Source organism: Euwallacea similis, chromosome 1 (genome assembly GCF_039881205.1).
Source record: "Euwallacea similis isolate ESF13 chromosome 1, ESF131.1, whole genome shotgun sequence".
Lineage (NCBI taxonomy): Eukaryota > Metazoa > Arthropoda > Insecta > Coleoptera > Curculionidae > Euwallacea > Euwallacea similis.
In genome coordinates, this window is record NC_089609.1 from 4,035,801 (window position 1) to 4,178,851 (window position 143,051).

A 143,051-nucleotide genomic window follows, 5' to 3' on the forward strand; every position below is an offset into this window, starting at 1 on the left:
ATATTCAATAGAACACAATTCCTTTACCTAATACCAGTTGTCAATTGTGAAGGTAAATTTTGAGAATATTTTCGAACCTGATTGGTCACCCACAAATTGCTTGTGATAAAACCCATTAAAATAAATACCTTGGACAAACCCAAAATCGCCATTAGAGTATTAGTCGTAGGACTTATCTCAGTGGTGAATCGTCCTTTGCTGCGTGCGTACTTCTGTTGGAAGTCTTTGTGCAAGTGCAAATATCCTACTTCGTGAACAAGCGCGACTGTAGCATGAATCAAGAGCATGATAGAATTGAAAATCAAATTGCGATCCCAGAGACGCTCGCTGATCCCATGAGCTCAAATGAGTCTTTCTCGTCATTTGAGTCCTACGACAATTGTAAGGGTTACAACGTCCCGAATACTTATATTTACAAAGAAGAGGTCTTTCCAGTTAAAGTGCAGCAAGATCCTTATGTTCCGCATGACAATCAGAATGTGATGGTAAGCATGATATGTAGTAATTAGCAAGTATGAGCATGTGTTAAGCAAACGCTCTATGTCATTATGCTCGTCTGTGAGATCTGCGATTCAAAGTTTACTTAACTTAAATTTATCATATTAAGTTGTGAATAAATTAATATATTTAATTATTAAAAATTGCTTTGACTTTAAAAGAAATTGTAACGTACATAATGATCGTCGTAGGGGCTGTTTTCAAAATTGTGAGTAATAACCTTCTTGTAGGTTTACCCTGCAAATAGTCGACGGATAACAGCTATGACGCCTCAATCTCTTAAAAACTGCGGCTTGGAAAAGTTGTACAAACGAGTTAGCATAATGATTCAAAACAAAACAATCTCATTAGGCCCGGAATTTTGGCACGTACAAGTTGTTGAGTTTTCCGAGCAGCTACGTCCCACCTTATCGTTATTACACTTGCCCACAAAAGCTGATTAGGTTTTTTTGTGATTTATTTGTAAGTACATATTTGTTTCTAAACATCCGTTCTTGTTCCAGAGCAACAATGACCTCAACCCAAATCCATCGCTTTCCTCATACCCGTTCGAAGACAACTGGTACCAAATCGCTCCAAATCAGTTCGTAGACATAAACCCAGTGAATGTTTGCCCGAAGGAAGCAGCACAGAAAAGCAAAATTAAAGCGGCAGTAGCGAAACGATCAAGAACCCAATACACGTCCTTTCAATTGATGGCCCTGGAAAAGGAGTTTCAGACAGGAAAGTACTTGTGCAGAGCCAAAAGGATTCAGTTGTCTCAAGAGTTAAACTTAACAGAGAAACAAATTAAGGTCTGGTTTCAAAACCGTAGAATGAAGTTTAAGAAGGATAGTAAGGTCAGAACACCTCAAGGATCAAATTCCTTTCAGCTAACTTCCCCGCCAGAAGTAGCCCAAAACAGGAGTTTAGATGTGGCCGTGAGTTCGTCTAACGTTCCATTGATTAAGGAAGATCTTCCGATTCTGGCCCAAAAGTTAACAAACAATTCCATGCTTGTTCAAAACTCTCATTCACTTAAATTTCCAACAACCTCGGGATCCGCATTTCATCCCCCCCATGGACAATGGGACGTTCCATCAGTTGCCACCTCACACCAAAGCTATCATCACCAGTTTGGCATGTACGGTCACAATTATGATCAGATGTGCCTCCCGATTTCATACTCTCTTCCTGTGGGGTCTAACTTAGTCCCACCGTATCAAAATGATGGCGGAATTCAGGCCAACTTCCATCACAACAGGCTGAACGAGTACAATGTTGATGCAAGAGGTAATAACACTAATCATACCTCAACATACGGGATGTTATCGCAAAACTTACAATGCGTTACTTGGAGTGCCAATGAATATCGATCTGATTCCCCAGCAGAGCAGAACACTGGATTAACAGAGCTGTAGATAGAGTACTTGACATTGTTATGGCCTTGGTGTGTGTGATGAGCAAACATTTTATTTCTACTGTTTATGAATATTTTTACTTTATATATTTTATACGCTTTATTGTTACAAAAACAAACCTGCGTTTTTCACATATATATAAATCTATAAAAAGTATAATATACAAACTAAAAGAAGAGTGATCACCGCTGTAAATATTTAATTAAAGAACTTTTTAAATTTAAGCAAATTTAAGCAAAATCGACCAAGAAAAAAGACAAAATTTCGCATTATCGATAAATGCTAAAAACATTTTTCGATTAATCGGTAAACACATACAAGATGACGAGATAATTATTTTAATTAAATTTAAATTGAATGCGTTATTGAAACTATATTTACAAGATAGAATATAGCCCACTTTGACCAGGCTTGAGGAGATTTTAATTCTCTAAAATTTAAATGGCACGGTAACGAATTCTCCTCTTTTGTAAATGTACCTTTTTGTAAATTTTAAAGAAATGTTAGCATAACGTAATTTATAAAAATGTTTCCTGAACATTGTAATATGACATGTTCACAATATCAAAGAAACGTTACTATTCAAAAGTTTTTAATATGGCTAGAGCAATACAGGATAGTGTTGGAAACACATGGTCCACATTTATGTACATATTTATACATATTTTTTAATAATTAAAAATAGAATACAAAAAACACTTGTAACACAATGCTTTATCTTTCCTCTCACTGCACAAATCCTATAAGGATTTATCGGAAAAAATCCGTTATTATTCTGTGAATTTGAGCCTGAGTAGCTCCATAGTACAACGTTCGTTTAAATCTTCTTTAAATAAAAACCCAAATCAAAACGAAATAAACTAAACTGAAAATTAAAGCCCACTAAATCCAAAAATTAAAATAAACAAATAAGTTTCAGAGAGTCCACTGCCATGATATTTGATAAATCCCAAAATCAAAATATATTCTTAGAGAACAATATAGAGTTATGCCAGTTAACTGGCGCAAGTCACCAAACTTACAAGTCACATTGATATGAACGTACTTTCTCGAAGTACAAACACACCCCTGAGCTTTCGAACATCATTTACAAACTCGAAATTTCCCCGTATTGGAATAATATGGCAGACATTACACCAGAACTAAAGAACTAAAGAGAGGAGAATGGCAGACTTAACAAATAAAGAGGCGCGAATCCAACGCCCCTCCTCTTGACGGTAGGGGACCACAGTTGGACCTCGATGGCTGGGGACACCTGGACGGATCGTGACGGCAAAATTCCTCTTTTATTTACTTATTGAGCTTACTTTACCAGACGCCATTTTATTTTTGAAATTGGTATGGTGGTCGCATCACTTATAATGATTTTTGACACTTCCTAATTTCCAAGTGCGACCGGAGCCTTATATTATAATTCCTTGTAAGAACCATATACCGTCCGTATTGATTCCAGCACGGCATGCAGTAAAGCTCTAATGTAGTAAAATCCCCATAAGACTGCAAACTCTTCGTTACTTACATGTAGGGTGTTAATTTTTTTTTTTCAGTTTATTTTTTGTAGCTCTTAGTTGTCTAGGTATTTAATTAATTTTTATAGAACACCCATTAAAATATTTCACACTAATTTAAGAACAACCTGTATACTATAACATTTTATAATATAATTATTATTTTAATATTTTAATTAAATTAAGAAGTCCATTGTTTAAATAAAACTATGCAGTACAGAGAATCATCTGCCAGTTAATATATGAGTGAAATTGCTGAACGAGTGACGAAAATAGCATTTTCTATCATTAGGTATAACAGTTTACGACACGAGCCGAAGCTAAGTAAAATATTGACGTTTGAAAACAATTGCCAATTATTCTCCTATGCGTTTAAATGGGAGAATTGAAAAGGAGTAGGCTGTGATATGTTACGGAATAGGAATCGTATTACGTATAAAGTGAATGGATGAGTTAGAACTGGTAATACTGATATTTTTATAGAAAAAAATTTATTTTGTTACATTGGAACAATCAAGTAAAGGTACCTAAATACCAAGAAAATATGGCGGATACACCCTAAATGTCTGTGCAGAAGATAGTGTGGACATCCTGAGCTCGGAGGATGCTCATCGGAATGAACGTCTCGGGCGTAGAGGTAACGGTCAAGTTTTCAACTAAAATATTCTCAAACGATACATCAAACGCTCTTATATTCGCGTTAACTTTCGTTCCGTTCTCCATGCCCACTTCGCAAGCTTTTCCTGAAAATGGACATACCGTATATCATAGCAGATTTAATTCCTCCCACATTCATGAAACATTATATCATGTATTTACCGTTAAAAGCAACAATCACCTACAGCTATTTACGTAAAACGCTTAAACGTTTTCAAACCGATAAAGTTTTTGATTTTAAGGTCTGTATGGTACCTAACAGATAAAGCAGTAACAGGCAGGTACCATGCATAGGACGTAAGTACAGATAACCTCTTTTCCTCCGTAATTTTTACCGTCCGTCTCTTGTTTAGTAAACTATTAGTCATCTAGGTCAAATCGCTTCTGAGATATATAAATTCTTAAAAATTAGGAAAAATTATGTCAAATCAATTTTTTTGTTAGCAGTTTATTCGATTTTCCTATCCTCTTGTATCTTTTAAAGCAGTACCTTTATCAACGACTGGCTATGCAACGCTTGTTCAGGATTTATCGAATGTGGAAGTTCTGAAAAGAAAAAGGTGTGTTGCTAGAACAAAATATTCCTTTTACGTCACTTCGCTCGGTGATATTTTTTAATGGCTTACAGGGAAAGAAAAATGTCCTATAAAAATACAAAAATTTCACCCCTTTGTAATTGATATTTCCGGTAAATATTGAATTCTCATTGTAATGTCATTCAATAGCCTTGGACGATATCTATACACATGTTCAACGTTTTTATAGATTTGAGAAAAAAATTACAGGGTATTTGCAAAATATTTGCCCTTTTTTATTTATTGCTTTGGACGCATCGCAAATCTAAGAATTTATTCAATCAGGAACCAGAGCAATAATTATTGGTCAAATATTATACCTACATGTTCTACAAAGAATGAGAAAACAATATTTTTTTATAACTCGTATTAATGGACTCAGAACTTGGAAGCTTCAACTTGTGAACATTCATTCGAAATTAATTTTCTTGACAATTTGGTTATTTAATTTGTTCATTCTAACAAAAACGATAAAGAGACAAGATAAGTGAAAACTTTTTACAAATGCCCTGTAACTCTTTTTCTAAGTCCATTCTTTAGGAATACATGTTTATTAAGAGATCATTTACACCGGATGAAACTGACAGTATTTTTTCCCTACATTGCATAGCTCAGCCTGAGTTGTTCTCTTGCATTTAGAAAATATTGCATTTTAAATCATATTTCTGATAAACTTTTTCTTAATACCTTGTTTTTTGGTCCACTCTAGCAATATTAAAAGAACTGTGTATTTCTAGACAAAATTAACATTTTTTCTTGTTTACGTATTCTGGACAATTTGGTGTATGCATGCATCGTGGTTTCAAGGAACCGCTCCAATTGGAAATTAAGTTATTTAAATTAATTGAATAAAAAAATTATTTTCTGCCAGAAATAGTTTAGGTTCGAATCATTATGAATATTAATTAATTAAATTACAAAAAGAGAAAGTCAATTGAGTAAACAAGATGATTTTGATTCGCTTTCAAAACCAAATCTCAGTTTTTGCAGAATTTCTTCAATTGTTTCCTTTATTTTGTGACTATGTATAATTTCATTATTCATCTTTTTATAGATCATAATCATTCCTTCATATTTCATTATGTATTCTCATTTTTCTTTAGTTCATCTTGAAGTAAAAGATCCTTCGAATACATAGAAATAGCTCAGAGAGCCTTTAAAATTTAGGAAAACCACTATATGATTTGTTGAATGATCTTTTGGCTATTACGTTGGAGTGTATGTATAATTAAATTTAATTTAATTTAAAAATCAGTCACGTGAAACTATAGGTTTAGAAGATTTTTAGTGCCAAAGTGTGATAGTTTTGCCCAGAAATTTATATTGTCGGTTGGACTGTTTTCATTTATCCATCAATGCATGCATCAGTGATAATAGATTTGATTGTTGTCATTCTTTTTTCATAGACTGATGTGCCACCATATTCTCTAATGACTGATCCATTATTTTAAGACTCATTTCATGTTTGTCAAGAGATTTTGATTATTGACCACTTGACAGTTAAATTGGAAGGAATAACAAACTTAAAGGTTTTTATTTGTAGTTGTTAGGTTTTTGACAAATTCATGCTCTGTTTAGCTTGATATTTGTAAAAAATACTGATAAAGAGTAGTGGTTTTCAGTAAACTTTGATAGCTATATTAGGATGTTGTAGCTTCAGCTTCAGGCCAAATTGTCATAACTGTTTCTGGTTAATAGTTTTTTTGATCTTCTGCTTACTGAACACTCTATCAGAATGAGTTGATAAATAACATAAAGCACCCTTGTAAATATATAGTTTCTAATATCTCACCTGACAAGGAAGCTATGAGGAATAGGAATCTTTCTCTCAAAAACGACGCATCATCTTTTTCTGCTGAAGTAAGACCTTCATTTTCACTTTTACTGCTTTCTATTTCCATTTTCTAACAAGAATAAATAGTCCCAATGTTCTGGTATAGTTTATAATACAGGTAATAAGTTAGGTTAGAATGATCATTGATCACATTTAGATATTTACAAGCTAGCTAACCTAATCACTATATCACATTTAATTATTTCAAAACTTTTTATCATCAAAATAAGGATAAATCAGCACTACTAGTCCTTCTAGGCAAGGTTTGTTTTGAACAGAAGTTATATATTAAATCCCAAGTCTCTCATACACTTTTTATGTGCTTCTATTAAATCTCCACAGCTTTCTTGCCCTCTCTCAATTATGCTGAAAATATTCTGATGTAATTATCGATGTGCACAATGCTTGAAATTGAAACCTACCATTGATCACGTAATTTTTTTGTCTCTGGGCATGCACAGCACGGTTTCAGCTTTTTCGGTTCATTTGAGGCACCATTCTCTTCAGGCTCAGAAGCTGCTTTAACTTTTTCGTTCACACTACCCATGTTGAGGAAAAGAACTAAAATATTGTATACATGTGAGTGTGTGTTCAAAGTGTTAAAGAATTTATCTAACAAACTTTTGAATGTGAGATATAAGAAAAAGCCCCTGCTCAAAATGAACTATTCCTACCTTAAATAATTCAATTACGGTTGAACAGATTGAAGTGGTGGAATTATTGTAATATAAAAATAAGATTTACAATTTGAACTTGGAATTACAGAATTAATGATATTCCAATCCAGATTTTCCAGAATCCCAAAGTGATTTTTCTAGATTTCGGATTTCATAAGAATCTTAATGCAAATTAATTACAGTGACGGCTGTCACTGTCACGATGACTGTTGCCAGGGGCAACTGTTTATCACGAAGGATTTATAAAGTCATCATGTTTGTCTAAACGAGAGGTTTGGCCAATAAAAAAGTAGTGAGTTTTTGGATGGTGATTGCTCGGGATCTAAATTTATTTAATTTTTTCAAAATTTTAAATAAATGGTTTGCGTACTTTCTTATTCGTTATTCTCTATAACTATTATTTAGATTTATTTTTTAATTTAAATTTAATCTAAACAAATTCATGTTGTATTAACCCCAATTGCTATGTTGCTACACTTCCAAACACACAGCTTTCTTTAGATTTCCTTAACCCGTTATCTTAACCTAACATTTGCTTCTCTTCAATAATTTATTCATAAAATGTGAGATTAATAACAAATTATTAAATAAAGGTACCAAAATATATTTCAGTTGGACCAAAATGATACTAAAACGATTATTGCAACAGGCAGCAATTTTATGTAAGCCTACCAATCAATATAGTTCAGTTCAGTATATTTTACAAAGAAATATCCGTATTTCTTCAAGGAACTTTAAGGACTCTCAAAAGAAAAGCGACCGAGCGCTTAGTATCAGAGACCCTTTTGAAGAAGTCAAAGATAAAAGCAAAGGCACCTATCTACAATTGATTAACATATTTATGGAACAAGAACGAGTCTATCGAAGGGGTCATGTTGAGTTTATTTATGCAGCTTTAAAACATATGCAGGAATTTGGAGTGCAAGGAGACTTAGATGTGTATAGGGCTCTGATAGATGTGCTGCCAAAAGGAAAGTTTGTCCCTCAGAACATAATTCAAGCAGAATTTATGCACTATCCAAAACAACAGCAGTGTATTCTTGAACTTCTCTCGCAGATGGAAGAAAATCATGTCTTGCCAGACTTTGATATGGAGGATCAGCTTGTGGCCATATTTGGGAGAAGAGGCTTTCCTCTGCGAAAGTATTGGAGGATGATGTACTGGATGCCAAAGTGGAGGTATGCTTCACCATTTCCACTGCCAGACCCATTACCTAATGATGCTTATGAATTAGCTAAACTGGCTATAGAAAGAATAAGCAATATAGATACAACAAACCAAGTAACAATTTATCATTCAGCAGATATAAAAGATTCTGTGGATGACACGTGGATTATAAGTGCTCAAAGTGTAGTACAAAAACGTTTATTGAGTGAGAACAGTGTCAAAGACCCAGTTTTTGTTGAAGGACCATTCACAGTTTTTCTCCGTGGACATTTTATTAATTACTTTATTTTGCGTGGAAAAGCTAGACTATATGATGACGGTTGTGAGGATCCAGACAATGTTAAAACAATCAAAGCATCATTTTTCAATTATAAACCTCCTATTAAAAATATCCTAAAAGCAATTCCTTCAGTCCATGAACAAGAAGATGGTGTTATTTATGCACTATGTGCTACTGGAACATCAAGTAAAGATTCACTTCTTTCTTGGATTAGACATTTGGAGCTTGATGGAAATCCAACCCTAACTGAATTATCTGTAGTATTTATGTTGAAGAGCATGACGAAAGAGGTTACATCTGTTAATATGCAACAAGGGGAATCAGAAATTGAGAAAAAGTCAATAGAGGATACCTGATATGCAATTTGTTGACTAAATAAATAAAAGAGAAATTAATAGATATCATAGTTTTTTAAAACATGAAAGTTGTTAAAACTTTACCAGATGGCAAAAAAATATTTGAGAGTGCTGAAGTTGTGTCTCTCTCTGCTGTAGTTATTGATATTCCTTGTGTGTAAATTGAAACTTACCCATCCTAATAATCCAGAGTTGGATAGATTAGACAAAAGTTCATGTTTGTGGAACTCATTAGGGAATTCTTACAAAGTTGCCACATCTTGACTAGTTGCTAAGAAATTTGGGATAATAGCTTAAAAAAAATCGTTTTATTTCTTAAATTTCTCAAATATTTCAGAAACCACTCCACATATGGCAAAATTACAAGTTTCAATGAGCTATACAAACAGCACTTTTTAAAACAAACTTTAACCGCACCAAAAATGCTGTTTTATTTATATTACTATTACAACTAATTAATATTTCCAATACAAAGCAAATTTAAAGCGAACTAACTACCACCTATTAAAACCGGGCCCTCTTGGACCGCCGGGACCGGAATATCTAGGATTAAACTGGGGACGTGGGAGCCTCGGGTTCATAAAATTAGGGTTTCCAAAGTTTGGATTTGGTCCTCTTTGAGTGAAACCCGGCGGACCAAGCCCTGCCCTTGGTCTCATACTCATATTTGAGCCCATAGAACCACCCGGGCCCATGGGACGGCCTGGGCCCATGGGACGCGCTGAACCTATAGTCCCTCGAGGGCCGGGAGGTCCAACAGGACCCATGCTCCTAGGTAGCCCAAATCGATTTGGCGCTGAAAGTAGTAACGGCAAACGTTGTCCCACCGGTGGAACTGTCAAAGGAGTGGATGGGGATGAAGCTTGCGGGGCATCGAAATGTAACGGAGTTTTATGTTCAATTGGTGGAACAAGCTGGACGTTTTGAGTTACAGTGACTACTTGTGGTCCTGAATTTACTTCCGACGATATAAATCTGTAAATTAATGTCGCGCATAATTTATCAAGAAAGGGAAGAACGTAAATGACTTTTGTACATATAATACGTCAAGCAACGCCCTGTGTATTTCAAAATTCGATATCATATTTCAAAAGTAGTAACAAAGGAAATAATATGACTAGGCTGGGCGTTAATCCTTTTTTCCTAAATATCTAATATTGCATTAATTTTTTGAAAATCATGAATCATTATTTTTATTGATCTGTTGTATTATAATTTTTCCCCCATTTAAACAAGTTTACTTTTCATATTTTTGAACTAAATACTGGAAAAATTTCATGCAAAATAGTGAAAACAGAACTTACCTCTCTTCAACACTTGTTGCTGTTAAAGTATCCAAACTTGTGGATGGTGGATCAAAATTCAATTTCTTTTCTTGGGAAGCTTTCTTAACGCTACTCACTATGTTCGCCAAATTATCCATATTAATACCCCTCAGAGCGTTTGCAAAATCTGCTGAAGCTGCGGTAGTAGTTATAGTGTGCGACGTTGCAATAGAGACAGGTGTTGTTAAACCCAAGAGATTTACTGTAGAACTAGTTTTTCCGCCGTAGGAGCTCATTAGATTGGAGATTAAGGTTTTTGCATCGGTTACTGATGATTCTTGTCGGTTGTTTATTAATTCTTTTTGCTGAACATTTTTCGACACCGCTTTAACAACATCTAGAAATAAAAATAATGTTTTAATCTCTGGCAGACATTATACAAGCTGTCCATGACTTTTCATTTATTATGGATCTTTATCGGTGTTTCTTTTCTAAATAAGGCTTTGACTCTGACACTGGAAACTCCAGCCAAAATGGGCATGAAAGTTGTTTGTTTCATTAGAATATAGTAATGATGTATTAAATAATTCTCCCAGGTTTCAAAATAATGTTGCACGTTTTAATATTCTAGTTTAGTGCATACCTTCATAACTGTAATCTTCATCTTCCGAATCCAAATGAATTTTAACCACCTTATCGTCCCTGTTTTTCCTACGGAAAGAATCGGCTTGTGGATTTGTATCTTCCACCCTGATTGAGAATGGACTCTTCCTTCCATTTGCATTTGGACTTGGTTCCCTATCTATATCAATTACATCTCTGGACTGCTCGCCTCCCAAGTTGACAAATTTTCTCAATCTACGATAGATTATTATTTAAAAATATGTTTAGAAATTGGATATACAGTTGCATTTTAGTCATTCTGCTATTGGTACTTGGTAACTTGGAGATTTATTTTGTTATCAAGAATTATACTGGTTAACGCGCAGCATGTTAAACTAACAACTCTAACCTTTCTACTCTCTCAGGTTCATCCAACTCCAGCTTCTTCAAGTAGTTAATAAGATTCATTTGTTCTTCCGTGGACAAATCCTTGAAGTTTTGAAGTAAGGTCTGTAAATCGGAATCAGACAAATTCTCCATGTTGTTGGTACTTGAAGGTTCCGGTGACAGAGGTTCAGTCATTGCTTCTAATGGCGTAATCATATCACTTTCTCGCGGCTTATCCCATTTTTCATCACTGTGTCTACTAACACGTGGTATGATAACTTTCTCTTTTTCAACTTCTGAAGTAACTGTTTCTCCGCTGCCAGTCAATTTTGCCAAGAAGGACGCGGCTGTCATCGGCTTATTGGAGCCTTTTGAGGCTTCCGCCATTCCCACCTAAAATAAAGATATCAGTGAAAGTATTTACTGTATTATTTACTCAAATACCAAACAGATTTTTTCGATCGCCAGCCACACAGTGCTTTTAGTAAACATTTCAAAAAATCAAGAAACTGCCATTTGCTTGCTATTTCTTTAAAAACATATACTTACTACAGCATTAATAAGTTGTTCCAATTCAGCTTGCGTAACGTTAGTCTTTCCTTGTGCAATTAAGGCGTTCGCCAGTTGTTTCGCAATAGCAGCTTTATCCACAGCTCCAACACCGGGAACAGCCACGGCTGAAGGTGCTGTAAAAAAACCAATACAGTGAATCTAGGAACCTATCGAATAGTACACTGTGGAAATATTTTAAATTAAAATCATAAAAGATCTACTTGGAACGGTCCTGTTTCGTTTCCGTTCACTGGCCATGTGTATTAAGCTGGCTATCTTTTGAATGGCTCTTTTAAAAGCTCGCTCTTGATGAAGGTCCACTAAACCAGCTAATAACTGGCCTTTCAGTTTTTCTTTTACCTATAAAGATGATTTAAGTTGAAAAATGTATTAACATTTTTTTTGTATCATAGGATTTTTTCATGAGAACATTTATTTGGCAACTTGAGTATAAATAAATCTTCAGGAAGATCAAACTTACCGTCTCGAACATCACACAATTGATTTCATTGTCCAAAAGAGTTTCGCTGCTGTTCGCTTCTTTTTTCTCTAAAGCCAAGGCTTGAGCCAAAAGATCGATGATCTTTGGACCCAGAGATCCTAATTTCTCCTCTAATGCTGTTAGCAATCGTAGGACACCAACAATATTAACCTGTAAAAAATATATATAGTATTTTTGGCATTTTACGACATTATGATGACTTAAAAATAATATCGGCGACTCAAATCTTACATATAGGTTTGACATTACATATGAATTTTTTATTATCATTTTTTCATAAAATATTGAAGAAAAAAACAATAAAACCCGCGCCTCTTGAGTTTGCATTGGCGTATGTGGGAATGGTACTCTCAAACCATTTTAAATCAAAATATTAAATATAGTTAGTAGCCTTATAATTACTTCGCCATCATCAATTTCTTCCTCAACAACTGGCGGCGGAATGAAATTCAGCATTTGTCTGTGATCTCTCATTTTCGGCGGTGGGCCGTAAAAACTATCCATTGGGTTCATACGGGCGGAACCGTGGCCATATATTGCTACAAATGAAGTAGTAATTTGAATTCAACTTCAAGTTTATTTATTTGGCTTAATACATACCTTTTTCCCGTTCCCAGGGAAGTTCGGCAACAGTTCTAATCCTATCTTTACCCCTGACGTCCCTTTCAAAGGAACTTTCCCGGATGCCACGTTCCCAACTTCTGTCTGGTGGAATTATGTCTAACCCTATTTCACGTTCTCGTTCTCTAACATGTTCACGTTCTCTTTCTCGTTCACGTCCAAACTCAGGGGACCTACATTTATTAAAAATTACTAAATTTCAATTCAATTTTAAGTTGAAAAATCTTTCAAAACTTTGTGATGTTCAATATCAGCATTTGTTCATTCCTTGTTCGATGATTCCTTCCGATGCAAAACTTCCAGCTACAATAAACTACCAATTTACCTAGATCTCCTATCTCGGCTGTTCGAAGATCCGGGTGGCGATCTCCTTCCTCCCTCAAGGGAGCGTCGATTTCTCTCCAGTGAGCGTCGAATTCTCTCTGGAGAACGTCGATTTCTTTCTGATGAGCGTCGAATTCTCTCTGGCGAACGGCGAGATCTCTCTGACGACCGACGAGTTCTCTCTGGCGACCGCGTAGCTCTTTCGGATGACCGCCTTCTGTCTGGGCTTCTATCTCCCCTTCGCCTATCTATAGATCTGTCTCGTGATCTATCGGAGGATTTAAAACCGGATCTCCTCCTGTCTAAACCTGGAGAACGAGATCTTCTTCGAGATGCTGATCTAGGTGGCGAAGGGTCACTTTCCCACGGACTGTGAGATCTTTGTGTATCTCTGTGGAATACAAATTTGAGTTCAGTTGTGAAAAGAATTACGAGTTGAATCTAAAAATACTTGAATACTACTGACAAACATACATAAATTTAGGAACGACAATGTACACTGTATTCTATGGTATTTTAACATGTTTATTAATTACATATTTTTCAACCTCAAATGCCGAACCCTGTATATGTACTACTATACATGTATAAAAGTTTTCATGTCTTATTGATTTTCGTAACTACTACAGAAAATCGAAATTACACACCTATTAAGCATTGCCTTTCTCGGAGGTGGTTGATAAGAGTCATTCTTGTCATCAACGATAATAATATCGGGATCGACGGTTGGTTTAAATGATGAAGGTGCAACAGATTTGGAGTCTTTGAGATGTAGCACAAGCTTCGGTGGGTAGGAAGTGGATGCTGTAGATGTACCACCAATTTTGAAACTTACTGGGGGAGCTTCTTCTACAAGACCTATAACAAAGATACCTGTTTATAGCGGTAATGTTGAATATATCTTTATACAAATGTATTTACCAAGCCTTTTTCTTAATCCTTCTTTCCTGTTTTTTATCTCTTCCTCTGATAACTCCTTCATCCTTTTTCCCCAAAATTGAATCCATTCCGGTTTAAAGTCATATTTAGACGCATCTTTTCCTTCTGATTGCAATTCTTTATACCTATTTCAATAGAATGATTAAATTTTATAAGGTTCAAGTTGCTTTTTACATTCTATTTAAAAATTGAGCTGAAGATACATCAGTTTGGTTGGAATAAAATAATCCTTGAAGAAATGTAGTCAAAGTGGGAGTTTTTGAAACAGTAAGGTCACATAATCGTCAGTAATGACTTTCACCTGAACTGTTAAATAAAATATAAAAGAAAAATAATATTCCTGTGATGCATATCAGTGGCTATCCCTTCAGTTTTTAAACAATTCCGATCAAAGAATTTCCAACGGTTCTGCTGCTTCAGATTGCTTTAAGATAAAACAAATCAAGAGAATTTCCTATCATGGACATGATAATTAAAGTTTACGTATACGAAAAAACAAATTCATCATTATTATTAGTACTTCGGATTTAAACTCATTAAGAAAAAGGATCAAATATCATATCTATTATTGCATGAGATATATTTTTTTTAATTGTGGGGCATGATTTTATATACGTTTCATTACCTTTTATTCCAAAACAACTTCCATTCTTCACTATACTTAGGATGCCTTTCAGGATTCTTCTCATGCTGTTTTAAACCTTTTTCAACATCAGTTTCAATTGCTTTTGATAATTTGTTATATTCGTCAATCTTTTGTCTTTCTTCCTTTTCACGGTTTTTGCATCTCTCCTCATTCTCCCCTCTAAGAGCTCGCTTTCTTGGAGATGGAGAACGACGTCTATATGCTACCCTGCGTATAAAAATTAATTTTGACTAAACTCATGTTGCTCTCGGTGAATAACAGCAAACAAAAAAAAATGAGTAATAGTTGGTACTCGTCTAAATACGGGGTAGACTTGTTTTTAAATTACACTTTAACATAGCCTAGCATGCAAATAAATACTCAATTTGCCCTCACGAAGGCCCAATTATTAACATGCTCTTAAGTTTAAATGCAAATTAATTTTCATAGAGACGTTAAAAGAAATCCGTAGCATTGGTCAAATTCTTCGTTTCTATTGAAACTTACTTAATGTTAAAGTTAACGACGTATCAATTATAATTTGGCCCTAAAGAACGTTTACCTATTATCATATGGACGTTTGCCACCTCTTAATGGAGGTGACCGATTTCGAGCCAATCGTCTTCCTTGCGAATTATCATCATTGCTGGACAAACTAGACACGCTAGATAAGCTGCGTCGTCGAGGCTTTGCAATTGCACCAGGCCCTCGTCGATTCAGATCTGGTTTTCTGACTTCTTCTCCCAAGTTGCGAGTTTTCTTGCCGGGTTTCGCTACAACTGGTGGTGATGGACTTCGTTTTTTTACAACTCTCACAGGATCTCTCGCAATAAACGATTTACCGCCGAAACTTGAGGCTGATTTTATTACCGGTCTACCTTCATCTATAGAGATTAGAAACAAATTTATCAAAATTTTTGACGTTGTAGATAAATATTAATGCGTGTGTTTGAATTCCATAGTCGTTACATATCATGAAACCAATCCTAATATGTTAAAGAAAATCAAGCCCTTACCATCAAAGGTTTTAGTCAGCTCCTCATGAACTATTAATTCTAGAAAGTTAGGTCCATTTTGTTCGGAGAAGTGGAGCCCTCTTGATATCATTGTTAAAAAATACATTCGCTCTTTCTCAAATTTATCCTGATCTATGCAAAATGGTCGAAGCCTTCCGTGCTTCTTTTCAATGGCTTCGGCAATTTTTTGCAAAACTAGTTGCCAATTTCTCTTAAATTGTTTTGTCATATAAGGAGCTAAAGCCCGATAGCACGTTGGGAAATGTTTTTGGAGATACTAAAAGAAAAATAAATTAATTGATAAATTCATATTAAATGCGCATATCGCGTATAGCCTATTTCCGTACGAATTACTGACCTGAGATATATGATTATAGCTTGCCAAATGAGTCAAAACCGTTCTAGGATCGCCCTTCTTATCGCACAAAATACACAAATAAGTAGGTTCTTTCGACGGGTCATAGTCAGCCATTTCAATAAGATATTCTAGTGCCACCAATGGACCAACTTTAAAGCCGTCGAGACGGTCCTACAGTTAGAAAGAAAACCACATTATGAATTTATGAAATTAACTATTTTTACGTTAACTCACTTGTATCACAGCCTTACGGGAAACATCCTCAATGCCGGGTGGAACAGGTTCGCCAGGAATAATTCCCAAAGTCGTGGATTGTGTAGGTACATGCTCCGTCTCCTCTATTTCCATCCCCGATCTACCACGATTGTAAATTGACTGCATATTTTGGGAATGCCTTCGCCCCAGTTCGTGCTGGTATACCCGTCCCATGATGGGACATTCACAAATCTAACAGTGATGAGGAAAATTAGGCGAATTACCCTAATTTTTTTCATCGGTTAGTAGGTTTTATTACATAGCCTCGGACTAATCCAAACACAAAGTGTTAGTAGTACCATAATTACCTTACAAAACCACTGCTCGCCGCCTTTGATGTATGAAAGTTCAAATACATTTTCAAATTTCCCATTTTTCAGTACTGCTTTGATGTTCAATAATCGGTCATTCTCGGTTTCCTGTAAAAATATATGGGTTAATACATAGTAAATATTGCGTGAAAAAATAGTTATTAAACTCAACTTGCATAGAAAAATAATGTATTTGTTAATATATAACTAAACCGTCACTTTCTTCAAGACTGCCATCACGACAAAAAAAAGAGTATTTATTTCGGAATCTTAAATTCTTCAACTATTGCAAAAAGTTGTTTGATTTAAATTTTTAACAAAATTGTTAAAAATTTAGAAATCTCATTAGTCAGACAAAAGTCGTAGAATGTATGTATACAGAAGTTGTACTGAATGCAATACAACCTTAAAATAAGCAATAACCCAGATCAATACACGCATTTAAAAACACTTTCACTTTCTATAATGTTTCACCTCACTAATAACCAAACGCGAAGATAAAAAATATATAATTGCTATATATATTATACAGGGGGTACATCCGGGCCATAAGGACTGTTTTCGACACGTTAATTTAGAATAAAAGTTCAAATATTTTTTCCTAAATCACCTCAACCTTTCTATATCTCTAATGGTTATAACTCCTTACTAGGCGATTTAGAAAAAAACTTTTGTCGTAAATTAACGTGTAGAATACACTCCTAACACAGTAGTCCGGACTTTTGTAGCACCCTGTATAAATGAAGCGTGTACAATAAGAGCCAGAACATGGAATTTGATGTTACTTCGTAATCTCTACAATTACTAATGAAAAGCTCCGTCTGACAATCACATTTTTATCAGATTAAACCGTATATAATTAAGCAAGCTTTTTTTATAAAAATCATTATTCCCTAAGGGGAAGATCTATGTCTCTAACTGCAGATCCCCTCGGGGAATAATGACTATAAAAACTAGTAGAATGCTATACTTTGTTCACAGCCATTATCCATCACTCACGAAAGGTTTATTAAAACGTAAATAAAACTGGACTGTAAAAAATTATTTACATTTTTTTGAAACCGATTTTTTTGAATTCACGTTTATCTAACCACTGTTGTGCTATAATGGCCGAGTAAGTTACTATGGCAATATGTATAATTTAAATGGCTAGCGGGAATAAACACTTTTATCTCGCAGATCCCTCATTATTCCCTCGATATACATGAACTTTTCTAACTTTAGTCGACAAGCACGGTATTTGTTTTTTTATAGAGTAGTCGTGGGCAAAAGGTCTCATACAAGCGACCTTAAGGTCGATATAAAAATATATTCGTTACCAACGTGTGTAATTTGTCAAATCCAAATTTCAAAAATATAATTAATCTCTTATATTATATTGTGTTATGACGAAAATAGAGTACTTTATTCGCGTTTCTATAAAAACTTCCGGCCTTCCCTGCTAATTTGAAGTATTCAAACAAGTCGAATACCATCTCCATGGCTACTAATAACGAATTTAATCCTCTAAACAATTATTGTTTATGCAAAGAGTTTTACGCTTAATGGTTAATTAAAACTGAAGGTTTTATGAATAACAACTGGGGCACATCAAGCATCTTTAATAGGATTAAAAATACACAAATATACAAATTAAATTTCACTTCAATTGTCCCTCCCAATCTTAGGAATGTTTTTTTTCATGAAAAATAACGTTTACATTAGCATTTTAGAAACCATTGGCATTACAGTTAAGTGTCGTACCGTGCCAAACTTATGTATGAGGGAAGAGGGAATATGGTGGTCGTGGTGGTTTTTTTTTTTAATATTACGTTTTTCACAACTCTTTTCATTTTGTATTTAGTACTTTCTTCAATAAAAATAATCACAATTGAATAAACTTATCAACGGGTAATGTGGCCACATGAACATCGTCTTAATGATTGAATAGGTTTATCGCCCATCCGTAATGGACTACCGACAATACATTTTCCATTAATTGCCTATATGTACATATATCTTATTAAAACGCAGTCATATGAAAATTAACCCGCTTTTGTTTTTTAAATGAATCACCTTGTATATTTTTACAGAAATAAATATGCAAATAATCACATTATTGAAATCAAGAAAGAGATCTTTGCTATAAAAAACTCCATACAAAAAACAAAATTTATTTACTTTAGCCTGCTATTAGACCAAAATAAGCGACGAAATTATGAATACTGGTCTTTATTGGCTTTGATGTGACCAGATCAAAGTACTGAGGTCGACTGAACTTATTATGATAAATATATGTTTGGTGTTTAAACGTGGCAAAAAATACCTCAAAACATTGAACTAGCAAATATTCCGATTCTTATAACACTTGTAGAATTATTAACGATAATTCGATAACAGTTGAGCGTGATTACTGTATTACGCTCAACATACTTACCACCGATACAGTGTTTCTAACTGTAGTACTTCTGCTTTTAAAGCAAGTGGACTGCGCAACCTTAATAAAGTTTAGTAGCCTCTTGGTAGGCGGAACTGTTAAATATATGATAGATATATTTGGTGGGTATCTCGATTATTGTGGACATTTATAAACGAAGTGTCTGTAAAAAAATCATCCTCACATTGCAATGACGATCTGCAATGTAAAAATTGCATCCCCTGATAACTTCCTCCCTCGATGTACTAGCTCAAATTCGCAATTTTTTAAATTGGTTTACACCCATTAAAAAAAGTATTTAGTTGTTAAAGGAAGCCATTTTAAACAAATATTGCATGTTGATCTTTTTACAGATTACTAATTTATGGTAAATTTTTGAATTTCCAATTTCCACGAAATATTTCAATTGAGGTATTGTTTAAACAGAGATTTGAAAGTAGGGGTAAATTTTTATTACATGGCAGTTACCTTCGACTTTTTTTATAAATATGCACAATCGTGGAGATACCAAATTTATTACATTTGGCTGTTCCCTACTGTATATTTAATATGGAGCCTAAATCAGTGAAGAATGTAGGCAGTAGAAACCAGTAATAAAATTCAATTTTAATACTTACCTATGAACTAAAATAGAAAGGTAAAACAACTAATATTATGTCATAAAAAATTAAATATTACATACCTTTTTATTTAATGAATTAAAATCAAGCACTTCATCTTCCGTTCCAGGTGCAGCTGGTTCCATCTTTTCAATAGTAAGTTAGAAACTAGTCTAGAAAATACGAATTATCTGTAAAGAAAACTTAAATTAATGAAGAGACCATTTCCCAATCGACTATAACAATACCTACACTTTTAAATATAGGTATATCGCAACTTACCGTATCTCTCATTTTTGGGAAATTACAGTACTAGCAAGTTTATAATTCGTCAAAACTTTAATTTGGCGACACCAACACAACACATCAAGTGCAAACCTTTGAGAATCATCATATCATAAGTCGGGATTCAAGAAAAAGTACGTATCGAATAATTGTTGTAAATTATCATTTGCAACAATTGTTTGAGCAATTTTCTTGAATATTTGAAATGCCAGCAAAATTTAAATTAAAAAAAGAAATTTGTGAGGGCGCAAAAAGTTTGTATAGGAAAATTCTGTATATTGTTACAATTGAGATCATAATATTCTCATTATTTAGGGCTCGATTAGAGTTGCTCCCTTTGACAAGGGCTTAGCTGAAGATGAAAGGATGACTGAGGAGGAAATAATGAACATGAAGTAGAAGTATTTCATATTACCTAATTCCACTCCAAAAAATTGTGCAACAATGTATTTCTCATATCGGTCTCTTTTTACTCTATGTCAATAAGGTACTGTGGAGAGTATAACAGTTCCAGTCTGCACTAAACTTACCAATATGATTCAACAACAGGTACTACAGAAAATCGCAATGATGTATACCCAGAAACTATTAAAATGACTATAATTCAATATGGTAAAAGAAACTGGAAACAAAATCACTGGTCACTAATATTTCAAAGTTCTATGATCGTTCAGGTTCACTGACTGCCTGAAATTCTATTATCTACAGTGACATCTTATTCTTCTTTGGACGAAATATATAGTTATTTTTTGATTGACAAACCCTTTTTAACGTTCAAAATACAGTTATTCAGCATGGAGTATAAGAAAGCCTGAAGAGCTCGTAATTTCTCAACCAGATGGCTGTGGAGGTTGATACTATGCGGGAACTTTTCGTACTACAAATATTTTTCTTGGAATCTTTCAAACGGCAATAGTTAGTGTTGGTTAAATCCTTGTAACATTTTTTTAAAACATACCTAAAGGTTCTAGAACAAATATTTCATCGGCGTCGTGACACTGAGTATCAGTCCCTAAATTTAGAAGCATAGAGCATTTGTTTGAGTGACAAAAAGTAGTATTTTTGAATTCATACACAAAATTACTCACCAATTATAAAATATAGTTCTTGTGAATTGAATAAAGAGTAACCATTATTTACCTTGTTGGTTTAGGGGTATTGATATGCAAAATCACCAACTTCAATTTTTAACATATGCAGTATGCCCCAGGATAGGGTTGTCGAGAGGAAAGTTATTTATTTTTTATTTTACATGAAAAATGTATCTTTCACGAAAGTTTTTGCATGTTCCAAAACGGATGAATCAGTTCTCACAGTTTCAATTTTCTTTTTGTTACAGACAAATTTAGAAAAATAGGTCCATTTGGTTCCCATCCCATCCCATCTTTTGTCTCACCACATATATTACCATATGCAAGAACGCCTGATACCATGCACAAGTGGAGCCAATTAAGACCCAGAGAGAAACTATCACATAAAACCGCCTTTAACCATTAAAACTAATATTCTTCCTCATAATTTTCTGTGAGCAAGTTATGCTGCAAGTCTGATCACTGTAAATTAATTTTTTAATGCAATAAAAATAATTCATTGACAATAGGCCATAGAGGAGCCCTGATTTGATTATGGTAAATTTTTATCTTGAAGCTGTTTAAAATAAATAGTGTATGCAAATGAATTTCCTCTGAATGCAGAGCATTAAAAAGAGAGAATCAGAGATGCTGTGGCGTCTTTGCCGCTCCGAGAGATCAGAAGAAGTTATAGCAAACTGTTTCGAAGACTTGAGTGGTGTGTTTAAGAAGGTGGTGAATGGATTAAATGAAATTTTTATTTACAGTTCCCTTTTTTTTATTTAATTATTGTAAAACTTAGTAAACAAACGTCTTGATTACAGTTGCCATAAAAAAGAGAATTAATTTCTGAGACTTTAAAAATTTTTAGTTAAATGAACGTATTTTTCTATATTTTTTTTGCAATGAAAAAGAAAATTAAAACAGTGAGAACTAATTCAACCATTTTAAAACAAACAAAAAGTCTTATAAAGAATCTATTTTTCTCATAAAATTAAAAGTAAGGAACTTTTTACTCTTGCTAACTCCATTCAAGGACATATTATATATGGGGTACTTGAAGCAATGCCTTTCTCGATCTTATTTGTGAAGTCCTATATAACAACAAAAATATTTGAAGCGTTGCATTAAAAAAAAAACTAACCTATGTAACTTTATTGGGACACCATATAAATTTTCTGAATTATACAATGTGGTTCTTGTCATGAGTGACTATCATTTACTTTATTATATGGTTAACTGTTTCATTAGTTAAGATACAAATTTGCTTAAATGGGTAAAGTTCAGTAGAATTTTTTGCAAAATTCATTGGTACCTTCAAATGTAAAAAAAGTTTCGATATTATAAAAATATTGGGGAAAGAAGTAAAATTGATAATTATTTCAACATTGACATGTTCACTGCTGACAGTATATATTTCCTCTATTGCTTTTTAGGCCATACGATTTTTCAAATTTTGGTCCCTGAGGCCATTTCTAATATAATGTTATAAACACTATAACTATCTAAAATGTAACAAAATTTTGAAAAAATACCATTTTACAAACTCAGGATAATCAAATTTGTAACTCGATCTTATAGACTGAGTTGGCCTGAGTGACAACTTGTCTTTCAGTCAGTTAAACCAAGTATTCAAATTTAAAACACACTATCTTCAATCTTATAAACTGATATGGCAGTGAACATGTTAAATAGCCAGTAAACTGTGTATTTAATTTAGCTTTATAGCTTTTGTTACCAAAATTCAACACCTGTGATGTATCAGATTGAGATTCCATATTTCTGCTTATATTTTTAATTTGTGAGTTATTTGACAAACTCACACCAAAAAAAATAGTTTTGCTAATTCAAGTGAGGTTTCATGCACTACTCTCAAATTTATATAGTGCACTCTTTTCACATTTTTCCATCTGGTAAACCCCCTTTCTGGTAGTTACAACTTTACTAATAGATGAAAGGGTAGACATGAGGTAATGGCTCCTAGTGAAAATGGTGGAATTATTCTACACAAGTAAAATCCATCGAGTAGATGGACTGCACATTTGTAGTTATGAGTTAAAGCTACCACTATCTAACTAATGACCTAAGGGAATGATGCAGTAGTAGATTTCCAGATTGCAAAGGATCTATGATGTTCAGTTTAACAAATATTGTTTAATCATTGATTCACCAACCATAGGTTTTGATGGAGCATCTGAAAAGATCTCCACAAGGGAACAATTCAAAGATATAATAGCTAAGTGGGGAGCTCTAGGAGTACTGAAAAATTCGCAAATAAGAGGATCTTACCCTCTGTTTTAGGACTGTCAATGGTAGTTACTGCACTTGTAGTTTGATCAGGCAGACGGCAGTATTCACACTCAGAGGAACTATGACAGCGGTTTTACACCCTCAAAGAAAGAAGAAAAATCCGTCAAAACTAATTAAATAAACTTAAAATTGGACTTACTATCTTAACTCCATATTACGCCAAAATGTGAAAATTTCCATGGGGGATGAAGGAAACAAACACCAATAAATTCAAGGACCAATGTGACTGAACGTCAAAAATGTCAAGTCGGATTATTTAGAGTGATCGGTCAAGGTAAACGAATGATCTAAAAGAACTGGATGTAACATGGTTTTTTCGATTTTCGCCAAATTGGACACTAATCCATGGTGGACAAATCGGAAAAGCTGATGCCACGGTGATTTTTAACGTTGGGCAAGCGCATTTCTGGACTTAAAATGGTGGCTCGCATAGCACTGAGACTAATTTTCCAGCACAATTAAGAAAAGCAAGTGGTTCCGACGAAGTAATTTTTGGAAAACTTCCCTCCACCTGCGGCACTCATTGACAAAACTCAAAACAAATTGACCAAAAGTGACACTGACAGTGACATTGATGGTGATCTTCAGTTTTTTGCCTTCTTTTTATTTTATTTTTTTCAAATTAACATACTTAAAAATCAAAATTTGTTTAAAAATGACTAAATAAACCAATGGAAAATAAAAAATTGGGAATTTATCAAGGTTATGTCAGAATTTCATGCATTATCACTATTTTTATCAGAATTGTCTTTACATTCCTTGCTCTCAATTCTTTCAAGAATATAGATATATTCACATCTGCAAGCAAAAATTTTGCTAAAATGAGGGTAACCGTCGTAGAAAATAAAGCAGATGTTATAAGAACATTGAGTAGTTTAATTGAGCGAACAGCCAATGATAGTATATCTAGAAGTGGGAGCTTTAATATAGGAGTATCAGGAGGATCCCTTGTATCCTTTCTTGTTACTGGCTTACCAAAAATCAACACTGATTTTAGCAAGTGGAGGATTTTCTTCTGTGATGAAAGACTAGTCCCAGTTGACAGTCCTGATTCAACATATGGGGTATATAAAAAACAACTTATTGACACCCAAGCTGTGAGTCTTCGAGAAGACCAATTTGTTGTGGTGAAACAGAGTGTCACAGCAGATGAAGCTGCTCAGAGCTACGAAGAAGAAATGAAGAAATATGTACCTGGAAGTCCTCCCCAGTTTGACTTGCTTTTACTTGGAATGGGGCCTGATGGACATACATGTTCATTATTTCCAGGGCATGAATTGTTAAAAGAGAAATCGAGATGGGTTGCCCCAATTGTGGATTCACCAAAACCCCCACCAAGCCGAATAACCCTAACTCTGCCTGTAATAAATCATGCTCATGTGTGTGCATTTGCTGTATCAGGAAAGGAGAAAGCAGAGATGATCAAAAGAATTCATCTTGAAAAGGAAGAATTGCCAGCAACACAAGTAAAGCCTTTATCTGGAAATCTTCATTGGATAGTAGATAAAGATGCGGCAGCACTCTTAAATTAATTTTGTTATTTTCCAATAGGTATCAGGGTGGTACATTTAATATTATATCCTTGTGCATCTAAGTTATAATATGGGAAATAAGCATTTTGCCAAATGAGTGGTGTAATATCAAGGGGAATACTTGTGGTAATAATAATAAACAAAAAGATGTTTATTTTTTATACTGCTTGAAGACACACATTTAAATGAATATTTTTCTAAGAGAAGTTTTAATTTAAAATGACACTACAAATTTCTACCTACTTTTATAAAATGTAATTTTTGGTGCTCATTGGGAATAAAGGCTCCATAAAAGCAAAAACAGTGTTATTATTAAGATCATTTATATTCTTTTCTAATATGATTTTTCAAAGAAATCATCCTGGGGAAAATTACTCTAAATTTGTCTTTATTTCAAAGTATTCAAAGAGCTCTTGTGTTGTCACTTTTGAATACAAAGAAAAATACTATACTTACATTAATATTAATAGTGGCAGGTTTCTGTCCAGATCTTAGTTTGAACCCTAATACGAACTTAGGGTACACATAGACACAGAATTTTTTAAATTAAATTACTTAGTTTACACTGTACAAAACTACTTAATGTTAAAAATATCACACAGGTATTATACAAAATACTACGTCTAGTTGTTTACTTCACAATATATTTTACTATAATATATACTTTTATTCCATACTGTCATCTCATTTATAAAGGATTTGGGTCCTTAAGCAAAAATAACCACTATTTGCCATTTTGTCTAGGAACCATGTATAGATAGTTACATTACATATCCATAAAAACATCTATTTACTGAAATCAAGAGTTACAAACACACATTTTTAAAAGATAAATCAAGGTAAGTGCCCAAATTGTGGATTTATGAAAACCACCTCAAGCTAAATAACCGTAACTCGTAATAAATCATGTCGACATTTGTATTTACTTTCACAAGAAAGAAAATGATTTAAGGAATTCATCTTGAAAAGAAAGAATTGGCACCAATTTGTCTGTTACCTAATTCCCAAAATATTTAAATTCTTAAAATGATTAAAATATTCAAATAAAGAATTTTTCTTGATAATTTGGCGATTGCAATTTTGTCTAGCAACTGTATAGATTGCATAACCTACGTATGTATTACGTAATCTACTTAATTAAATTAAGAGTTACGGAAAAAATTATACTTGCTCCAATATTTTATCCTCTCTATGAAAATCGAAGTACCTATTGGGCAAGAAATCTCAATACTAATAAATATTGACACAACTGCTTCTATGACCTATTCTTAGATATAACTCTAATTATTCATACTTATTTTACATTATGGCACCTTAAGCATCTAAAACAAGATAAAAATCAAATATGATAGAAGCATATGATATGTTAAATATGTGAGCATGTTAAAGCAAAGCATCGCTAACGTGCAATGTGGGAGAGTACGTATACTAGATTCACGATATTTCCGCATAGGAAACATCACTCAAAGAATCATCAAAATAGATCAGGCGTTATCCAAGAAACATATTGGTCACCATTTTCCTTTAAATTATTCAATAATATGATATAAATAAATGGAATGTAAGAACCATCTTATGTGAACATAAACTAGTCGTTAAATTCACCTCTCTCTCGCATTTTTTCAAATTTGTTTTTTCATTTTCTTTCGTATTGTTTCAAGTAAGCTTGTTCATAATTAATTACAACAGCTATTTTTTTAGGTTAAATTTAGCGTAGTGGATTTTAAAAAATGCGGTAAAAAGTTAAAGGATAAGTGTTTTAAAACACAATAAAGGTGATTTTACGACAAACGAACTAAATAACGTCTTCTTCATTTAAATTAGAGAATGCGACTACAACTGTTGGAATATGACGAAAACATGCTGAGACATTTACTTTAGCGACCAGTTTACTTAATATTATTTTATAACTAAATACGAACTTTAAATAGGAGCGATTGCATGCCAACTAAAGATATCACTATAAATAATTATACAATTTATACAAAACATTTAACTAAGAAATGTGCTACCTTATACAGTCTATAGGCTTTATTTTATACACATTCATACTTACTTTTGCATCCTATAAAATTCTTATATCAAAATCAGAATAGTGGGTACCGTAAAATCAAGTGAGTCATTGAGTGCATATTATGCATTGGTTCATTTTAGGTTCATCCCATTATCTGAACCACGTATAGGTACTGTACGTTGAATACCAAATTTAACAGTATTAAGAGGTGAAGGCCCCTATTATATGTATTTATAGATATTTTGATGAACAAGGAAAGAGACTTCGGAAGGCTGAGGAAAAACAGATAAAAAAAAACAGAAGCTAACAAAAAAAGAATAACTAGAGAACAAAGAACGAAAATTGGGCAAAGAAAAGAAAATTGAAGATATAGGCATTTAATTTGATTCAGAATCCAGCGGGGAATGAGTTGAATCAAGACATAGCTTAGATGATATTTTTCCTCTGCAAATTGGAAATAAATCTCACAGTTTGTGATTGTTGCTAGAGTTTTTTAAATAGAATACTCTGTATATTAACAAAGCTGTAATTTCGAATTAAGCGTGAAAAGTACAGTGGCTCGATTCCAGATCAGTGACGCACAGGATAAATTAAGTTTTATCGTAATGTTGTAAAATATGTCTTCCAACATTGCTATGAGAATAAGGCCGCCCACACAATTAGGAGCGTAATTATAAACTATTTTCAGTTAAGACTAACCGAGAATAACATTTATCCTTTACTAAGGACTCAGACGTGCATGGAATAATAATAGTAATCTAGCTGCAAAGACCGTAATAAATTTGTCCAACAAAATTCTCTCTGAAACCGAAACTCAAGTGCCTTCTAAAGGTTTAAATTAGGCTGTCACTCCCAAATTTGTTCTTAGGCTTCACTTCATTTTAATTGTAGAAGGAACAGCTCGAAACATACCAAACCAGACTTTTCAGGTCTTTAAAAATAAAAAAAAAACTGTAAGATTTATTCCCAATTAATAGAATTACAAAAATCACTTTTACGTCCTGTGAAAACAACTTTTGCATAGGGCAGGTGTAGCTGAATCGCTCAATTTTTTACCCTCTAGTACCAAATACTTCTTTGCATCATTGTTTCTGGAACACCCTATATATCTGGTTCTTGTTCTCACAATTTCAATATATTAGACCCTGCAGGTAGGCACATACCAATAATTCCACTTTAATTGGCAACATTTGTACTTTAGATTATCGTTTCACTACCTCCCCTCACATGATGATTTCTGGAAACTTTCCTGTGCGGGTGCGACCGGGTACTTTGTCGGGAGCTGCTGTATATAGTGCTGGAAACGATTAGTCCAGGGTGATGTTCTAATGGATATCTAAAAAATATACGGCATAGTTTTAGACCAATATAAGGGCAAAAAATAAAAATTATTAATTAAAATACTAGTAAATATGTTTCATAGCACTGAGGACCAACATTTTAAAATTTGTGAAAAAATTCTTACTTTAGCGCTGTGTGATTTTTATTGTGCTGAGCTCTGGGTCCTAGTCGTCTGAAGGCGGATTTCCATACTTGGGCGGATTTTTCGCACCATATCCATAAAACTGAACTGATTCCGACGAATAGCGACATGAAATGACGTAGCAAGAGGAAGAACCACAGTGAAGGCCTCTGCTCGTTCACAATCCAATTCTCCCTAAAATAGAAAAAAAACTAAGATGAAAAAGGAATATACCGATTAAAGACGGAATATTATCATCATCAACATTTTCTTCATGATCATAATTATCATTATAATTATTTCTAAATTCTTTAAAAGTTAAATGGAAGAGACATAACTTGAAGCTTAAAATTTGTTCACAAACTTAACTAAACATCCAATAAATTAAAAATAACGTAGGCTACAAATACTAATGATCATGAACCAATGATCATCATTGTGGCGTCTTATTTTATTATTATATTTTTACTCCACATGTTTCTCACCTGTTACTGTATTCAATGAAATAACTCGTCATCACTAAAAACAGAGGAATGCTGGATAAAGACGCCAACCCTCCTAAAAGCAAGCTTTCTTTTCTTGGAGAAGTCTGAGTTAGTGGTGCAGTTGTAGAATTTGCAGGGGGGAGTTTCGGTTTCTTCAAAATGAAAATCCATCCCAGAGTCAGCAGAAGAGCTCCAGTGCAAAAGTAGAGGAAGTATGGTAGCAGGACCAGATTCCAGAGGGTAAACAGGTTTTTATTGCCGATGTAGCAGGTACCTATAAAAATTCATATTTACTACTCAAGTGTATAGTTCAGACGAATTATTCTCATGACCAATAAATCAGTGTAATATCGTTATGCTGTTATTACTTTCTCATAAATGCCTATATCTGATCTGTGTACCGATAGAGGTTGTTGGACCAAGCTTTGTGCTTACTGCCTTGTTAAATATAACGACCGATTCTGGCTGGGCCCGGTTTCCAATGCATGGATTTTAACAAGGACGTATAATATGCAAATTATTGTCTTGTTTGGCCCAAGCCGATGCAACCGGCTCGTTTTCATTAGCATTGTGTCGTAAAATATACAAAACAAAAGGACCTGCTACCCATATATCTGCCAGAGGCAGTCTGCACTGTACACCTTTGTAAAATACAAGCTATGGTAGGTATTGGCGTAGTATAACGAGAATGGTTTCGTGAAGAGATAGGTGGGTATACCTGATATTCTTCCTATTTAATAATTTAATACAAAGTGCTATTGTGGAAGGAAAAATGTGGTGTTTAACAATTCATAAAGACACTTTTGAATTTCAAGAAGGCGCTCTTTAATCACGACATTCACTAGTTCATAGGTGCAGGCGCATGGTCGCGAATCCTTTCTTTAAGGATATCCCATAAGTAGTTAATAGGATTTAGGTCCGGACTTTTAGCTGGCCGTTCCCATAACGGAACATCATTTATGTAATGAATAACCTGTGTAGTTACGCGGGGACGAACATTATCTTGCATGAATACAAAATGGGGTCTTATACAACAAGCAAACGGCATTACATGCTCAATAATGTTTTCTAAGTAATAATTCACAATCATTGACTTTAAACCTGAACTTATTTGAAGAGATCATTTAGAAATGTCACTACGCAATCGAACCTTTTTGTTCCCTACAAGATAGAACAGAACCATCAGATTTTTGAAACTATCGTTAATTTAATTTTTCTTCTGTTCAATATATTGAATTATACCGTGTGGCTCTAAATTGTATACCTCCCCCCCCTTTTTTTAACTAATTTTTAAAAAATAATAATTTGTTAAAAAGTTAACAAGGGAAGACAAAATTTAGAGTAGCACTGTAGAAAGTCGTCCCTAAAATGAATTTGTTATTGTATCCCTCGGTTTAATTAACCGAAGTTCAAAATCTCTAAATTAGTATTTAAAAAACTGCTGAATACATACGGTGCGTGTCTATAGTCCGTTTCCCCCTTATAAATACCAAACGAAGTGTCATATTAATTTGAAATTCCAAGGTATATTATAGGGCGTAAAACACTACTTTTTTTTACCAAGGTTTCAATAAGGGGGCTTGGTTAATTTTCAGATTTTATCGACGCAATTCCTGGGAGACCACCCTATCTAATACATGTACTTACCTGTTAAAGCATCTGAATCCACGTTTCTTCGTACTAGCGCCGCAACTGTTTGAAGCCCAGGAAAGCCCCATGCGATAACATGGAGAGCAGTGGTTAAACCACGCAATCTTTCGGAGGTCCATGAATAACTAGACCTTGCAAGCCACCACGCGCAGAGGCATACCCACCTGCAATTAATACAAAAAATTAATTAATACTCATTTAGAATATTTTTTTATTGACCCAGTGGGTGGATCAAGCCTCGGTAAGGCCAATATGATAAGCGAGATAGTTCAAGTTAGCAATGAGATCAGTTTTAATTGATAGGTACGATTCCAGCCAGTTCAGAGAAGGCACATCAGCCCCCAGCATCATAAGACCTTGAGATTTACTGGAAGGAATGTCTAGGAGTGAAAATAGCTTAGGAGCCGACGATTTAGTATAGTCTCCTAGGAAAGACATGTAGAAAAATTCGCCGGTAGAAAATGATCCATTTCCTACCATAGGCATAAAGACAACATAATAATATGTAAAGGATGTTCTATCAAAAAAGAGTGAACAGATCATCTTTGTTGGAATACCTTCTACATATTACACCTATTTAGTGTATCTGGTAGAATCCTTCAAAAGTATTTGATAGGGGAATGATATAGGTATTTGACTGAAGGAAATATAATTAATTTGGTATTATAGAGCACTTGAAAGAAATCTTTTCACTTCTCGACTCTCGAGAATTTCGACTTTTTCGTTAGGCAAATAACGTTGTTTTACTTTTAAAGAGCTGGATCTTGTGTGTTATTAACTTAATAGTTGAAATTTTGGAACACAAAATGTCCATATACATCTTGCAAATATATTTCCTGTGCATTTAGAAAAATATTCTCGGGGGCTATCTTATAGTACCTTTAGATCCATTTAACCCATCTGCCCTATAAACCAATAAAACTCGGGTAAGACGATAAATATAATCCTTGTTTATTGTTTGATGATTATGTTTATATGATAAGCTTTTATTTATTACTGTTAACTTATGATAATTTTATTGGAGCAATATGAGAGTAATAGGATGTAAATATACAGAACACGATACTGATCCAAATTTGTACAGTAATATGTCAAATGTTTTATTTGTAGATCCTGAATCTTTTAGTAATTAAATACATATTAACATAAGAATAAAACCTTCTTCGATTTGTGCAGGCACCATTATAAAAGATATGAGTTAGGAACATAAATGAGAAACTTACGAGAAAATTTTTTTAAATTTCTATTTAGTTTAACTTTGAGATCGCTGGGGAGCGGGAATGATTCTATCTTCAAAATTCATTAGGAAATTTCAAACTATAATGAGTGTACAAATGAAAGTGAAAAAAAATTAATGAAAAAAGTTGAATTTAGACTATTAATAAGCTGGGATCAATCAATTAATCGAATAATCAATTTATGAGACATATACATATGTATAATATAAATAAAAAAAAGGTCCAATAATAAATTTTCCAATTATTATACAGCATGCTGTACCGGCACCATCTTTAAACCGTCATAACTTTTTTAGGAAACGATTTAAAAAAAGAGTATTTGAACTTTTATTTTATATTAATGTATAGAATACGCCCTTCAAGTAGCGGTCCATAGTTTTGAAACATCCTGTGTATTTTTTTGAAAGTTGACTTCTTTTTGTTCGATCCAATTTCCAATGAATTACCCAACAATCATTAACGATAAAGTAAAGTGGATTACAGAAGTTGTTTGAAAACACATGGGGAAGATCAGTGGATCGTGCATGTTTTTCCGAAGGTTTTTCATGCACGATATAAAGAAAATTTATAATATCATGATATATACCTATCTGTTTACTCTCTACCATCTTCTCAAAAGATTTAAAAAAAAATTTGCCATAACCCAACATCATTTTACGAGACCAATAAACGAAATTCCAGGCAATATACTTATTTACAGTTTATTTTTTATTTACTTTGATGCACTAATATTTTGTGTAAGCCTTGATACATAGTGAATTGACAAAGAATTGTGAAAATATACCGGGTGGTCCACTTAACATGACAAATCAGAATATCTCGAAAATTACGCATCGGATTGAAAAAAGTTCCAAATGAAATTTGTTTTGTTTCGAAAGGGCCCACTGAATGACACCAATCATGATTTCTCAACCCTATCATCCGGGGGTGGGGCGGGGCTAACTTTGAAATCTTAAATGGCAACCTTCATTTTTTATTGCAGATTCGAATTCTACTACGAAAATTATGTGGGGTTTATCTGAAACTTTTTTTTCAATTCGCAACAGTTAGCGCTATAATCGGAAAAATATATTTTATCCTGATTCCGGAAGAAAGTATCGTGTCTTTCGTTTTTTAAATGAAAAACTGTTCTTTTTTTTGGTGCATTAAATAAAATTTAAAGAAAGAAAATCGTCTATGAAAAAAAAATTGTTTATTATTAAATTTAGTTACCCCCGTCCCACTCCCAGGTGGTAGGATTGGGAAATCATGATTGGTATCACTCATTGGGCCCATTCGAAACAAACAAATCTCATTTGGAACTTTTTTCAATCCGATGCGTAATTTTCGAGATATTTCGATTTGTTAGGTTAAGTGGACCACCCGGTATAGCAGTCAATTATACTTCATGGAAATATTTTTGGGGGCGATAGTACTCTACAAAATAATAAAAAAATGCTAATAAACCTATGGTCAAAAACGCTCCATTTTTTAAAGACAGAGTGGTAAAGTTTGGCATTTTCTCTCATATTTTGCATTTTTTTCGCGTATCCCTTGAATTAATTTTTTTAAATTTCATACATCTATTCTCTTTAACACCATCTACAACAAAATATCAAAATCGTCGGTAGCCATATACAATATGTTATGTACTATTTTATGCTTTGTGTTTTTTGCTTTGGACCACTCTATATGAATTCTGATTCCAATTTTAAATTCCTTCTTCAATTGTCTAGTTTTTTGAAGTTTTACAATATTTGTATGTCACCGTTTTCGCAGAATTTACAAAAATGTCTATGGATGCACATTAAGAATGTAAAGGAAGAAAGAGAAAAAAATTATCCGGCTCAGTTATCAACTGTCTGAAGCAATTCATAACATTTAATCAAATTTCTTAAAACAAAAATAAATCTAAACGAAAAGAAAATTATAAAAGCTATTGGAAATGTCCCTTAAAAATGTTAAAGTTTGCCACCCTGTATATCTAAAACGGTGCGTTTTTAACCATGGGTTTATTAGCATTTTTTTATTATTTTGCATAGTAGTATCATTCCCTGAAATACCTCTATGATAATATGTTACATCTTGTATAAAAAATATTTTATTTATTGACTATTGTTGTGAATTTATTGGCTAACCTAATGTTATTTATTATTTACGGAAACGAAACATTATTCATGGAACATTCTGTATATTATAATTTCATTGAGTTAATAATGAGTTTATGATATTGTCTTGTGTGTATTTTGATCTATGGGCTAAGAACTGTGGTCTAAACTCATATGATAATTATACATTAATTATGATTTAATTAGCGCCTACGTTAATTATAATCAATGCCAATTTTAATTATACGTTAATTATACGTACAATTAAAGACTTATTTCATTAAATACAATATTCTACAAGATCGCGCATAGTTGGAAACCTAAATAATGGAAAATCTCGACTCGTTTCTATTTGTCAAAGCAAACTGCTTCTACAAACACTTTCTGCAGCTTGAGCTCTTAAAAATACAGTTAGCCCACCCAACTATTTTCTGACACAATGTGGAATATACGTATTTTCAGCAATTTACATCAGCTTTCGAGAACAAGTTCAATATTTGACTTGACACAAGTAATATTCGTGTCTTCATGCTTTCTCGTTTGTTCCCTCTTTTCGGAATTCATTAAGAGTTTTTACTATTTGTTCACTACTTAACGTAAAGTGTCTTACAGAACTACTGTGAATGTTTCGTCGACATGAAGACAAAATATATGATGTTATAAAAAAAAAGGGATAGGAAAGCTTAAAAATTTGCAATATTCATCACATTTAAGTGATAAGACCTCGTAAACTGGTAAAACACCTGACCGAAACGCATTATGTAACAAAAATCGAAAATTAATTAAAGTAAATCATGTTAATCGAAATTCCATTTCAAGTGTATAATTGACATTTTATTTCAGATTTATTATGCTATTATATGTTCCTACAGGGCGCACCTTGAACATATTACAATAAAAGCTGATTTCTTCTGATTTATTCGTCTCTCAGCAAAATTTAAAAAAAATCATGTATGAAACTCATTAGGAAATGCTATTTTGTACATAACGAAAAACTTTCTGTTACGTAAAACTATGTATTTCCTAACTGGTAAGATGAATGACTGATTGCCTTTAAGGGTCCGTCACCACTATTTCAAAGAGGACCGGACTCAGGAAATTTTTTTGAAGGACACTTCTAAATACTCTTCTGGTACTTTCAATAGCATATACTTTGTCAGGTAAAAAGAACCCGAACCCACCGTGAAAATGAAGGTATTCTCCTCCAGCTGAGACGACCTGCTGGGTTTCATTTGAAAAGGTCTCAAAAGGGAGATTTGCAAATTTTCAAAGGTATTTTTTGGGTGTTCTAGATTCTCCTACGTTTAACTATAAAAAATCGACAAATGAAGAAATACTAATCAAATATAAGAATCGACATCAAATTATATGCCTTTCTTGGGGACTTAACAACAACGACTCGGTGTTCGTGTATGGCATACTTTAAATATGTGACTGGACATACACCTGTGTAGATTGGACCATTGCGGTCATGACCTTCTGTGTGGACCTGGCCTTACGAAATAGCCAGAGAAAGCCCTTTAATTAATTAATTGATGATTTACCAAAATGCCAAGAATGAAGTTAAGAATGTTCGAGAAAGAGGAGCGGGGGGAGAGTAACTGTTGCTGATGACTTAAAGCTGTAATCTTACTTCTTATTTTATGATCTCTTATTGTGAATTACCGCACTAGTATGACCTAAAAAATATTTTTTGCAATTAAGTTACCAAATGGAATTAATCTCAATTAAATGTAAACAGCCATTTATCTACGATTTTTACTCGATATACACAACTATCAGCAATTATCTCAAAACCTCGTAAAAATTCAAGAACGGTTTAAATGTATAAGTCATTGAAGGCAGAGACCTAGGTTGAGTCTGAACATAGTTTTACAGGGTGACCTAAAAAGTGTTTCAAAATTCATCTTTTTTTATGTAAGTAATTTGCGTCTTCGGATTTCTGGCAATCGTTTTAAGATTTATTTCACTTAAAGTGCCGAAATGACACTAAAAATACCAGAGGTTTTCCTGGAATCCAAGTGACAATTTCTAAACTTATATGAGCACTTTCTGAACTGCTTCAGAAAATTAGAGAGTAAATACAATATAAATAAAATAAGTATAATTGAGTAGTACTAAGTAGCACGGTGCGCGTTGAGACTGTAGTACCTATGTAGATGGGTGTCACCTGGGCAGTGTCAATTAAAAATCTAATGCATACGACCCTTCCCAAAATAATTTTCTTTCGAAAGCTACGACTTGCTATTGACTGAGATGATTTTAGAACATTGTTTAACCCGACACCAATACCGTGTGCCTTCTGTGAAGATAAATATTTACAATACCAAAAAATAAAACTCCCAGACGGCCCAAGCTTGCGGGTATTTTTACGGACCAAGTGTTTTCAGCCGGAGCTCATAAGAGCGATAAAGAAAACAAAGGAAGTCTCGCAGGTGTGACAGAGATAACACCATTCCCAGGAAAATACTGTAGAGGCATTCGAGCTGAGCCCTACCAAGGTAGCGCAATCATGATGAGATGCTGCTTATGATCAGGGCACAACAATACAGGCCTACTATATCATCACCTGGAAGTGGTGTGAAAGAACTGCAGATAGTTCGGTGAAGATAATCGCTAATTGCCAAACAATTTGACTTAATTGGCCTCAGAAGGTAATTCCACGAACAACAAATATTTGCCTAAAGTGATCCATCCACGCTAGCGGATATTTGTTTGTCGAATGTTCGCTACTTGAAACTCGCCGAATTCCGCATACGTGGATCTGGCTTAAGATAAGAAATTATTCAAAGACAGAATTCTCAAAAGGTCCCTACAGGACTATATTATATATCTGTCATACAGAGCGTCCCTGAAATGACTGTACAACATTTGATTAAAAATTCCTTAATTAAAAATAAGGCTTATTTATATCCAATATTGCTTCGTTTTGCCGCTACAGGACGTCGAAGTTTTCCAGCTAATATCGTTTTTTAAAAGTATTAGCTAAATGCTTTTATTGATTTTCATTAATTTTGAAACTAAAAATTAAAATATTACATAAACTGACGTGTCTTGATGTAAGCAGGATCTTTTTTTAATGCGCTGAAACATTAAAAATGGCTCGTGGTTTGTAAATAAAAATGTGTATTTTTGTTACCCCTGTACGAATAGCTTTAATTTTTTTCTTTGCCACTAGCTGATTTTATTTTGAAACTTATTTGTCTCTTATAAAATTTTCACTAGACATACACTTTCTTTACAAAAAAAATATTTATGATATCTTTAAATTCATTATTATTGTTTAGTTGGAACGAAAATATGAAAAATTTTAATTTTAAATAACTACCAACTCAGTTTGAATCTTATAGTAAATGTTCAAAATATTGACTATTGTCCTGAAAATATACATAAATTTGTTTCAAAAAATGAATCAATACTTTGTGCACTGTGTCGGGCATTTTTTTACATTATTTTCACAACAATGATGAATTGCAAGATATCCTAAATAACATTTTTGTAGAGAAACTGCGTGCCTGGTGAAAATTTTACGAGAAATAAAAAGTTTCAAAATAGGGTCAACTAGCGCCAGAGAAAAAAAAAGTTGTTCGTACAGAGGGAAACAAAAATATAAACATTTATTTACGAACCATGTGCTATTTTAAATGTTTTCACGCATTAAAAAAAAGCCCACTTACGTAAAAATACGCCAATTTATGTAGTAACTCTTAATTCCGAAATGAGTGAAAATCGATAAAAGTCCTTAGCAATTATTTCGAAAAAAACAATATTAATTTGAGAATTTTGGCGCCTTGTAGCGGTAAAACGAAGCGACATTGGATATAAGTAAATTTGCCTAAAACACCTTACCTTTGGTTAAGGAATTTTTGGTCAAGCTTTGTACAATCATTTCAAGGACCCCACACGGAATTCGCTGAAAATATTCACTGTTTGCCAAACTATTTGATTTGGTTGACTCCAGAAGATCATAGCGAATAATACCATGATCAACGAATATTTTCCTAAAGCGATCCATCCACACTAGCTCATATTTGCCGAATGTTCACTATTCGAGACGCACCGAATCTCGCACGTGTGGATTTGGTGTGAAGTAGGAAATTAAGAAAACTAAAACATTTATTATACAAATATAAAAAAGCAAAATTTTATTACTTATCAAAGAATGGTCAAAAGTATTTAAAAAAGCTCATGACTCATAAAAGCGAGATAGGTATGTGTTGCCGCGAAATGAAACCATGAGATAAAAATTATTTATACTCCTATGTTTAAATATGAGTTTAGTTCACATGTTGAAATGGACATTGACATCAAAAATGCTTTTTATTACTTCATTATATCGATAATGTGAACTAATTTAAATGGCATAAATTCTAAGATTGACTTACGTGGAAAACTGAGGTAGATACTACTTAGGAAAGAATGCTTTAATTTTAAGTAAAAAACTTGTGTTTGTTTAAAAAATAATTGTAATTACATTACGTAAAGCATTATGGGCCAATACGTTCTTACGAAACTCTGGCCTGTAAGTAATCCTAGCAGGTTTCAATAAAGCCTATTCCAGCATAAGCCGTAAAAAAGCATAAACGACGTTAACGAGATATGGCTCGAGAAGGACAGAGAATAAAACAGCTTCAACCGTAGCAATCAGCCAACACAGCATGTAAAATAGGATTCGAATAACAGCCCATCTTAGTTTAGATTCATATGGCGGAATATATTTAAATTTTATGACTGGAATATCTAGGATTAGGAACCTCATAAGAAACATTCAGAGATGAAATGTAACAATACACAGTGTGGCCGAAATTGGGACTGCATGTATGGGTACTTAGAGGCATTGGACTGGACAGTCCAATGCCGTTTTCAACACAATTTTTCCCATTAATCATTTTGTTGGCTCTTATAATTTTTAAGATACCTAATAGGCCCAATTTGGGTCACATTGCACACAGGGTGTTATTTAAGTACGAGGGCAAACTGCAAAGGGCGTTTCTTTGAGTGATTCTAAGACGAAAAAATTGTATAAACATGGGTCAGGTAATGCTTCGTTTTCAAGATACAGGGTGTCAAACTGTTTTTTTTATTTTTACATATTAAAAGAAACTCCTATGACGTTGAAACTTGATAACAGTTTTTAATGTAGTGCAAAGGAATCTTTTAAGCTAGAAATTGCTTGGTTCCTTTTGCTAGTGATGTGCACAGGACTAACGCTGTAAATTAAATGCTCTGTTAACACTACACTTAAATAAATGGTATGCAATTCATTTTAGTAAAAAAAAAAACACTTAAAAATAAGTAAATGCCAAATTTCAACAAAATCGGCTAAAGGATTATTAAGATTTTTACGAAAAAAAGATTTTTTAAAAGTTTGACACTCTATCTTGAAACAAAGCATTACCAGAACTATGTTTATATAAACTTTTTGTCTTAGGATCAATCAAAGAATCACCCCTTGAAGTTTGGCTACATACTTAAATAACACCCTGTATATAAGAGTAAATAGGTGATCAACGTTGAAATAAATATTGAGTATTGGCCTATTTCGTGGTGTGTAAATTTGGCAGTAAATTGATTTAGTGCCCTTATAAGATTTTCTTTGAAGCTGCGAAACTCTGAAACGGTTAGAGCTAAATATAGGGAAATTATTAGAAATCACCCCTTTGGATTGAAGTTTCTGTTCATTCAAAAATATACAGAGTGTTCTATTTAACAAAGTCGAATTTTGGATAGTAGAAGCTGAGGGAATTGAAACCGAACTTTTTAACAATTTTTGTTCTTGTTCAGGCTTTGTAACTATGAAATAATTAAAGGTAGATCTATTGCATCATTCATTACATGCAAAAAGAATTCACAGCAGCGTTGATGATGGTTTGTTATTATTTAGTATTCTTGCAATGTTTATAATCAACGGAAAACAATCAGAGGCTGGCGTTTCCGTAAGGAGAATGTGATTTAACTCGTAGATAAATCGAAATTATTTAAAAATCCGGTACGGCTCTGCTTTGCCATTTGGCCTATGAACGAAACTCTAAAAATGCTAACGATGAATTGATTACTAGTTTGGCGGTCATCTTGTTAGGATACCAAGAACCATGGGTAGGCAAGCATCCATAAAAGATAAAGCAAATAAAAGGCGGTACCATAATAGAAGATTTATTGGGTCTAGCGAAGTGCCTTATTACAGAATATATATTTTAAACGGCCCGGGGTTATCGGTTTAAGCCCAGTTTAAAAACTAAAATTTTACAGTAGCAGCCTTTAAAAAATTATTGAAGGCGTGCCTAAGAATTTTAATATTACGGATGGGCAGCATGCTTTAAAGCATGTTCAAAATAATTGAACGAGAAACTCAAAATTTTGAATAGTGAACGTCACCGGTGTAATACATAAAAATATGGGGCGGTAAAGCGGAGCCCGAATTCGGTCCCTGAAATAATATCACCCAGTAGATTTTCGAATTGGTTGTAATCGCCAATTGCCGTGTAGTGCACGCGCTTTGTTTATTTGTTAATATGCGATTTCAAAATATACATATAAAGGTTTCTTATAGTGTCGGCGCTATCTGTCTTTTTCTATCACCTCCTGAAGAGACTGAGATTGAAACAGAAATGCTCTATACATAAAGATCTAGATCGAGAATTATTATTTCGTGTAATCCGTGTTACACAGCGAGACCCTCATTCCGCAAAATTCCACTCTTGACACAAACATTTGCGTTTCTTAATTCTTTACATAAATAGCGAGTTAAGAGCACAAGAACGCTTTGCTTCAATGTTTGTGATGTCCGAGTATTGGCATGAGTTGAGTTGGTATATGCCTGCTCATGAATTCGCATCTATTCCTCGTGCGAAAAATTACAATTTCCCGCACGAGTAACGGTACTTTATGCCAAGTAGAGTAACCGAGTAAAAAATTTGATTTCGCAATACAATGGGAAATTTGAGTACTGCAGTACCACTATATTTTCATTCAGTAAAAAAAAAATGGGAATGCATTATTTTTGCTCGAAAATTGCAACTGAAACTCGTCATTTTAAATCATGCTTTGTGCGAAAAGGCGCGCCAAAAGTTTCTGTTTTTTAATTTTTTTATGCAAATTAATACAGAGTTTTAAACACACGGCAAGGACATAGACTCATCGCCTGTTCATGCACAGAATGAAATATTTTAGTTATATTCACAGAATAAGTCCCATACATTCGGACGACTTCCAACGAGCCACCTGAACCCGACCTGAGTGGTTAACGAGTTTTTATAAAGTACTTTCCATTCTTTCTCATTTTCATGCATACGGACGGCATAACTAAATACATGCCTTCGTCTTGTACCCTGTGGATCTTGGACATACGATACGACTATGCAGGCCGGTATGCAGAGCGGCATGCTTGTGGGTGTTGCAAGAAGATACGATGGTTTGCAAAGAATTTATTTATTTTTTAATTTTACTTCAAGAATGCAGCACAAAAAAAAACAAACAGGGCATTTATTTGCATAAAAATTGCATAATAAATAATTTTTCTATCATCAAACTGGTTATATTTACCAATTACTTACATTGCGTAATATATCGAGTGTAGGCTAGTGGTACATACCGTACATGACACTCCCACGACATATAACTATCGATGATCATTTCTAAACAATTAACTTTTTGTTGTTTTAGAACTTTTGCTGTTAGTTATTTCAATGAAAATTTGTTCCATGTTTTTTTTGCTTTATTTTATACTTATATACTACCACTTAATCCTTTATTAAAATAAAGACTTGGAAAAAATGATATCAAAAACTAACGAAAACTATTAAATTGTTTGAGACGAAAGGCTGAGGACCACCTTGAACAAACTGTGAAAACTTATTAAACTCTTGACAAGATGTGGCAAAAATTAAAAAAATTAAATTCAGATGCTGAAAGACAATTGAGAACGTAGCTGATCCTACGAATACATTTTAATAGCTTTAAAGGATTTTAAATGAATCCAAGGACGAAAGGGATTAGATTTCCAAAACTTGAGAAATATTTTGAATTCCTTGAAAAAGACTTGAGAATCACAACAGATTGAAAAATTAGGAATAATTTTAACAAATTCGAAGCAAAAGTTTTTTAGAAATTTTAGAGGACAAGGCATCTTAAGAAAAAAATATTATAAAAGTCTTGATAAACTTTACAACAAGGAGAGCTGAATCTATTAAATCTGAGAAAACAATGAATTACGAGTCTGGAGAAATTTTGAACATTTGGAAAATTTTTCAATGAGTAAAAAATCTTAAGGCATTTTTAGATAAAAAAAATCTTTTTTGTAAACGTAATGTTTATTTTTTTACTTTACTATTTATCATTTAGCATATTTCCCGATTACGTTTCAGTTCAATTAAATTATTAATATAATACAAAATAAGTAACTTTGGACCCATGACACTTGACCAGCGTCCCATCAATTTCTCTCATTATGCGCCAAGTTGTTTGACTTTTATTACCTGAATTTTTTTGTTTTATTTGCACCTCTTTTTCTTTTGTATTCCTTCAATAAACCGTCATATTTAGCTGTATAATTATTTACTTTTCTTTTCATTTATATTATTTTTTCTGACTTATGTAATATCTTAGTAATTTATTGCGGTTTTCCTGGAATATGTTTATTGGAAATATTCTGAAGAATGTTTATAAATCTAAAAGGTTTTTGTGCCTTGATTCAAAGTTTCACATTTCCCGCAACACTTAATGGTACCCAACAAACTTGGCAAAGATGGCATATGTAAATACACAAAGTAATCTTTTAGATACATAGTAGGCCCAAATTAAAACTTGAAACCTCGTTAGCCCCTGTCAAGAGAACCTAATAAATGATGAGGAACCAAACTGGCACGGCTGGCAGTGAAAATACCTGTTCGCGTAAGGTGGACTTGACTTTTTAAGTTCATTTTTGGAATACCTAATGGATGCACTCCCTGAAAGTGCAGTTTTTGGTAACTTTAAATATTTATCACTTTCGCAATCTGTTGACTTAGTTTTGGATAAGATTTGCCATGGATATAAGCGGAAAAAAGTCGTATTTATTTTTTTAACTGCTGAAAACATATTTTTATCCTTCGATATAAGCTCAAAAATGTCATAAACATCCTGCATAACGTGTTTTATATTCAGAAATTGTTTGGCAAAAATGTGCCTAGAATTGCTTAGATCACTTAAATTGGACCACATTTTTGAGCCATAAGAAATGCCCAGAACGTAATTTTGGGCCTTTAATGATTTGAACATATCAATTTATTCTCCATAGAGTATGTACAGGAAATATTCTTCATCTAGACTAATTCCAATTCAAATTAAAAAAAAAGTCTAAACTAAAATCATGGCACACGTTCTACCATTCATTATACGGCATAAAGAACAGTCGGCAAGCACAAAAAAAAGTAAAGACAATAGAAACGCATTAAAATAAAAATATTCAAGTTGATTTGGTTCAATGAAAGATGCCGCCCGATTGAGCCTGGTTTGTTTCCAAAGAAAACAAAGGTGGTTAAGGAACACTTGAATGGTAGAACTCAATTTATATAAAATAATAAACCTTTGAAAAAACCGCCTTGATTGGAGGAGAAACGGTTTGGGGTCTGTTAAATCAAATAAAGAATGTAGGAAGTAACGAGATCCTAAGCTGATGGTGAATTTATGAGTGGATTTTCAAGTAACTCATTACTGTGTCCATTGACATGAACCTATCTATTACCCATTACAATATTACATCCGGCAGAAACATATATAGAAAAATATTCTGCAATTGGAAAAAGAAACATATAATTTTAAAGTTTTCAGTGACATTACGAACATCAATCCAAACAAAACGAATAAATACACCGAATAAGAAAGAAAAAAAAAGAAAAAAGCTTTTGCTTGTGCTCAAAGCGAAAACAAAAGGACTCGCATCCCATAATCCTCACAAGCATTATCGGCTGTAAAATATTTATATAGTGAGCAATAAATGATGTGATGAGGTGAAATTACCTAGTCACATTGATGATTGAAAAAAAGGCGTAAAATAAATAAAACAACTTACCACGCATTAGCAGCCATTCCAAAATAGTACAATAAAAGGAAAACGAATGCACAGATTAAATTAGGCATTCCATCCACTTGCTTGACTCCCGTAGACTCAGGTGCCCAGCAGGAAGTTCCGACAGGTCCAGTGAAGGATCTGAGTGCCCACCCAGTGCCCACTAGCAAATAGCTCAGAAAAAGACCCGTTAAGGGAGGGGCGCGGACTCTGCCCCCTCCCAATGATAAAGTCAAAAGTGACCCTAGACTAGCTACTATGCACACTAGGGCCCATACTGTAATCCACACCTGGAATGAAGAATGTCTCGAATTAACTCAAAGTGATGAGAAATAATTAGGTCTAACTAGACTTCATTACTGGTCTCTCATTCAACTCATCGTTCAAAATGGGTTTATGTTGAACTTTCAAAATCATGGTTCAAAGGTGAGGATTACGCAAAATACAACGAGTACAAATAAAGATGGTTCGAACTCGATGTTTGAAATGATGGCTTAAACTCATGGTTCGAACTCAGTGTTAAAAATTATGGTTCAGAAGTCGCTACCAATGGGAAACCTATTTCGCGTGAAGAATTGAAGGGAATGTTGACTTGAACTCATGATAGCAAGTGTTTAGGAACAGAGAGTAATATTAGATGCGGACATGCGCATCATATTTCTGACCTCTAAAATTTTTTAACCTACCTCTGCAATTCTCTTTTCAACATCATTGAACATTCCTTCTGTTGCACAATTGGTAGGACCACAGCCTGGAAGGCCAAGTTTAATACTGTGGGGCGAACACTCGAATTTTCTCACTGCAGGATCTACCGGAGCTCTTACATCTATTTTTTCCTTAGGTCCCTCCATGCACATGTGTTCGTGGTTATTCTCTATCGGAAATCGGGAGCAATTTAATGCTTCTGGCCATGAAAACCCGAAACCCTGGAATTAAGATCAACACAACTTTGAGAAAAAAATAAATAAGAAGTGAATAAAGTACGAGCTAAATTTGGTTGAAAAAAATATTGTGCGTCACTCGACGGATAATATGTTTAGTCTGTTTAGCTCAGCTTTCCGGGATTGTAATTTACTTGGTTCGAGCTGCAAAACACTACTTTCTGGTCTTGTAAGGTAAATAAATAACTTTAAAATTTTAAGGGGAAGATTTCAAAACTAGGAAGAAATTCTAGTGTGACACATTAAGGTAACACTGATGACAGTTGTCACACTAATTCCTAATGAAAACTGGTTAAACTGCAATGTCATTTTCTCGGGCGCTGCTGGCAAAAATGACTTTTCCGTGCAGTTAATTAAATAAGCCATGGCTGATTTTTTGTAGAAGGGGGATAACAGTTATTTATCTACTAGTGCGAGAAGTGTTACTTTGCCGCATGCTGATTGCATATTTTCAGAATTCGAGAACAGTAAAGACAATTTCTCGCGTGTTAAGTAGAGAATGTTTTTACTACAAACTCATGTGTGTTAACTTTGTTCTCTTCAGCAAGCCTAATGAAATATTAGCGTGGGGTAATAAGTTTTACCACGGCTTGAAATTCCCCACAATGATTATTGACACTGATACATGCCATCAGTATGGTTTGCGTGCGGTTAAGTACTACTTTCAGCCCGCAAATACAAGCTGTAAAGCCTCTTTACTGATCGATTTACAAGAACAATCCATTACTGACCGAACAACACAAAATCAGCGTGCGATAAGGACATTTTCGCACGGGTTAGCTACAATATTGCCTACGAGCAATGTGGGTTAACCTTGTTGTCTTCTGTAAGTGCATTTGAACGTAATTTTGAAATGAATCGCTGATTGAATGTATTCTCTTATTAATGAAGATGTGTGATAACTCGGAGTTATTTCTCGCAATACATAAATGATATGTCATTAGTAAAATATAAGAATTACCTGCAAGACAGGGTAGCATCGCGACCTAACACTCTCACAAAGTCCCCGGCAAGGCCCGATCGGATTTGCAACTTTCTCAGTACACATAGGAACATACACCGAACACAAAAATAATTTCAGCTGTTGACTACATCCATACTGTATCAACGGAGAAAAAGATTTCAGATTGTAATCTGCCTCTTGTTGCACGTCGTTCCCACCTAAATTTGGCATTCCGGTCATGTTATATCCAAGTCCGATACACAATTCAACACGAATTGGTTCACAAGTTCTTAGCAAGGGTTCGGCTAATGCATTTCCTTTCAAAACGAAAAGTGAAAAGCTTAAAAACACGAAAAATCCGAACGAAAACATTTTCAAGCAGGTACGAATACCCAGCGCCGAATCCGAAGCTTTAGCGAGCTTTTGCCGTAATACGCAGAGTTCGTTGCTTCCCGATAACGAGTGCGGTACCTACAGTACTATGGTCTGTTCCTCTTCCTCTCACGTTGGGTTCCGTGAATGATGAGAGAAGAGCGGTGTTGCCAGCTTAATTACTATTTCCTGAAATAAGATAAAAATATTTGAATGTGAAGTTCAATATGAAACAGTTACAGATGATTTGTTGCAGGGTGCTACAATTTCGTCAAAATTTGAAGCGATTCACGGCCAAATTTGAGAACCTCAAAAACGGTAAAATACCGGTCAATTTGGTCAAATTGGGATAATTGTGGTGCGTTAGGTACTTTTAAAAATTTCAATCATTTTGTAATTTTAAAGTTTCGGCAGTGTGTTACATGATTTAAATAATTTATGATTTTTTATCACTTCCTGAGCTTGATATGGAGAGAAATACAAAAATCAAAGTCACAAGTCCAAGAGGACTGGGCCCCCCCTTCGGGCCTAGAGGATCGCAGTGTGAAAGCAGAAAAAATCAGACCATCGTCGATTCATAAGCTCTGATAAGTAATTAGTAGGCCTCATCTACCATTAATTATCACTCTGAATTTAAATTGGTTTCCTAAATGAGAATACATTTTATATTTCTGATTCCGGTTTTTTCAATTAAGGCCTGATTAAATAAAGTTTGCTCATTAATAAGAAAGACAACGACAACTAGAAAGCGTTTAACCACACCAAACTAATTAACTGTGCTTAAAAAAAGTCGTTAATTTAATTAGCTATAAATTTACGATCTAATTAATAATAATAATTGTGAATTCTCGTTTATATCAGTAAAAAATTTCACATTCTCTAAAAGCGTTTCAGTGCTTTTCGCTGGAATGATGAATAATTCTCTAGACACTCACCACATTTCGTGCTAACAATAGACATGAAAATCATAAGTTATGAACATGATTCTTAAAAGTTAAGTACTAACACTTCCGCATTCAACTTCAACTTCATATTCGTTGGTACAATAACACTACAGGAAAGTACTTCGCGAATGTTGGCAACACTGCGATAAACCTTTTTAAAAGGTACTACCTCCAAAGACTGGAGAATCGTCTGCCTCCACCGAATTATTCAAATCAGCCAGGCAAGCTCGTTTGGTTAAAAAGCTGACGACTTTTACGAGTCTCCTTTAGCTTGGTGGCTTTAAGCCTTAAATTGCGTGGTATGCTTAGCACATACCTTTCTACACGCCCGTAAACTCGTTCCGTTCTTTTTGGTAACAAGACTGAAGTGGGAGAATATAAGAGTACCGATTTTATTAGAGGGATTTCTCCCTCTGTTCCATTAAAACCTTATTAAGTACCGCCACCGCTCATGCATCGCTCAAATATTTAATTTTTTTAGGTAAATAAAAAATAGGTACTACCTACATATTAGAAGCACTTTACCGACAGCGCGTTGTGTATACAGGTAGGGGAGATTAGATAGATATATTATGTAGGCATCTCTCACTTTGAAGCCGCTATTTTTAATATCAAGAATAAACATTGTAAGTTTATATTATAAATCAACGTCTTGGATCAAACAATGAGGACCGCACTAGCGGTATTATTAACTGCTCATGGATGTTATAGAAGTACCCGACTTTAAAAGTTCCCTCGTTTAAAAGAAACGCACGGTCGTTAAAATTTACCCTAATTTTCCCCCATCCATTTATGAAGGATATGTGCGATAGTTCAAATGACAGGTGTTATACAATTCCATTGGTAAGAAGAGGCTTCTTGACAGTTGTGACGTAGTTTTGTTACCAATGGAATGGCTTGCCTTCAAATGAAATGACAGGATGATGACGCCCGGATTTTTAATCTTGCAAGGGTCTATCTTAAGAAACGGTTAGTAGCGACATAAAATGTTAGATGTATTAGGTCAGTATGCATAAATACTTACCATTAGGCTAACTACGATGCTTGGAAATTCAGGTAAGTTTCTAAATATCGGTAAATTAGGATAAAAATTAAGTTTTCGTGGGATGCTCTTTTCCTGACAGTCTGGCGGACAATTTGCGATCGAGTGATCATCATTAAAGTCCTAATTTTACAATCTGGGCTTGACCCCAACAGGTAAGAAAAATACACAGACCATGAAATAAGTAAACAAATCATCCTAGAACTTGTTACATGTAAATGAGAATTAAGAAGTGCCATATGCAAAAAAATCCTTAATTCGTTATTTAGAATGGAAGAATATTTGAGAAAGATGCGAATTATCAGAGAACTTTCGATGGGTTTTCCCCATCACATTACTGTTAATTTGATATAATACAAATCACTTTTAATTATATTTTATTTTTTCTTCTATTATCCCCCAAATACTCCTAATTTTAATTTTGCTATATTTAAACTGATTTCCATTTACAATATGTCATTTTAACGGGACCATTAAGGGCCGTCAAAAAACATGCAGCAGCTATTTGAAACTCTGCCGATATCGGTGATTAAAATTTAAAAAAATATATAGAAGAAAATGAAAAATAATAAAAATTTATAGATAAAAAATAAAGGGTAATAAAAATTTATAGTAAAAAAATAAAAACAAAGTGTATAGTTAATTTTATATATTTATAAACACATAAAATCAATTATGTATAATCGAATTGTTTCATAAGAAGCTAACTAACACACTATTGGTGATGAAAACCACACACAGCACAGTAATAAAAACATAAACCATAAAAAATATGGCGCCATTTTGATTTTTTTTCATTAAAGTGATTTTTGCGTCCTTTTTGAAAAAAAAACTATTATTGATGTTTTCAAAAAAGTAACTTTTCCAGCCATTTTGAAAAAACATTTTGTTATTGGTTCGACAAAATCGTTATAATTTTGAACATGGCATTCGTGGAAGCTACAAGGTGGAACTCTAATTCGCTTGGCTGTTTTGATTTGTCGCTTTACTGAAGTAATTCTGTTTAAATGTATACATACATATAAATTTTAACAGGTATATAGAATTTTTAATGAACTGGGAAGTTCTTAGTCTGCTATTTAGTAACAAACCTCATTCTTAGACCAAATATTTTAATTTGGTTCCCTACTTTACGGCTATGTTATTTACTTAGTTCTTCTTAATTTATGACTTAGCAAACAAATTCATATGCCCAGCAAGCTTTCGGCAGACCTTAAAAACAAAGATACTCTGATATTTTTTTAGAACCCAATTTACGTTTGCGGCAAAACCGTCGCTTTTATTAAAAGTTTGTTGTATGCCGTAATATCAAACTGAGCGGGGAAATCTAATTAGAAGTTATGTGTTTAGTATAATTTGTAATAATTGTGTTTAAATCCAAGCCTAAATGTTGAGTCTCCAGAAGAACCCAGACCATCATTCCACAGAACGTACACACTAAAAAAAAACATTGACGTACATTGCATTGCAATTCCTATGGGTCATATTAAAAAGAAATGCATTAGAGTAGATTTGCATTAGTGCAATTAACCGATAATTGTTCTGGTGCAGATTACTGTTAATTGGATAGTGATTGCAATTTCTATGGGTCATCTTAGAAAAAATAACTTTTTAGATATATTTTCAATGCATGAGTTTGATTTACCGAGAGACTTTCCAGAATCAAAGCAAAAAGAGGGTGTTAAATACGTTGCTTATTGAATTTCTCTAGAGTAATAGTCCATACTAGTGCAATTAAGCGATAATTGCAATTACACAGATTACTGCATAATTCGATGGTGATCGATTTAATGTAACAACGCAATTCTTTTCAAGATAAAAACCAATACTTCGATCTTTAAGACGTTCTTAGGTGACTAGAAATCAAATCCATTTCGATTATAAAAAGTGTCACTTTATTCGTCAAAATTCAAAAACATATTTTATATCATACCTCGCATAAAAAAACAAACATCTCTGCAATAAACATCAAATAAAAACATTTTTTTACATTTGTTCCTACAGAAGAATTTCACTAAGATTCCTTTTTGGTTACCAAGAATTTCCATAACGAGACCACCCATTGTAGACATCAACATTAGACAATCTATTATTGAAAGACACAGGAAATTTGCCGTATTCTGTAGCTAATACTATAGGAATTCTCGTCTCAGTTGCTATGGGTACTTTTTGAACCACAGGATAGGGTTGTGGAACGGGGTAAGGGATTGAAACTTTTTGAACTATGGGTACTGGGACCTTCTGAACGACTGGATAGGGTTGTGGTACTGGTACATGTACAGGAACTTTACGTTCAACTGTTACTGGATAAGGTTGTGGCACTGGTATTTTCTGAACAACTGGATAAGGCTGAGGAACAGGAACTTCTACTCTCTTTTCTACTGGGACTGGTACTGGATGTGGTACTGGTACGTTCCTAACTACTGGATAAGGTTGTGGTACGGGTACATGGACGGGTACCTCAACTCTCTTTTCAACTGGGTATGGTTGGGGTACTGGCACTTTTTGCACTACTGGGTAGGGTTGCGGTACTGGCACTTCTATCCTTTTTTCTACTGGAACTTCTACCCTTTGAACTACCGGGTAAGGCTGCGGTACGGGTATATGAACAGGTACCTCGACTCTTTTTTCTACTGGATATGGCACTGGATGAGGTACTTTCTGGATAACTGGATAGGGTTGTGGCACTGGAACTTCTACTCTCTTCTCCACATGTACCGGATAGGGTTGAGGTACGGCTATTTTTTGCACGACCGGGTAGGGTTGAGGAACAGGCACTTCTACTCTCCGTTCCACTGGCACTTCCACTTTTTGGACTACCGGGTAGGGTTGAGGGACGGGCACTTCAACCCTCCTTTCCACCGGCACTTCCACTTTTTGGACTACCGGGTAGGGTTGAGGGACGGGCACTTCAACCCTCCTTTCCACCGGCACTTCCACTTTTTGGACTACCGGGTAGGGCTGTGGTACTGGCACTTGAACAGGAACTTCCACCCTTTTTTCTACAGCCACCGGAATTGTTTGAGCCACAGTGTTAATAATGGGATAAGGTTGAGGTACTGGATAAGGGACTCTAATCTGCTTTTCTACAGGATATGGCACTTGGGTTCCGATCGATAGGGGTTGTTGTAAGTTTAGAGATAGAGGCTGACTTATAATACTATTAGATTGCACTAAAGCAGCGCCTCCAATTTGACTAATTATTGGCGCTACGCCTTCATGGCTTGATAAGCTTCTTTTCGACTTTGGCTCCTCTTTTGCAGAAGAGACAGCTAGTACCATTAAAAATATCACCCCCTAGAACAACAAAGAATTATGCATTTTTGATTTCTAGAACTTTTGATGTGCAGAAAAAAATCTCAAATATTTAATAATATTGAATATTCCATAGGTAGAAGGTACGGTAAATTAAGTAGAATTTTAATTTTGATATTTAATTAATTTAATACATTATCTAGTTGATTTATACAAATATTAATAAACTAAATCTTCAATATTAAAATATTTCTTACCGTCCTCATGTTGGTTCTTTCATAAACGCACCAATTGCCAGAACTGACAACTGAATAAAGCTTTCTTGATTTTATACTTGAGACTGTCCGGAAATCTTAACGCGCCCAAATGTGGCCTGGCCAGTTCGGATTCTTTAAAAATTCGATTAAACTTAATGCTTTCGACAATATGATGAAACAAATATGCATTTTCACAGCGGAGAATGAGCTTAAATGAATGTAATTTATGGTACAGGACCTTGTCTGAGATACAAATTGATCAAGAACTTTCTCAATTCCTGCTACGTTTCGTGAGTATTTCTCCACTCTTGTTATGTCACAAGTATTAAATAATCATTTTGTGAGATGTATAAATTTATTTATAAAAAGTCTAACGGATGTGGAACATTAAAATGTAGCAACATATTTTGCATGACGTAATTTGGTACAATTTGATTCAAAATCGCAAAAAATGGTTACCGTATCTCAGAAACCAAAAAGGAATTTACAAATTTGGCATAGAACGCACTTAAACGATTCGAGTTATTTTCTAAGGTAGTTGCTCTACGTATGCCTGAGATATCGCCAGTTATAGTTTGACACAGTCATAAAGTAAGTACCTTGCCCTCTTTCCCAATTTTCAGAAAATCATTAAAAAATTTTATATGCCATTTTTCGATTTAATGGAGTTCCCATCTAAGCGACGAAATCGAAGCAGGACAGTGGCCAATTTTTCCGTTTTCATAGAAAATATCCTCTTGGAAGGTCACCAAAACTATATTTTTTGTGTAAAGTTTTCCAAACTCCTGATAATAAAACTGGCAAGATAAATTCCATAGAAACAACAAAATTAGAGTAGAGCATTGATTACTTATTTCTTTGTTACAGAAGAAATTATCCTGTTGGTAAAACTACCAAGAGTGTGAAAAACCGGTTCTAAGGGCTACTATTTCAAAATACTAGCAGATTTACCTGGAAGATAATTTTTATTGAAATTTTGAAACTGATTAGTTGTTGAAGCATTTTAAGACGCGCACTTTTGTTTCAGATTTATTTCCGAGGTGCTACCGACAATGTCTAATTCTGCATTGTTAACGCCCTATAGGCACTAATCATAAAGTCATTATCTTCCTATCACCTATGACTTTTCATTTACTCTTAAGATTTTATATATTTTTTAAAATCAATCATAAAAATTACGTTATCTATAAAATTACGAATAGCTGAGAACTTGCCGTGTTCCCTGGAGTTGCCAAAAGTTGATTACTCAGAGACCCTTCCAGCCTTCAATTTATTAATCAAATGGCCCTTCAGGCTTTCATTTCAGTTAATCATGATATTAAACTGCAGTAGCTTTATAAACGAGGGAGTTTTTTGGTTGTAGGTCATTTTCTCCGTTAATAAAATATAACGCCAATGTATCAAGGGGTTGTGTAGGCGCCTGCGTCATGCGTTTGTTTTCGATCGGCTGGGTGGAAATCCAGACAGCGTAGGCTGGAAATAAAGGAAAGTGCTTTTCTCTTGAACAGGGGTGCCAAATCGCGAAAAAATGCATATTTGTGGGGATATTTAAATTTTACATTTGTCAAATTTGACAGATGAATGAAGTTAGAAACTTAGCATATCGGTAAATTCCTTCCTAAATTTGACATTAGATAGTTTTAGCCTCACTAACTTATAAAATTTAACAACTGCCACTCTCCTCAATTTATATACGGGAAAACTTTTGCCTTTCCATGACGGACCGTGATATTTAATAAGTTAGAATAACCTATAGTGACCATTTCTGATATTATATGAGTCTACTGATATGTGTGATTTCAATGGTTCGTTATCTTCAAAAATAAGGTAGTGAGAAGTTGCGATTCAAAAAAATTAAACTGACTCTATATGTAGCAATTTATTAGATAAATCTGTGTATTTTTATATGTGAAGACACTTAAATAGAAAGTTTTTCATAGGCTTCATCTCCTACGGGGTATTTTTTTTTACATGAACTATAGGGATCTCAACACAATATATTTAGCTGCTTTTTCTCAAATGAACCATAGTCCAAATCACGTAACAGGTGTAGATAGTTGTTATTTATGAGGGTGACTTAGATAGACTTTTCCATGGTTTCGAGGTTCAACGGATTTTTTTATTAAACTGTTCCATCATAATAATTTTAGCTATGGCTCGTTTGAAAATTAAAAGAACAGAACGAACACCCTGCGTATAAAATCGCGCTAATAAGATTAGGCTTCAACTAACTTGAACTTCTGAGCAGTAGTCGTATTAGTAATCTCAAGCTGAGATTTAAAAGGAGATGGCGGTAATTTGCGTTTTTAACGCTGAATAATAATCGCATTGCTATTTACGACCAGTCAGGAAAATGATTGTCAAACTATTACGTATATCAACCATAATGATACACTTACCCATTTCACGGACCCATAATATTCTCGAACGGCAACACTGGGTGGAACACGCGTTGCATGTTTTCCATCGTTTATACTCAGTTCCTTTAGCATTTCCTTTAGACACCCTATCTATGTAGAGCCGGAAAAGCTCGAAAAATTTTTGTTTATTTTCATTATCAACCCCTTAAATCGACGAAAGTGAAAAAAGGTATACTCAGTTACAATCACCCATCGACAAAATTCCTGTTGTGTGCAGCTTCACCTTCGAATTTAAATTTACTTGGGTTTATTTATTTCGTATGACAAATCTATTTAGATTATTAATTAAGATGCAAAATGAAAGTGGAAGTGAAAAATGGCCTGAATAATTTGGAATCGAAATCAGCAGGCGTAAGTTCATGGGTAAGCTTTTGTTTTTATGGGTCCCTAACGATGGAACAATTTAATTAAATGTTTGTTAGAAGTTTTGTAGAAATGTTGTGTTTATAACGATTTAGTAAGCATTATTATAGAATGTACATAGCTATTTTTAACTTCATATTGACTTTAGCGGTGGTAAAAGTTTAATTATATAGCTACAGTTAAAGCTATAAATGGAAACTGGAAATTCGTTTTTAACTACATCGTGTGGATGAAAATAATTTAATTTCGTTTGTTATCAAAAAAAGTTAAAAAAAATCATTTTTATGCCCGTTTTTATATTTTAACATTAAAGTTCTTAAAATAATTTAATAATTTAATGAAACAAAAAGAACTAATTTAATAAAATTGCCATTTAATAATAATTTAATTAAAAGAAAACTAATTCTAAGCGGTTACTACCTACATCATACATCTAATTTATAATTGTTTTTTTTTTCAAGTTTATTATTATTTTTGTGTTATTTAAGAATGAACGTTCGACCTCAATAGAAATATCATAGAAGATACATGTTTCATAAGACTATTGACGCACCCACTCCTTGCCAACTTGTCGTCTCGTTACTCGTTTTGTAAAATTGGATTCGTGCCCTAATGTGCTGTATTGTGAAACTTGTATTTTAATGTTTTTTTCCCTACGAGCGTGTGGTTGCGGGCTAAAACTAACACTGTGACATACTTCGCATGTTGGTGAAAATGTTTATGATACGAAAAACGATGTGTCAGGAATAATAATTCATGTGGGCAGTCAGGCAAGTGACGTTCACATGCGTGCGGCAAAACTTTTTTCTGTTATCCTGCAAAAAAATTACTTTTAGCACACTTTTTTACTGTTTTCCTATAATACATGTGCCGCCTAATAATATTTAAATGAACAATCGAGGGCGGTATATAGACGCACCTGTGCGTTAAAAAACTTTACTGTAGGCAAGACAAGATGGCATGTATCAATGTCAAACAAAAAAATTTTAAAGAACTATACAATAATTCATTAAGTATAGCATGCATTAAAATTGTTGTTTTTCCCGGCCCACTCAATGCGGAAAAACCGACACCATTTAAGCACGGTAGTAAAAAAAGACTTTACAGTATGTTAATATTTAATTAAATCTACAGAAGATATATGTTCGTAGGAAAAACGTTATACCTAACACGTGTGAAAACGGAAGTGCTCCTACCGCATTCAAAATTGACCGAACTGCGCTTCGCATTATTCATTCAATTGCAATGGGAGCGTTTTTCCGCACTTTTTAGGTAATTAACTCATATTTGTTATTATATTTCAGATATCAATTTCCTGCATCATCGTTGGGTTTGGAATTGTAGTACTAGCCCTCTTATTCATTAGAAAATACAGGTAAGTGATAATTGAAAGATCATAATGAAGACAATTTTTTCAATACATTTTTCACATTTTGGAAAGTACTCTTAAAGCTATATATGCCGTAAGCAATTAGAATTTAAGGAAAGTCGTACTCTCATTAAGCTGCACTTCAAGAACTAGCGGAATATTTATATTTATATATTGTTGAGTTCTTGAGGTTCAAAAGATTCTGTAAGTTTCAACAATATACAATTATTTTTATTAAAAAAATATATAAGTAATTAAGGCATAAAATGGCTGATTTTTTTAAAATTTAAACATGGGTCAAGTCTTACAAAACTACATTCAAGAGCGTACTTCGATTCAAAATTTATCAATTAGTTTTTGAGAAAAACGGCTGTAGACTTGTTAAAACATTCAATACAAATTCATTTGAATAGTACGTAAACAATGAAAAAACTTGTTTATTGATAGGAAATTGGTTTGTTTTCGATATTGTGCTATTAAAAAAATAATAAATAAATAAAAATAACCAATGACTGATGATGGTGAGCACAAAATCGAAAATAAAACAATTTCCTATTAACATACAAATTTTTTCACTATTTACGGGCTATTTAATTGAGTTTGTATTGCATTTTTTAACAAATCTATAGTTGTTTTTCTCAAAAATTAATTGATAGATTTTGAATCGCAGCACACCATTGAATATAGTTTTGAAAAACGATTCAAGTTTTACTTGACTCATATTGCAATTTAAAAAAATCGGCCATTTTGAGCTACTGATAACGTAAGCAAGATTTTAAAAAAATAAACAAATTTCAAAAAATAGTATTTTTTGTCTTATTTAATGCTGCTTTCGAATTAAAAAATAAAAACATGTTGCCAAATGACGCTTCAACACAAGGGCAGTAAGAAAAGTTTTTTGCATTGCCATAAGTGCGTACTGGTGTGTGGGGCCGAATATTCAATTACTTTACTTTAATCGTAATTTTTTTGCACTTTGGGTGACTTGCAGCTTAGATTTCAACATTTAAACCCGGGGAAACCTTGTAAATGTTTACGGGGTTGTATATATCTTTCTATCTGTCTGTTAATAATACAAAAACAAACGTAGTGGTTAAATAGGATTAAATCCTTAGAATTGAGGACTTGGGTTAGTTCAATACGTACTCTCATTCAGTGAACTTTTAAAAGCGCATATAATCCTATTCAAATCAGTTAATTACATTCCTTAGAGAAACTAGAAGTAAATGAATTTTCTAGCAGATGTTGTAACACTAGTGACTTAAATAAAGTTATTGTGGCACTGAGATTGACGAACTGCTGTAAAACGTGTTTTTTGCTACAATTAGTTGCTGCTGGATAATTTATAAACATTTCAAACAGACCTATAAGTTATGGATATTTTTCAAGTTTATTCAGTTTTTATGTAGCTACGGGCTAAAGGCTCTCTCTTAATATACAAATAATGTGGTCAAGCTATTTTAAGAACAAAAAACATTGATAAAAAAATTGGAAATAATAAAGATATAAAATACATAATTAAAAAAAAATTATCTCTGGTTACCCCTTCAGATTGAATTGAAAATTTCATGCTTAAAATATCCAAGATGTTTAACTTTTATCAAAGTATAAACAAAAAAGAGCAAGAAGAAAAGGAATCGCAAGTAATAGGACACGAAAGATGGTACCAAGAAAGGTCCTCAAGATCCAGCATGAAGAAGAAAAAGCGTGTTCCACGGAGATCGCAAAGTGCTGCTGAATTTTCGAATTCTACTCTTTCTGCGGCCAATAAAAGAGCTGCGTTTAGAACCAGGAGTCAAAGTTCAGAAAATAAGAGCAATGGAGAAATCGGGAAAAATGCCCCACAACGCGTAGATTCTTTGGCTCGAGTTTTCTTTGGTCACAAAAGGTAAAGTATAAGTAGCCGGCTATTCAAGGAGTCTAATATCGACGAAAATTCGAAAGCAGCCTATATATATGTAGTTTAATTGAACACTATGCACTAGTGCTATAAAAACATTAACACATTCATATGAATTTATAATTTTATCATATGGCAATGTAAATACTATACTTTCATTATAAATGATGAATACAGCGGTTTATAAAATAGCAGTTCCTCTTTCTCAATAATTTCTGATTAACACCTGATAACATGTCGCAGGAGCATTTCATTGGTGAACTTATGCCTGTATTCATCCTGAATTTTTTAATAAGAGTCTTTCTGGTGGTTGTGTGCGGTTTTGGATTACGCCTTGTATATCTTGCACTCCAGCAAATTGTGCTACTATTCCCATTTATTAACTAGTGTTATGAAATAAAGGCAAACCTCTCTAAATTTCAGAGTCAGCTATGAAATGAAACCCATTTAATAGCCATTTTCGATTGTGCAATTGTAGCTTTATTTATCAAAATAAGATATCAATAATTATTTGCACAATCAATCAGAAAATGCAAAGTTTGTGTACTACTGAAGGAGATTTTGAAGACGAGCGAAATCAGGTTCCGAATTACGACACGAATTTCATCAAATAGAATTTCTTAATGAGTATGATATTTTTTTTTATGTTGCGCCACGATAAAGAAATAAACAAAAAAGTCTGAATTTTTAGCCCACATCTGTAGATCTGTAGCAGCAATTTTTGTTATTAATCCTATTTGTAACTGAATTACAAAGTGAAGTAACTCTGATGGATTAAAAAGGATACCCTGTATATTATTTGTTTTTTAGCCTCAATATTTCCTTTTGATCATTTCTGCTTAATAATTGCTACATCGATCTCTAGCAGTTTTCGAAATATTTATTATTGTCCTTATTTTTTTATTCAAAATAGATCCTTGATCAAAGCTTTGCTACAACATCATTTGAATTCACAAAAAATATAGAAATTTTGGAAATTGTTTCGCAAAGGTAGAAAAAGTGGTTCTACCTTGTATAGGGCGGCTTAAGATCAATACTTTTACAGCTGATCACTAAATCTGCTTAAAGCGCATTTTTTTTAATGGAACACCCTATACAGTAGTAGACACGCTGAAAGCCAATTAAATTGCCTTTAAAACGATATAACATGTTCTTATACGTAATCCTTATATTTCATTAATAAATACTTTTACGGAAGCAAAAATCCAGTCGGTTAAGTTCGGGAAATCAAGCAGGCCAATCCCACGGCAGTCGATATTGTTTTAAATATATAGCAGTTCATTCTTCTATAGTTAGTTTCTCTAAAAAAATCGTTTATGACTGACTTTTTCGTAAACAGATAACTTACCGTCCATAGCGAATCACCTTTTATAACTTCCTTTTGGTCACACTTTATATTTATTTTCACTAATATTTTTAGACAATCAAGTCAATCAAAACACGAGTATAGCGCCATCAAAACCGATGGAGGAAACGAAAAATTTAAGGCAGAAAGTAAAATTAGGAGTGGAGCTTTCCTCGTTTGCAAAAGAAACTTAGATAATAATGACAGATACGAACTAATTAGCCAGCTTGGTGATATTGGCTTCCGAGCCGATAAAAATTGGTAAGAGCACTTAGTATAGCTACATTGGATACTTACGGGTAATTGGTAACTTACCGTTAGTTCAGGTTAGTCATAAGAATTAAAACTGAACAGACAGGAGACATTAAAAGATCAGTCAATAACGTCACACAATGAAATGAAAGTAAAGTTATAGCCCATACTGAATTATGACGGAAAGGGTGGTTATTAAAAAAATCTCCAGTAATGGTTGAAACATCAATGGCATGTCTATGATAAAATCGTCTATTATTTGTTCTCAAAGTCAAATAATAAGTGGCTTAATCAAAACCCTAAGTTTGCAATTCATCGCCTGTTGCTAGGTGTGCTCGGTGTATCAAGTTTCGTGAAATAACGTAAAATGAAATTTTCTGTAAGACCTCTCAGTATTTTGTTAATTGTTTCGTTAAGTGTATTGAAGCATTTTATCTGATGTTTTTTATCATCTCATCTATTGCTGTGCATCTGATAAATGTTTTGCTATTTAGGTTTACCGTCCTAGATAAAACCCTTGGTGCAGAAAGACTGCTTACCCTATTACCATTACCGTCCACGTGTCCAATTGCTCCAAATCTAAAGACAAAAGAAACGCTCATTGAACTTTTTAGGTAAGAAAGTTCCCCTTTCACGTGAGGTTTTCATGAAAATACGGGGTGTTGCAGAATGTTGTTCCCCTGTGAATTCGTCTTCGAATAAATATTTAGTTGCACCTGAGTTATTTTAAAATGTAAATTAATTAATTCAGAGGTTTACAACATCCGTATATCCATCCAGTCCTGGATATCGAATTCTGGAAAGAAGAAGCTGCAATTATTACACCATTGAATCCCACAGGCAGTTTGAGGGATTTGATCTACGGTAGTTTTTGGAAGGATGATTGCGATAAGAAATATGTTTGTAAGGGCGAAGGTTTACCTTTGAGAACTGTAAGTTTCTGTAAGGCCCGATTGCTTGCTGCTGCCATTTTTTATTTTTTAGGTGCAGTGTTTAGGGAGGCAAATCATCGAGGCATTGTTGTTTCTGCGTAATAAGCATTTTCCACCAATTTATAATTTGCATTCAGGTACAAAAGAACGCACCTTCCAAAATTCATCACCGGTGGCACCGGAGACTGAAAGACTGAAATGTGCGAGAATCGAGCTCAGAAATGTAAATTAATGAATTACAATTTTAGGAAACATCATAATACAAAATGGTGTCGCTCGACTCGCTGGTCTGGAAAATCCATTCTTAGGTCTACTGCCGAAAAGTCCAGCTGCCCCTGAAGCATTGGCCTTCGGATACCTCCTCTTTGAAATGACTCTTGGCTATGAGTTGCCCGCTCCACCCAGCCCTGCTCATTTGCAATTAGAGCTAGATAGAGCACCTAAAGTGGCGGGGGCCTTAGAGTTAATTTTTCAGAGCATTCGGTAAACTATAAACCTTTGAATTTGATAGTGGACTGATCCACACAAATTTCTTCTCTCGGTGTAAAATACTTCAAAAATTTAAAATCTATGTCATCAAGGAAGCAGCTTACTAGCCGTAAATGTGTTCTTGGATTTGCATTTTGCGTTAGGATTGTTTTTAGATTAAGCATCCAAAAATCTGGCTGAATCTATCTCTCGCAAATTTGTTTGGATAAAGAGCTATGAAACTGACATCATTCCCTGATTAGTACTCTTGTAAATTTGCCAACGGTATTGTCCCTATAGTTATTATGATTTCAATAAATGTCCACATTTCTTTGATAATTACACTGTGCGAAGTTTGCCATATCGAGTACGGTGATAGTGTCTTTTCTTCTAACTTTTTTCTAGAGTAATTCTTTTTTTCAGTAACTCTTTCATCCAAAAGTTCATTAGTAAAAAATAGTTTGAAAAAATACGACGGTTCTTTTTTATCTGGGGTACGTGCGGCCATGCAGGAGTTTCGCTGGTTATGAACGGTGTTCTCAAGGGTATTTCTTCGAATTCTCCATCCAATCCATTCAGTACTGTCCGATTATAGGTCTTCTGCAGTATCACTATCACTGTCACATTCACTGTCTATTATTTTAATCTTTCGCCTTCTTAAAATCTCTTACTTCATCACTATCATCATCACTGCTGTTGTTCTCTGTATCGTCAAACTCTTTGTGTATATAGCGCTTGTAAAAAGTATTACAATACGTTTATAACTTTCATAAACTCGATATTTAAAAAAATGCTTAAATACGTATAATTTTATTTAAAAAACGCATTTAATGCATTATTTTCGATGTTCCAATTTTTCACCGCTAATCCAACTACCTCTATTAACTTTTTATTTTCAAATGAAAAGGTACCTATTGCAGTATATCAAATGAAAGGTAATTCAATAAGAGATACAACGATATACTCCGAATTAAAATTGGATCTACAGTTTCCTTAAAAAGAAATAGATCTAAGTCTATATTTTAAAAATATTAAAAGTTTTAATATTTGCTTTCTAGATAAACAATCCATTCTTATTGCACTTTGAAAGAGAGTGAAAAAGGACAATAAGGCGTAAAAATTCTAAATCATCTTCAACGTAAACAGTTTTTTACATACAAAATATTTTGATTTTCATAGAATTCATTAGTAGTTGAATTCGGTTCTTCGGTATCTACTACAGTTTGAATGTCAAAAAAATAGATCGTTTATTTGATAAGTAAAGATTTGAAATTTTAATCTTTTTGGGTTATAGAAGTTGCAAAAGAACATGCGAAGAGGTGCATCTCATATTTAATGAGAAATATCCAGACTGCACTATTAATAGAAGTGTAGTTTGTCGGATTAATAAAAAATTTGTCAGCCCACTAGCAAACTTATCGATGAATTTGATGTCTCTGCAAAATTAGTAAGCAATCTCTTCAAGCGAAAAAAATTTCATCCATACGAAATTTTTCTTACCTAAGAGTTGATGTCTAAAGATTTTGATCGCAGGATGGAATTTTGTGAATTGATACAAGAAAAAGGCATTCATTAGGATAAGTTCTTTTCTAGAATTTCGTTTTCGGATGAAGCAATGTTTTGCTTAAATGATTTGTTCACCGACATAATTAACGCTACTACAGTTTACAGACAATCTTCATTAAATGCAAACTATGCATACACAACATCTACAAAAACTTAATGTAGGAATGAATATAATCATTTAATCAGTTCATAGGTCCATTTTTCATAGAGAAGAACTTAAACAACGCATCATATTTACACTTATCACAAAACGAAATAGTTCTATCAATTGTCGCAATTTTTCCTGGATAAAATGAGGAACAAGTCACCAATAATATTTGGTTCCGACAATATGGTGTACATTATGCTATGGCTGTAAAAGAGTATCTTGGTGAGATTTTTTCTAGGAAATAAATCGGTATAAGCGATGCAATAAAATAGCCGTCGCGATCTCCAGATCTTACGCTCTTCGATTTTTTTTTGCGAGGTCACTTAAAAAGTCTTATTTACAAAAATAGACCACAAAATTTAGATGATTTACGTCTTAGAACTGAAACAGAATTAGAATCAATAACAAAAGCAATAGTGGATAATTGTATAAAAGAGTTCGCGAACAACTGAGTCATTCCCAAATTGTTCCTGGAGCACAATTTCAGCATTTATTATAGGAATTTTAATTTTGTTTGATACAATAGTTAACTACTTTATTTTGTATCTAATAATTTTATTTTTTAAGAAAATTGTAGCTCCAATTTTTGTTCTGAATATACCGTTGTGTCCCTTATTGAATTACCTTTCATTTGATATACTACAATGGGTACCTTTTCATTTGAAAATAAAAAGTTAGTAGGGGTAACTGGATAGGGGTAAAAAATTTAAACATAAAAAATAATGCATTCAACGTTTTTTTTTAAATAAAATTATACGTGTTTAAGCATTTAAAAAAATATATCAGGTTTATAAAAGTTATAAATGTAATACTTTTTACAAGCGCTGTAGATGGAATTTATCCATTAAGCAACATTAAACCAAATAATCTTAACTTGAGATTATTTTATTACTAAATTCTATGCTCATAGGGATCAAAAACTTTAACTCTAATACTCCTGCCACGACTGTGAAATTCGAACTAATGCCGGAAATGCAATTTGGTTCGTGATTCCAGACTAATTTCAGATAAGAAAATCTTATTTCCATTTGAAGGGGTTTCATTATACACTTCATAAGATTATACACAAACAGCGTAGAAAGCCAATTTAAATAAACTAAACATAAATAGTCATTGTCGCGTATAGAGTTTCAGCATCAAACCAAATGATGAGTGAGAGCGCAAAGGGTTAATCCTACATAATTTAATTTACATGATTATTTAATTAATTATAATTTTGGATTACGGTCTGAAGCCCTACCTGTGGTTACAATTGTTGATGGTAGGAGAGGACAGTTAAAAAAGAAGTGTAGGAATGTTATGTCGTCAATTATCACGTCGATCTTGGGTAGTTTATTGATCGTTTTGTTATTTAATTCTTGTCAGTCAAAACCGTCGAAAACTTTTATTTCTGACTTGCTTCAGACGTGATATAGATAGTTCAACTTAATTCAGGCATGTTTATGCCACCCTCTAATACTTCGAACAGATATTTTGTAAAAAAGTAAACTGACATGAATGCTGAGTGCTGAAACATTTGGGCCACTCTCTTATTTCGTCTAATTCTCTCTAGCCTCATTTTCGTATTTAATCACCACTTTATGTATCCCAAATTCTCCTTTATTACTATCGTGACTATAGTCAAAATTACTAGTTGTTTAAATAATCCTAGTTGGAGGTAATTCATTGATACAATCGCATCAAATATTGTTACATTCATTTTAGATAGTTTATTCACACCAGCCGTTACGGTCAAGTCGCGATCAAACAATGCAAAATGAATGTTACGCTATTTAACCTGACCTCGACTAGACTATAACTCGGCTCTATCCTGCCTGATAATGTGAATCCTCTTTTAATGTGTGAGATTGAGTCATAAAATTTGATTGATATTGATTAGCTTGGAACTGATGAGCATATTCGATATTCGGGGATCCATAAAATAGATGGGAATTTCCTTCCTTCTGAGCAAATTTTTTTGGTTTTTGAGTTTTTTTTAGAGGCTTCAAAACTTTAAATATATTTTTACTACTTTCAGGACTCCTAGTTTAGAAGAATTGATTCGATGCGAATTATTTAGAGGAGTGGAGCTGAGAGAATTGAGGGGGGCCAGTATAGTGCAAATAACTTCACCTCCTGCGGTTTTACAGCTTTTAGATATTGTGAGAAACCCATCGTTGCCAAGTCCTTTGTTGAGAAGGTAAGCACATGATTAAATCCTGTAAATCTATTTTAGTGTTAGAATTATTGTAGAAAAAACTGTAGAAACAGTGATTACATACAAATTTAATCTGTTTTTTCCAAATTTGATCATTATCTTTTCCTGTGCTTATCTGAAATTATTAGAAAATTATTTGTACGCTTACTATGTTTTTTAAATTCTTTCTCTCTCTCTTTTACCTGCAAAGTTAGAGGAAGCACTATGGGATGTCTGCAGTAATTGTTTTAACGGGTTTACCGATATCTAAAGAAAAGCTTAATCTTTTAAAATTCGTTTTAGGCGGCATATCTCTGATGATTTGGAACCATCGTGGTCTCAATAGCATTTTCTTGGCGATGGTAAGGTCAAAATTGTCAAAAATAAGAGCTAGTAACAATTTGCTTGTTGTCTCGCTAGGCTTTATCAAACTGAATCATAATCCAAAAGTCAATCGTTCTATACATTCCTGATGTGCGTTGAAAACAGATTTTCATTCGGGAAAATTAGTTATCATGAGTATACCAAACGCGAATTCGTTAAAGATGACATGAAAAAATAGATAAAAATTGATACAGATAAAATATGGAAAATAAATTTAGAAATGAATTTCGATCTCGCAGTTGCTTTAGCTTGCTGTTCTCTGTTACATAAATCGTTCTAGAGGAACAAACTCGTGGATAATTGTTACTCACTAGTGGCTTATTCGTCCCTCGTGATGCAAATTTCCTATACAACGGAGGATTGTCGGAGACTTTTCATTCTGAATCCTATCAAACGCTTATACATAATAAGTTTTGAAAATACTATTTAGTTAAAGTCCTCTCCAGTCAGCACAACGTAGTTGAAATGCTACTCAAACTCAAACAATCGGATATACAGGGTGTCTGTAAAAGGTCTTTACAACGCTGTACCACAAATTCTTCAAAGCAAAACAAGACGATTTAGCCATATTTACTCTAGTCCGAAAGTCGATAATAACAGCGCTAGAAAGTGTCAAAGTTAAAAATAAAAAATCAATTTTTTATCATATTTTCCACACTGTATAACATAAAAACGTCAAAGTTAGTGTAGAGGAGTTCTTCACGACGCCGAATTTACATCTGCTAGCAAAATTGCACTTATCTGGTAGAGAGTGCCACTTACGACCCACAGCATGTATTTAATTGATTGAAACTTTTTTGCCTCCTGGTATAAATGATTTTCGAATGCAATAGTGTATTTGGTTATCGTTTCTAAATAAAAAGGTATACCTTGTCGATGTTGCTAGGAGGAGCCGTTTACGAGATAAATGCATTTGAGTAATTTAGGTGTAAGATTTTAAATTAAACAATTTATTTACTACAAAAAAAGGTACTCTTGATAAAACTTTTAATAATTCGCAGTAGTTTTACAAGAAAACTTAATTACAAAAACATGAATGCAAAGAAATAAAAATATTATAAAAACTGTTCAAAGTTGTATACCACCATTTGTATGTATACAAAGATTTATACGTCGAAAAAAAAAATTAACAGGAAAAAGTTTAACAAATGTTCTTTAAGTAAAAATATGACTTTCAGAAATGTATTTGTCAGGTATTTAGTGTAAACGACTTGCTTTTACACGAACAATTTTTATTGGTGTTTTAATAGGCAAAGAGAAGGAGATTTAAATTTTGACAACAATATTTTGTTTACCGATGAGGCGTGTTTTACAAGAAAAAGGTTCACCAATTTTCATAACGAACACGTTTATGTAGATGAAAATCCGCATGCAATCAAGGTAAAACATTTTCTACACGAATTCAAAATTAATGTGTGGGCTGGAATAATTAGTAATCATATTGTTAGTCCTGTAATTCTTCCACAAAGATTAACAGGGGAAATTTATTTGCAACATCTACAAAATTCATTAGAAGATTTACCTTTACAACTTCGGAGAGATATGTAGTTTATATACGATGGAGCTCCACCGCATTTTGCACTAAATGTTAAAAATCATTTAAAAAAATCAGTACACAAATAAATGGATAGGTAGAGGTAATGACGCCCCTGTAAAATGGCCATCACGTTCTCCGGACTTAAATCCATTGGATTATTTTTTATGGTGACATCTTAAGTCCACGGTTTACATGACAACTGTTGATAACGAAGAACAACTGTGGCAACGTATTCAAGAGGCAATAAATAATATTAGAAACGACGAAGGAGAAGTTATGCAAAGAGTACATTTTAATTTTCTTTGACGTATAAATCTTTGTATACGTATAAATGGTAAAGATCTTTTACAGACACCCTGTATGAAACAATAAAATGTATGTTATTTTTTTAAGATTTTACATTGTTTCGAGATTTAAAAAAAAAATGGTTAACTCAGAGCTGAAGCCATGGAATTTTGAGAAACCGCAGAGAATCCAGAATTCGAACTACAAATAGGTACCACAAATGAAATCAGTCTGGATGGTTCTGCGGCACTAAACTGCTCTCGAACTCTTCCCCCTTTGATGTATACAGGGTGTTCCAACAAAAAATTTCCACCACAGTAATTTTGGATAATTGCTAAAACATCGTAAAACCCCAAGATACGTCGATTCTGCTTTTGAGGGGAACACATCATGGCGCGGATTTTGTATTTATTGAAATAACTCCCTCTGTAAGGATACAATCAGCTTCGGAATTTCAAATGGGACTATGGGTCGAGTGACCTCTTATTTTAAAGGTAATTAAATTCTCTTTAGCTTGATACACCAATTTTTTAATTTTTAACCTCCAGTTTTGAGAAAAATAACGTCCAAAATATACAAAAGATGAGACGGAATAATCATAAATTTCCTTCGACTAACTTGAATAAAGAAACTTTTTTTATTATTATGACAACAATTTTTACTTTAATAAAAGAATTCACACAAAAAAATGTTTAAGATGTTATTTACATTTTGTGTAGCAATTCAAAATTTATTTAGTACTTGATCCTTCCTTTGAACTGTACCCAAAAATCATCAATAAATTGTACATTTTATTTTATTTTATATTACTATTGTATTTCTGAAAATGGTTTACTCTACGGTAGAAATCGCTGAATTAATTTCGCTGTATTTCAAGAACAACAATTGCACTCGAGTAACAGCACAAATTTTCAATGAATGACACCGAGGGAAGACTACTTCTCATGTTTACGTAATTGCTTTCGTACGAAAATTTTAAGAAACAGAGTCTGCACATAATAAAAAACGCCAATCTGAAAATCCGGTCAGAAATGAAGCAATCAAGTCGCTGTAATTGACCAAATGAAAGCAGATCACGTCTTGAGTATATACAAACTAGTTGAAGTTTCAAGTGTCTCTGCGACGAGTTGCTGGTGTAATTTGAAAGTTTAAAAGTACAACCCCTACAAGGTTAAATTGACCAACGAAAATATATCAGAAAACGAACTATAATTTCAACAGAATTAGGTGTCTCCGCATTTTACAGCAGCAGTACTCCAATTTCTGGATGAGAATTTCCCCAATCACTGATAAGTTGTAGAGGATCCATTGACTGGCTACCAAGGTCACCTGATTTAACACCCCTCGATTTTTTGTGGTACCACTTAAAATAAAAAAATTATCTAATCCACCTGGATCTTTGCAAGAATTAAGAAGACGTATAATTGAAGAGTTTCACCTAAACACCCCTGAGGTTTTTGGAAATATTGGAAGAAATATAAAATAACGTTTATTTTACTGCATGGAAGTGGAGAGAAATCATTTTGAACATTTAATTACTTAACTTTGTCTAATTGTTTTGATAAGTACATTGGGCGTTATTTTTCTCAAAACTGGAGGTCAAAAATGAAAAAAATTGGCGTATTACATTAAAGAGAATTTATAATAATTACCTTTAAAATGAGGAGTCACTCGACTCATAGTCTCATTTGAAATTCCAATGCTGATTACACCCTCACAGAGGGAATTATTTCAATAAATTTAAAATCCGCACCATCATCTATCCCCCTCGAAAACAAAATCGACGTGTCTTGGCGTTTTTCGATATTTTTGCAATTGTCGAAAATAACCCTGATCGAAAGTTTTCGTTAGAACACCCTGTATATGATTACGCTTAACAAATCACGTTTGCAAATGCTAGGTTCAGCCATCAATTGAAAAACAAATCAAGGGAAAAAAAAATCAGTGAATCAAAGGAAATCATAACGTCATCAGCTCCTTATTAAATAATACCTGCTATATTGTTTTGCTCAGTGTTGTGTTATTGTATGTTGTTTCTGATCCCTAATTTTAGGCGAACAATTTTTTTAGACAAGAAAGAATAGTGATTGTTGAAGATTGTAGCAGAAGGATACTGGAAGACATTTCGGAAGAAGAAAGTGAATATAGCGATAGCAATAGTTTGGTAGATTATAGCAATAGTAGAATGAGATAGTAGTCGATAGTTATTTAAGATTTACTAATTAAACCCGTACAAATTATGGGAATAAGCGAGATTTATGTATCCCATATTTCTGATAATCAACTACTTACAATAGAATGTTTTCAGAGATCTATCAGAATTCTATAATTCAGCGAAATGACAATAGTTCTAAAATCTTTCTTTTCTTTATGACCTACTGGGTTTTTTAATCAGGTTTTCGCATACTCATTTAATCCAAATTTTTATATTTTTTCTTGCGATCAAGTTTGTTTCCTTCTTAATGTCAATCTGATTATGTGATAAAGACACGTTCGAAGTCAATGGATTCGTGCATAGGAATAAGAACGAACGTTGAATCATAAATTTCTACAAATTTAGATATGGACGTTATACATCATAATTAAAACTATTTGAGGCAATGGAATTTTTATCTTTCACTTCAATTTGCCTTGAATGGAAAATGGTACCTTATTTCCAGGCTTAAAAACAGGTACCCCTGGGTACCTTTTTGTCTACTTTATTTTTATCCTAAAACTTAAAAACTATGAGAAAAAATGAAATAAATTTTAAAGTTACTCATTTATTCGCGTACACGAATGAGCGACTCGTTTATTCATATACATGAATATGCTCATGTGTATACATGAATATACTTATTCATTTACATAAATATGCTCATGTGTGTACATGAATATACTTATTCATTTACATGAATAAGCAACTTGCTTATACAAGCAATTATTTCCAATCGGTAATTTACCGATTTATAAAACTTCATATACAATAATTAAATTAATAAGACACTTCGTCATAAGTAATAAAAATTTTAAATCAATCGTGCCGGATGTTTATAAGTTATTTTGTGTACTAATTCTCATATTATCAAAATATAGTTATATTTCTAGGAATAGACATTTCTTAGCTCATGTAAATTCATGTGCCCATCAAGTTCAGCTAAAGTCGGGCGAAACTTAAGATTTCTTGTTTTCCTTAAGACTGGTGGCAACTCTACTTAGTGATTTTCTTAAAGATAATTATATTTATTGTAATATAATAGTTAAATTATAGCCGATGCAGTTGTAGCGAATGGTATAGTTTTTTAGCTTTAGACATTGTTATATGTTACATTTTCATTCTATTAAAACTAGAGATTATATGAAACATTGAATAGTTTGTGTCATTGCCTCAGCTTGTTGCTGCTCATACTTATTTTCAATCATAAAAAATCACGTGTTGTGCCATGCATCCCCTCATTTTGGTAATGCAATGTTGAGAAACAAATTCTTTTATCTTAAATCTTAATTTCTTAAATCTTCAATCTTTTTAATTATCTTAAATCTTTATAATCTTAAGTCAACTTTTAGTAAATTATATTTAGTAAAAGATTCGAAATCAGTGAATCTAATAAATCAGGTAAATTTTATTAAACATATTTCATTCATCAATGTTTTTGCACGTCCTGTTCATATTAGAGTGTTTACCAAAACTGTGTACAAGAGAGTAAATCCAAGATGATATACTGTGTGACAAAAAAAACGCATCACCCGGTAAAAGTGAATATTTTTTATCCAAATTTTTTGTAAATATTTATGGTGTTAAGAATAATGAATGATAACATTTCCGCTGGAAAACTCGTATCCGGTATAATCCAAATTCAGTGATGGGTTGCTCCTCCATTTAAACGAATACATTCTGCGGTTCGTCTGGGCATGTTTCTAATGAGGTGATCTAGCATAGCGTCTTGATGTATTTCATTCCAAGCAACTTATAGTCCATCACTCAGATGTTGTAAGTTCTTTGGAGGGTTAAGAAGCATTCCCAACCTTCGACCCATCATATCCCAGATATGTTCGATGGGTGAAAACGCGGGCGAACGTGCGGGCGTTGGGAGAATATTGATGTGGGCCTCTTGCCGGAACTGCAATGTAACCACGTGAGGGCGAAGGTTATCTTGTTAGAATATGACACTGTTTAACCCTCGAATGTGTGGTAAAGCAAACGATTATAGAATTTCATGAATGTATCTGAGGGTGTTCAACTACCATTGGAGAAATACTAGAGGAGTTCTCCGACCTAGACTGATTCCATCCCAAACCATTAACCCACTGGTAAGGATTCTTTAACATTCCATGGCTAATCCCAAAAGCCTCCTTTTCCGTCTTCTTCGTCTACGACCATAATGGGCCCACAGATAGAATCTAGATTCATCAGAAAACATGATACTATTTCATTTTCCATTCCAATTTGTGCTTTATACCATTCCAATCTCAGGATAATTCCTTAGAGGCTCATGACGTTTGATTAGAGGTAGTATTAATCTTGGGCGATATGAAACTACCCCATAGGAACGAATATGGTGATATATGAAGTACACTGTGATTCTATGGCCCATCTCTCCCCCAAAAAAAATACGTAGGAATAACGCTACCTGCATCCAGAAGCCTTCGGGAAACTTGCACAAATGCTTGTCTACCTGGAAGTTTTCTTTCTGGATAACGATTACCGTCAATGCGCCCAGCTTCTTCAGAATTTTGTAACGCCTCTCCATAGATCAAAAGCATGTCATGATACTCACATAAAGAGTACATTGTCTCGTAGGTACTGTTAATAAATCGGAATAAAATCACTTAAAGCTCGCCCAAATTAACTTTGCGGATGGTCTGTTGCGTGTATCAACAGAAGACTCATTCAACGAGACCGAAATCACGACAAAATATTAAAAGTATGGAAGGACGTACAGTCCATGACAAAGGCCGTGTAAGGTTAAGGAGTTAATTCGGCCCCCACGGGCGATCAATCTGAAATTTTTACCAATTGTCCCTATCACTCAAAGGACTTACCACATAAAATTTCAACTTCCTAACTCTCACCATTCAAGGGTAGGACGGGGTTGAGGGTGAAAACTTTAAAACGCCATATCTCGGGAACTATTCATCGTACAGCGTGGGGCAAAATGGTGCGTCCTTCAGTAACCACCTTCTTATTTTCATATACTTGGAGATTTATCGGTTGATGCCAAAGGGCCGAAATTTCAAAAAAAAAATCAAACTTAGATGATTTTAGAGGAGTTCGCACTTTGGTACACTAATCATTTTTGCACACTGTGTAGAGCGCCTCTCGAAGTATCTACCCACGTTGAATCAGATTTGTATCAAATTCAGTATTTGGGATCTAACAATTCAAAGTATAGGTATACAGGGTTATTCATCTAACCCGTTCATTAGAAGTTGACTAGGATCTAAAAGTGATACGAATTTGAAAATTTTGAGTTAAGTTCGACATATACTATTTTTTTAAAATATTTTCAACTTGCTGTCACTTCCGGTTTAACCGGAAATAGCTGTAACTTGCTTATTTCAAATGGAACCCTCAGTATATTATTTTATTTTTAGATTCTACATAATATTTTAGGTACATTTTCTGTATAATGTTCTATACTTAGTTCTTACCGTTTTTGAGATATTTGACCTTGAATTAAAAACATGCCTCTGTAATGATCAATTTTAAAATTGCATATCTCTGTAGTTATTAAAGACATAATATCCATATTTTTCAGAATGTCAATACATAGTCTTAGGTTCACTCTTTCACTATTTACATGGCTTAGCATTATATAGGGTGTCCAAAATTCAGCTCTTGACATTTACATTTTTGAAGTTGCAAAAGTCGTTTTTTTTAATGGGACACCCTATAACTTTAAGCAGTACCAAGTAGAAAATGTAATTCTCCATTGAACTGTATTAGGGTTACCTATACCTATTCCAAACCATTTTCGAGATAATTAAGTTTATGTGAAACTAATAGTACATATTCATTCTGGTAAATTTTTATTCTTCGCGTAGTTGGCCATGGAAGAGAAATAATGACAGATATTACTTGCGTTGTGCGTTTTTGTTTTTCGGTGGCTGTTAGTAGCAAAATTAAAGTGAAATTTTGAAACAAAATGGAAGAATACACAAACGCTGATATTCTCAATTTTGTTGTACCTAGTTTGTTGTACAAAATGTACCTAAAATATTATGTAGAATCTAAAAATAAAATAATATACTGAGGGTTCTATTTGAAATAAGCAAGTTACAGTTATTTCCGGTTAAACCGGAAGTGATAGCAAGTTGAAAATATTTTTAAAAAATAGTACATATCGAACTTAACTTAACTCCAAATTTTCAAATTCGTATCACTTTTAGATCCTAGTGAACTTCTAATGAACGGGTTGGGTGAATAACCCTGTATACCTATACTTTGGATTGTTAGATCCCAAATACTGAATTTGATACAAATCTGATTCAACGTGGGTAGATACTTCGAGAGGCGCTCTACACAGTGTGCAAAAATGGTTAGTGTACCAAAGTGCGAACTCCTCTAAAATCACCTAAGTTTGTTTTTTTTTTGAGATTTCGGCCCTTTGGCATCAACCAATAAATCTATAAGTATATGAAAATAAGAAGGTGGTTACTGAACGACGCACCATTTTGCCCCACGCTGTACGATGAATAGTTCCTAGTAGAGATATGGCGTTTTAAAGTTTTCACCCTCAACCCCGTCCTACCCTTGAATGGTGAGAGTTAGGAAGTTGAAATTTTATGTGGTAAGTCCTTTGAGTGATAGAGACAATTGGTAAAAATTTCAGATCGATCGCCCTTGGGGGCCGAATTGACCCCTTAACCTTACACGGCATTTGAAAAATAAGGGTGGTTTTGTCTGTCCCTTCTCAAGGTCCCTAATGAGTCCACACGTCCATAGCGCCAGGCATCTTTGCCCATTTTTTGCCATAAAAAACAACCATAACAAAAACAAACTTCTCTTCCTCGGTCACGTTCAATGTGGCGTCCCTGCTTAAGTTATTAATTAAGCTTTCAATTACTTTTAGTAATATTATTGTTTAATAATTTTAAGTTTTTTTGTTACATGTCAAACAACCAACATGTGTCAAGTACATTTTTCCACATTTTATTCAAATTTTAAACCTTATCATAGCTTTTCGGTTACCAACTTTGACATGTTTTTTTGAAAAAACTATTAGGTTTTCGACCTTTGTTGTAAGGAACTTTTTTGTTCAAAATGATGTTCTTAATCACTAGTTAAATTTACGGAAGTTATTTCGTTAACACCCTGTATATAAGCACTTACCTTTATACGAGGGAGGTTTCCCCCTGGACATTGGCAAGTATCTATGTACAATGCTTTCAGTAAATGAAATTCGTGGTTATATTTGCCTCCTTTGTACAAAAACTAATAAAAATGCCCACTCTGATGACATTTTTAACAATTTTTACTAGATTATACAATTTTTCTTATTATAAAAATCAATTTTTCTCTTTTTCCTATTTTTAGACCGACGAAGAGGTTTTCTGCTAAAAGACGAAATTTTAAACTGCTTTTTATGCGTTGTGCTCAAACTAAACCTACAAAGTATATAATGTTGCAGGAATTAATTTAATTATTGTTATGTACAAGAAATTTTGTAGCTCTATAAGTTAATAAAAATTGTTGCAAGATATTGTAGTTTTACGCGTTTACTTTCTACATAGATTAGTGCATTGAGATTATATTAATTAACTAGGTCACTCGTCGTATTTTAAATGTAGCGATACCGTAATATAGCGGCCGTAAAGTCCAACTTTTCAATGTTAATCAGAGTGTTATGCGCCGCTACCTAAAAATGCATAAGGACTGTTTGATAGCGGCCATTAGACAGAGCGTTCCAGCACATACATATTCCAGGGTCTGATTTTTCAGGACATTTTATGAAGAAAAGTTTATAAAAATATGAGTCCATAAACTCTTCCTTACAGATATATGGGGTGTCAAAAAATTCAATTCAATTTAAATTTTTTATTGCGTGTCACTGGGTATCTTTCTGGGAAAAATTTAAGTTAAGTTCATTCAATTTAGAAATTTACTACAACTCAAAGAGATATTGGCTCATTGGATACCTTAAAAACTGCGGGAACTAAGCATAAAAAATATTGGAACTTTTCACTCCTTGAGGAATTACACACTGACGATCCCATCGGACCTGAGGAATCCCCCTCTGAAATACACACACAAGATCTGAAAACACTCTGTATTACTACAAAAGAGCAGTTTCAAGACCCCCTTCTTCCTATTAATAGGTATTTCGCCATATTAAGAGGAGGATCTCATGGAAGGAAGATTAAGGCAACAGAACTTATTAAATCAGAATTTGATTGAAACTGACAACTCATAACTCGTAACATGAGTATTTCGCTGAAATGTCAGCTTGGAGAGTGTTAATGATCATCGAAAAAAAATTAAAAAGTAAAGTTGATATTGTCTAAAGTATCAATGATAACTTGCTCCCTGACCAGAAATTTGATCAGAAAATCATTCAAAGTATGTGGCCAAATCTCGATTTTTTCAGACCTACTTGGAATTTAAACGTAGGACTTTATTGAGGTGGTCACAGCCCTGCATGAACTCTATTTCATGTTTCTCGTACCTTTTACAATTTCTGAGATTCCAACGACACATCACACGAAGTTGTAACGTCCGTTAAGTTATTTGTGGATCTATCATTGTCAGGATAATAAATTCAAAAGGTGGGATATACCTACATTATGTGCATCACATACGTGAATAGGTATTTCCTATATAATACATCAAGTACATGTACTTATTTCAAGGAATAAACCTTTAACTGATTTTATCACAAAAAGTTTCTATGAATGTAGGTCCGCAACGTCTTTATTTAAGAACTAAAGTGTGTTGAAATTTCATTTTTAATTTTTTTTTTATTTGTTCGGACCGAAATGTAATATTGTACAAAATTTGGTATACGGGGATTTTTAATGACGCAAAATTCAAATATTGTCTTAATTTTGCATAGGAATGTGTATATTCATATGAAATTTAGTTTATTGATCTTGATACAGGTATAAATATTTTTAACATTATGCAGTTACAATTAAATATAAATATTTTTACGAAATATGAGTATAAGTAATAGTAACTAACGCACTAAGTTATAACTAACTGATTACTGATACTACAAACCACAAATTTTACGAAATAACACAACATACAACTAACTTGTAATTAACATTTGTACATTATGGAAAATCTTAATATATGTATGTACAAAGTGTTTCTAAACATAGTGACATTTTAGTCACGTATTCTAAAAGTTTTAAAATATGTCGAAAACGTAATATAAACATATACCGAAAGGCGCTTTATTTTCGATGTACAGAATGTAAAAGATTGTTTTTTTTAATATTATTTTCGAAACGTTTCTAGATAAATTAATGAAATTTTGTACTTTATTATATCTTTTTGTGTTCTTTCTGAACCTCTTTACAATTATAAAGAAATTGTCAAGAGTGAGTAATAAGGGGGGATAGTGCTTAAAAAGTACTTGAAATTTTTTATACTTTATTGACGGTTTTATAGGAAAAATATTAAATTTGAAGATTTTTTACATAAAAAAGTTCTCTTGTAAAAAGTTAAAATCTCCAACAGTTTTCGAAAAAAATGAGATTTAACGAATCGCGTACTGTTTTATTAAATAAAGGTTAGATTTGAAATATTTTTTATTAATTTTCTTTAATAATAATTATAATTAAACACTGTTTCGGCAGCAACAAAAAACCACCAGACTTTATTAATAAATGTTGTTATGACAGAAATGTAAAAAATATATTTTGTTTCATTTCAAAGCTAATTGGGTGTTAAATATGTTGTTTATTTAATAAAACATAGTATCTACCGATTTGTTAAACTTCAATTTTCTCAAAAACTGTTGGAGAAAATTTTTATGTAAAAATCTTCAAATTAAATATTTTTCCTATAAAACCGTCAATAAAGTACAAAAAAGTTCACGTACTTTTTAAGTACTATCCTCCTGCATTACTCACACCTGGAAAAATGTGGCAATTTCTTTATAGAGACAGAAAGAGATTACAAAAAATTATAAAAAGTACAAAATTTCATTAATTTGTAAAATATTAATAAAAAACCATTTTCAGAAATCATGTTTTCATACCCTGTATATCGAAAACCAAGCGTCTTTCGATATACATATGCTTATGTAAAGTCTTCGTTAAATTTTGGAAACTGGAATATGTAATTGAATTTATAGCATTATGTTCAGAGACATCTTGTATAATACCGTACAATAATAAAGAAAAAATATAAATAAATAAATTGCTTATTAATAGGATGGTCAAGCTATGGTTCTCGACTACTGAGTAATAAAGAATCCTGATTTTTTCTTATTCGAATTTACTTCTTACAGGTAAGAACTTAACTGCCTTCTGTCCGAACTTAGTTTTCGGTCCCTTTTTAAATTTTCCAGATTTTTTCAGCCCAATGTACCATCCTAAATGTGCATAATGTCTGGATAAGTAATTGTTATAAGATCCATGGAATGATTCAATAAATACTGTAGCTGGCAAGTTCGAGTCGTGCTACAAAGAATGAAAAATTCTTCAAATAGAAGCTTGTTGAAACATTGTGGTGCAGATTAGTCTGTCGAAAGCACAAGGAATGTAACAACGAACCAAAGCGTATTTTCCTATCTGAAATATTGTTTTACAGCACAAAAAACAATATTGAAATTATTAGCTGCGAAGCAATGGGCGCCTGAATTATAGTTTAGTAACCACTTAACGTTTCTTTTGATGTTTTAAATAAATCATGACGCTGGAAACGTAAATTTACAAGAAAAAGCTAAAGCGTTCCATCTACAAGCCGCCTTACTTCACCATACAGCCGCCCCCGTTTATCCATTGCCACATACAGTTGCGAAACGATTCCTTGGAATTTTACATCTTCCGGCAATATTCCTCCAGATTTCCTCTCTAAATAGGCTAAAAAGATTTGATCTTAATTTGAGGGCTCAAATCACTGTTCCTAAGCTCACTATGCTGGTCGCTATCATCCCGTGTGCCTCGCACCTGCCCATCTTGATAAATAGCTAAAAACAGCCCGTTTTTTGAATATAACTGCATTTTTGGACCTAATTTAGGATTTCCTTCTGGTAAGCTTCTGATATCAACATAAGTATTCCTTGGTACTGGTTGTGTGGTCGGTGGAGGCCACACAACCCTCCTGACCATTGGAAATTGTGATTGGGAAGGTTTGCTTTTTTCACCCACGTCACACCTAAGGAAAGAGCAGGATAATTCACCATTGTACTTAACAATGATGAGGAATATAAAATAGGCAACCTAAGTTAGCAAGACCTAAGGACTCTTTACCAGAAATAATGACATGCAAATAGTGCTATCTAGGCATTAACTATAAGGAACACAGCAAAAATCATAGTACTTGGCATAGGTTCTGGGTATTTGTAAAAATAACGTCTAGTAAATTTATCGCGTGGATGGTAACTTTATCCTGTGTATAGTAACAGAAATTGGAGTAAAAACGACATTATGAAGTTCAGTAACAAATGAATCAGTGAGACCCATAACAGTAATAGAGCCCTATGTTATGAGCATCATTTTCGGATTTCGTCTTTGCAAATTCCCCTGATATGAACAGTGTGACATGTGAAACTCCTCATTTTCCACCCTAATGTATGGTAACTTCCTCTGGTGTATGTTAACAGTTTCGCATTATACAGGTTATCCGGAAATAACTTTGAAATATTTTGGGACGTAATTGTAAAAATTAAAATAATCAAAAAAGTTCTTATAAATTTACCCCAAAAATCGCTTCTTAAAACGGCTAAAACCCCTTAAAGGGGAAACTTGGAAAATGGTTTTTTGCAATATTTTTTAAATGGTTTGAGTTAAAATTATAAAATTCGGTATATTGTAATAAATTGAAATGGGAAAACTTTTTTGTGCTAATAAATGCAGATTTTAATCAAGGACATCACATACTAGGGGTTCTCTACGTAAATGTTTGCCTAACTTTTTTATTTATAAATTTTAAAAATTTTTTAAATCAAATAACTGGATAGCAAATATTTTTAAGCAAAAAAGTCATCTTATTTCACCTCGTTAGGAGAGACCGGTTTTTAGAAACATTAGTTTTTATAAATCCATGCACGATTGCATGAACATTGAAATTTATGAAGAAAAGAATTAGAGGATACCTTAAGATGAACAGAGACCATTTTTCAACATTTGTTGTGAATAAGTGACAAATCCTTGATAATATTAATCTTGTTACTGCTGGCTCAAAAAATTTTATTGCAAAGATGCTTACAATATTTATTAAGATGTATTTCAATATGAATATGTATAATCATGTATTGGTTTATAAAAACCCAATTTTCTGGAATAAGGTTTATCCTAACGGGATGAACTAAGAGGAGCTTTTTTACTTAAAAATATTTGCAATTCGATAATTTGATTTCAAAAATTAAGAAATATCGTAAACAAAAAAGTTAAGGCAACATTAACGTAGCCCTGCTATGCTATTAACCCTATATGTGACTCCCCCGACTAAAATCTACAATTATTAATACAAAAAAGTTTTTCCATTTCAATTTATTAAAGTATACCGAATTTCATAATTTTAACGCAAACCATTTTGAAAATATTGCGAAAAAACCCTCTTCAGAGTTTCCCTTTCAAGGGGCTCTACCCCCTTTAAGAAGCAATTTTTGGGGTATGTTTATAAGAACTTTTTTGATTATTTGAATCTATAGAATCGTCTTCCAAAATATTTCAACGTTATCTCCAGACACCATGTATTATAAGCATTATTCTCGGATTCGTTCCTTCCGCTCCTCCTTGCAATTCGCAGTGTAAGATGTAAACTCCTCAGCATTCACCCTAAGGTATTCTTCCTTATCACATCCCAATGATTTCCTCATAATGCGACAATATTAAAATCTGGCGAGCTTTGAGGTCAGGGGCCTCATGGTCGTTACGGTTCTCATTATCTCATATGAACATACTCGGGAATTGAATATCATGAAGTCCAAGTGCTCCAACGTTATGGCGACTTTCTGCGTACAACCACTTTGACTGCATTGGCGCGATTTATTAATTTAAGATTAATTCGGCAGCTTGCTTAATAATATCAGATTTCTGTAGCCGCAGTTGTGAATGTTTTAACAATCACTCCTTCTATCTTCCAATTTAATTCTCACCAATAAACGTCTCTCGTTTTGCGACTGGTTCCTGGACCATCATCCAGAGCGTCTCCAGAAATGTGCTCATCGCTGGATGCACCACCTGAATCACTATCGGAACTAGATTCACTTTCTTCTGCAAAATTTGAGTGTTTGCTGAAATCGCTCATGATGGCCCGCTAAACTTATAATTTTATTCACATCCTTGTAATACAGCACGCCTAAACATCTAAACAGAATTAGTCAATAGAGCAGACTGTATTGAGATGAATGAAAACTAACGCCTTTAATTTGAAAATTTCGTTGCTAAAAATAGATTAGATCTCTATGTAGGTCGGTCTAGGAGCTTTCCTGCTATATTTTCCAATTATCGTTTATTTTATTGGCCGTGTGTATATATTATAACATCCAGTGTAGTTTACATGTTGCGTACGTACCTACTTAACAACAATGTCTGATGGTGAAATTGTTATACTTAGTCTTGTTAGTGTAAATAAAATAATTCGAATAAAGCAGATTTAAATATATGGAATGACAAGGAAATTTCTTTAAAATAGGCCCACCCTGCAGCTTCTTGGCGAGGTTTGAAAAATGTGTGGCCGTGAAAATAATTTAGTAGGCCAAATGTTGGTTTTAATTTTTAAATAAAATCCGCGTTCGTTTCGTTGTGAAAGATCAAAGAGAAATAGTGGTAAAAAGCCGCCTTAATCCTAAGAAATCTAATTTGTATATGAAGGTTTAAAAGACCATTACAATATTATTACAACTCTCATTACAAGTGTCAAGACATTTTATTACAAGCATTACAAATATTTTTACTTAACGACAATGTCGGACCATTTAATCAGACTTAAAAACAAACCACCTAAATATGATTACACTGAGCACCTTCACCATTTCATCAGAGTTTAGAGGTATTTTGTACAATTTGAAATAATTTTAGCTTCAAATGTATGCTGCAAGAGCGTTTCAAATAATTTTTATTTTGGGGAATTAATCCGAAAGATATTACTTACAAAGGGAAGTCTAGGCCGAATTATCCAAAGGGATTTTTTCCGTACTATATCAGAGATATCATCGATTGGACTATTATATGCCTTTTTTGTTACAAATGATAGAAGAATGGAACTTCGCAATCAAAGCATTAAATTTAGCAAAAGTGTGAGAGTGGGAAAAATATTTCGATATATCTCATAACATCCTGTTTTATTACAACAGGATACTTCAGGACACTTTATATACAGATATTTATCAACTATTTTAGGTTAATCCATTATTCAGTTAGATTAGATCAAGTATTCAGGATATTCAAAAAAATTTTCATTTTCCCAAAAATTTGATCGCTTTTCTAAATAGATTGGGTGACGAAAATTTTACTAAAGTCTACGTTAGAGAATCCATAACTGATTTTATTGGTAATAGAACATCCTGTATATAAGCAAATACACTGAAAAACAATTAAATTTCATTTAAATCAAGGTATTACGCATTTGTACCTAAAGCGTCATATTTCGTGAATAAATGCAGTTTTATTTGTCGTGTTCAAATGTCGAGATCATTTTGGTCTTTTTTGCCGAAAAATGTCTGGAAAAAGGATCCATTTTGATGTAAGAGAGTTGGGAGTATTTGAATTCGTAAAAATATTTAAGGTTTAAAATAAAAAAATATCAATGTTAAAATTATATCAATTTTTCTGGGATATCCTGTATATTTCCCTGATATACGCAGAATACTGTTTCATATCCTTATTTACATAACATGATTTACATTCCCTCATGTACGCTTTGGCCCAGATTTCGCCCGCCAAACTGTCCAGAAGAGACATAATATTTTGTGTAGAATAGAACTTTTTTGTTCTTTAAAGAATCATATCATAAAATAATGTGGTCAAAAATGTTGAAATATGATTTTTACTATCATATGGTTGCGAAATTTAATATTTTTATTGTAAAGTAACATTCGTCTATCATTTCTTACAATAAAGATATACCTATTGGAACGACAATTCTTATAACGTTTTTTTTTATTCTGGCCCTATACAAACCCAAAAAGCTAATTGTTTAAAAAAACCGCCCCAAAAATGTGCTATTTGCTTTTAAATTAAACTAACTTCCATAGATACCAAGAATCCTACCACTACTATGCTTTATTTGAAAGTTGTTATGAAAGTTAGTTTTCATTTAAACTTAACAGGCAATTATTTATTTGGCCTTAAATCGGAGAGAACGAGTCAAAAATTTAGCTATTAAAAAAAAAAATTAAGAAAAGAATGGAAATATGGTGAAACCGCTCTACCATCCGGTGTTGCCAATTTCTGCTTCGGAATTTAGTTTTTCATTTGGTGTATGTCTATAATGTCAACATGGCAGCAATGACAATGGCAGGTACCTGGCATGAGCAAAGTACTCATTTTCGGCTCGGGTGTTTTGGGTGTTACGTTTCACCATTTCAATGGTTTTAAAAAAAGTTTTTTAAATATTGATGTGAAAGTAAAAACTGTTCAGTGGATCAATATGTGAGATTCAATTAAGGAACTCTTAAATCAAAATCAGGCTCTTCAATTGTGTGTTCAGGTGAGTAAGGGGAAGAGCGTGTTTTGTTGGCCTCTTCACCTTTTGCATCATACTTGACATTTTATTTTAAATATTTCAACAATTCCCTGCTTGCAAAATATTATATAATTATATTGAGGAACTGGTACCCTCTGATTTCTGTTAATATGGAGAAAATGGGATCTGCTTCTCTGGGATGTAGTCAATTTTAATTTTGTAATAGGTAAATACCAACAGGAAGTAATACTATTGACTTATTGGGTTTGGCATAACAGATAAGAGAAAAAGAAAGATACCAAAGGGAAGCCATCAGGTAATTAAAATATTGATTTTATCTGTTATCAGGGCAGAAACTATTATCTACTTGGATGGTACCTAATAACCAATACTTAAGATCCATCCCAAAATTGTTGAAATTTCTATGCAACACTTAAGTCATTTGCATGGTATTTCCCATTTAAAGTGACATTTTGTTTGCATTTTAGAAATATTTTTGGAAAATTAAGTCCACTGAATAGTTCATAATAATAAGACATAAGCAGCATTTACTTATATATTTAGTTAAGTCTAAGCAAAACCTGAGGGTGTATCCCTTAACCCATTCAGGGCTAAAGACATACATACTCACATGGCTTATAAAAACTGCATTGCAAGTTGGATGCTGGACATATTTTAATTCTTGTATAAATCTACTGGTCAAGCCCTCTATATATGTATACTTACCTACTCCATACTCAATGCATGTTTTGTTGGCATTTTGTCACTTTTTACGTCATATTTGATATTAGATTTTATTTGAAATATATCAACAACTGCTTACTGAGAAATATATAATTATATTTGAAAACTGATATCTTCTGATATTTCCTACCTAGTATAAATAGTCCTACTCTGTATAATGCATAAAGAGCAAATATTTCAGTAATTTATCATGACTCATATCCTATTTGGAAATTTACAATAAGGATACAACAATTTGGAATATTATTTGAAGGGGCCTTGCTCTGATTTTTTTTGTATTTATAAGCATAAAAAAGCCTTTATCATAAGACACAATTTTTCTTTTCAAGACCTAGAATTAATTTAGAATCTGCTTTTAAGTACCTAATTTCCCCTAATAAAAAAAGGCTTGAGCTACATTTACATAAATGCACTATGTAAATTTTTGCTTCCTCACAATTATATAATAGATTTTAGAGAACAATATGTAATTGTCATATTAGCCTACTTAAATATGAACAATAAGGTGTTTAGTAGTGCTCAGTAATGGTTAGATAACAAATACACTTTGTTTTAATTTGCTTAATGTCTTTTACTTCCTTGTGATAATTTATGAGTGTGTATGTCTTAATGAGCATGTCTAAGGTATTAATAACGACAGATTTTCAGAAATTTTTCTTTAAAATTTATGGCATTTTTGAATTTAATTCAGGTGAGGATCAACAAATTAGAAACTAATAACACAATTAACATAATTTGTTATAGTATGTGTTGATAATTTTTGGAGATATCCTTAGAATTATGTTGATATACATATATGTATAATATGTATATGTAATGACCAGTATGATATCAGTACAATTTTGTTATAACTTTGTAACAAAATTAGCTTTGATGTCCGGTATTTTAAAACCTTTAATTTAATTTTAAGGCAATTTGGGATAAATCATCATATTTTGTTTTCAGTCTTTCAGGTAAAGCGTTTTACAGGTCATTTTGCAACAACCTGTATAACTTATTTTTAAATATAAAATCCAATCATATTGATTAAACGGTTATTAGCCTCCCCCTTTCTATGAAGGTAGATTACTTAATAAGCCTAATTTTTTCCAACATATTTACTTTGTTATTATTTATCAATTCCAAAATTCCTCTATCAGGGAGCCATGCAGTAAACAACTAAATTCCCTGTTCATAATTCTGTCATGTTAAAGTAGTAAGTATGTGCATCTTTTTAAATTTTCTTGACAAATCACTCCAGATCGCACACTCTACCTCTTGTATTGTGTGTAACATTACAATAAACATGGAAATGTTTGGTAGAATCAATGGAATGTAATCAGTTAAATTCCTTTGGTTTTAAGCAACTTTAGGGAAATGGTGCTTCATTGTACAACTTATTATCTAAGTATGATTTCATGCTTGCCTTTTCCTTTAAATTATTTTAGAGATTCAGTTTCATGATTACATCATGGCTGATTTGCGCAACTCAGCGTGCGATATTTTCGAACATTGTTCATCATCATCAAGATTGAATATATTCATATTTTGCTAAAAATGTTTTAATTTTGTAATGAAACATTTGCATGATATGGGACTTCGGTTTGAGAACCCTTTAAGCAATATTCATCATTTATGATCCAGTGCTTCATTGACAAATTGTGTAACATTCTCTAATCAATGAAAAATTTGTATTTATTTAACTTACACTAAGTACACTATATATTTCCATTGACTCCTTTTCTCTATTTTCTTCATTCTGAGGTAATTTTAAACTTGTATGTTGCCAGGAAAATATCAAAAATTTTCAACTATTTACTTAGAAGTAGGGAATTCTGTACTATACATTATATCAAAACAATTGTATTTAAACTTCCTGTATTTTTTTATTTTATTTATAGCAGGTAACACGTTTTAAGCTGAGCCTCAATGCATCTATATTTCACCCGGCTGATATAGTGGTACACTAGGTTTTAACACCTGAAAAATGCCTTTGCCTAAGCGGGTTATTGAACCTGTTCATGTCACTCGGGGAACTATTCCTGAAGACTTGCCAATTCCTTCCGAACTCGAATGTGTTACAAATGGAACTTTAGCAAATACTGTAAGACAGTTGTCATCTTTATCTAGGTAAGTGTTTCACACTGTAACAGAGTCCAATTCCAATACATAAGAATTTCTCTGAGCATTATTCCCACTATCATTATCATAATCAAAGAACGTTTTTTTCTTTATTTAACTATGTCTTTAGATACAGCTGTTTCGTTGATATTAGTAGTTAATTAAAACAGTATTTATGCATCAAGTTTAAGAAATACGTCATATTTTCAAGAAGAAAACAGCTGTTTGAAGTTTAAATCTATCAAATTAAGATCATGTTCAACACCATTTCCATATTTCGATCCATTCTAGGAATCTTATTGCAGTTTCTTATTTTAGACATGCTGAAGATCTGTTTGGTGAACTAGCGCGGGACGCTCAACAGCTTTACGATCGTTCAAATTCATTGCAAGCCCGCATTGATAGATTGGCAGTCAAAGTCACCCAGTTAGATAGCACAGTTGAGGAAGTTAGTTTACAAGACATCCATATGAGAAAAGCTTTCAAAAGTGCAACGGTTTTTGATCAAGAGGTAAAATATGATTTGATTTCTATTTCTATGTGGAATTTTGTTAAAGTTACTGTGTAAATGTAGTCAAATTGTACCAGAAACCATGTCACGAATTAAATCTGTTGTAGATCTTTTCAAGAGCGACTATGCCTACAGCAATGCAAGAGACGTACAAATCTTGTGATCGTCCACCGCCTTTGGATAAACTTAATTGTTATCGGGATGATGGTAAAGATGGTTTGAAATTTTACACAGATCCAAACTACTTTTTTGAGTTGTGGAGAGCGGAGATGCTTAATGATACCGAGAAGGCCATTCATGATAAAGGGAAAAATAAGTAAGTACCTATTTTTCCATTTTGTCTTCTTTGAAAATTACCTCATGAGAAAATATATCTGTTGCAGAGGACATAGAGGTGCGAGAGGTTCTGCAGATGGCGCTCAAGGTGGGAGAGGGCATAGGAAAAAAGGCGTTAGGCAACCTCATAATACTAGAGAGAAACTTAAGCAAATTGCCACAGAACATGGAGAGTATATTATGCCACAAAATACTGTTTATAGGTAAGTGTTCTTGTAATTTTCAAAAATGTTGCTTCAACTATCAAATGAAAAAAACACATTTAATAACGAAACTGGACACCGTCTAAAAAATAAATCTTTCTGCAGGATACCACAACAACTCAATCAATATCCCCAAGAAATCGAAGGGTACGCCGCAGCTCAGGAGCACAGACCTCCAAGACCCAATTCCATTGAAATTCGAAGATCATATCAACGGGAACATGAAGTCCCCGACGGCATGAACTCCCCATCATTATACCAAAATAACAATCAAATGATGAATTACGACGACCAAAATCCTTATCAACATGGAATGTACGGTCAGGGACCACTGAGGTAATATTAAATATCCGAACGGTACAGTTGCCTCTGAATAATAATAATAATTGATGTTCTTTAATTAAATATTATATATAAAAATATTTGTCACATTTTAGCCTGTTAGCAAGCTCTATGTATGATTATTTTTTTCAGTTCGGAATCACTATATGGAGGCGGCACGCCTACGCGGTCAAAATCGCGACCTAGTCAACCACCCCCAGCGCCTCCTTCAAACCAAAGTACCCCATCTGCCGGCACCCCGACTAGAGGACGTATACCGTCATCAACTCGTGACCAGTTACCACCACCTCCTCCACCACCAGAGGTGACGTCTCCACCACCAAATGGATTACCACCACATATGCAGGTAATAAATTTTCAACCTGAAGTTTTTTAATGGAAGCGCCACTAGTGCATAAAAAAATTCCTTATCTGTAGAGACAAGCGTTTTTATATATTAATTACTAATGCTTTTATTGTTTCATCAGCGTATGTCGGAGAGTCCTCTCCGCACCTCTATGTCCTCTCCGGAACCAATTCGCATGTCCTCTCCACCAACCAATCATCTGCAAGATCTTCCACCGCCACCCCCTATTCCAATTGACCAAGGCATGACAATAAAACAGATGTCACCACCGAAACAAATCACTAGTGCTACCAATCTGCACATCGGCGCTAATTCAAGCTCAGGTGTGATAAGTCCTCCACCTGCAGCAGCGGTGGCTCCTCCGCCTCCGCCCCCGCCACCGATGCCAAGTAACAGTGTACATGCTCCTCCTGGGGGACCCGTTCCTGTTATGAACGGAGATTTGATTAGAGCATTGACCAGTCCTCCGAAGTTAACTCCTGTGAAGGATAGGGTGTTAAACAAATTAGCACCGCCTCTAGCCGATCCTCGAAATGATTTGTTGAAAGTAAGTATTTTGTTAATATTGTAATTAATATTTTCTAAGTATAAATTTTAATAAGTGCATGCATCTTTCAACGTTGTGCAAAATAGCTGTTTGCGAAACCATGGCTTCTAATCTATGCTATTTTATGTTTTTGAATAAATGCTATCCAGCAATTCGCTGTGGTAAAGTGATTTTACGACACGCTTGGCATTTTACCTATGAATGTGCACAAGACAAACATCAAATTTCATTCAGTACCAATCATGTCCACACAGAACATGCTCTTAGGCCTACTAAATCATTATACTGCCAACTTTACCTGGAAGGTAATTTTCCCAACTTCCATGGAAACCACCAAAAGTCTCTGTTCTTATTTCAACGTCTCTATATATATATGATTATCTTAATAAAGATTCTTAATTAAGACTTTAATCTATTAGCCCATAATGAACTTTTTTTATTATCTTCTAGGCTATTAGGGACGGCATAAAGCTGCGCAAAGTGGAGAAAAGCGAACAGCGTCAAGACGTGGACCGTGGCGTCAATGGTCTTCATGATGTAGCCAGTATTTTGGCAAGACGCGTCGCCGTAGAGTTCAGCGATTCAGAGTCTGGAAGTGATTCGGAATGTGACTCGGAAGGTTGGGGCGAAAACGAAACGTCTGCGTGACATAAACAGAACGAAGCAAACGAAGGTGAATATTGAATATCAAATATTATCTGAGCGTGCATATTTAGACCGGCCTCATAACACATCTAGTAAACGTAATAAAAAGGGCTTTGCTATATACAATTCATCGAGCTTTGCATTTGAACAGACGCATATAATTTATCGAGAATGAATGCCTGCCTTAAAAATGTATAGCTGTAACTTCGAGGTAAAATCATGAAAGTTGCAGCGATACACTGCTGTAAACATGTATTCGTTGTTAGAGAATCGTACATAGGCCCTTGATATACGCAGAATACTGTTTAATTCCATTATTTATCCAGAATTTAGTCGTCACGCAAACTTCTGAAGTATATTCTTTGTCGTATGAATTATGGTCCAGCCTTGTCAACCAATCAGTCTTCAAAAATGATTAAATTTTCTGGACGACAAACCGTTTTTGAATGCTTAAACAATTAAAAAATATCTATATACATATACTGCGTGACAAAGAAAAGTAAACACCCATTAAAGATAATTTTATTTTGATAATTTTTTTTGTACGTGTTCAGTACCACATACTTATTCAATGATTACATTTTCAGCAAGATCAGAGGAAGAACTTCATTTTTTTTTTCAATAGTGTGTTGAGCATCCACGGTTCCTTATACACTCATTGATACGCCTGGGCTCGGATCTAATAAGATTGTCAATGTCTTCTTGAGGTATCTCATTCCAGGCAATCTGAACTTCATGAGTAAGGGCTGCTAAAGTCTGTGGAGAGTGCTGTAAATTCAACAGTCTGCGGCCAATCATGTCCCAGACATGTTCAATAGGAGACAGATCCGGCGATCGAGGTGGCCAGGGTAAACGGTTGATTTGATGTTGATTCATGAACGTTATTGTTTGCCTAGCAACATGAGGTCTAGCATTATCTTGCTGGAAAATAGCGTTCGGGATAGTTCGAAAATATGGAATCACATATGGCTCCAACACTTCTTGGATATAGCGTTGGGCAATCATGTTGCCTCTAATGAAAATTAGGGGTGACCTGCTACCATATGCGATAGCACCCCATACCATAACGCCTACAATACGGTGGACATGACGCTCTCTGTCAAATTGTGGATCTCGCCTTTCACCCCGTCGCCTTCTCACCCTTGCCCGACCGTCGTTCATCCCCAGACAGAAGCGGGATTCATCACTAAAGATCACCTGAGTCCATTCTTGGTTCCACTGAATCCTCTCTCTACACCATTGTAAGCGGTTAGATCGATGTTCGCGAGTGAGAGGCAGCACCCAATGCGGACGATAGGACAAAAGGCCAAAACTTTGTATTCGGCGATATACTGTACGCATACCAACCCTATTCCCATGTTCTTTAAACCACTGATTTGCAATAGCTCGACTGCTGCTAAATCGGTCTCTAAGAGCCAAAAGTCGCAATCGACGATCTTCGCGCTCTGTGGTTCCTCTGAGTCGCCCAGTGCCTTTGGCTCTGTGCCCACGGCCTTCCTGAGTCCACGCCTGGTAACACCGCACTATGGTTCCTAAGGATCTGTTAGTTCTTCTAGACACTTCTCTGACCGACAGACCTGCTTCGCGCAACCCAACAATCCGCCCCCTCTCAAAGTCACTAAGCTAACGGATCTGTTCATTTCTACGCACTCTAGGCATAATGAGTAAAAATTATGACCGATTGCAACACACTTCACAAAAGTTGCGATGCAAATGTGAACAAAAATGTTTAAACAAAATTTTATTTTTTTAAGGAACGACCCATGGAAACTTAAAAAAAATTAACAGATAAACTTGAAATTTTGATCATTTCTTTCTTTTTTTAAGATAAGTCAACATGCAAAAAATTATCAAAATAAAATGGTTTTTAATGGGTGTTTACCTTTCTTTGTCACGTAGTATATATTACGGTACTACGACCAAGACACACAGACAGATATTACGATTCTCATTCAGATTTTTGTTCTTAACGATATATCGAACATATACCTATCGTTCTTAATTGTGTTGGAATAAGTAATTACTTGCTTTAATAACTTCTATCTAATATTTACTCGCGTTCTATAAATTAATCTTTGAAGATGGCTCCACGCAAATAAATTAGAGCAAAGGCATTAGCAAAAAGATCTTAGGGATTCAGATTAGGCGATCTAGTCGACTGTGAAAAAAGTACCACCTTTGCAGATGCATTTATTTACAGCAATAAATTAACAAAACATAAATTTTGGCTTCGGTTTTATACAATGATAAATAAAAAAAGAATTAATTCCAGCTGGTTACTTAGCAACTTATTCGGAATTAAAGCCAACAGAATCGTAATTGCTGGTTTACTCATGTGTTAGAAGGAAAATATTTTGAAACTGAGTATCATGGAAATTAAGTAACTATTTTTATTTTATAGTTTATTCTTACTGTCTCCTACCTGTTATTCTTACCTTATGCTTGCTAATACATTATTTTATTATCTCATTCATTGTGCATACTTCTGAATAAACACAAAAAATTCCAAACTTAAAATTATATTTCGTAGAAAATAAATTTTCTATTCAATTAAAGTATCTCTATATTTTTGTATGTTGAAACACAAACAGGCAAGCTAAACTCAAGTTTTTGCAGAATCTACTCTGAAATTAATAATCAATAATTTGAAATATATTGATTTCAAATTAGCTTAAGATAATTGATTATTGGTTGTGACTTCGTTGTTTTAATTGAGAGTTTTTTCACAAGTTGGCGAGTCGATTTTCAAAACCGTAAAGTAAAAAGCTTTGAAGCAAAATCAAATGAAACGACTACTTTTTTATTTGATTTTTTTGTTCTAATAAAGCTTTCACTGCTAGATCATTTAGGGGCCCTGGACGATATCTTTAAATGTATATGAGGATTTTTTGATTTTTGGTCTGCAAGTGCGAGTATTTTTTTAATAATCACCAGTTATGAAATCAGGATGTATGATTAACAATGCAATTTTTGTCACATTTTCGGTGTTATAGAAAAAATGTATGTATTTCTGAAACAATTTCTTATTTTTTACTACAACATCGATGATCTAAAAGAAGCTTTGGCCTATTTGCCATAATAAAGTTTCCAAAACTTTGAATTTCTGGACTGACAAAAATGATAGAAGAACCGGGAGTAAGAGTATCTTAATTTCTTGGAATTGTATGCTCAAGTTGCCCGTTGGTCTGATGTCACTGTATTTATGAAATGCTTAAATGTAACGAATATTATACGTATAATTAATTCCAAATAGTGTATGCCAAATTTACAGTATTAAATATTCTTACGGCAAACATTTATTATCGCATACCTACGGCTTGTACAAAATTATGTTGATTAATTGTATATAGTTATTTCGCTTAAGATTTTTTTTGTACATTGTACGATTCCAATAATTTTATTATCCATAGGAATATATTAATTAATGTTAGTAATAAAGGTCGATATTTGGAAACTAATTATTTCATGCTGAAATGTATCAATTCACTTTGTAAGTATAATTAGTAGTATAGTGCTGTAACGATTCGTACTATTGCAAATACTCGTAATAATTTTATTTTATGGAAATGTATGATATATTTAATAGTACAATAAAGCGAAAATATGTATACAGTTTCCTTCTCCTCGAGCTTGAGAAGATATCTCAGTTGATGGGAATTCGTGCTAAATGTACCACATTATGCTTGTCTCTAATAGACCGCATACACTACATTTTGAATCTCCAACGTCCTATGAATCCTTGAGAATTATTTCCTAACTACCTAATCACGGGGATGTGGCCTGGCCAGAAATAAAACAGTATGTCATATGAATGTCTTTAATTATAAAATAAATAGTAAACTATTAACAACAAAATATAAAACTATAAAATTCCGAATACGGCATACAGAAAAATTCTTTTGAGTATTAAGTAAGTTAGCAAAGAAACATTTTCCCCTGTTAAGTAATTGTAGGATAAACATAACCGCAGTATCATGACTACATTTATGATACACGTGCGCAAAACAGAGCTATGCACATCTTCAACATTACCTACATATATTTTTTGAGTAATTCATTGAATAAAACTGGCACAAAAACACGAATAAGCTTCCGAGAGTTTTACTGTCCAAGTTGAATTATGTTTATACAGGGTCGTGAGTTCTAATTATAATAAGTTGGTAAAATGGCAACTGAATGAGTTATGTAATTACCCGCCTTACAAATAATTGCGGTGGAACTAGGAACTACAGCAAAATTAAAAATCAAGTAATAAAAAAAATCACAAAAATTACATGCTGTGGCGAATAATTATTATTGATGGTGATTACAAAACGTGTAAGGCGGCCTTAAATCTCACTATTTTACATCAAATAACAAAAGTTAATTCATTAAACCAGTTAATGAATTAATAACGAGTATTGTTAATGTACTTACATAAAAAGACCAATAATTACAATATTGCAAGTGTTACATGATGCACCCTGTACAAATATCCTATAAAGAATTATAAGTACCAAAAAGGATCGTTCAAATATTTGTTGCATTAAGTTAATGTTTTGTTTTCACCTTTTAGCAAATAATTATTATTCAACAAATGAATTAACAAGAGAAGCACGATTAGGTGAATACACGGGTTTAAATCACCAGTTTTATATAAAATGTTATTCAATTTCGAACGTATTGTGACAAAAAAAATGAGATTTCCGTAACATTTGATTCGGGAAAATATTGTTAGTTTTGCTACATACTGTCAGTGGATTAAAAAAAATTTAATCACTAATGAATAAAACGTTATTTAAAGCGCTGTAACGCGTTGAGTAATTGACTTCTAATATATCAAAATTGAAGAAAACAATTTTATAGACCTAAGTATTATTTTAATCGAAAGTGCATAAAATGCTTTTTAAGCTATGCTTAATAATTTGAAATTTTTTGGTTTACAAACAAAATTAACATAACTAAAAATAAGATTGAGGAAAGTGTTTCAAAGAAGACATTTATCCAATGTTGCCATTTGAAATGTTTTATAAACTTTCTGATACCAATCTACTGCAGTGTAATTTAAACAAAACCAACACATTCAAGATTTATAACCATATGAACTATTTCTTAGATAGGTAGACATCGAACGATTTAAATATGAAATGACAACACTAAGAGTTTTCATAAAATAATTATTTTCCGAATGAAATTACGTTACTTATCCTATGAGCTTTTTATATTTTGCACCCTGTTATAACTAAAGTGAATGTATGAAGTAGCAGACTGCTGCTTTTGTGCGATTTTGGTAGTTTACAGGGTTATTAATTTTAGTTTTCCGCAAGAATCATGGGCATATTTTATTTTAATAACGAGATGGCGAACGCACTTACCACGATAAGCGCAGGAAATGTGAAAATTTAGCAGTAAACTTATTTTTTATTAGAATGCCCAATCATTGGTCCATTTAAAAGGTAACATTAAATTAACAAAGAATTTTTTGCCGAAATGAGACAATGAATTAGTAATTTTCTACGTCGTCGAACGCAGATATGCATCATTCGGAATGAAGTTAATTTCAAAGATATAATCTTTGAGAGTTAAATTACACAAAATTAAAGAGTTAAAAATAATTCATAAAAAATTTGAACGAATAATTTGCTGCGTTTTCAAAGTATTTTGGATAACGTCACACTTTAAGCTTTATAAATTCCACATAAACAACGAGTGCAAAATATAAATAACTTTCTTTACTTATTCTGTAACTATAATTTAAAAATTGTAACAATTTACTAGAGATACATAGTATCGACTTCCTGAATTAAACATAATTCCAGGATGTAAAAAAATTATGTCCAGTTTTTGCAGGTTGTGCATCTTATCTACAAGCGTTTCTTCACTTTTATACGTTTTCCCCCCTACCATAGAACAGAAATGTTACCCAAATGGGCCTATTACAGATAAACTTAATGAGATTTCCATGTAATATACCTGGCATCGCATGACCGCAAAGAAAACCTGAGTGTTCCATCATAGGGGCAATTGCCCACTAAAGCAACTGTCCTATTTAATTTTTTTTAACTGCTGAACTATTATAGGATTTAATTTCTTAACATCCTGGATAAAACTACGTGTGTTTGCGTTATAACAATTAAAACAACATTTATTTAGCCATCATGCATCACAATAATTAAACAACGTAAATTCATGCGTTTTACCAACGTGGCTTCAATGTGAAGATTACATACTAACAAATAATTAAAACTAGGTATTACGTTTAATGTTATAATATAACCGACTATAATCGTTACGTTTCTGTGATTGGCACGTGTAACGTACATCTTACTACCATGTTCACTAATTAATTGAAAAAACACATTCCACTTGTAAGAATAATTCTTGAGGAAATGCTGTCAAGGATTGCTAAACAAAAAATGTTCAGGAGGCATGTCAAATCTGATTCTTTAAGCAACTAGACCTGCAAGAAAAGAGTTTTTATCCACACATAAAATAATACAATTTTATTGGGAACTCAAACTATCGAAGGACGTGTAAACAACCAAGGGAAAGCGAGTAACAAATAATAACTTTTAATGACGTTGATTGGGTAGCTACATGAAATTTTATGTCAAAATTATTCGCTTTATTTGCATTTGCCTAGAAAATCTTGGTGTAAACAGAAAAGTAAGAATTTTGATTTTTGTAGATTTAACTTCGACACTATTAGGGGTTGCCAGTCTGATGGTAACTGTTCCATGGATACAAGACAAATTTAAAACCTGCTTGAACCCTCACTATTGGAAATTCGAAAATATGTGTATAAACCGCTTGGACCACCGAAACCTCGAAGCAACTTTTAATTATGAAACAACTATATACGATTCGTCACCCATGTCAAGCACGCTGTAAACTCAAAAACATAACGTGATAATTATACTAATAAATCTACGTTTACGACTTAGTAGGAAACATGGCCAATATGGCGGCACAAATTTTTTGGGCGTTGGTTTCATCCGGATACATCTGCATCGCATGAATAACTTGTTCCTCCGGAAAAATGGCTGCCAAGTGATAATGAAGTTTCCTACGAGCGTCCTCCTGTGATCCGATAGCATTCCATTGGCCCGGCCATACGTTCAGCTGAGAATCGGAACAGCTCGACATGCGCTGCATGTGATGGACGGGTGCCGTTTGCTAAAAAAATAAAATTTAAGTTACTGCGCCCTAATGTTGAAATACTCTGTATACAAATTTTTGAAAAAATGACAAAACCAACAAGATTCGGTTTTCACATTAGCCGTCTTTGTAATAGCTTTGCGCAACCAAATGGCACTTCCTACACTTACTGCCTAGTGTAAGATTTATAAGCATTCTTACGCCTGGTTGAGGAGCTTGAATTCCTGACCAGCCACTTGCACGCGTGCTTTGCGGGCTTCTATAAGAGTCTGGAGCGCTAGCAATCCTGGTCACGCCTTGATGAAGGTCCCAACCCGAAGCACCTAAATATCCACTGGTAGGCCCCACAGGACTTGGACTTAAGGGGGCAAAACGTCTCGAAGCCAACCTAGGATCCCCAACCGGATTAAGCGTTAACTGTCTAGCCAATTTTCGATGAAGATTCTCTGAAGACGGGGTATTATGATAAGGAAAGCTTGAAAGCGCACTCTTCTCAAGAGTTGTGTGAAATCCGAAACTATCTGGGATGGCTTGATATTGGCTAGATGGAGTCAATCCTCCTACGTTATCGACGCTGCGGGACTTCGACACAACCGCATGTTGTGGTTCTTTAGGAGGAGGTACGTTCGAACGAGTTCGTCCAAGTGGGTTCTTTCGGATGTCCCCCACTGAAACACCAAAAAAATAAGTTATATGTTAGAAAATTACAACCCAAGTGAATAAACTTACCATCTTTACCCTCCCTAGCTTGTAAGTGCCTTTGAGCGTGCTCAGATAGTCTCTCAGTGACGCTTTTATGAGGTAGAGGTCCCCGTTCGGGGTGGTGGTATTTGCACTTATTGCCGTAAGTGCATTTTTTTCCGTACGGGCAAGGGGGTGGTGGAGGCGTGCCACTTATCTCACCCTAAAATCAAGAACAACTTATTTTATAGTGCTGCAATGACGAAATGTCACTTAATTTTTACAATGTTATAATAATAATTATTGAAGTATGGAAATACTGCAATCTTATAAAAACATTTTATATGACTGAATAATTCTAACTCTATTAATTGTAATTAATTAGTAATGAATTTAATAAACTAACCTTTCTAGGCTGCGCCCGTAAGAAATTATCTAATGTTGGGCCCGCTCTACCCAGAGGATCGTCAGGAGGCATGAAATGGTCATTAACAAAAGAATACATCAAAATCCTTTCTTCGACCACTTTTCGAAACTCGGCATTCTCTTGACAGAGGTCCCTGGAAATCAAATTATTGTCAATTCTTACGTACCATAAAAATTCGTCAGATATATTCGGTATCTACATACGTCTGAGCTGCCCTATTTTTTACTAATTGGAGTGGCTGTATCCAACTAAATATTTGATGTAATGACCGTATTAAAAGATCTGTCTTTTTTACATTTGCAATTCCACATTTTGATTAAGTTTATTCCCTTGATAAAACGGATTAAATCGAACAAAAATGTGGTAAACCATTTCTTGGTAGGCCAGTATAGATGTATCAAAAGTAATAACCATATTAATTGGTGTAAAAACACTTTACCTGTAGTTATCATTGCTGACAACAACTCCATCAGACCGAGCTGCCAACTTCAAGATGTATCTATCATCATAACAAACCATTCGTTTTCCACCCACAAGTCTTGAAGGAGTAAACACTAACAGCCTGTCTCTTTCCAGTTCTGCCAAAATGTCCTGATCCCTTACAGGGTTGTCTGGACGAGGCGCTTCTTTTCGCCATTTTGGAACGAATACTGTTATATCTTTATGACCACGAACCTAAAATCAAGGATGAACAATGTATTAGCCATTACATTCCCTTCAAATTCAGGTGAAAGTCAGACTATTAAAAAAATAAATAACCGGAAAATATTAGTTTGGAAAAAAATCTGAAAGGTATTTTAAGCTGAATTATGTAGTCATTTCTGACGAACGTTATTTACCATTGTCATACATTTTAATCATTATTAGTAAATTTAAATTGTTCGTCCGCATACATCCATACATTATAGGTGTGTATCTCAGTTAAATTCATGATGGATATACGAGTATAAAATAAAGTTTTGACAAGTAAGGTGCCCGAAATTCGTCTCATCGTTCGATATCTTCTTTACCGTTAGAAAAAGCAAAAACTTAAATACAAGGGTTAAATTGTTGTTTAAACGACAATAAAGGGCGTCTCAAAAAGTCGCTAACGAAGTTTTCATATTTTATTTTCTCTTTTTTAATGTTTTTTTAAGCATTTGTGTGTTTAGTTATATATGGCACAATAGTTATGGCTAAGGACGTATTTTTGCAAAAAAAATCACTGAAACATTCTTGAAACTCACTTTTTAAAAATATTTTAAATTTTTTTGTTAAGTCTAATGTGGATTTACGTTACAATCAATTCGGATTAAATAGTTCATTTGAAAATCTCTGACGTTCTACGTCAAGAACTCCACTACAATCAAGACAAACTTTGTTTAACTTAAAAGACTTTGCTTACCTTAAACCAATCAACACAGATCTTAATGCCACGACACGAAAAAATTTCTTTGTTACCATGACTCATGGCAACATTGCTACCATCTATAACGATGGGTCTTAGAGTCGTGGGGCCGGTATCTAGGAGATCAAACCTAAAATACGAAGAACTGTTAGATTTAAACACTGATACAAAAGTGGTCATATCATACGAGGTCAAATTCACGTGCGAGCATCAGCACACTGGTATTAGAACCAAAATTTTAAAAACATTGGAAAAATGTTGACCTTACTTGCGCATAAAATAATTGACGAGCCGAAAATTAAGGGGGAAGGGGAGAACGTAATACAAATGTTCTTGCAATCGCATCCAATCCACAATTTTAATATAATAAATGAGTCACAAGTAACAGCGTCAAAAAGAAGTTTATGATTAGCTGGAACAACTCAATGAACATTCAAGAAAATTTAAAACTGATATATTTAATCCTAGACCTTTTAAGTTACGAATTGCCAACACAGATCAATTATTTAATTAATTATTGTTGGTCGCAACAACTTCACAAGCAGAATTTAATGTTTTTTTTATTTAAAATTTGATTGTTTTCAATTTAATATTTAATTCCGAAGTTAAATTGTATTATAAATAATTCAATTTAGAATTGTATCAAATCAAAATAATATACCTATCTAAAAGTCCTAATTCACTAGCTAGACTTTCCGTTGGACTGCTATCACAGGATCCGCTTTTCTGGGCCCCCAATTTTATCAGTTCTGCCAGAAGTTCGTTCTGGGTAGGAGAGGGACCAAGTTTTTGCAGAGCTGCCTGAACATGTTTTTCCGTATATCCTAATTTCAACGCAAATTCTACCCTATAAAAACAGGTTTATGTGAAAATAATACAAACTTCTACAGGAAGCAATGAACGATATTTTCCAAAATATGGTAAGTTTCACAATAATAATAGTTACATTGCAAGAGCTAGAAGCCAAGAGAGGCACATTAAAAATCTAAGGGAGGAAAAGACATGTTCCTCGAGAGTAATGTGTACAATTTATTTCTACGACCTGAAATACCAAAATTTTCAAGTTAAATTTCATCAAAAGCAAAAGAAATATCCCGAAGTACCTTAAGACATTGTATACGAGATTCTATCTGCCGTTAACTTTTTTAGTATACCCTGTATCGTAATATACATACTAACAAGAAAACTTGCCAACATGAAGCTTGGTAGTGGCAATTTTGTTCTCGCGAGTGAATGAGGGACATGCAATATCAACATTAAACTATAATAATACAGGGTGATTAATTGGAATCTGATATTTTAATAATTGGTGTGCCCTAATTGTGCTTTCTTGAAGGTTATTCAATGAAAAAATGTTCAAATTGAAAAAGTACAATTGTTATAAAATTTAAAAAAGACGAGGATGAAAAAATTAAATTGATAAAAGTCAAAAAAAATCTAAACGTCCCAAAAATCCGCGATCAAAAAGAAATTCGTTCAGGCCAATTTCGCAGGTATAGAAAATTTGTTGAATTCGTCTAGGCAAATTTTCAGATATTGGTCGTATTTAGCTGTTTGAAATTACAACGCACTAACCTTTCAACCTCATTTACTATGTTGAAGACTATTATTGAAAAATTTGAACTTCTCAATTCCAGTTTTCGAGATACAGTACACTCGCTAGTGTGAACACACACTCGTATGAACCTCCCAGTAGGATGAACAGTCAAAACGGATGCATTATATGTCCAGCAGTGTGAACAAATAAAAACCTCGATACTATGAACAATTTGATTAAATTCTCATTGGCTGCTCTGAGCGCCCTTTTAAACAATATCTCTTATACATATTTCTTGTCATTGGTTAAATCTGTGTGACTCTGAGGTTCCCCGAATGATTCTGGGGTTCTCTTAGCGCGAGCGCAGGGTGGCGTAGACAAGAGGAATTTCTGCATTGAGAGACACGAGATGATAGAAAGCACAAGAATCTGGTTATTTTTACATTTTTTTTTGTGATAGTGGGTTACATGTTAAAATGATGAAGAACAAGATGTTTTTAACTCTATGAGAAGTCAAAAATCATAGAAGAATATCAAGAAAATATGAGGGTAACCATTTTATCTAAGAAACACGGAATTGCCAAATCAACCGTTTTCTTAATTATTAAAAAAAAGAGAAGATAATGAGAGTTGTAAACCAAAGTGTTAGACCAAGTAAAATTAAAAAACGCACTTTAAAGAACGCCGAATATCCAAAGATGGAAAGTGCCCATTATCAATGGTTTGTTAGACAAAGAGAATTAAGTTTGCCTGTATCAGATGAGATTTTTAAACAAAAAGCTATTCAGCTACACGAACGCTTAATGAACAATAATGAAACATTCAATGCAAGTGATGGATGGTTGCAAAAATTTAAGATTTGCTGTGGGATAAGGCTTCTAAAAACGTCTGGTGAAAAATTGTTATCAGCCTCAAAGAGTGTTAGCCCGTTTAAAGGAGAGTTTTTCAATAAGATCAGAACTCTAAAATTGATACATCGCCAGATATATAACGCTGATGAAACCGGATTGTACTGGAAATTGCTACCTGACAAAACGTATATTTTTAATTTCGAAAAAACTGCATCAGGTTTCAAATAGTCCAAACAAAGACTCACTTTTCTGGCCTGTGCAAATGCAACAGGATCGCACACACTTACCCCAAAATTTTTCAACCCATGCATTTACAAAAACAACAAAAGTGTATGGATGATCCACGAAATTTTTAAGAATTGGTTTTTCAAAAGCTTTTCCAAAGGTTTAACATCAATTAATCCAAATTTTTTTCCCTTATACATACATAATTTTTTCCAGGTCAAAGCATTTTTAAGAAGTCAAAAGCTTCCTGAAAGAGCAATGCTTTTGTTAGACAATGCTACTTCTCATCCGCTAGAATTAAAAACAGAATTGGGTGTCATATTTGTCATGTTCATACTACCAAACGTAACAACGCTCGTCCAACCGATGGACCAAAATGTTTTAAGATTGATTAAGTTGTACTATAAACAAAATTTGCTAAGTTACGTGGTGGCCATGGGAGAAAATATGGTCGATACCCTAAAAAACCTTACTTTGAAAAACGCTATTGTTTATTTAAATAGAGCGAAGCAACAATTAGGTCCATTGATCATAAAAAAATGCTGGAATAACATTTTTAAAGAAGATGATTTTGTTGAGAATAATCTTCCCCTAGCCACACTTTGAGAACAGTTGATCAGCCAAAATTTACAATCTATTGTACTCGATACCATTGAATTGCTGCAATTGATAGGACCGGTAAGTAAAAAAAAACAAAGAGGAAAATTAAAATTACAATTCATTACATTTAGGTAACTTTTAAGTAGATTTTTTTATGATGATATTTGAGCTATTAGGTGTTAAATTTAATTTTGTTGTCTTATGAATGTGAATACCGTACACCTGTAAAGCCTTAAATTTTTTTAATTTTTAGGGCCAATATAACAACCGAGATATTAAAGAATAGAACAAAGATTTAGAGGATGAAAGCACGGCATCCAAAAACAATAATGTTAAGGCGTTGGGTCCCACAGACTCAGAAGACAGTGAAATTGAGGAGGAACCCAAAAAGATATCTGTTCCAGAAGTTCTTGCAGCTCTAAAATTCGTTTCACAGCGGTCAGATTAAAATAATGTTGCCGTTAGACATAGGGACTCTAAGAAATATTGTGGATAAGGTAGTAGCAATCAATTGGTCTGCTAGAAAAGTTGAAACAAAAATAACATCTTATTTTAATAAAGAAAATGTAAATTATAATAAGTAATAAATGTGTTACATTTTTTTTTCGTATTTTTAAACATACCTTCGATGCTGTGAACAGTCTCGATTATATGAACATGCTATATTTTTTGTGATCACACTGGACGCGAGTCCACTGTATCTCCGCATATTTAAAATCGAGCTATTAGTAAGAAAGTAAATTACCTTGCATTATATGCGGCACTAGATTCTTGAGCTCCCTGTACATATTCTGCAAACTCCGCAGCCAAAGTATCGCTCACCGTTCGGGAAACGTCTTGGTGACTTCCAGACAGATTGCTTTGCGTTCCTTCATAACCCTCACAATCCGAATCGTAACTGGAATCTTCACCAGTTGCAGCTATTTTGGCAAGATTGCAACCTTCAAGGCAGATATCGTCTACATATTTCTGTAACAAACGTGGATTTGATTTAGACGAAGCTTTCTCCTTTGGGGTTGCCTGCTGCATATGAACAATTACTAAAACTTGAGCTTTTATCTGCCGCAATAACCCTTTTTAAATATAGATTTCTACTGGAGATAGTGGCATAATCACTTATTATTATTATTATTACTACTACTACTTTCCCAGTGATATCACAGTTATTTACGTTATTTTTCTCAAGATATATATAAAAATAAATAAATAAATAAAAAAGTTTTCGAACCATCGCATTGCAAATCACTTATTTATGGCGGCTGATCAATTCATAACGGCACACTAAATGATGCTTTCGATATTTCATGATATTTTATTAAACATTATTATGGAAATTAAGAACTTTTAGCTATTCCGGAAACACGTAGACTGCAGCTAAGTTATTGATAGGGACATAGTTTTGCCTAATTGGGTATGTTAACTAGTTTAGTTCATTGCGCCGCGTCCATCATTCGTTTCTGTTTTCTAACACTTACGCGTGTTAGAGTTAGTTTTCACTACTATCTCCGCTGATTATGTCTATTTTCCAGGGATGGTGGATAAATAATATTTGTCAAGATCACAAGTGCAAACCTATAGGAATATGCATATTTTGAAGACAGGTCAAGCAACGTAACTTACGTCGATGCTAAAATGCAGCTGCTTAATGTATTCAGGCCGGTTCCGGGAACGGGTTTCTTGACCTAAATAACACAGGTCATATAATGTTGTTATTTTTTAAATTATTTTTAAAAGTGACCCTCGAAATTTTTGCACCAGAATGGATTTGACACTAAAGTCGAAACAAAAGATTCACATTTAACGACCTACTCGTCAACATATGGGAAAACGACACCCACCATAATGATTCTCTAATTAAATGGTCTAGACCCTATGGATTTCCAAGGTTGCGCAGGTTATGCGAAGATACATTGGATCGAGGAAATACCACTCATATCAGATTTCCAAGCATTTATTATGAATTGCTACTTAATGTAAATTGATAACAGGAATTCCACATCACAATATTCTTCCTGTAATCTAACAACTACCATTAAAGAAGCACACACCCACTAACGATTTTTTAGATAAAATCGGGTTTTAATATTATGGTATGACGATTCGTATTAACCTCTCAACCAGGGTCATGATTTTCTGGAGAATAATTAGTGGTTTCTTTTGATGAAGTGGATGGAATTCCCCAATAATCGGCAAAACCAATCGAAAATAAGTAGGTGCGTAGGTTTAGAAGAAGTAGAAAGATTGCAATCCATAACTATTTTATAGGAAATGCACACACCGTCAAGAGTCTTGAACCCCCTGTATAAGCAAGGCTCATAGTTTATTTATTTGGTGGTATTTTATAATGGACAAAGATTTGTTATTTTGCAAATACAAAATAATAATAAACATGAAGATAAAGATGCTGTTGGGCATTTGGATTTTTATTTGCAAATATGGTCAACACATAATTGTATAATAATTAGGGGTCCAAGACTTTTGACGGTGTATTTTAATTGGTTTGTCTTGTGTGTTCGGCTTATTTCATTATTATTAAGGTGTCAAAGACAATAAGTGCAATATTGAGGCACAGTTTTATACCAAGTAATCTTTTTTTTATGCGATGTAAAATCTAAATTTCCATGTAAATTCCACCAAATTTGACACAACAACTTCTTTAACATCTAATGCTCTAAATCTGTATTATCTGTATAACTTAATACGCTTTATATGACACGTATTTATCGAATACCTGAAAGAAAGCTATTTCCCCCCTGTCTCAATCTCACATCAGCACAACCAGGCAGTGTTTATATATAACTAGCCATTGCAGTATAATTTAAAGCTACAAAAAAATTAATATCTAATTTAAATACATACTAGACGAGTATGCAGGTAATTCGGAAATTGTATTGTTTTCAATTGCGTCACAATGCGACACTATTATTAATGCTTCGAATATGCTTTACTGCTAATTAATTACGTTACCAGCTATATCAACATTTTCACCAACACAACTCATGTCTCACATTTCTCAAACCTACGGTAAAATTCTTACTTTGTTACCATATTCAGATCCGGTATCATTGACTTCAATAACAATATTTTCTGTTTGTTGTGCAAACAAAAATATTCATTATCGACGATCAGCATCCTTTCTGTAATTATTGATTCAGGCGATAATCCTAGATAATCTCGTCTCGTGAATTTGAATTGCCTTGTTATTGAGAACTTGCGAAATTTTCATTAATTATGCTCGAGGATGTGACGATGTCTACTAATTAATTCCGGCTAGAAGCAGTTAATCCGTAAAAAATATATCTGAAAACGCAGTAAAAAAAATACAGGGTGTTACATTTTTGGTTAGTTTTCTGTTTATATACAGGACGACCCATATTCTATGGGGTTTAGACTTTTCTGAGCATCAGAGGGAGATATTCAATACGTTTTCTGAACTAGATTTTATATTAGTTTGTAAATATCTCCTCCAGATTCTGAGAAATCCTTAAATTTTATTAAATTTGAACCACCTTGTACATGGTAGTTTCTTTAAGAGTGTGTATCCCCTTATCTGAAACGCCATGCGAGTTAGACAAAAAGTTTTATACATACAAAGGTTTTTCAGTGTTTAATTAATATATATTTTCAAGTGATTTGCTGCAATTTTGGATTCGCCTCATAATTTTTATCTGTTTTTGAGATAGTGACGTTTGAAAAATGACATTTTTGACGTCTCCTAAGGCCGTAAGGTTGACATTAATGTACATAAAATTTTGTTGAAAGTAATGCTATTTCAGCTTTTCAGGTGGAATATTTTCAGCTATTTATTAAAATTAAAAGGAGCACAAATTTTATTTTATTTTAGTTGCATGTTGTATCTGTAGAATTACTGTAATCTTCTGTTGTTACTTATCCTATTTGTTGTATGTTAGTTCGTGCTTTCATTATGTAACTTCTTGCTAAAAGAAGTCCATTTAGTTACCGGTTTAAATTACCGAAACTGTCATTATCTGCCAAAATTCATACGAAGTTCTTTGGCTTACACCAATACACAAAAAATTGGTAGAAATTGAGTGGATGTACAGGTAAAATTACAAGTTTATTTATATATATTTCCATAATTATATATATTTAAATTATGTAACTATACAAAATTATATAATTTAAACTATACTAGATCGACACTGTGTCGCCAAGAACACAATAAAAATGGTAATCAGGCAGATCTGTCCTAATTGGATTTTGTGGTCTTAATTAAGGAACCTACACAAAGCGAATTATTATTTTTACGTCTGATTTGATTATAACAGTTACTTATGTATTTTTTTTAATTATTTACCTAATATAACGTTTCATTACATATTTATTACATCAAATCAGGTTATGGCCGAGCAAACTTGCGAGCGAGTCCATAAATGGGCGAGTCGAATAAAACTTCATTACGTATGTATTATCTACAACGTTTTAAGTGCAATTTCATGTTAATTTGCTAATAATTTAATTTTTAAATCAAAATTAAAATACCTCCGAAATACCTTAATCACTTGTGAATAGAAATCCATGTTCGCCAGTCAATGTTCAGGCAATCACTCCTATGACGGACCACAAAAGTTGCCCAAACAGGCTTGTTACAGGTTTGCTTACAAGGATTTCCGTGAAATACAACTAATAATATGAAAGTTAAGTCATTATGAGTGTCCTATTATTGGTAATTGTCAACGTTATTGTACTAGGGCCACAAAACGAATGAGTTTATGATCGCAAAATAGTGTCATAAAAACCCTTTTTAAGTAAATCGGACATGGCATCATAAAATTCATTATGGCCCTAAGACCTAATAACCTGAACTACTTGCGAAGCTAGATGTTTTGGAAGTATTTTAATCCTAACTTAAAAGTTTAATTATTAGCTTCGCATGAAATAGGGCATAAACTTGACTCATTCCTTTATTGACTTGCATGCAAACCCACTCAGCTATAAAACGACTCGTCTCATAAAACCTCACATTACGTACGTAGGACATTACTGTTTCGGAATTCAGTTTTCAGTTGCCAGATAAGTAAAAATGTCATATGTAAGATGTAAATAACGTACGCGACCCTTAAGAAAGCTGCACGCAAATTTGTAAACGTTATAAAATCCACGAAAATCTGCCACAGGTTTGTGAAAACGGATCTTTTGTGTTTATATATATTTAGATAAGTAACGTAAGCGGTCTGTAAGAAAGCTGCACAGCGTGAAGCTTCTTGCCTTACGGTACGTTAACTTTACTTTCAAATAAAAAAGAGAAAAAAACACGTTTAAAAATAGTTTTTTCTTATAAAGGATTGGAGTCGAAAACGACGATTTGAATGGAGATATCTTTATATTTCTGTGTGATCCAGGTGGTGATAATGCAGTGGAGTAGTGCAAGCATTTTAGGATGTATTTAGGATGTACAATTATACCAATACATTTTTAGGCTCTAAAGACAGAACAAATTTTTTTAATTAACATCAGTGATTAAGACCATACTAACCTCGCCAAAGGTAACAGTCATATCCAAAAAGATCGGAACCCGAAATTGTAAACACATTTAACTCTATGACACGAACCCAAAAAACTCATAGAAATAGAATAAATCGCACGTTTCTCGCTAATCGCAATTAAATTTTGTAAAATCCTATTCACTTCAATACATATAAAAGGTAAAATCAAAGCCAACGAATCACTTTCAAGCTAAAAAAAAAAACGAGCAATGCAAATTCTGATCCCGGAATCACAAATTCAATTAATTTCTCAATCCTGACGAAATATCGGGCAGCAATTTAATAGTAGATCCGGCATCGGCATCGTTAACAGATCGGGTTCGATTTATCCAAAAAAAATGGTTCGATTTAACTGCTTCTCTCACTAGTCACTCACACACGAGAAGACACTCGGGGCTTCTTTAACGGCCCAGTCCGGTTGGTAAAGCCTGTGCAGGGTATGAAAATATGGTGGCACGAAGTACTGAAACGCGGAGAAACGTCGGACCGACTGAAGAAACGACGAAGAATGTCGAAGAAAATGAAGATCCGGATAGCAAGCCGGATGTAAAAAAGAAAGAGACGCGTAGCCTTCTAACAGGCCATTGAAATTGAATAAAATTTCGGCGAGCGGACGGCGCGGTACTCAACAAGGTGAACCGAGTTTCACCACTCTCATTCGCGATATATTCGACTGCGGTGAATGAATGAAAATATGAACCGGACTTGAGAGCGTTTGGGAACGACAATCAGACTGAAGAAACATTTATTTAAATTACCTACGCAAGCTGTGCATGTTATTTACTTTTGTTGATACGCTTAAGCGATAAAATTTAGTTTATTCTTCTCATTCTATGTTATCTCTACAAATTAATGTGCCTGTGCGAGTATTATCAACAAATAAAGAAACGATTTATAATTACAAAGGGTGTCATTAATCATTATAAACTCTTGCAAATGATGCGACATACAGTGCGTCCAAGATAACTATGTCACTGTCGTAAAATCACTGGCCTTAATAATTGTCTTTAAATCTTCGTTATTTAACATTTCTCTTGAACTTAGAAATCTTTTTGACCATGATGTACTGGAAATAATTTTAAAAAATAAATCAAATAAAATGGACGTCAGATTTACGTGTGCATGTATAGGGTGTCTCAAACTCGACGGCCCTCTACCTATTTCGTGAAAACGGAAAGTGATATGAAAAATTTACACTATGGGTCTTCAATGGTGTTGGCTGACCTCCATTTCGACCCGAAGAAGTTCATTTCTAAAATGTGTACATTGTGTCCAAGGTAAGGATCACCAGTGGGAGGACCTCATAAACGGGAGTAGATACCGGCTTAGTTAAATAGGAGAAAGTTACGAATTTAAGGACAATGAAACGTCGAGAAGAAGCCATCGAGAGAAAGAGAGAGGGGGAGCGAGAGTATGAATCTACGAATCCATGGGAATATTTTAGTCATTCTCGATCATCATCTAGCATCAGCACCTAGCTACTATGATCATGTCAACACTATTAAGCCCTCTGAGGGGCATACTGAATAAAATCACAATTCGAAATCAGTCGTTATCTGCCAGGTTACCTATTTGATGAGCAGATATCACAGTCACTTTCAGGTAAACAGTGAGGAAAAGTAAGTGCCAATGTCACTTTTTCGGGGGAATAATGCAAGAAAGTACGACTTTCTGAGCATGTGAAAATATACGCATAAGGGTGCGGAAAAGTGCGCGTATAAGTACAGAACATAATGCAAAATCCAAAATAACAAGATAGGAATAGCAAATAATTATTTAACTTATTATTTTTAGGTGGAGAAAGAAACTTTTCATTAAATTTAACCGTCTTCGTATCTCCAATGGCTTCCAAGATCTCTGTATAATGGATACAGATCTTGGAACCCATCCAGATAGCATTTGAAAACACTTTGAAACATTAAAAATAAACCAAATAAACATCTACTTAGAATACAACAAAACAATTTCTATTTAGGTATTTTAGATCCGGGATTAAAAGTAGTTTAAAGTTTATACAGTATGCAGTATACTGGATATTTTGCTTACATCTCTATTATCCATACAAATAAACAGAGAAAGGTGTTTAAATGTCCCAAATTTTAACTTTTGAATTTTTTGCGTTTACACAGAAGTACATATGTAGGTGATACGAATATGAAGTAAATAATAAAATGACAAAATTGAAATTTGCAAGCAAAATCTCCTTCGCGCGTTATTCCACCGATTGTACTTGATTATTGCAAATAGGTAGAGAATAAAATTGCGTATGGATGGCCATAAAATGAAACAAAAAATGGCATTTGGTTTTGAAATATGCGTCTGTGCCAACATATGAAATAAACTGACAAACTTACTCATTTTTGGACAGAGTGACTGTGAAATCATTTTTTGCCTGGGCATAATTGCTAAATTTGAATAATTAAATTATAAGTTATGCGAAAATCCAGAGGTGCTAGATACGGGTTGCGCCGAGGCCATCCAATGAGACAATCGCGTACGTAAGTGCGCCTGCTTTCTATAATAACTGTAATTTCAAATATATAAATTTTAAAATATGTTTGATTTTGGTTCATTTTTCAGAACTGTCAAAGTTATCATGAAAAAAGGGAAAGTTACAAAATGTATGTATACTACACCGCAAAATTACCGTATAATTTTTAAAATTCAAAAATCTGCCTTCGAAAATAATTATAATGCGCGCTAGTGGTTTGAAATTATTCCTTTATGACCCTCAAAACTTTTTCAACATATTTTACGTGTTTATAAAATAACAACAGTTGTTTACCAAATGTTAAAAATTGCTATTTTAGCAATTTTGGCTTGAAGGTTGTATACCTTATTTAACATCGTTTAGATTGTGTTTTTAGTACGTTTTGTGAATTTAAAATTTTGTTCCCAAAGAAAATGACCCAAAATATCCATGAAAGGAGAAATCCTTCACTGGAAGAATGCAGCTGTTGTGACACTTGCAGAAGTAGGCTTGCCACAAGTTCGAATCCCACTACGATATGAAGTGGAACAATCTATGGTCTACAGAGCACTTGCGTGGTTTCGGGAGATTGCTAGTAATCAAAGAAGACCTGAACAAGGACGGCAATGGTTGACAACGAATAATCAAGATCGATTTTGGAACTGAAAGTTTTACGAAGTCGATTCATTACAAACACTGCGCTGCAGCAGGAGTTTTCTCGTCGATGTGAGTTTCGTATCAGTAAAAATATAGTGAGAAGAAAATTTGAAGAAAAGAATGTTATTCCATATAAGAATGCAAGCGATCCCTTATTGACTGCAAAACATTGAAGACAGCGTCTTCAATTTGCAACATTTTCAGAATTGCGAGCTATGAAAGTGGATTTGTTATGATATGGGGAGACACTAGTTTGGAAGGTCGCATGGAGTTAGTTTTATTTCAAAACGATGATTTAACAGACCACCAATACATAACAAACATTTTAGAACCCCATGTAGTACCATATGCCTCATTTATCGGCGAGGAATTTTTATTGATCCATGATAATGCACCTCCACACGTGACATAAGTAATACAAAACTATCTTCAAGATGTGGAAATTCAAACGTTGCCTTGACCAGCAAGAAGCCCTGATCTGAATCTCATCGAACATTTATGGTACAACATGAGTCGACAAGTTAAAGCCACGCAGGTTTCACTTAAGAACATAAATGAGCTGTCATTAAGAATCACGGAAATATGGGAACAAATTAATCAATTTGATATTAGAAACTTCAAGTATGTCAAGGTGTGAAGCAGTAATTAGAGTAAGAGGGGCCACACTCGCCGTTAAATATTCAACTGTTTGTATAAATTAAGGAATAAAAATTATGCAATTTTTGGTACACTGTGTATTTACTATGCCCCCTATTGATTCCGTGAAGTTGAATTTATTGAAAATCATGGTCATATTTCGTTAATAAACGTGAAATCTTTACTCTAAAACCATAAAAACGAAAATGCGTAAAAATTAAAAATATGCGTTTATTCTGCGGTGAAGTGTAGTTAGAGATAGGGCACTGAAGAAGCAGGTGCAATTATGTACCTGCAGAAAGTGATTTCGCAGCCACTTTGCCCAAAAATTAGTAAGTTTTTTACACATTTATTTTACATGTTGCAGTTACTCACATTTCAAAACCAAATCTATTTTTTTTGTTCAATTTTACTCTATATCCATCTGTAACGGTCAGATGCACCCCATGAAATGACCGCAAAACAGATTTGCCTGCAAATTCTCATTTCACAATTTTAATATTTACTTCATACTCGTTGTACCTACTTTTGCGTAAACGGAAAAAATTCCCAACTTAAACTATTTCTCACAGAAAATATATCTTCTGTACAATTGAAGTCCCAAGTCTCATTAAATACATTCTGCTGAAGAGGTAACAGATATGGAAAATGTAGAAGACTCCTGATCTCAAATCTGACCTGACCTGACCTGATTCCTGATCCCAAGTTATTTTACCCTCTTCTTCAAAGTTATCAGCTAACCGTCCTTTGTACAGTAATAAAAAATTGAGTTACTATTTAGTGCGCATCGATACAATAATAGAAACACCTACACAAAAGTGCATATTTAATAACGAAGCTAAATGATCTATAACAGCAAATTATGCACTTTGAAATTATGGTCTATTTAGCCTTTAGCACTGTGTAATCAGGCGGCAGACCTATTTTTCCAACATTAACAACCCAAAGATCCGGGTCAGCTTAACGGTCGCTGAACTGCCAGTATTTACAATTTTGATCCGATGCCAAACTGGACAAAATGTAAATAATATTCGTTACGTCATTAAAATGTTTCATCTGGATTGGACCAAGGTAATTTTTGTGTTGAATGAATAAAGCACATGTAATGACTGAACGTAAATAAATAATTTGATGATTAAAATAAGAATCTGTGACCGAGCGACGAAGCAATCGTGAATGTTTGTTTCGACACTTGCAAGGATATAATATTCCTACTAGATTCCGATATGTAATTCCATGCAATGTTTGCCCCAAAGAGCAAATGTTGCATTGAATTGCGTATTATGTAAACAAACCAAATCAAAATAATTCCTATAACGTCAGAATGTGTTAAAATAAAACTGTTTTTCCAGTATGAGCTTTAAAAGAGTTTACAGACTTGGAACTACGCCTAGGGGCACGATAAATTGAGCACCGACTATCTTTTTTTATAATTATTTTAGCTTCTTAGATTTATTCCCTTATCGTGATTTGTCATTTCGTTAATTGTTTCTTTAGTCTCAATCATCATCCTTTCTCATCAAACCACTTATATCTTTGAGTTTCTTCTTTTGTAACGCCATCATCACTACTTTATGTCTTCATTACATCAACTGATTCGTTCAATTTCATTTCCTCTTTTTGATGAGAGTTTAAAGCAAATTTTTTCATCGTCGATCCAAGAAGTGCTTTCTTTATTTCCTGCAAGAACCTTGATTTCTGCGATTTATTACGATAGGACACTCCATGACAAGATTCTTTATTCGAAACCTCAGCAGTTATATTTTTTGTTTTATTTAGTGATTTTGAGTTCTCATGTTTTTTCGAATTCTTCCTTCTTCGACATCCCGTAGAATGAGAACAAACCACTTTTTTATAATGCGAGATTAGCTAAATCGTTCTATTTTTTTATCCCCTACATCCAATATTCATTTGTACCATTGTTATTCTTCTCTGTGTTACTCGAATTCCATTCTTTAATCTTATATCTCGATTTATCATTATATAGGAAAAAATAGTGCAAAAATAAGTAGCATGACACAGATATGCTAGAATTTGCCGTGCCATGGTCATTATTGCAATCAACGTATTTAATGAACATATCAGGTAATTTTTTTTAATATTCAGATTACATCTTTAATAGATGACGCAGTTTTATAAAAACTAAACAATACAAAGAGCTAGCGAATTAAAAAAAAACGCAGGTCATGAGGCAGCATTAATAAGATCAATGGTTGTTTAAATAATGCTTAGACCCAAATCCGCCTTTGCCTTTTTTGTTAACAACTGTAGCCTTCAACGAACTAAAAGACAACACGTTTATCCTAGATGTGCAATTAGTAAGTATCGAATGTTTTTTCTTGCTGATTTATGCTGGTGACTTGGAAAAATGAATATTTTAAATATATCGATAGGATATTTTTTACTGTAATCTCATCTTAGATAATCTTTTCTTACAATTATTTTCACTCTTTAGATTTATTCCTTCATCCTAATTTGTTACCTTCTTAATTATTTCTTTAGCCTCTTCCTCTCATCATCTTTTCTCACTAAACTAACCACCGCACACATCTTTCAGTTTCTTCTTTTCTAATGCCACCATCATTTGCTGTATGTGTTTATTATGTCAACAAATTCACTCAATTTCATTTCCTCTTCTTATCAAGAATTTAAAGCAAACTTCTTTATCTCATCCAAGGGCTTTTATTTTTTGATATAATAGCTTTAATTTTTGTAATCTCTTTTTCATTTCTTTTTAAACAATTTTCAATTCTTGTGCTTTTTCAAATTCTTCTTTTGTTATTGGAAGTTTAAAATAACTTGCTTAATTTTCTATTGATAGAATGTTTTTTTATTGTAATTCCATCTTGGACACATATTTTTCTATATACAGTGATTAAAAAATACTATTGGTTCGTAAAAGGAGCCAAAAGCAGGATTATATCCTTGCCCAAATAAGGGTTCAGTACTGAGACAAAGAAATATGAAAGCATAAAGCATTCTATATATGCAATAGAGGAGTCTGTAATAATGTGAATTCCTCAAAAACCATAATTAGAAGTCCTACCAAAGCAAGAATGATAACTTTAGATAACCCTACTACAATCACTTTAACATGCTGCAGTTCAATTCAAAATAGTCACCATTCACCTTGCTGTTCACATTTTATACATGAGACATAATGTCTTTTGAGTATGAAATCAAACACAGAGCCTGAGATAACATGAAGGCTGGACTCTTCATTTGACTCAAGGTAAGAGCTTCATAGCTGTAACATATCAAAAAAGTAGATATCTTTGTGAAGAAATTTGCATATTTAATTAACTTGAATAAAAAGTTTGCATTACTACATTGATTTAATTAAAATGTCAAAAAGGATAATTGAAAACTGCATGGAAAAAACAAAGTTGTCAATTTTTATTACATACATATCTACCCCTGTTTGCCACAAACTGCAAAATAGTGAATATTAGACAACAAATATTTCTGTGATAAAATATGTTTATTCCTGGTTTATTTGTGTGCCAATTGCTGCATCCAATTCTTTACACAGTGGCGCTATCATTTTATTTTTTGTCATATGCTACATATAATTTGGTTTTTCCCTTATATTTATTCTTTAATTAGGAACAACCAAACATCTAAGCCTAGGACTGGATTTGTAAATGCTGTAGTTTCCATCCTTTGCTTGCTATTGGGATAACCAAGTAAGACAACAAAACCAAGCAGCAAAGTAGAATTAAGCAAGACAGCATAACCAAGGAAGATAGTGACACATATTAAACTTAGTGTTAAATAACGAAAATGCAATCAGTTTAGCAGAATTTATTCAATTGAGAATAACGATTTATAATTCGACAACTTCTGAAACATACACACACACAACCTTAACATGACTACTACTAGTTTAGTTAATATATTAACTAGGACTAGAGAGTGTCGATTAAGGAACTTTTCGATATTAGTGCTTACCTGTAGTCTACTGACAAAATCCCCACTTACTGTCCTGGCCAGTCCTTCAGGACCGGACAGTAGAACGTCGTAAACCACAGAATTATCAACGCATCGTGTTTTTTCTTTTAAAATAGCCGCAAATAGTACATGAATTCTGTCGAAGTTTTCTTTGAGTAACGGGATACATGTCGGTCTAATTCTTACCGTCCCGATAGCGTTTTTTGACATGTTCGATTTTGCCCATAATTACATTATACAAAGCATTGAGAAACTGTACGGTTTAGCGTATATCAGAATAAATTATTCTTTATTTTTATTTTGTAATTTTCACTTCCGAGTTCCGGGAAAATGACATACATTTCAATGTTTTGGTTCGAGATTCGAGAGTCGAGTGGGGGGTCGGAGAGTTCGGGAATTCTTCCAACTGACAGTACTGACATGGACACTGACAGAGACTGTGGTGCATTATACACTCGAGAGTAGTTCACACCGAGAACCTGCACCGACAAGTGACACTCACAGGAGTGACAGTTGACGAGTAGCAGGGACGGAAATAGCGAAAGGGTTGGCTAGCTATATAAACCCAAAACAGACCCTTAAAATCTCTCTTATATCTCCGATCTCTTATATCTCCGATCTCTTATATCTCCGATCTCTTATATCTCTGATCTCTTATACCTCATATACTCTTACTCTCAGTTCTCTCGAGGTAACGTACCACGATTATCACCCTCAGTATAGTATATACAGACTGTGATAACAAACGTAGCAATAGTTTTGTGTAAATAAAGATAGTCGAGCAGTATCAGCGCGTATTTTGTATCTACGACTAGTATCTTTGCCGGGTTAGAATACTGGTCCCTTCAGCGTGTCCGACTCGTAACGGGAGAATAGATCACCCCGTTAGCACCCACAACACGCCGCGTTACTCCGAACCCTATCGGTAAACGCAAACACCTACAAACCCGACAATTGGTGACCCCGACGTGATCAGCGCCATACGAAGCCCCAGTACAGGGAATCTCGACAACAAGAAGAACACAGAACGGCCCCAGTGACGCCAAAACCTAACACGAGGATCATGGCAAATCCAGGCCCGACAGAGAGTAGCAACAACGCCACAATGGTAGACAGAGTAGCAGTTAAGCCTCCTCCATTCTGGAGCAGAAACCCCGAACTTTGGTTTTGCCAACTGGAATCACAGTTCCAACTGGCTGGAGTTACAGCAGACTCTACCAAGTTCCACCACGTGGTCAGTGCTCTTAACTGTGAGGTCATCGAGCAGGTAGGGGACTTATTACGTAACCCCCCAGCTGGGGACATGTTCCTAGCGATAAAAGACAGGCTCATCACATTGTTCCCTGAGTCTGAAGAACAGAAATACAAAAAACTAGTCTCACACACATCACTGGGGGACAGGAAGCCGTCACATTTGTTGAATGAAATGGCAGGATTGGGCGGTACCTCGGTGTCGAAACGGCTACTCAAATCAATGTGGCTACAGCAGCTCCCGAATCAGATCCAGTCAATTCTGGCTGGCAGCAATGACCCACTGGAGCAGCTGGCAACGAGGGCAGATCAAATCGCTGAGATCCTACAGCCTAGTGTGTACCAGATCCAGCAACAGCCTGAAACCCCTAACTCGCCAACCTTAGCTGAAAGTTTGCGTCGGCTTACCTTGGAGGTGAAGGAAATAAAAGAAAAAATCCCACTTCTGACACCACGGGGAAGATCACAGAGTCGGAGAAGCTCAGGCTCAACAGGCCAAAGAAGGTCAAGATCGTCAAGCCGGAGACAGCAAGACTCAGGGACATGCTGGTATCACCAACGATTCAAGGAGAAGGCCACCAGGTGCTTACTGCCTTGCAATTTCAATGCGGAAAACTAGCCCCCACGTCGCTTAAGGCGAACAGCAACGTGGGACAGCCAGATCGCCACGCGTCCAGCTCTCCAGCTCCCACTAGTAGTAAGATAAATACTTATAGGCTAGTCATTAAGGACGATTTGACGGGAATCAGATTCCTAATTGACTTTGGCGCCGAGGTATCAATAGTTCCCCGCTCGAGGAGGGACCAGTGTGTTGATACCCGATTCAATTTACTCGCGGCAAATAATACGCAGATACCTGCATATGGCAACAAGCATTTAGCCGTCAGCTTAGGCCTGCGAAGGAAATTCAACTGGAATTTCATCGTAGCTAAGACGGATATGGCTATCATAGGCGCAGATTTCCTGCATCACTTCAACGTGCTGGTCGATATGGGCCGCGGTAGAATTATAGACGGCACCACGCAAGTAGCCAGGTATGGACAGGTGAAACTTGCTAATACGTATTCGGTATGTACCATTCCGACATCCTGCAAATATGGTGAAGTCCTAAGGCAATTCCCCAACCTCACCAAATTCACCTCTGCTCCCAGCGATTTAAAGCATAATACCTCACACGTCATCCACACAAACGGACCACCGGTCTACTCAAAAGCGAGACGGTTGCCCCCGGAGAAGCTTAAGTTGGCTAAACAAGAGTTCCAGTACCTACTCGAGATGGGTATCTGCCGACCCTCTAAAAGTCCTTGGGCTAGTCCACTGCATATGGTCCCAAAGAAGGCAACAGGCGAATGGAGACCCGTGGGAGATTACCGTCGTCTGAACGCGGCAACAATCGAGGACAAATACCCAGTTCCAAACTTGCACGACTTCACGCATTTCTTAGAAGGGAAGACCATCTTCACAACACTAGATCTCGTACGTGCATATCATCAAATCCCCGTCGATGAGGACTCAATCCCGAAAACTGCGATTATCACCCCATTTGGGTTATTCGAATTCACCCGCATGCAATTCGGATTGAGAAACGCAGCGCAATCCTTCCAGAGATTCATCCATGAAGTACTGGAAAATCTGGACTTTTGCTTCCCATACATCGACGATATCCTGATAGCATCCGAAAACGAGGCGCAACACATAAACCACCTTAAGACGATATTTGAACGTCTACAAAAATTCGGGTTGACCATCAATCCGGAAAAATGTGTTTTTGGTGAGGAACAGGTCAAGTTTCTAGGTTACCAGGTCTCCCAGCAAGGTTCCACACCGCTCCCGGAGAAGGTAGCAGCCATTGTTGAGTATCCCCTGCCTAAAACTATTTCAGACTTGAGGCGTTTTCTTGGTATGATCAATTTCTACCGAAAATGCATACCAAAAGCAGCTCACAACCAACGAATCCTCCACGAATTACATAAGAACGGCAAGAAGAACGATAAAACTCCCATAAGCTGGACGGAGGAAACTCATGCAGCCTTCGAACAATGCAAGAAGGACCTAGCAAATGCTGCAATCCTGGTACACCCTAGCTCATCGGCACCAATTTCACTCACAGTAGATGCTTCTGATTCCGCAATGGGAGCAGTAGTCGAACAATTTGAAGACAACTTATGGAAACCACTCAGTTTTTTTTCGAAGAAATTTTCGAAAACCGAGAGGAATTACAGCACTTATGATCGAGAATTACTCGCTATTTATTCAGCTGTAAAGTATTTCAGATATATGCTGGAAGGCAGGCATTTCAAGATTTTCACCGATCATAAACCGCTTACATATGCTTTCCGGCAAAAGTCCGACAAATCATCTCCGAGGCAATTCCGTCATCTGGATTTCATCTCACAGTTTTCAACGGATATAGATCACATCAGTGGTAAAAGCAACGTCGTAGCTGACGCTCTCTCCCGGATCGGCTCAATCGACGCACCTCAACCGGTCGATTACGAAGCCCTAAGCAGACACCAGGCAGACGATCTGGAACTGCAAGCAATGTTGGGAGATCCTCAAAGAACCGCATTGAACCTAAAGCAATGCAATGTATCTGGCACTGATGCAACCGTTTACTGTGACGATAGCAACTCGAAAATCAGACCCTTTATCACAAGAAGTTTTAGACGATCTATTTTCGACAGGTTTCACAACCTCTCCCATCCAGGGATAAAAGGAACCACCAAGCTGATATCCACAAGGTTCGTCTGGCCATCCATGAATAAGGACATTCGAGACTGGACCAAAGCTTGTATCAGCTGTCAAAAAGCAAAAGTCAATAAACATACATACACACCATTGAAGCAACTGCAAGTCCCAGACGCCCGTTTCCAGGATATCAATATAGACATCGTCGGACCACTACCACCGTCAAACGGCTACAGGTACTGTCTGACATGCATAGATAGATACTCCTGCTGGGCAGAAGCATACCCGATGGCCGACATGGCAGCGGACACCGTCGCAAAAACCTTTTACGACAACTGGATTTGCAGATACGGAACACCACTCAAGTTAATCACCGACCAAGGCCGACAATTTGAAAGTTCTCTTTTCAGCGCTTTATCCATTTTACTAGGTTGCAAACGAGCTCATACCACGCCATACCATCCTATAGCGAACGGCAAAGTAGAAAGATGGCACAGAACTCTCAAAGCTGCAATTATGGCCCACGTAACGGAACGCTGGACGGAGGTTCTTCCCACAATACTGTTGGGATTACACTGTACCTTGAGAGATGAGGTGGGCGTTTCACCGGCAGAGATGTTGTATGGAACAACTCTACGACTTCCAGGAGAATTTCTCGAACCCTCTAAGCCAGACCATGACCCAACATCTTTTGTACAAAAACTGAAGCAGAAAATGAAGCTGTTACAACCGATCCCCACTAGCAACCACAGCAGTAGAAAAATCTTCGTTGCCCCGGAACTAGAGACCTGCACACACGTCTTTGTGAGGAACGATATGGTGAAAAAGCCTCTCCAACCTCCCTACGAAGGTCCAGTACCCGTAAAAAGCCGTAGTGACAAATATTTCACCGTCACCATGAGCAATAGAGACGTCAACATCTCCAAAGATCGGTTGAAGCCAGCCTACATTCTCCCTACAGATCCTATAGCGCACGACCATACCTACGTTGGCCAGAATCAAGTGAAATCTGCAGGTAGTAAAAGAAAAACTGTACATTTCAGCATACATGGTAAATAGTATTTTCAGCAGTGTACCAATTATATTAGCATATAGGTAGTTGCCATCATGTACATCAAGCCCTGTATCATTTCTTATTTCTGGTAAATTCGGTACTCCGTTTCTAGGGGGGGAGTATTGTGGTGCATTATACACTCGAGAGTAGTTCACACCGAGAACCTGCACCGACAAGTGACACTCACAGGAGTGACAGTTGACGAGTAGCAGGGACGGAAATAGCGAAAGGGTTGGCTAGCTATATAAACCCAAAACAGACCCTTAAAATCTCTCTTATATCTCCGATCTCTTATATCTCCGATCTCTTATATCTCCGATCTCTTATATCTCTGATCTCTTATACCTCATATACTCTTACTCTCAGTTCTCTCGAGGTAACGTACCACGATTATCACCCTCAGTATAGTATATACAGACTGTGATAACAAACGTAGCAATAGTTTTGTGTAAATAAAGATAGTCGAGCAGTATCAGCGCGTATTTTGTATCTACGACTAGTATCTTTGCCGGGTTAGAATACTGGTCCCTTCAGCGTGTCCGACTCGTAACGGGAGAATAGATCACCCCGTTAGCACCCACAACACGCCGCGTTACTCCGAACCCTATCGGTAAACGCAAACACCTACAAACCCGACAAGACAAACAATTGTCTATAGAGACAGTGAAAATGAACGTTTTCGTCCATTGAAGTTGGTAATGCAATCTTCTAACCAATCAACATCGTCAAAAGTTTCGTTCTCACTCGATATACTTCAAATCTACAAGAAGGTGGGAGAATGACAATTTCAGTGACGTTGATTGGTTAAAAAAATTTCATTCGCCAATTTCATTGTACAAAAATTTTCAATCGTACTCTTGCATATTTCTATAAAATTGGCTCAAGACCATAATTTTCATGAGGATATTTGAAAATTGCTTGTTAATATATGTATGTTGGGTTGCCTACTATCGGTGAGAATCAAATCTTTTGGTCTCAACTAGGAGACCCAAGCAGAAACAGAAAGACAGTAAAATTTCAATGTGGGTTGCCGGATTTGAGTCACTTAAAAGTCCAGACCTAGGTCTCTTGAAAGCCGACAGCTTATTATAACTTTATCATCTGTAGTATTATTGATAAATGATACAATTTCAATTGTAATTTGTCAAAATTAACCTAAAAATTAATTTTTGACAGTACAAACTAACCGAATGTAACTTCGATCACTAGAGGGCATTCTAATCTAAGATAAAATTTTTTGACAGCATTCGAATACCGCCATTTTTCATCGTTTGCCGTTTAGTCTTCAATTAGTCGTTTTTGTTCAATTTAAAAATCAAAGTTTTAGCTGCGTTTTTACTGTGTTTTCATCATTATTTTGGATATTTGAGGTAACGATTATTAACATTAATTGAGCAACACATCAGCAGCATTCAAAGTGTGAATTCCATGAAGAAGACCGTTAATAACCTTTCTTTCGAGCCAAAAAAGTTTCGGTTATTTTTTCTGCCCATTCAAATCATAAAAAGAAAAGGGCTGAATCTTTATATTAAAGTCTAACAAGTACGTTTTAAATTCTACGTTTCTATAGGAACATTTTCATCATGGCAGACGAGAACAGGATTCGTTCTTTCAAGAACAAAGGAAAAGACACCGAGGTACCTAAGTATCTTCTTAACTCCCTTGATAATTATACTTCATACCACTCTGCTTTAATAGGAAATGCGCCGCAGGCGAATTCACCAAGCTGTAGAGCTCCGCAAGGCAAGGAAGGATGATCAACTTCTCAAAAGGAGAAATATCTCTGCTGCCGATGAAGAAGTTACCTCCCTTCTTCAAGAGAACAATTCGACCAGTCCAGTAACCATGAGTGCAGAGGAGATTATGTATGGTATGTTAACAAAGGAGGAGTTTTGAGGAATGAATGAATTTGTGACTTTAAAACTGCTCTGAAGGATTTTGGTGATGAATATGATTGATAATCTATTAAATAAGCATTGGTAGCTGTTTTGCAACTATACTAATGTCAAAAACACAATTATACAGAGTGTTCCAAGGTGCTATCATTGCTATCTCTTAAATGGTAAGAATTACAGGCTCAGTTAAATCGGGAGAAATGTACCAAATTTAATACTCTTTCAATAACTGAAAACAATGTTTCCAAATGACTTTTAGAAGTCCTAAGTGATCTCTGTACAATGATATTTCTCATGATAGAATTTTCTGACATTTTCAATTAAAAAAAAGGTATCTCCATTTTTTTCCTCAAAAAATTAAGTCGATCATGAAGCTTCAAATAAAAAATGCAATTATTATGTTGCTTAAAAGTGTTATGTAGACAAATAAATTATTAATAAAGACATAGGTAACCAATAATAAAATAATAATACACATTTAGAGCATTTTTAAATTTGAAAATATAATAAATCATGAAAAGCTGAAAAATAATATATGAATATGTATCAATAATTATTTTTATTTATTGTTAGATTATAAAATGTTATTAAAACTTAGTTTTTGATTTATTTTCAAAATTATATTTGGCCAAATTTTAGTTTTTCCATAATAACTTGGAAACTAAAGATCATTTGACAACATTGTTTGCAGTTCTTGAAAGAGTATTAAATTTGGCACATTTTTTCTCATTTATTTACCGCTGTAACTCTTACTGTTTAAGAGATTTAAAATACCTTGTATATGTTGTGAAAAATGAGCATGCTTTAAAAAAGATTGCCTAAAAAATCCTTCAAGTATATCAATTTTGTTGAGGAAAAGCTTTTTTTTTAAGTTGTTGAAACCTTAAAAAGTCTGCTTTAATTTAATACTCAATCAACTTAAAAAAATCATTTAATTACAATTCCTCTACTTTAAGTGACATAAACAGGTCATTACAAAAACCCTTTGTTGCAGGAATGATGAATCAAGATGAAACAGTGCAGTTTAAAGCAACACAGGCATGCAGAAAGATTTTAAGCAGAGAGAGAAATCCACCCATTGATCACATGATTCGTCTGGGTGTAGTACCCAGATGTGTTGAATTTCTTGGCAAAAACCACAATCCAGCATTACAATTTGAGGCTTGTTGGGCCTTAACCAACATTGCCTCTGGCACTTCACAGCAAACTGCTGCTGTTGTACAGGAAGGAGCAATTCCAAGATTGCAAGCTTTACTGACTTCTCCTCGTGTTGATGTTGCAGAACAAGCTGTGTGGGCTTTAGGTAAAGTATTTTGAGAGAAAATGCCTTTTGATGCTACATTAATTAAATAAATAGATACAGATTTTGTTTCCTCAGTAAATTATGTTAATTGGAATGATAAATTAAGATTAATGAATATTTGAAATCAAAGAATTTCCACTCCCACGTTGAGAAACGTTCACGCCTGTTAGAATTTTAAGGCATGTTGTTCCAACTTAAATAAAAATATCTTGTTTGCCCTGGAAAACGACCTACTGTAGGAAAGTGAGCTTTAATTAAAAATTAAGAAAAAATCTATTTTGTCCTTGAGTACTTATAACTGAATGTTTTAAAGGAAATATCGCTGGCGATGGACCGTTAACAAGGGACATGGTTCTTGAGTATAATGTGCTGCCAGATATCTTGAGACTCATCAAACCAGACACTAGCATTTCGTTATTACGGAACGCCGTTTGGGCAGTTTCTAATTTGTGCAGAAACAAGAATCCATGCCCCAATTTCGAACGAGTTCGTCCGGCTCTTCCCACTTTAGCCAGATTATTATCATACAATGATAGGTAAGAAACAATCGTGTTGAAGAGTACTGGTACAACCAAAACTCAATTTTACTTGGTAAAATGTTAATATATTTAATGAGCCAAAATTGTTATCACGCTTCGTCGAACTCTACTCTATTCAACAATCGAATGGAATTTTTTACACTTATTACAGAGAAAAATTATATGTATTTGGATTTGGTGGTCGTAGTGATCACTGCCGAAGGCAATTATTTCCAAGATCGATTTGGAAACTTGGATTTAAAAATGTCCAAATATCCATACTGAATTGCGGAGGTGTCCAAACTACATTTTACTGCGTAATTGTACAAGTAAATTTTTCAGTAGCTGAGACGAGTATTGTGTAACAAAAACAAATACGTCGTACGATGCAAGAGGTTTGTTAAAATAATTGTACCAACCAAAGTCGCCCAGCAATAACTGCTTGGACATTTAACAATTCTTCAACTTTTAAAAATGTTTTGTAAGCCCAATATCCCCGCAAGCATAGACATAAAGAAAAATTTCATATAAAACCTTAACTAACCTGTTCTGAGCCTATTGCGTGTATATTGCAAATTACTGTGTGCATTCAAAGTTTACATACACACACAATTTTTTTGATAGATTTGTAATATATTCTTTTGGTATTTGTACAGAGACGTTTTGGCCGATACTTGCTGGGCTTTATCTTACTTAACTGATGGCAATAATGAGAAGATTCAAGCCGTATTAGATACAGGGCTAATTGACAGGTATGTTGATATTTAGTGATAAATATTTCCTATCTTTAATTCTGTCATTGTTTAGCTTAGTTCATCTGTTAACAAGCGATGAAAACACCGTTCTGACTCCAGCTTTGAGGGCAGTGGGAAACATTGTAACTGGCAACGATCTTCAAACAGACGTAGTGGTGAATGCTGGAGCACTAACTGTGATGCCAACGCTTATGCAACATTCTAGGTTGAACGTAGTTAAGGAAGCTACCTGGACTGTCTCTAACATCACTGCTGGTAAGAATTTTGAATAGAAGAATGTATCAGTTCTTTCACTGCAGTAAAACGATATTAGGAAATTCCGAGCAGATCCAAAAAGTCATAGATGCGGGCATTGTCCCAGTTCTCCTTCAAGTCCTCTCAACCGGAGACTTCAAGAGTCAAAAAGAAGCAGTTTGGGCTGTAACTAATTACACTAGCGGCGGTACCATCACCCAATTGGCCAAACTTGTTGAGGTAATCACCCGAAAACTAGCTTTAGCACAAAGCATTTTCTCCATCCTTTTTCTTATATTGCAGTTGGGCTGTATTAAGCCATTATGCAACTTGCTGAATTCCAAGGACTTCAAAATTGTGTCTATTGTACTGGATGGCCTTAACAATATTCTACGCGCTGCCCAGCATTTAGGAGAAACCGAGAAAATTGCAGTTTTGATCGAGGAGTGTGGAGGGTTGGACTTAATCGAATCCCTACAGAGCCACGACAATGAGAAGATCTACGAAAAGGCCTTGGCCATAATTGAAAATTTCTTTAGTGATGTGGGTTTTATTTTTGTTTAATTTTGCGTCGATAGGTGCTAATATTGTAAAATTCCAGAATCAACTCGACGAGATGCCAGCTCCGAACACCGAAAATGGCCAAATAGAATTTTCGTCTGCAACTCCCAATATGCCAAGTGGTGGTTTCAGATTTTAAGTGCACTCACGGCCATATAGAAATCAATATTTTTGTGATCAAACATTCCAGTTTACTGTTTATCATGTCACGTGTCATTTCTCCTGTCATAAAAAATGCCTACAGGGTGTTCAACTTATATGTACGCTCCAATTATCTTCATAGTTAATGGTTATATTAATTTTTGTCGTCATGATTTTTCCTAAAACGTTACTTTGATTTTCCTTTAGTAAATGCCTTTATTTGTTTTGTTTTCGGTCTGTCACACAAGATCTGAAAATATATGGCGCAGTTCTACGCACAAGATCTGCTTATTGTTTAGAACACTACTAATGTTTAGATCGCTGATCGGTAGTTTTTATACTTAATGTTTTTATATTCGTTTTGTATGTTGCTATTCTCGTAGTTTGGTTAATTGCAAGTTTTCATTTACATAATACCTAATTATACTTTTCTAAAAAAAGTTTTTATTTAACTCCCCTACTCCCAAAAAGCGTTAACAATTGTGTTTATTATCTGTGAAAATCTTTCTTGGAAGTATTATAGGTTTATATTTTCTGAGAATATTTAATCTGTTTTAATAAAAAAAAATAGACAAACCATTTTTCTAAGTTTATATTTCCGTAAGTTTAAAAAATATTCAGTTTTCTACTGACCATATCAAACAAAAAATACATTCGTTACCCGTGAACAGCCTAAAAATAACATTCATCTGATTTTCCCCACAATTTTTTCCCAATCCTTTATTTGCACCAAAGCATCTCTGGCGGCCTTCCCCATGATGCCTTCAGGCGAATGCTCCGGTTCATTGCTCAAAATTATTTTCGCTTCTGTCAGATACTTGACTACCTCTTTCAAAGTAGCCCTGATATCACTCTTTGACATGTGTTGCGACTCCATCTGCCTCGAAAGAAGGATCATTAATGGGGCGTGGAGCTCGTAGAGGGTAACACCTGTATATTTGAATAAAAACTATTGGTTTATTTGATATAGGGAATAAATTCTTGCCTCTTATTCGGGTATATCCCGGCTCTATTACATCAAACACACTCAGTATCTCTTTACAAATATCACGTTTCCTTAGCAAAGGTTTTTCGTTTAAATCTTGTATGATGTACCCAGATATCCTCCCATACACTTGACTAAGGGACACTTTTACGCTAAGACAAAGGTAGTGAGTGGGATGTAAGACGTTGCGATATTTTTGTAAAAACTGTTCCATTGCTTTTATGTCGTTGGCGTCTATTTGGTCGACTTCTTGAGATATTCTGAAAAGGGTAAAAGATCTACTCAACTTTGGACTAAAATTTAATGTTTAATATATTAATTTGTGGACATTTTGGTGGATAGAATTTGTACACTTCTTGTGAATTATGCCTTCCTACCTGTTTAATAACAGTGTCATTGAGGCAGCTGATATTGAATACCCTGGACAATGTTTCCTTGAATTTGTACAGCTCCAGCGGGAATCAAAATCCAATGGATTATCACAGAGGACTAAACCATTATCACATTTAGGACATAATAAGGAACCACAGTATGTGCCCAGTTCTGAGGGGTCCGAACACCTTTTGCACCTGCACTCAAAGAATTTATTCTCAAGCAGGTGCTCTCGTCTTCTTTGGGTATTCTATAGAAACAATTAGGTACCTACTTAGTTAATACAGAATTTTCAGAAGGTCGTTTGTCTTTACCTGTAAAGTATAAGCGTAACTTAAGGTGATGGGATGCCCTTTGGGAATCTCCGTGGAAGCTCTCACTGTCAGCCTATAAGTGCCTTCCTCATCTGTATGATTCGTATTAGGAACACAGTCATGCGAGAGTAGAAACGAAGTAGGATAGATTCCACGAATATTCACACCTTGTTGGCCTATTTCGAAAGCATTGACCTAAAACATGCAATTATAGGATCGATTGTAGTGGTTTTGATTTATAATGTTAAACCTCTAATATCCCACATATCGTATGAATTTCGTCTTCTGAGAACTCTGTAAGTTTCCAGTCTTTGATTATCCTATCGACCACTCTGGATTGATTTAAAGACCATAGGTCGGGAATACTCCTTCTGATATCGTTGTGACTTTCCATGTCCATTAGAATGGCATAGCTGCTCGGATCAGTTGTTTTGAGGATGAGGCATCGTAATGGAACTAAAATTTAATTAATTATGATATCGCGATAAGCGGCAGTAAAAGTTCTCATTGTTTGCAGACTCAGTACTATGGAATTTCGGAGTTTAAATCTAGATTTAAACTAGAGAAGGGAAGAAATCAACAACTGTTAGTCGTACCTAGCAGCATCATTTACCTATGGCTTGAAAATGTATCCTCAATTCTTCCAAATTGTTGAAATCAAAAAACGATGCAGATTTGCATTCCTGGAGTATGGTACATTCGATCTCGGTGTGGCCGTGAGTTTTCTTCAATCCTGGGCATTTTTTACAGCACAATGGCCAACCACAATTGGTACATCTAAATCCGGATAAAAGGTGTATAAAAAATGCACTTTAAGCACAAGAAATAGTGAGTATCGAGAAACTAAAATCTTTACAAACCTGTGCATATGATCTTTATTTTCTAGATCTCTGTAGCACCCTAGGCACTGCACCTTGCAGCTTGTACAGGGCCCCACTACGAGCGGCTCCTCGGAAATAATTACTTCTCCGGGCTTGATTTCTTTCTTGGAAACGATATATCTGCAAAAAATTCATATCCATGTCATGTATCCAGCATCAGAAGTCATGTCTAATATTACATTTTCCAGAAATCCATTTGCTCCTGCTCATTCCTGACATACATTTTTAATTCGCAAAAACTATCAAAAACTTTTAAAGATAAAAGTAAAAATAAATGCTCGGTCATAAATCTGAATGACATCGTTTTATTTTAATAATTTTATGCAGTCAAACATTTTCTGGCACGGGTCCAGGTCCAGGCAGAACAGCCGGATCGCCTATATGGATTATTATATCGGTTGATTATTTACAACACTAACAGGATAAAATAGAGATAGCCCATTTAATGCTCTGGAGCACAGGGTATTTAGGAGGCAACGTAAATATTTAATTATTGAGTGTCTAATGAGCATTTTGATTTATGCCTGCGGCATTAATTTTGGCCCTTTAATTTTGCGTTGGTTTTTCACAAGAGATCATAAACACAATTTTTCTTTAGAGCTTTTTGGACAACAATAAATAAATAGGTTACGTGGTGTCCTAAATAGAAAATGTTTTTAGGTTGTTGGGAAGATTTATTGTGGAAGTTAAAAAATTGCGAAGGTGTGTCGTTTTGAAATGACTCATTTTGCATTGTATTTACGAGTCAATGCCAACAAGTTTCTGGCAACAATGAAAACTGTGTTTACTGCTGCCAATTTTACATATATGTAATTACAAAGCTGACATGAAATATACAAATAGGCAGTACAACGATAACAATTCGATCTTGGAGCGATGCTGTGTTTCATCAATTACTGTCAATTCACGTATGAAGGAGGTGGGGAAATTACAAAAAGAGAAAAAACCCTGTTTTCATGATGTTTTTCATTTAGCTGTAAAAGTTATTATTAAAATTAAAATTTTATTATTAAATTAACTATAGGGAACAGAAAAGACAAACGAAAAGAATTTCTTACTGATATTCTCCATAGTATGGAACCCCATACTATGTAAAAAGTAAAATCTTAGAGAGCATCTCCTAATGTATTATAATTATGCCGCATAGACAATAATGTCAATGCTCGTGGTCAAATAAGCTTTCTCTAGAAATTTATTAAAACAAAAATATCTGAAGGTAGAAAAATGTGTTATCACAAATGTACAGAGTTGTAGGGGGGGGGGGGGGGGTGGATTTCAACCAATTGACCCTAGGTGACACTCACTAAGGAGACCAGAGACTGAAACTGTGTGGACACTAGCTGCTGGTTAAGGTCCACATGTAGTCAAAACCTTCTTCACCATACCAAATAATCAGGTAGGCATGTTAAACAATTTTGTCTTCATACTGTACCATTTATAATATTGCTATGGAGTGTGGTATCACCCTGTATACAGGGTAATTTAAAATTCAGTGCCAATATTTTAACAAAGTATTTTTGAGGTGAAAATAAGACCGTTTCTTCCTTTAGACCTGGATCTTAAAATGCACCCCTTAGGAGTTGTAGTTATCGAATAGTGGACAAAAAAAATCGATTATTTCAAATTGTAACCACAGTTACCAACCAAACTTTATAAAAAATTGCAAGCCCTGGTTTTTTAAGGCGTTCTATTCATTTTTTGCTTTAAAAATTATGTAAACCTAATTTCAGAAAGGTTGGAGGGGATCTACACTTTGCATAGCCGATATTTTATATTTCTACTAAGAAACTCTAAATTTAACAGTTATCATTTGGTAGATTGTGAAAAAACGAAAAATTTTTATGTCTTGCGTTTTTTCGATACAATTAACCGTTTGCAAGAAAATTGTTGTTGACCAAAAGAGTAGTGTTAGTGCAATGACTTGGGCTGTGACCGCTACGACTTCCTCCTATTTATATTTCTTCTTCCTTGTTTTTTAACGTTTGTAATTATTGTTGACATTTTGATTTAGTTGAAATTTTCTCCCTGTTTTTCGTTCCTGGAAAGCGTTAAGTGAAAAAAAAATGCAAAGTGTAGATCTCCTTCCAATCCTTCTTAAATTAGGTTTACGTAATTTTTTGAGCAAAAAAATGAATATAGCACCTAAAAAAATAACTTCCAAATTTTCGTGGAATTTAATCGGTAACTGTGGTCACAATTTGATATAATCGAATTTTTTCGCCTATCTTTCAATGACTCCACCTCCTAAGGAGCGCATTTTAAGGTTTACAGGAAGAAACAGTCTTATTTTGATCTCAAAAATACTCTTAAAATATTTGCACTCAATTTCGAATCACCCTGTATAGTACACGGTACGAACACTCCTGCATATTACAAAAACTTATAATTATGGCATCAAATAAATAACCGTTGACGAACACATCGTCAAAACAACATCATTACAGCTTGAAGTAACGAAAATCATCATCATGAAACGACATCTCAGAGGAGGTGTTGAATAAAATATTATATACAAGTTAAAGTGACACTTTGGCTAATGGGCTACTCGGCTTCGACCGAAGTACTCTTGGATGGTTATAATAGCAACCTTAATAAAAAAACAACTATAGAGAAAAACACGGACAATTTCTAAATTTAAATGCCCCGCCTTGTTACGGATCATTAAAAATACGGTCGCATTTAATGTTTCTTGGCAAGGAATTTGCATGAATGATCCAGATAGCACAAGGGGTTTCGACTAATATTTCTCCTACTTGTAATACTAATTATTACTTGTGTCAGATGTTTTCATTCAATTTAAGAGCTCTGTCATGGTGTTATTTGTGTTTCTATAGACATGTGTATGATGATCAACTGGATACAAATGAATTAGATTGGAGAAAAAACAGTTTTTTGCCCAGCTCCTGAAGTTAGTTCGGTTTGAAGTTCTAAAATGGGGCAAAGGGGACGTAACTAAGAGTTGTAATGTGGTTTTGACAACAAATTCTTGCGCAATATTGTCGTACCTTCATGGTATTGCCAGTATTACCATATCGTGTCTAGCAAAAATTTGATTTAACTCAACATATGGCACTTTGGGAAGGTTTCCGAATTCTTCGTGTTGATAATTAATTAAATTCATGTACTTCTAATTAATTAAATAAATAATTTTAATTTTAATTAAAATTAATTAAATACATTAAAATAAATTAAAAAATAAAACTCCATGAAAAGTGCTACCACTAAGACGTGAAAATATTTGTCGAATCAGCAATCTTCCATGAAGAATCCTACAGATCTTTTTCATTGCGGTAAAAACTGACGATTATTGTCATGAAGGATTCCTAATTGTTAATATCAGCCATGTGTGTCCAACTAACGAAATTAACCGAAATTTTATAGAAGTATTTAAAAATCACATCTCTAGGTGAAATTACTAATTAAAAAAAGTCTAATTATAATTATAATTACTCTTTTGTTCCTGTTAGTTCTCTTGATTCTATTTGAGTATAGAGATATTTTCGCTGCGATATGTTTATGCTGATTTTTTCAAATCGGCAAAGGAAGAGTGCTTTCGGATATTGGAAATCGGATGTATGTGATGTCTGCTTAATTCTTGAATCACCTAAACCCGACCCTCGTAAATCTTGACCTGGATCAATATATTGGCAACGTTATCTGGGAGACATTTTTCATAGATCACAGTGTTCGATTTTTATTTAAATTTGTCAAAATAATCAAAAAATTGCTCTAAATGTGAATCTCCTGCCGTGTTTCTCGGTTTTGATGAGAATGCATTATTTAAAGATTGTTCGGGTGTGAACAGATTTTCTGGACTCTGTAAATTTATAAGTGATATCTATCTGGATCTTAAGACAATATACATAGGAGGTTTAATTGGACAATGATTGCGTGTGGTTTTCAAATGCGTCGATAGTGCGTTTTTAGCACACACTGTTAGTTCAGGTTGAAAATTTTAAATGTTGAAATAACAAATGTTTGGGGCAACTTGTTTGTTATATGAACAGATTCAATAATGAAAACGTCCTGAAAGGTGTTTATGAGCCGCATGTTTCAACAGAATCAAAGGCTCGTTTTGGATTTATGTGACAGAGCAATGAATTTAACAAAAAGAAAACAGAGAAAAGGATTATTAATTATAAAGAACTCATAGAAAAATGGTTTGAATGTTATCGGCTAGTAGAAAGTAGACAATGGTCACAGGTGAAAATTGGGCTGCAATTTCTAGACAGACCTAACCTGAACTAACCCGAGCATCATTGGAGGTAACAGTATACAGCTTAAGAACGCAGATTATTGGAAAATCTGATCCATCTTAATTAATGCCGAGTAGATAAGTTATACAAGGTAATCTGATTTCATGCATACCATGGGGATTTTGAAAACCGTAGTAAATATGAAATGATTTAAATTGGGAGTAACTTGTGCAGTTTTTTTTTGTTGCTTATAACTACGTTTTAAAACGGAAATGTTTTGAGCGCATGAACGATTTTCGAAAACTCCGAATTTGAGCAGGCAATGGAAGTTGGCCAAGTTTTTTATATTCTTAATATTAATGAGTGCATTTTATTTCGAAGACTCCCGTTTCTTTTAGCTTTCGATTTTCAAGAAATTTAATAAAAATCCAACGGCTCTGTTTTCAAGAAGCCATAAAGGTCTCATAAATAAGCGACATTTATTTTTATTTACATATTACATTTATCGGTTATTTCTGTTATCAGTGGAAATTTTCCCGTAAATTTTTATAATGTGTCTTTATTTTGGCACTAATATACGTAAATTTCTCTCAATTTAACTGAATTATTGTATCTCTTGTGGTTTTCGAGGTCAGCCACCCTGGACTTCTTTATAATTTTATCTTTATCGATAATCGCTTGCACGAACCAGATATCATCAACATTAAATTAGTCATAGGTATAGGAGGATGAGTTTCAGGGAAAGTGACCAAAATCAAAATATTTACTACTGATCCACGGGGATGCTATCTCACTAAATTCTTAAAATAAAAGTAGGTAGCACTAATTCTTCAAAGTGCTTGTTCTCAATATTTCCAATATTCCCGACAGTTTAGTTTTACAGACAGTAATTTATTTTTCTAGCAATTTGTATAATAGCCCGGTTTAAACTTAACACCCGTTTGATGGTCCGTTTATTTTTATTATAATTATAAACAGTACAGTTATCTCGAATAATGGTACGATATGTACCTTGATGTTGCTGGGAAAGTTTTGTTTTCCTCATACTCTAGAGAGTCTGTGATTAAGAGCGGAGTGATTAAGTTAGTCTGAATCATTCTCAGTGTATGCTCATTATTTAACTTCGAAAATTTTCTTAAAATATTATATATTCATTCGAAGAAAAGATGAATATTTTGCCGCATTAGAAGGATTGTTTTAATAACACCTATGCAGAGGTTTTATTTACACATGGCAACTATTGCTATTTCTGAAACAGTAAAAGTTACCAAGCTAAGCTAAGTTAAGGGAAAAGTTCCCATTTTTGGAGACTTAAGATACCGATTTTATAATTTTCACTGTTTCGGAGATAGTGGGCAGATCTAAATAAGTCACCCTATACAGGGTGTCCTGGATAAGAATGCACTTTACAGTGATCTAGTAAACCATAAAAAATAGGGAGGTGGTTAAATCAGAGCAAAGTTGCAACCTTTTTGTGTTTTGCAAAATCATATTTTCAAATTTACTGAGAGTAAAATAAAATTTATTGTCTATTTAAAAAACAAAGTTGATGATGGTGTCGAAGAAATGAAACGTCGGATCGAAAATCTATGAACCTCATCTTATAGAGGAGAAAAAGTGGCAACGAAAATGTTAAATTTATTTTAAAATATCTTTTCAAATAAAATCAGAAAACGGTAAAAAAGGAATCGCGAAAAATTGGTTTTTTTTTCAAATAACTTCAGATCCATTCGGAATTTCTCAAATTTGTAAATATGATTTTGCAGAATACAGAAAAGTGCAACTTTTCGCTAATTTAACCATCTCCCTATTTCTTATAGTTCACAAGATCCCTGTAGAGTACATTCTTATCCGGAACAGCCTGTATATACTGACTTATATCAATACATTTTAGGTATTGATCTGAACCTTACCGTCCCATAACCTTTGACGTTTTCATTTCATACTTAGGCCCGTCGAAATTATCTTCGCATATATCTTCGAGGAGACTGACCGAAGTGTTAGATCTGAATGTTTTGGTGGAGCTACTGCTCCTCTGAAATTAAAATATTATTGACTAATTAAAGCAACTGCAGGAATAGAAACATAATGTCTATAGAAACATTCAAATTCTATTCATATCAACATTATAACAATATTTTATTATTCTAAAAATACATAATAATCGATAAAAACTTGGTCTGTAAGACCGTCTTTACAATACACAGGGGTAAAACTTCTGAGTTCTAACGCATTGATGAAGGTTTAAACACGAACAATGAAGGCCAAGTCAGGAAAGAGTCAAACATGAAAATATCTAATTTTTAATATTCCTATAATTTCCTATTACCTGATTCTGTAAAGTTAAAAAGTTAAAATGAAACTACCAAAATCAAATCAAACCAGACAATATTATATAGAATCCCATAGAAAATAATGTTAAAACTAGTAAATTATAACTACTAAAACTAGATTGCTGCTTTTATTGACTAGCCATTCAGTCCACCTGATTTGATTCTATTGGACTTTGTTGTGGGGGATTCTTTTGAATTTAAAATCGATATATACAGCCTAAATTCCTCGATTACTTGGAATAGCGTAATAATATTACATCTTAATGGCATTTGCCTCTATAAAGTTAGGATAAAGATGGTTCTTAACATTCTACATATAAAATACGTTTCAATGAGGTAAATGTGTTACCTAATGTTTTGATATATGCGATTTGCCCTAAAAACCTAAAAAAGATTAATTATGGGAAAAGTTTCAAACTTTTAAAACTGTATCTAGGTATAAATAAATTTGAATTTCGGAAAATAAATAACGTAAATGATGTGCCGTGATAAATTGCGTTGTGATTTATTACGGAATAGATATAAAAATTTTCGGAAATATAGCGATTTTAGTAAAACCATTCGGACCCATCAATTTAGTTTTCATTTTGTGTATATTTTATATAAGTGGCGTTCAGTTTTGATTAGTGTCTAATGCACAGCAGGAGATTTTTGTCTCAGGAGCAGCCAGAGCTATCAACGATGAACATTTGAAATCATTATTAAAGTAAATGTCAGCAGAAACGAATTTATCTTGTTGCATCCTGCTTTTAATAGAACCCTAAAGAAAAAAAATCTGCCACTTCATGGTACCTAGCACCTAATTAAATTATATTTTATTAGGTATAATTAAATACCTTATAGCACAAAAGACGCCTTTAATCTGCGTCTAGATGATAAAGTGACAGAGCCTAAATCCTAGAGATCATTTTGCCAATCATTAATGGTTTCATTAAAAAAATCAAAATTAGCTGATACACTTTTTTTGACTCACCTTGTAGAAATCGATGTGGGTTTAAAATGCATCTAAAACTAAAATTAAATTTTTACTGCAATAGTTTTATTCGATATATTTTTTTTATATATTCCATAATAAAACCCAATTCTGTCCTATATTTATATTTCATGGAAAAATTCTAAGCAGAAAGGTGTTGTACTTACCCTTCTCCGATGACTTCGGTTCATTACTTCACTTTAAAAAGCAATAATAATAGATAATAATAATAATAAAATCCTTAATTTAATATCACGAATAGTATCTCGCCGATATGCGAATTAAAAACAATTTTTTTCTTCAAATTATCGCGGTGTATAGGATTGTTTTCCCACCGAAATTAAAGGATCAGCGTCGTGAGCGCGTTTGGCGTGTGCCGGTATACAACGTTTATATTTAAAAGCATCACATTCCACTAGATTATCATCCAGAGCTGCGAAAATGCCAAATTTCGAAAGCAGATTTATGCAAATCGCTGATAATGAAAATTGAAAATTAAACAATAATTATAATTTTTCGCAAAATGGCGGACTTGCCGCTATTTTTTAGCTTTAACGTTTTTTTTTCATTTTTTCAATTCCATATAGTATGTCACGAAATCCTTCATATTGTTTTAATATTATTATACTATACGACAACAACTATTGAAGTGATTTTGTATGTTAAAAAATCACTTTTTTTTTCGTTTTTGAAATTATATTCGAAATTGCTTTTCTGATGGAAACGTGTACCCAATTTTAAACCGCAACAAATCTCGTTTTGCTCCCAAAAAATTGAAATTGTTAGCTTGCACCAAACATTTCAGTGACTGATCACAAACGAAAATAAATAAACATAAACCGTTCCTTGACTCTCCATGATTGATTGTGACATTAGAACCAGAAAAATGGCTGTAGCTTAGTCATTTTGCAAAATAACCGACGTTATTGATATCCTTTGGAAAAAGTCTGTCATATCTCTGGAGTGACAACTGACACAATGATTATCATTGATCATCATGATCAAAATTTGTTTTTTTCGAAATGTTTTCCCAGCCATAAATTAAAAAAATGCCTCAAATTGGTCTCCTAAAGCCATTTCAAAAGCAAATCAAAACGATATGTGTCAAAACATTTTTTGGTTATTTGACATTGACATGTCTGCGGACAACTGTCAGATTTTCGGATGTGTTTTTACCCAGTGTACCTGCTATAGGACTAAATAGGGCCTAAGTTGTAGTCAGGGAAAGGATGGAGACGGAAGGAGACTTACCACTTTGCTACGATTTTTCTCGGGCTTCCAGGTGATCAATATCCCAAAGGGCTATTATGGTTTTATTAATTATTAAATTATTTTTAATTAATTATTATATTCCACAAAATAAAAACATTCTATTTCCATCCAGACGTTTTCGATTCGCAAATTCCCTTCGTCGAATAACGATACCTCAATTACATCGAATTAAAAACCAATATTTCATCTTCTGTCCGAACAAATTGATTAAAGATACGATCATCTGGATGAACTCCAATTGTCCGAATTTATCCTATTTATATCACAACAGCATTTTTGTTCTGCTGCTGCTGGCTGCTGTGTAAAACTTTAACGACCATTAAACCTAATTTATATCCCAAGCAATCTTTATGCTTTCCTTCAAACTTCTAATATTCCACTACGCAGTTTTATGACCCATTAAATTAAGCTAACAAAAACAACGCAAATAATTTCTACAATAAATAAAATACGTGTCGAAATGTGTATATTAAGGAAATAAATATAAGAGGATAATACACAATATTAACTAACGTAATATCAGGCGGATCGCCTTATTAAATGTCTGCAATAGTCGTTCCCGACAGCTGCATGCCTGCAAAATACTTTTAGGGACTTCTGAATTATTCGCTTTGGAGTTTCGTCCCCTTTGGACCTTTTCAGGTTGACCAATATTTCTCCGAAAAACACGTGACACGGAGATTTGGTGAAGATGTGGAGCCCTTTATCGTCGGCTGTCACCACCTCATTGGGCAGGCCCTCAAACGACTTCCTGCCCTTTAAAATGAAATCCGTCAGTTTATCTTCATGTGGTGGTAACGTTGGTCCAGAAGGGGAGCTCTCCATCGCTTGCAAGGTATTTCCTAAATAAATAAAAATTATAATTCATTCACCGCAGTATAACCGCCAAAACCCACACGTAGTATCCAACCTCAATAATTTTACTACAAAAATATGTACCCGATGCCACAGAAAATTTCTTTAAATCGTCCTCCTCTCTTCCAGTATTTCCCCCGTCGATCTTGAAGCTTAATCCGCCATATTTCCACAATCCCAGTATTCTTGCAGCAAATATCAAAAGTTCAGGGGTGAATTTGCTCCAAGAGTTGTGTAAAGGGGATTTGGAGAATATCTCTTGAGGAGTAACATTCCGGATTGTTAAGCCTGGAATGTCGCGTAATACGTCATCCAGTGTTTTAGGACGTGGGCTGAGGGTGCTGAAGGTGATGCGTTCGGTTGGATTTAGCAACCCTGGAAGCTCGCTGGTTTCTAAAAATTGTCCAGAATATCAGAGAATATTGTGAGATCTGTTTTCCAGAGAAACGGTGAGCAAAACAAGAAAAGGATCGAGACTAGATTGGTCTTGGTCTTGCAAATTTAATAGCAAGCCGGGAAAATCGTTGGGTTCTAAAAGTTGTTCAGAATATTAGATAATATTGTATAGTTGTAGGCTAGAAATTGTAGGAATTTTATTTTCCGAAAGTTCCTTTATGTTCCTACGAGTATGCTTTAAAGTTAGCTGTTAACAGGTTGATCCAAGTTAACGGTTCACAGTATAGATGAGAATAGATAATATTGACCCAGAATTCTTACCATTGCTACTCCTTTTATCAATATTCACTTTATTCCCCAAGAACATGTCGAGCAAACTTTTAACTCCGAAACTATTCCCAATAGAGGACATCTGATTCATATGGTGCCTCTTTTTCCTGACAAGAACGTTTTTTCCATTCTCTTTGCTAACTTGCTTCGCTCTTTTAATTTCTGGTGTTTGACTTCTAGGAGAAGTGGATACTGGACGCCTCCCCATGTCCAGATAATTTTGTGGCTGCAGTGTTTGATTTAGATTTGATAGTGGTATGTTGGTACTAAGAAAATATTCATTTAAATTCATCACTTAGTTATACTCTAAGAATCTAAAGATTACTCTTTATTGCTATTTGATTGCAACAGAACTAAGTGCATATCAAAGCCCTCGTACTCCCTTTTGATTCTTTCCAAAGCTGACAGTTGCTCTTTATTCCAATTTCCGGAGGGATGCACTAGATGGATGGTCCTATTTCCCAGGGGTTCCACATTGCTAGAACCAGCACAATTCTGGCCTCGCTGGAGGAAAATTCATATGCAGTTACCTGTAGGAGCATCGTGGCACTCGAATGCTGCTCGACGGAACCATTGAAGAAAAGATTAGAATGGCCATCACGAAGAAAATTAAGCTTACTAAAAGGGTTATCGTCCAACAGGGACTAATGTGATCTGCAAGAGAATGGCTGTATATTTAAATAAAAGTTAAGTATATTGATAGTTGCTTCAGATTTCTTTTTAGTAATTTTCCTTCTTTTCTTTTCATTTATGTTTTCCGCTACCGATTATTTTTCGGTACATACTTACAAATCATATTTTTTACATTTCTCATGTTAACTACTTCTAGTTTACACTACCACTAGAGCACAATTGAATTCGCACGAGTCGGTGCAAATAAGTGTTTGCGGAAGTACATCATTCTTGTTTTTAATTATTTCATATATGATTATAGGCCCATTATGCCATTACGAGCACCTCTATGCTGGTAAATAATTGTAATCTAACTGGTTTCGATCAGCACAGTAGAACGTTTCAATTTCGCAGCTTTTAACGTTAACCTTTCCAAATTAATACGTAAACCTATCAGTTCTAGGATTGGGATTGGATTTTCTGAGCAGAAACTGCATTGGATTTGTTGTGATATCATATTTTTAGCTTTGCCGATGATGGCCTTAAAACCGAAACATCGGCGGAGAAATTAACGTAGTTTCTTTTCAGAAAGTCCATCCTTGTTCCCATAAATCCTCGATTTTTAATTTAGTGCTTCTGGTATACGTACTAGGAAAGTCAGTAAAAACTGCAGTAGCTCCCGAAGAAATTCCATACAGCCGACCTTTGTCGAAATTGACCCTATTGTTGTTCTTTGAAACATTTCCATCGTCTTCCGTGGGGTATAGGAGTAAAGGGGATTTTTCTTCGGATCTAGCGTCTTCCATTATAACTAAAGGGTTAAGTGTATTTAACACTTTAACGCATTAAAATTGGTACTCACACTTCTTCTTTCAATTCTGGATTGTGAGATATATAATAGCTGCTGTAAACATTTGTATATAAAAGTCAGATTAGGCACAGAAAAGTGTCACAGAAAGTACCAGAGACGTTTAACAATAATTGTCAAGTAGAGCAACTGAGAGTTCTTAAAAATTGCGGGTTATTTGTGTTTGTGGATAATTCACGTTTGTTTATTCCAATGTTTATCCAATAGTGTGCTTTTGTAGTTTTTTCTTTGACCATTAACGTGATCTACAACAAAATATCATGTGCGCGAACGAATCCTATAGTAAGCTAAATTAGTTCTGGTTGTTTGAAATTAGAGAGTTACAAACCATATAAATCTGGTCTTTGCAAAGATTAATCCACAATAATTTGTCGGAATAATTAAAGTATCAACTTAAACAGGGAATTTCGTTGGTTTTAAAATCACTTTTAGCCCTTTTCTTCATCTAAGTTTTCTTTGTTTTGCCATCGAAAATAATCTATGTTTCATAGAATGTGAGTACCTTCTATTTTCCTTTCAACACCAATTTCTTTGCTTTGTAATATTTTAAGTTATTTTTATGCTCACTCTCACACTCAATCTCACCCAAATACTAATTGGAGAGAAGGAAATTTTTTAAATAAGTTTACACCTGTTCGCAGGAGTTTTGTAGCCAATGCTAGAGGGCCAATTTAAGTCCAGCCTTAAGCAATCAAATCAGGTTGTAAAAGTGAAATAACGCAGCTTATACAGGGGGTCCCGAAAATGCGAAATCGGTCAATATCTCTTTTTGAATTAGGGATGGAACAAAAAGTTAAATATAAGGGTCCTAGAAGGAGGAGATAGGTATATTTTGAAATTACAGGAAAAGCGAAAAGCGAATGCGGAAATGGCTAGGTTTTCAAAGGATTACAGGCGACTTGGCCCCTGTATGAAATTATACAAGTTAAAATAAGCGGATATTACAAGGGAAAAAAGACAAAAACAATTCTGCTAAAAGAATATTTAGTAATTTATTTTTAGTTTCCAATAACAGAAAAAGAATGAAAAACAAGAATTCCAAAAAATAAAAGAGCAGAAAATTACCACAAAAACGAAAAAAAGAAGTTTTGAGGATTCAGATAAACAAGCTCAATCTATCATGGAGCGCTCTGTTAAATCAAAAATATTGCATAAGGAAAGAGTTCCTTGGATCTACGATGAAGAAATTTAGTTTAAATTCTCGTTAAGAAGAGGGAATAAGTTTGAATGAATCATTTGATATAATTAAGACATAAAGCGGTGATGATGGAATTAGAAAAAAAAACTCGAAGATATGGGTGTTTTGATGAGAAAAGATGATGTGAGACACAGGCCAAAGAAACAATTAAGGAGACAACAAATCATGATGAGGAAATAAATCTAAGGAGCGAAAATAATCATAAGAAGACGTGTTCGAAGAAAGATAGGTAGAGAAAAAGTAAGAAAAAACGGAATTCGTCTCCAAATGAGAAACACTCCAGAAGATCTTGTGAAGATAGGTAAATTTCTCGAGACCTGTTGCGGTTAGGTATAGGACATGGTACATGAAACACACTTAGAATTTTGCGTAGAATTCAAAAATTAAATAAAAAATAGGTGTTCCTATTTGAAAAGCAAAGTTGGTGGTCGTACCTGATTTTTGGACTACCCTATATACATGAATTTACCATCAAAAAAACCGCAAGAAAAAATAAAAATCGACGTGTCCGAGGATTTGTTATGCATATGTTCGGTATCTTAGTTGTATGGACTGTTCCGTCTAAAACTTCCGCACTGTATAGTTCAAGTTCATGAAATGAGACACGTGTATTTTATATACCCATCAGGTAATTCGCTTTGACCTGATTTTAATAATTTAAAGCTTTACGTACTCGTGTCTTTTAATTTCATGAAAAATAAATTCAGCACTGTCCTAAAACTCCTTTTAATACATACAGGGTGATTCATTGGGAATGGGATATGGCGAAACCCGAGATAGGGGACACCAAAATATGACGATTGGACGCAACATGCCTTATATCAATGTTGCGCGTTGTGGAGTTACAGGGTGTTAAAAGTTGAAATTTTATATTAAAATTCCTTAATAACTTTTTGTGTTTTCATAGCATCAACACCAAAATTGGTGTACTTAGGTTTTATAAGATGCCAAATAAGGATTTTGATTTTATTTTTACGAAATTTCTAGAGGGCGCTAGTTACAGCCCGCCGCTTCGGTATATTTGGTCATATTTTTTTTTTAGTGCAATTAAGGTAAAATTTTATTCAATATATTGAAAGAGCGTCTATTTTTACGCAAAAAAGTTATTCTTGTTCAATCCCGATATCTCTCTTCGTTTACGAGATTTTTACCTATAAGCTAATTCGTGTCGTTCCATTTCAACTCGGTTTTATTAATTTTCAAATAAATATTTTACCGCATTAAACAAATGAAAAGCCATTAACAAATGAAAAATAAGTTTTATTTAAGCAGCTGTTCAAAATGACCACCTTCCACCTCAATGCACTTTACTAACCTTTTTCTCAAAGATCTTTTTATTCTAAATTGCATATCGACGTTATTCTTGATTTCATCAGCTGCTTGTTGAATTTTTTAGCATAATTCTTCGCGAGTATTAATTGTCCCTTTGTATACAATTGCTTTCATACTTGACCATATTGAGAAGTTCAATGGGTTGAGGTTTGGACTTCTCGCAGGCCACGGAAATTCACTTCCACGACCGATCCATCGATGTAGAAAAACATCGTTCAAATGTTGGCGCACTTGGAGAGAAAAATGTGGAGCCGCTCCGTTTTGCATGAACTACATATTTTGACGTAAATATAATGGAACATCATCGAGAAGTTCGTTAAGTTATCCTTGCAAAAAATTTAAACACCGAAGGCCATTTAAATTGGCTGGAAGTTCGAAAGGACCAATAAAAAAGTCACCTATTACACCACACCAAATGTTTATCTTAAATTCGTGTTGGAAGTGTGTTTCTCGTACAGCATTTGGATTCTCAGAATCCCATAAATGACTATTTTTCCAGTTAAAAATTCCACGGCGTGTGAAAGTTGCCTCGTCAGTAAATAAAATTTTGTTCAAAAAATTTGGATCTTCGTTTTGTTTCTCTTGCAAAAATCGAGCAAATCTTAAGCGAGCAGAACGGTCTTCAGTGAGCAATTTTTGAACAGGTGTTAAATGATATGGATGGAATATTTCTTTATGTAAAATTCTCAAGACAGACGATTGACTCATTCCCATCGTTGCACTTAACCGGCGTGTACTTAATGTTTTATTTTCAGCAATTCGTACTAAAACTTCCTCTTCCTGTTCAACCGAGATAGTCCTTCGAGCATCATTGTTTTGGCTTTGAGGGCGAAAAGAGCCTGTTTCTCCCAAACGATTGTACAGGTTTCTGAGCAATTTGTGATTGGGTTGTTGTCGGTTGGGATATAATTCAAAATAACCACGTGCTGCAGCATGACCGTTAAAATGCATTTGAGCAAAAACACAAATCATATCGCGCATCTTACTAAAGGAAAAGTCATTATGCCTTGGCATTTTTACTTTTAAATTACTATTTTTTACTTAAAAAAAGCAAATGACAAGAAAAGAGTCTAATTACTTTGACAAGCTAAAGTAACAATTGCTAAGTAATGCGTTGCTATGCAAGTGAATCACAGCCACCTCCGTTTTTGAGGATTTGAAATGGCACGACACGAATTAGCTTATAAGTAAAAATCTCGTAAACGAAGAGAGATATCGGGATTGAACAAGAATACCTTTTTTGCGCAAAAATAGACGCTCTTTCAATATATTGAATAAAATTTGACCTTAGTTGCATTCATAAAAAA

At 34.1% G+C, this 143,051-nt stretch overlaps 15 protein-coding genes across 24 annotated transcripts; 6 read left to right on the plus strand and 9 right to left on the minus strand.

The window, feature by feature from the left end:
* Positions 1–272: 272 nt before the first annotated feature.
* On the plus strand, positions 273–1,910 carry LOC136412862 (homeobox protein HOX3-like). The gene is made up of 2 exons (XM_066396068.1): positions 273–485; positions 1,002–1,910. Exons 1-2 carry the CDS (start codon positions 273–275, stop codon positions 1,896–1,898), a joined length of 1,110 nt encoding a protein of 369 aa, XP_066252165.1. The 3' UTR covers positions 1,899–1,910.
* A 1,989-nt stretch (positions 1,911–3,899) lies between these two features.
* Positions 3,900–7,012, minus strand: LOC136416102 (uncharacterized). The gene is made up of 3 exons (XM_066401158.1): positions 6,905–7,012; positions 6,431–6,849; positions 3,900–4,149 (listed from the first exon to the last, which is right to left on the minus strand). The coding sequence occupies exons 2-3, from the start codon at positions 6,537–6,539 to the stop codon at positions 3,965–3,967; spliced, it is 294 nt and encodes a 97-aa protein (XP_066257255.1). The 5' UTR covers positions 6,540–6,849; positions 6,905–7,012; the 3' UTR covers positions 3,900–3,964.
* A 664-nt stretch (positions 7,013–7,676) lies between these two features.
* Positions 7,677–9,028, plus strand: ECSIT (evolutionarily conserved signaling intermediate in Toll pathway, mitochondrial). The gene has a single exon (XM_066394351.1). The coding sequence runs from the start codon at positions 7,772–7,774 to the stop codon at positions 8,951–8,953; it is 1,182 nt and encodes a 393-aa protein (XP_066250448.1). The 5' UTR covers positions 7,677–7,771; the 3' UTR covers positions 8,954–9,028.
* Positions 9,029–9,367: 339 nt separating this feature from the next.
* Positions 9,368–23,471, minus strand: LOC136414093 (uncharacterized protein CG7065-like). The gene is made up of 20 exons (XM_066397945.1): positions 23,371–23,471; positions 19,810–19,917; positions 16,709–16,819; positions 16,380–16,592; positions 16,146–16,316; positions 15,788–16,064; positions 15,334–15,655; positions 14,772–14,999; positions 14,129–14,271; positions 13,855–14,065; positions 13,209–13,598; positions 12,863–13,056; positions 12,665–12,801; positions 12,242–12,412; positions 11,982–12,120; positions 11,758–11,894; positions 11,231–11,601; positions 10,862–11,076; positions 10,258–10,615; positions 9,368–9,928 (listed from the first exon to the last, which is right to left on the minus strand). The coding sequence occupies exons 2-20, from the start codon at positions 19,870–19,872 to the stop codon at positions 9,448–9,450; spliced, it is 4,332 nt and encodes a 1,443-aa protein (XP_066254042.1). The 5' UTR covers positions 19,873–19,917; positions 23,371–23,471; the 3' UTR covers positions 9,368–9,447.
* Positions 23,472–24,033: 562 nt separating this feature from the next.
* On the plus strand, positions 24,034–25,228 carry Pgls (6-phosphogluconolactonase). The gene has a single exon (XM_066400353.1). It carries the CDS (start codon positions 24,063–24,065, stop codon positions 24,921–24,923), a length of 861 nt encoding a protein of 286 aa, XP_066256450.1. The 5' UTR covers positions 24,034–24,062; the 3' UTR covers positions 24,924–25,228.
* Positions 25,229–27,065: 1,837 nt separating this feature from the next.
* LOC136414939 (frizzled-4-like) lies at positions 27,066–46,349 on the minus strand. Its single transcript, XM_066399289.1, has 7 exons — positions 45,807–46,349; positions 44,591–44,830; positions 43,908–44,194; positions 30,532–30,698; positions 28,885–29,158; positions 28,403–28,594; positions 27,066–28,273 (listed from the first exon to the last, which is right to left on the minus strand). Exons 1-7 carry the CDS (start codon positions 46,158–46,160, stop codon positions 28,135–28,137), a joined length of 1,653 nt encoding a protein of 550 aa, XP_066255386.1. The 5' UTR covers positions 46,161–46,349; the 3' UTR covers positions 27,066–28,134.
* Positions 46,350–50,177: 3,828 nt separating this feature from the next.
* On the minus strand, positions 50,178–52,062 carry LOC136412873 (uncharacterized). Its single transcript, XM_066396081.1, has 4 exons — positions 52,034–52,062; positions 51,911–51,965; positions 51,690–51,866; positions 50,178–51,443 (listed from the first exon to the last, which is right to left on the minus strand). Exons 1-4 carry the CDS (start codon positions 52,060–52,062, stop codon positions 50,178–50,180), a joined length of 1,527 nt encoding a protein of 508 aa, XP_066252178.1.
* Positions 52,063–54,060: 1,998 nt separating this feature from the next.
* On the plus strand, positions 54,061–70,142 carry Slob (Slowpoke binding protein). Of its 5 annotated transcripts, none has more exons than XM_066399917.1 (9): positions 54,061–54,441; positions 55,746–55,816; positions 59,131–59,316; positions 59,802–59,921; positions 60,059–60,239; positions 60,292–60,376; positions 60,488–60,722; positions 64,439–64,600; positions 68,874–70,133. In XM_066399917.1, the coding sequence occupies exons 1-9, from the start codon at positions 54,376–54,378 to the stop codon at positions 68,995–68,997; spliced, it is 1,230 nt and encodes a 409-aa protein (XP_066256014.1). In that variant the 5' UTR covers positions 54,061–54,375; the 3' UTR covers positions 68,998–70,133. The 5 variants fall into 5 exon arrangements, with proteins under 5 accessions (XP_066256014.1, XP_066255796.1, XP_066255882.1 ...); XM_066399699.1 differs by lacking the exons at positions 54,061–54,441; positions 55,746–55,816 and adding exons at positions 57,368–57,698; positions 64,901–64,959 and having other exon boundaries at positions 68,874–70,142; XM_066399785.1 differs by lacking the exons at positions 54,061–54,441; positions 55,746–55,816 and adding exons at positions 57,368–57,698; positions 64,901–64,959 and having other exon boundaries at positions 68,857–68,969.
* Positions 70,143–77,141: 6,999 nt separating this feature from the next.
* On the minus strand, positions 77,142–80,362 carry LOC136415767 (fibroblast growth factor 1-like). 2 transcript variants are annotated; one of them, XM_066400598.1, is made up of 4 exons: positions 80,057–80,331; positions 77,870–78,111; positions 77,707–77,816; positions 77,142–77,414 (listed from the first exon to the last, which is right to left on the minus strand). In XM_066400598.1, exons 1-4 carry the CDS (start codon positions 80,206–80,208, stop codon positions 77,220–77,222), a joined length of 699 nt encoding a protein of 232 aa, XP_066256695.1. In that variant the 5' UTR covers positions 80,209–80,331; the 3' UTR covers positions 77,142–77,219. The 2 variants fall into 2 exon arrangements, with proteins under 2 accessions (XP_066256695.1, XP_066256783.1); XM_066400686.1 differs by lacking the exon at positions 77,142–77,414 and adding an exon at positions 77,595–77,649 and having other exon boundaries at positions 80,057–80,362.
* Positions 80,363–85,211: 4,849 nt separating this feature from the next.
* Positions 85,212–91,969, plus strand: SCAR (wiskott-Aldrich syndrome protein family member 3 SCAR). 2 transcript variants are annotated; one of them, XR_010752561.1, is made up of 9 exons: positions 85,212–85,440; positions 85,750–85,942; positions 86,050–86,258; positions 86,326–86,481; positions 86,587–86,817; positions 86,956–87,169; positions 87,291–87,716; positions 88,167–89,694; positions 89,747–91,969. XR_010752561.1 is itself a non-coding variant. In XM_066398847.1 (8 exons), exons 1-8 carry the CDS (start codon positions 85,298–85,300, stop codon positions 88,362–88,364), a joined length of 1,770 nt encoding a protein of 589 aa, XP_066254944.1. In that variant the 5' UTR covers positions 85,212–85,297; the 3' UTR covers positions 88,365–91,969. The 2 variants fall into 2 exon arrangements, 1 of the variants encoding a protein (XP_066254944.1); XM_066398847.1 differs by having other exon boundaries at positions 88,167–91,969.
* Positions 91,970–92,164: 195 nt separating this feature from the next.
* LOC136414242 (probable ribonuclease ZC3H12D) lies at positions 92,165–114,803 on the minus strand. 2 transcript variants are annotated; one of them, XM_066398182.1, is made up of 9 exons: positions 114,428–114,803; positions 101,952–102,175; positions 98,655–98,840; positions 97,991–98,123; positions 97,046–97,281; positions 96,586–96,739; positions 96,228–96,402; positions 95,700–96,166; positions 92,165–95,516 (listed from the first exon to the last, which is right to left on the minus strand). In XM_066398182.1, the coding sequence occupies exons 1-9, from the start codon at positions 114,635–114,637 to the stop codon at positions 95,274–95,276; spliced, it is 2,028 nt and encodes a 675-aa protein (XP_066254279.1). In that variant the 5' UTR covers positions 114,638–114,803; the 3' UTR covers positions 92,165–95,273. The 2 variants fall into 2 exon arrangements, with proteins under 2 accessions (XP_066254279.1, XP_066254345.1); XM_066398248.1 differs by lacking the exon at positions 114,428–114,803 and adding an exon at positions 106,704–107,529.
* A 5,822-nt stretch (positions 114,804–120,625) lies between these two features.
* On the plus strand, positions 120,626–125,268 carry Pen (Pendulin). The gene is made up of 10 exons (XM_066390463.1): positions 120,626–120,790; positions 120,991–121,057; positions 121,119–121,290; positions 122,310–122,618; positions 122,932–123,154; positions 123,793–123,888; positions 123,944–124,146; positions 124,205–124,365; positions 124,429–124,668; positions 124,727–125,268. The coding sequence occupies exons 2-10, from the start codon at positions 121,004–121,006 to the stop codon at positions 124,823–124,825; spliced, it is 1,557 nt and encodes a 518-aa protein (XP_066246560.1). The 5' UTR covers positions 120,626–120,790; positions 120,991–121,003; the 3' UTR covers positions 124,826–125,268.
* A 179-nt stretch (positions 125,269–125,447) lies between these two features.
* Positions 125,448–135,357, minus strand: LOC136411188 (SET domain-containing protein SmydA-8-like). Of its 3 annotated transcripts, XM_066393674.1 has the most exons (9): positions 135,049–135,357; positions 133,489–133,610; positions 127,359–127,499; positions 127,112–127,275; positions 126,749–126,954; positions 126,499–126,693; positions 126,190–126,434; positions 125,813–126,072; positions 125,448–125,757 (listed from the first exon to the last, which is right to left on the minus strand). In XM_066393674.1, the coding sequence occupies exons 1-9, from the start codon at positions 135,070–135,072 to the stop codon at positions 125,513–125,515; spliced, it is 1,602 nt and encodes a 533-aa protein (XP_066249771.1). In that variant the 5' UTR covers positions 135,073–135,357; the 3' UTR covers positions 125,448–125,512. The 3 variants fall into 3 exon arrangements, with proteins under 3 accessions (XP_066249771.1, XP_066249780.1, XP_066249789.1); XM_066393683.1 differs by lacking the exons at positions 133,489–133,610; positions 135,049–135,357 and adding an exon at positions 127,559–128,007; XM_066393692.1 differs by lacking the exon at positions 133,489–133,610 and having other exon boundaries at positions 125,449–125,757; positions 135,049–135,355.
* Positions 135,358–136,275: 918 nt separating this feature from the next.
* Positions 136,276–139,389, minus strand: LOC136408971 (uncharacterized). Its single transcript, XM_066390223.1, has 7 exons — positions 139,209–139,389; positions 138,996–139,157; positions 138,265–138,388; positions 138,084–138,212; positions 137,726–138,000; positions 137,093–137,401; positions 136,276–136,995 (listed from the first exon to the last, which is right to left on the minus strand). Exons 2-7 carry the CDS (start codon positions 139,150–139,152, stop codon positions 136,673–136,675), a joined length of 1,317 nt encoding a protein of 438 aa, XP_066246320.1. The 5' UTR covers positions 139,153–139,157; positions 139,209–139,389; the 3' UTR covers positions 136,276–136,672.
* A 2,676-nt stretch (positions 139,390–142,065) lies between these two features.
* Positions 142,066–142,758, minus strand: LOC136412878 (uncharacterized). The gene has a single exon (XM_066396109.1). The coding sequence runs from the start codon at positions 142,756–142,758 to the stop codon at positions 142,066–142,068; it is 693 nt and encodes a 230-aa protein (XP_066252206.1).
* Between the last annotated feature and the right edge of the window lie 293 nt (positions 142,759–143,051).

Coding starts and splice junctions, on each gene's coding strand:
- LOC136414242 (XM_066398182.1), bottom strand. CDS start 114,637: ATGTCAAAAAACGCTATCGGGACGGTAAGAATTAGACCGACATGTATC. Junction 102,176..114,427: donor ATTTTGTCAGTAGACTACAG/GTAAGCACTAAT, acceptor CGTTTGTTACAG/AAATATGTAGACGATATCTG. Junction 96,403..96,585: donor TACGGGCGCAGCCTAGAAAG/GTTAGTTTATTA, acceptor TCTTGATTTTAG/GGTGAGATAAGTGGCACGCC.
- LOC136416102 (XM_066401158.1), bottom strand. CDS start 6,539: ATGGAAATAGAAAGCAGTAAAAGTGAAAATGAAGGTCTTACTTCAGCA. Junction 4,150..6,430: donor CCTCATAGCTTCCTTGTCAG/GTGAGATATTAG, acceptor GTCCATTTTCAG/GAAAAGCTTGCGAAGTGGGC.
- LOC136415767 (XM_066400598.1), bottom strand. CDS start 80,208: ATGAGCGATTTCAGCAAACACTCAAATTTTGCAGAAGAAAGTGAATCT. Junction 78,112..80,056: donor AAAACGAGAGACGTTTATTG/GTGAGAATTAAA, acceptor CTCTTTCCTTAG/GTGTGACGTGGGTGAAAAAA. Junction 77,415..77,706: donor GGGGGCGGCTGTATGGTGAA/GTAAGGCGGCTT, acceptor CATTCTTTGTAG/CACGACTCGAACTTGCCAGC.
- Pen (XM_066390463.1), top strand. CDS start 121,004: ATGGCAGACGAGAACAGGATTCGTTCTTTCAAGAACAAAGGAAAAGAC. Junction 121,291..122,309: donor TGCAGAGGAGATTATGTATG/GTATGTTAACAA, acceptor CCTTTGTTGCAG/GAATGATGAATCAAGATGAA. Junction 124,147..124,204: donor TGTCTCTAACATCACTGCTG/GTAAGAATTTTG, acceptor AAACGATATTAG/GAAATTCCGAGCAGATCCAA.
- Pgls (XM_066400353.1), top strand. CDS start 24,063: ATGGAAAATAAAAAATTGGGAATTTATCAAGGTTATGTCAGAATTTCA.
- LOC136412873 (XM_066396081.1), bottom strand. CDS start 52,062: ATGTTGCTACATTTTAATGTTCCACATCC. Junction 51,966..52,033: donor CATTTTAATGTTCCACATCC/GTTAGACTTTTT, acceptor TGACATAACAAG/AGTGGAGAAATACTCACGAA. Junction 51,867..51,910: donor AGAAAGTTCTTGATCAATTT/GTATCTCAGACA, acceptor CATTCATTTAAG/CTCATTCTCCGCTGTGAAAA.
- LOC136414093 (XM_066397945.1), bottom strand. CDS start 19,872: ATGGAACCAGCTGCACCTGGAACGGAAGATGAAGTGCTTGATTTTAAT. Junction 15,000..15,333: donor AAACGTCCATATGATAATAG/GTAAACGTTCTT, acceptor TTTTATACGCAG/GGTAGCATATAGACGTCGTT. Junction 12,121..12,241: donor ATTGTGTGATGTTCGAGACG/GTAAGTTTGATC, acceptor TCATCTTTATAG/GTAAAAGAAAAACTGAAAGG.
- LOC136411188 (XM_066393674.1), bottom strand. CDS start 135,072: ATGAACCGAAGTCATCGGAGAAGG. Junction 127,500..133,488: donor ACGTCAAAGGTTATGGGACG/GTAAGGTTCAGA, acceptor AATTTTTTGCAG/ATATATCGTTTCCAAGAAAG. Junction 127,276..127,358: donor AATAAAGATCATATGCACAG/GTTTGTAAAGAT, acceptor ATCCGGATTTAG/ATGTACCAATTGTGGTTGGC.
- LOC136412878 (XM_066396109.1), bottom strand. CDS start 142,758: ATGCCAAGGCATAATGACTTTTCCTTTAGTAAGATGCGCGATATGATT.
- ECSIT (XM_066394351.1), top strand. CDS start 7,772: ATGATACTAAAACGATTATTGCAACAGGCAGCAATTTTATGTAAGCCT.
- SCAR (XM_066398847.1), top strand. CDS start 85,298: ATGCCTTTGCCTAAGCGGGTTATTGAACCTGTTCATGTCACTCGGGGA. Junction 85,441..85,749: donor CAGTTGTCATCTTTATCTAG/GTAAGTGTTTCA, acceptor TTCTTATTTTAG/ACATGCTGAAGATCTGTTTG. Junction 87,170..87,290: donor GATTACCACCACATATGCAG/GTAATAAATTTT, acceptor TTGTTTCATCAG/CGTATGTCGGAGAGTCCTCT.
- LOC136412862 (XM_066396068.1), top strand. CDS start 273: ATGAATCAAGAGCATGATAGAATTGAAAATCAAATTGCGATCCCAGAG. Junction 486..1,001: donor ATGACAATCAGAATGTGATG/GTAAGCATGATA, acceptor TTCTTGTTCCAG/AGCAACAATGACCTCAACCC.
- LOC136414939 (XM_066399289.1), bottom strand. CDS start 46,160: ATGTTTTCGTTCGGATTTTTCGTGTTTTTAAGCTTTTCACTTTTCGTT. Junction 29,159..30,531: donor GGATTCAGATGCTTTAACAG/GTAAGTACATGT, acceptor GAATTTTTATAG/GTACCTGCTACATCGGCAAT. Junction 28,274..28,402: donor AAAAATCACACAGCGCTAAA/GTAAGAATTTTT, acceptor TATATTTTTTAG/ATATCCATTAGAACATCACC.
- LOC136408971 (XM_066390223.1), bottom strand. CDS start 139,152: ATGGAAGACGCTAGATCCGAAGAAAAATCCCCTTTACTCCTATACCCC. Junction 138,213..138,264: donor GTGCCACGATGCTCCTACAG/GTAACTGCATAT, acceptor TGCTGGTTCTAG/CAATGTGGAACCCCTGGGAA. Junction 137,402..137,725: donor TGATAAAAGGAGTAGCAATG/GTAAGAATTCTG, acceptor GACAATTTTTAG/AAACCAGCGAGCTTCCAGGG.
- Slob (XM_066399620.1), top strand. CDS start 57,379: ATGCTTAAAATATCCAAGATGTTTAACTTTTATCAAAGTATAAACAAA. Junction 59,317..59,801: donor TTCCGAGCCGATAAAAATTG/GTAAGAGCACTT, acceptor TTTGCTATTTAG/GTTTACCGTCCTAGATAAAA. Junction 60,377..60,487: donor AATTTATAATTTGCATTCAG/GTACAAAAGAAC, acceptor TTACAATTTTAG/GAAACATCATAATACAAAAT.